This window comes from Ammospiza caudacuta, chromosome 3, assembly GCF_027887145.1.
Source record: "Ammospiza caudacuta isolate bAmmCau1 chromosome 3, bAmmCau1.pri, whole genome shotgun sequence".
In the NCBI taxonomy this organism is placed as follows: domain Eukaryota; kingdom Metazoa; phylum Chordata; class Aves; order Passeriformes; family Passerellidae; genus Ammospiza; species Ammospiza caudacuta.
This window is the reverse complement of record NC_080595.1, coordinates 91,302,212-91,445,099: the sequence shown is the minus strand read 5'-3', so window position 1 is coordinate 91,445,099 and position 142,888 is coordinate 91,302,212. Positions and strand designations below refer to the sequence as shown.

At 40.8% G+C, this 142,888-nt stretch overlaps 3 protein-coding genes across 4 annotated transcripts in view; 1 reads left to right on the top strand and 2 right to left on the bottom strand.

Moving 5' to 3' along the window:
• Window positions 1-21,567: 21,567 nt before the first annotated feature.
• Window positions 21,568-90,681, bottom strand: LRRC1 (leucine rich repeat containing 1). 2 transcript variants are annotated; one of them, XM_058801545.1, is made up of 14 exons: window positions 90,471-90,681; window positions 75,205-75,322; window positions 60,880-60,958; window positions 57,676-57,765; window positions 43,996-44,052; window positions 42,323-42,386; window positions 41,498-41,572; window positions 39,636-39,780; window positions 36,872-36,990; window positions 35,793-35,876; window positions 27,439-27,554; window positions 26,326-26,498; window positions 24,663-24,799; window positions 21,568-22,825 (listed from the first exon to the last, which is right to left on the bottom strand). In XM_058801545.1, the coding sequence occupies exons 1-14, from the start codon at window positions 90,627-90,629 to the stop codon at window positions 22,667-22,669; spliced, it is 1,575 nt and encodes a 524-aa protein (XP_058657528.1). In that variant the 5' UTR covers window positions 90,630-90,681; the 3' UTR covers window positions 21,568-22,666. The 2 variants fall into 2 exon arrangements, with proteins under 2 accessions (XP_058657528.1, XP_058657529.1); XM_058801546.1 differs by having other exon boundaries at window positions 60,912-60,958; window positions 90,471-90,591.
• Window positions 90,682-117,584: 26,903 nt separating this feature from the next.
• LOC131556203 (elongin-A-like) lies at window positions 117,585-126,053 on the bottom strand. Its single transcript, XM_058802665.1, has 9 exons — window positions 125,943-126,053; window positions 124,189-124,888; window positions 122,712-122,811; window positions 121,736-121,909; window positions 121,102-121,199; window positions 120,182-120,362; window positions 119,741-119,864; window positions 117,900-118,018; window positions 117,585-117,788 (listed from the first exon to the last, which is right to left on the bottom strand). The coding sequence occupies exons 1-9, from the start codon at window positions 126,044-126,046 to the stop codon at window positions 117,730-117,732; spliced, it is 1,659 nt and encodes a 552-aa protein (XP_058658648.1). The 5' UTR covers window positions 126,047-126,053; the 3' UTR covers window positions 117,585-117,729.
• A 12,906-nt stretch (window positions 126,054-138,959) lies between these two features.
• KLHL31 (kelch like family member 31) overlaps window positions 138,960-142,888 on the top strand; it is a 12,599-nt gene continuing 8,670 nt past the window's right edge. Inside the window, exons 1-2 of the mRNA XM_058801798.1 lie at window positions 138,960-139,104; window positions 141,488-142,691. Of these exons, the coding sequence (XP_058657781.1) occupies window positions 141,520-142,691 (1,172 nt within the window). The 5' untranslated portion in view covers window positions 138,960-139,104; window positions 141,488-141,519. The remainder of the gene's footprint in view (window positions 139,105-141,487; window positions 142,692-142,888) is intronic.

The following is a 142,888-nucleotide window of genomic DNA, read 5'->3' as shown; positions in this document are numbered from 1 at the left end:
AAGGCAACAGTCACAGCTACAGCCCAAGCTTCTCATCAAAGGCATAGCCAGCAGTGACAGGGCAAATCACAGCTGGCAGTGAGGCCAGCAGCTGGGGACAGAGGTGAAATGACACATGAAAGGCCAAAGTTTGATGGAATAAGGGCAAGAACAAAGAATTCGGATTGACCTTTTTTAGCAAGAAAACCAGACATACTTTTAACTCTAGTTCAAACAGGTAAATTTTAAAAGAAAATATTCCCCAGCTATAATAGGAATGCCTGCCTAGCTCTGCTCATATTGAAATTTGTATTTAAATAATACATATTTTGAAATTTTGACTTTACAGCTGATTTGCACTGACTCCAGAGCTAAGGATGGTACCCTTAACTGGGGAAAACAAAATTATCAACACAGTTGAGTGCATGTGCAGGGCTTTATGTAAACCTCATGAATAATGTTATGATTTCATACTTAGTCTTACCTGTTTTATCACCACTGGGGATGGAAATAGTTTTTTAGCCATGAACAGGAAATTTAGACTTCTCACTAAACAATGAATACAGTCCTTTGCTAGATGCAAAAGATCACATTTGATAATGACTGTATTCACAGAAGAAACTGTCTAAATCGAGTTTAGCAAAGTAGGGCATTTACTCATGCCTAAAAAACATTACACAGCTGGACTTTTAAATAAAAATTTTTAAAAGAGGATGCAAAACCACATCCAACAGAACAGCAGAGAAAGGACAGATCTGAGCTGCACAGTTCACAGCAAAGCAGCATCTGATGGTGCTCTTAACTGAAGCAATGTCAGCAGCAATGGAAAAAAAACAACCTTCTCCCCAAAAAGAAACAAGAAAATACAAGTCAAAAAGAGAGAAAGAGATCCAATTATCTCCCAGTGAGTTAATTACTCACAAGCAACCCCACCTCCAGGCGGGAGCGGGCACAGCAGCCAGGGCACAGCTGGGGCAGGGCCAAGGGGACACAAAGCAGCTGATGCCCAGCTGCGGGTATGGAAACACAGGAACCTGGAAACCCCGTCCAGGCGTTCAACACAGCTCCCCTTTCACAGCATATCAGGGACGTTTCAATAAGCTTGTGTTTTATGGCGCACCCTCCGCTCTCCTGGTTGTACAAATCCCTGGCTGCATCCCTTTCCCCAGCACTTTACAATGTTATTTTACTGCTATTTACTGCTGTGTTTGACCTCTGGCCAAACCCCAGAAATTGTAAAGTCGGATGGAGAGAGAGATATAAACCTCTCCTACACTCTGGGGAAGATGAATCTTTGGTGAGGCATGGATGAAGCTCCTCATTACACCTGGCTACAGAAGAGCTCTGCACAAGGGAATGTGTGTGACCTGTGCTGCTGCACTCAGGGAGCAACCAGCTCTTGACAACACCTTTGCTGCTTGGGGCTGGGAGAGGGCAGCACATAATTCAGTTCATCCTTGCCCTTGGAGCAGCCACAGCACTCTCAAGCTCTGACAGAGCATTTGGCACCATGCTTCTGGAAGTGCTGCCTCAGTTTTGTGGGCAGCCCTGGTGAGGGCCTGAGCAGGGGCTGCCCCACCTGCCCATCCCTCTTCCCTGTTGCTGTTCCCACACTGTGCACAGTGATTAATTTCAAAATGTAATTCAGCTCAGTATGATTTCCTCGAAGTCAGTGAACCAGACAAGCACTAAAACACTGGAACAGGTTGCTCAGACACATGTGGATTCCCCATTCCTGGAAATATTCAAGGACAGGTTGGACAGAGCTCTGAGCAACCCGCTCTAGTGGAAGATATCCCTGGTCACTACAAGTGGGGTACAAGATGGCCTTTAAAGGTACATTCTGACCCAAACTACTCCATGATTCTATGGAAATTTGAGTGAATTTTCTAGGTATTGATATATTTTATAGTCCAGTTTTAAAACTAAGTATTTTCTCTACTTCTTGGAATAGCAAGAGAACATCTTGCACATTTTATCTGTCTTCCAGCATGCAGTATATATAACATTTGGTCATGTCACATTTAGAGCAAAGCTCCTTTCTGTTCTTGCTCTCTGCCAAGTGCCTCCCAAGGGCAATGCACAAGGCAAGAAAGATGGAGCTGTGTCAAACTCAACACAAAAATGGAAGATCAATTCTCATCATGTCATATCTGCATTGCTGGCAAGCACAAAAGGCTTTTATATGATTCAAATTGTGTATGAAAAATTGTCCTTGGTCCATTTCTTTCATCTTCTAATGTACCACTGGATAGTGACTTCCCTGACACTGGAACCTGACTTACAGATTTTTATATAAGTGCTTTCATATAAGTGTGTAATCATTTATGGCCTGATGCTATGAAAACATCAAAGAAAATGCATTGCTCTGACCATATCAGGAGAATTAAAAGGCATTGCCCCCATAAGCAGTGCTACCCATGGTCCAAGTTGCCAATCCTTCAATGTTTTTTGAAGAAAACTCATCACCCCTGTGGAAGGCAGTGGCTGTCTGGAAGCCTGCAGGAACTCAGTGCAGTCTCTTCCCCTGCAGCACTCTCAGAGTCCATGAGGATGCTTTTCACCAGAGAGGACATTGTTTATTATTTGTGTAGTTCTTTAAATACTTATCCTCTTTTATTCTCAAATAATATGCTATCCTACAGCACAGTTCAAGGTGCCTTGAGTCTGTCTTTTGTATGTTTTTGCTTATATTGTCTGCAGTGCTTATATTGTCTCCCATATGATGGGCTCACTTTGTAGATTTTCTCTCACTTGGACGTGTTGTGATATGGTAACTTGAAAAGATCAATTAATGTCCTGTCTTTTTAAAAGATTTTTCCTATTTAGCATTGTTAATTACAAGCTTTGCAAAATCCAAGAACTTAAAGTTTGAAATGAGTCAGTTTTGACTGAGTGTGTGAGAAAACTACTTAAAAGGAAGAGAGGAAAAAGATACACTGTGCAAAGAGAAGCATTTGTTGGGAGCAGGAACTTAATTTCAAATTCACAAAATAAGTTCCCTAACCACTACACTATGGATACAAACACAGTGTCTACAACACACACCTTTTATGTTCCATCTTTCATCGTGACTCAGAACTGCTCAGTTGCTTAGATAAAAGCAGAAGCAAACCAGGAGATGAAATGGAGGAGGCAATCCCATGGCACATGGGTGCTCACACTGCACTGGAGCTCACAGCAGGACCAAGGTTACCTCACCCAACAAGGTTCACAGGCTTGTTTAGAAACACAGGTAAACCTGCACCAGATGCAAGGCAGGGGAGAGCTGGATTCCTGACTCCTTAAACAAACTTAGCTTGTCAGAATAGAAAAAAGAATAACATAAAAACACAAACACCCTTCCCTGGTAAGATTAAAAGAGTCATGAAAATGTTTTGGAGAAGGGATAAAACAGTTCCTCATAAGAAACTTGAAGTAGTAGATCTTATGGTGCTATAGGTCAGTCAAACACTCTATGTGATGTGAGCAAGGTCTTTCCTGTTTGAAACAAGCTTAAGAAGAAACCTGGCTTTGTTCATGATAAGGACATTCTGAATCTCACTTTAGTTGTCTCCTTTTATACTGCTCCTCTGACCTGAGTACTCCACTGGCTTTGCTTTTAAATTTCAACAAAGCAAGACAATGATTAAAGAAACAAAAGTTTTATTTTATGTTGTATGATTTCAGTTTTCTGATATGTTTAGAACATGCTCAGATGAATAAAGAAAGAGCTTGATAATTAGATTTTTGAAGATTTTTAACTAATGTAAGTGGATCAAGGTTTTTTCTTGGAAAGTCTTTTATCAGTTAGAAATGAAGCAGGTAGATCTGCTGGGATTCTCATCCATGTAAGATTTCTCACAACTTGGATGTGAACCATATGAGACAAAGGCAGAAGACCTGCATACTGTGGGAGATGGTGTACCTGCTTATGCACCTTCTGCAGGCACAAGAGGATTTCATTTTGATACACATTACAGGTTCTGGTACACTTGTCTGTTTTCTCAGCAGATTTAGGTACGTTCAGTATCTCTGGATTTTTAACACAGCAGCCAAAAAATTGGCGCTTTTAGCCTTCTAAAGAAGCTCTTCAGATTTTTTTCAGTACTGTAAGCTTCACCTTTTATTTATTTATTTATCCACACAATCACTTTTAATTGGTAATTCTTACTTTAACTGTCCTTGAAAATGCCACTATCAGTGACACTTGTACCCCTGGTGAACTAAATGAAAAAATACAATTGAGGAAATTCCCAGGGCAATGGCATAAAATTAAATCAAATAATGTACTAACAATTTAAGTTAAGTACTAGATTGAAATATCTTGAAGACTTGATATTAATTACAATCTACCTAATATCCTTATTATGTTAATAGTCCTAAAAATGAGTCAAAGAAGATGGCATTATGATGACATTATAGAATTAAATTATAGAAAATAATTATGCAATTATAGAAAATGCTGAAACCTGTCAACACTCTCCATTCAGTCAGACAAAATCCTCTGGGAATTTCAGTCAGAGGTTGAATGAAAATATTTGTGATGGAGAAAGACTGTGAAGAGTTGGTCTATGTTTGAGAGGATGGATATGAAACAATAACAAAACTAGAAGTGAAGACTTCAGAATTCAAGTTAAAGTTCCTTCTGTTAAAGTCAGTATGGGCATTTGTTTATATCCCTGATTTTTTTTTTTTTTTTGTTCAGGCTCAATTCAAATGTTTATACTTTATTTAATATATATATATAAATACATTTTCATAATTTTGAGGTGTGATTAGTATAACTGAGGCAAGTCTATAAAATACTATATGTAAAAGCTATCTACTTGTAATTAAAGTTCTGAGCCCTCTAGCTACATGTCAGCAAAATACTCAATTATAATTAAAACCAAGGAAGATTCTCATTTTTCCTTTGCAAAACAATGACTCACTGTGAAAGAACATTTAGTTTGTCCAATTAATTACTAGTCATTCACACTGTCATGAAATCCCAAAGCTGACACAAAGGGTTTGAAATTGAGTTTGGCTGGATGAGTTGACAATTACATGAGCCTTTTAGAAGCAGTTAGAGCAACCAAGCCTGGTCTGGGAAAACAGAGGAAACCTGAACCTGGCAGCAGCATTGCCTGCTGTAATGCCAGAGCAGCTGGCTCAGAGATGGGCTGCGCTGTGCCTACAAGAATGAGACAAATATTATCACAGAGAGCATATGCAAAGAGGATGTTTATTAAAATTCAACAGAAATAAACAGATGAAGACAGTATCTGCTGGAAGACAGGATGATGACATGGAAGAGAGGGAGAAGAAGGATGACACCATCTGGCACATAGTTTTTGCAGAATACTAATAGGAGTCTCTGGTTTCTCTGCCATTATGCTTCAATCCTTCCCTCCCCTGATGTAGACACAACCATCTTCTATTGAAACCTGATCAGAAACACAAAGGAAATGAACCTTCCTATATTCCTAGCACAGAAGGAGATTCTGCATTAAGGTCCTACTGCCACCTGCTTATCTGAACGTGCAAAGCAAGTCCTCCATGAGAAGCCAGGCTCCAAACATTTTTCAGATAATAGGATTTCCTTCAGTTACTGAGAAATAAGAGGGACTTCAAAGTGAGAATAGATGAGAAATTGAACAGTCCCAAGTCAGCAGGATACTCCCCACAAGCTCATAATCCCTAAAATTGATGAATACTGCTCCAGGTTACAGGCAATAACATGTATCATTTGCTACAGCACAAAGATTTTAATTTCAAAAAAAAGAAACAAAACCAGAAATACAAATGTTTCTTCACAAAACAACTTGCACTTTTGACACTCAGAATTTATTCAGCCAGTTTACTCCCTCTGGGTACTCTGCTCTGAGTATCTCAGTCTAATCTGCCTCCCCCCCCCACTGCACCTGAAGAACTTTAAAGGGAGACATACAACATAAAAATACAGTAATTTCTCCTTTTTGGGTGAAAATACTAAAAGTCAGACACTACTGCAACAGATCCAGGCCACTGCCAATGTGTGAATAAACCCTTCCAACAGTGGTTCCTCTAACAGGAAGCCTCATGCTTCATGCAATGCTGATAAAGACTAAGAAACAGCTACCAGGTAAAACTGGACCAAAAAACCCCAAAATTATCAAAGTGTTTTAAGCTGAAAAATAAAACTGGTCTAAATGATGATATACAAGATAATGTTGGAAGCCAGAGGCCTCAAAATAAGTTTCCTTAAGCAACTAATAGAAGGGAAAACCTTGCTTAGTCTATCTCATGGACAAAAGCTGTAGCTCAACATGTCAAACACAGTTTGAGTGACGATGACTTACATGGGAAACCAGAAAAAAACAGTTGAATTATCTATGTGCTCACTTTTTCAGTCAACTAACAAATCACTTCTGTTATCTAAATGGTTTACAAACACTGATATGGTCTTTGATTACAGTCTTTTGTATAATATACATACTTTCATTTTTTGTGATTAGCTGGGTTGTGAATGGTATTCATGGAGAAAGATTTAAACAAAGACTGAAAGAAGACAAATCAAACAAAGCATTCCTCTGGCATTTGCTGAAGGAGGAACAGTTGTTGCTTCCTGGTACTTCAAGCTCCACACAAGTAAGATGCTTTTTGACCTTAATTATTCAGATACCTTGATCTTATTGTATCTTCCTAGTGAAGCCATAGTTTCATCAGTGGTACTCATAGATGACCAAGATGAGGGTAGGTCTTCAGAGAGTTGAACTTGCTAGAGAAGTTCAAAAAAGTGCATTTCTAAAAGCCACCCTGCAGACCCAGCTGTTGCCTTCTGTGACGTGGGCAGTAAGCTTTCTCTCACCAGTCACCTAAAATACGGGCATGTCTTAGCCTGTGACACAAGTTCCCCCTCTAGTCAGAAGAGGAAAATGGTCACCACCTCCAGGCAGCAGTTCACCCTCTCCCTCCTAAAAGAGGGACCCTGGAAATGCTGCTCCTTGCATTAGCTAGAGACAGAGTCCAGACAACAGAACAATGACTCAAACTGGGGGGAATGGACACCACCCTGGAGTCCCCAAAGCAGAGTGCTTCAGAAGCTGGATGCTCACCCAGGAGCTGATCTCCTCCAGAGGCCATGTCCCAGCTGCAGGGACAGCCCCATAATCCTTGGTAGGTCTCTGATCTTTGACATGTGTTGAGTTCTGTGCCAGTCTTTACTACTATTAATATAAAGACAACACAAATTTCTTGGGTAAGAGAGATTTGTTATTTCCTGGGGGCATCCTACTCACTGTTATGACGTGGTTGACTGTCGGGGAGGGGCTGCCCTTGGGGGAAGCTTCAGCAGGACCAGCATGAAGGGCAGCAGGCTCTGAAACAAAGGTTGCCTTTAAAAGAAAACACCAGGAACATATTTTTATTCTGAATGCTGTTTAAGAAGAGGAGTTCCCTCCCTCTCAAGTTAGTATACAAACACCTGGCCCTATTGCTACATGTGTTTGTACAGCAAAAGCAAATAAAATTGCAATTCCTGCTGTTTCCCATTTTTGGTGAATTTTATATTTGAACTGTTGAAATTACCAGTTCAAGAATAAGAAGTTGTAACACGCAGTGTCAAGAGCAACATGCTTGTTATTTGTACACAGATTAGTCCTGTGGTAAAAACAGCAGTATTTCTATAGCACACCCCATTAATTCCTTCTTGTCACACACACACACAGAAAAAGCAGAGAGTTGTTTCCTATATTCTTTAAACAGATGAATGATTCTGCCATCTTGTGGGAGATGGAGAAATTCTAACTATTTGTACAATAACAGCAGGGCAGAACAGGATGGAACAGAAATTTCTTCTTTTTCACTTATTTCACTATTGATTAAGTGAACAGACATTAACACCTAGTATATTCCAAATAGTCCCCAAAATAAAGATTTAATTATAGCCTTATGGAGGAACCTGAGCAATGGGATTGATTTTTAAGATACTAAATTGATCAGAAGCTCTGCTCAGAAAGTAAAGGTACATAACTAAAATTCTTGTGGTTTTTTCCCTAATCATCTGATAATGTGAAATATGTAGAGAATTATTTACATTGTCTCCCATTTGTTACAATATTTTTCATTAAAGAAAAAATGCAAAATTATACAGATTTTTATCTACAACTGACCTTTTAAGAATTGTCAAACTATCACAATATTTACATATTATGGAACACCACCCTCTATTAATAACTCCATAACATAGTTTTACAAAATTATTAGATTAATTTATCATTAAAGTCTTTGGCTGATATAGATTGTATCATTATTCCTGACAATTTAACAGACAGACAATATTGCTTGCTCTTTCCCACCTTAATTCAACATGGACCTGCTAGAACAAAAACTATTAATATAACCAAGTATAAATGACAGTTTAAGAGAACAAGAGCTGAAAGAAATATGGGCCAATTACATTTCAAAGTAATTCTGTAGAGGTTCTCTTCCTACTCACCATTTCAGCAGGTAGAAACCAAACAGAACAAAAGTATGTAACACAAAATTGTATGTGGCCATTTTTTCCCCATTGTTCTGGGGAAATTCTGAAGCTCAAGAATGTGGCTTGTGCTAGGAAAGATGGGGCTTGATGTGGAGCAGCCCGAGGGGCACTTTTATCCCCTGGCACTGCAAGTCTCCATCAGGGGAGTTATTTTGAGCTGTTCTCTTCCCACCAAAAATTACCTTGGGGAAACAAGCTCATCTAGTTTATATTTCTTTGTTGCAACTGTAATGAACTCATCTAGTAAATCTAATACCATGTCACAAGAAAGCTTCTTGGATCAAATACTTCATTTATACTTACATAACCACTTAAGACCATTATTTTCCTTTGTAAATAATTCATTTAAGTGAATAATATTTTTTTAAGCACTATGAACATAAAGATCTGACAACTAGAACACAATAAGAAGGAATACAGCAATTTAATGTTATTATAATTTCTTCATAATGGCAAGCATCTAAAAAGCTAAGGCCAGCCTAGATGTGGATGTCAAGTTCCCCAACTCTAAGTGGTTTGATTTAAAGACAACAACAAGAGAACACACTCCACAGTGACAAACAACCCATCTACCTCAGCCACTCTGTCTCCTGCTTGTACACCAGCCAAGTCTGGTGGAGCATCTTTTGGCAGCCGTGCAATCAGGATCCCCTGGTAACACAAAACACAGGTTTCAGAAGTGACAGTTTCTCCCATTGTTCTCCCATTGATATAGAAAGCAAATGGGAAGTAATTAATTTTCAAGACTTATTGTTTTGTTGCCTCCATAAAATCAAAAACTAGATGCCTTAGCACATTGGCTCGACAAAAAAAAAAAAAGCCTCCATGGCAGACACATACAGACAACAATGAACAAAAGTCAGTAATTGTTTACACTGTGCCATGGGGAACAGACTGGAAAACAAAGATTTATTTAAAAGAAAAATCAGTGAGAAGATGTGTGAAATACTTCTCTCAAATCAAGTTAGCTCCTGGGAATGAGCAAATGAGATGGGAGAGGCATGTAGATTGCCAAGGGAGTGACCCCAAATTGAGGCAGAAAATGAGAATTAGGCAACAGTGTTTCAGCCATCAGGTTGCCTTTGCAAAATCATTGGTTTACATTTGGGTATCTCTCCCAAATCATCCCTTCTGGAGCTTTCCATCAAAATCTAATGCCAGATCCTACTCTGGGAAATAAGCTACCTCTGTTTACCCTTGTTAGCTTTAGAAAGATGGAAATGTTACAGGAAGGACGATCTCAGAAAGCAAACAACAAAACACAACAACTCAAGGAACTACTCATCAGTCTATTCCTAACAATCTCTAGACAAATTTTTAATAATGAAATGCACCTCATCACTTTCTTTACATGAAGATGAGCCCTTTCCACCAGCAATGCTAATACCAAGGCTCCCCATTTGACTGCACACAGTAATGGTTACCTGGAAAAGAATTATAATGGATAAGTGACCTGAATAATCAAAAATATTGCCTCTTAATTATGTGAGCATTGAAAATCTGCCTCCCACTCTGAACACCAGCAGACATGCTCCTGAAGAGCCCAGCCCTCTGAAAAATGGTGCTACACTTCAACACTGGCACATGCAAGACATCACTGCTGTGAAACCATGGACTGAATGAACTGCACTCAGCTCAGGGCCCACCTGCATGTACCTCTGACTAGGCCTCAAAGTACTAGTGCTGGATACATGAAGTGAGATGCATGGCTGCAAGGAAAGTGGGCTTTGTTGGGGTTTTTAAAGAGGAAATTCTTCTTCCATGTAAGCCATGGGGAACAATGACAACCCTCAGCTTACTCACTTTAAGATAAGCCTCATGACATCTGCCATGCAATGTCCTCCCTTCTTTGCATCTTTCAAAAACTGCCTCACCCAAGAAGAGTGCCCCACTGGGAGACACAGGGAGTGCCCCACAGGGAGACACAGGGAGTGCCCCACAGGGAGACACTGGAGTGCCCCACAGGGAGACATTGGAGTGCCCCACTGGGAGACACAGGGAGTGCCCCACTGGGAGACACAGGGAGTGCCCCACAGGGAGACACTGGAGTGCCCCACTGGGAGACACTGGAGTGCCCCACAGGGAGACACTGGAGTGCCCCACTGGGAGACACTGGAGTGCCCCACAGGGAGACACAGGGAGTGCCCCACAGGGAGACACTGGAGTGCCCCACTGGGAGACACTGGAGTGCCCCACAGGGAGACACTGGAGTGCCCCACTGGGAGACACAGGGAGTGCCCCACTGGGAGACACTGGAGTGCCCCACTGGGAGACACTGGAGTGCCCCACTGGGAGACACTGGAGTGCCCCACAGCAGCAGCAGCAGTTGCAGACCTTGAGGGGGGTTTGCGGCACATCCAGCGCGCGCAGCTCCTCGGCGGCGCGGCCACCCTGGCTGGGGAAGCTGCCTGCTGCTGACACGGGTGGCTGCACCCTGCTGTCAGACCCTGCAAGAGCCTTCCCCTTCATGGCCAACTTGTGCTTTTCTTGGAGCGCTGCTCTGCTGTTTCTTTGATCTCGCACGCTTTCGTTGCTATCAAAAAGGCTGCTGGAAAACTTGGAGATAGGTTCCTGAGGGTTAAAGATAAAAAAGGTGAACACAGCAACAGCAAGGAGAATCTGAAACACACACCTTACCCGTGCTAACATGGACTTGTTCCTCACCCTCACATTGCTGTATGATAGAATTTATTTCATTGAAAACAAAGCTGGAACTTTACAGCAAACATACAAAGATTTCTTTTACCATTATTTCTCTGGGCATGTTTTGCCTTCAACGCTGGGGTTGAAATTGTGGGAACAGGGAGAGGACAGGGATTTTGTACATCCTTTCACTAGACTCCCTGGCACACACAGGCACAGGTAACATACATATATCCATATGTGCACAAATCCTGCAATGCCCTGTGAAAATGGCAGTGCGGTGAGAACAAGATTATTTTGGGCAGCCTCTGGCAGCTCTGTAGCACTGAATCCACTCTTCTGGGAGAAGGAACCACACACACAAGGCAAAGGAAAGATATTTCCATACAGAAAATAAAATATGTTTCTCATAGTTCCTCAAAACTCACATTCCATTCTTGGGAGCACAGATGTGAGAGGGAAGGCAAGGCCCTACCTTGCATCTATGTATCCAAGACTTTGTTTCAGTCATTGGATTGACTTCAGTTGCAAATGGCAGTGAGTGGAGAGCTGCAAACTTAAATTATTTAGGAGTCCTCTGGAAATGGAACCTCAAAGGTGATGCATACCCTGGCCCTAGGGTGAACCTACTCTGAGATGCAGTGAGGAGCTCACAATGTCACCCAATGCTTCGCTAAACCACAAGGGCTTGAAGAGAGAAATACACAATTAAAATACATCCACCAAACAATTAATGCTTCAGACAAGTTTGACTGCAAAATGTAGTGATGTTTTCCAGCTATCAGTTATTCATGGCAAGGGGTTAAATTAAATTCAGACACACTGCTCAAATTCTGATCACATTTTAGGAAAGCTTTACTTATATTTAGCTGATTTTTGCTCCTTAATTTGATGAGTTCCTGTCAAATCAGACCTTTGTATTGCCCAAATCCTTCTCTCTCCTGTTGGCAGTAAAACGATGCAGCAAACACACATCAACACCTCTGAAAATAAACCCCATAAGTGTTTTTCTAAGCCCGGAAGTTTAATACCAAAATAAAAAGCAGTGGTATTACCTTGAACAGCTGTGCAGAACCCCACTGGACAGTTTATTTTTCAATCTATATTGGCACTTTCCCACAATCTCTTTTTGGTTAGGATGGAAAAAAGCATTGCCAACCCCAGGGAAAGCATAAAAGGCATGATTGCTTCCCATTTTCACTTAAAAGGGAATTTGCTTAACTTTGACTCACATAAAACATTTATTACCTTTCCTCTCTTGAGAGAGATTTCTCTTTAGAGTGCCAGACTGACTAAGCTGGACACTCTGCAGGGCTGTGGGTGCCAGGGAAGAAGGCCATGAGCAAGAGCCAGGAGTGCAGGCTGGAGGAAGGGGCACACCAGCAGCACCCACAGGGGATAGGAAGGAAGCAGAGGTCCTAGAAGAGGAGCAGGAGCCCAATTGCTGCCTCATCTCCCAGCTAACATCAAGAAGAATGGTGAGCAATGCTCTGAAATGGAAAGGCTGCAAGAGTGCAATCCCCATCTCCTTTTCCCAGGCCAGGACCAAGAGGAAAGCCAGGCTGCAGCACAGGTGACAGGCACCTGGCAGGCACAGGCAGGAGAAATTACAGCAAGCAGGGGCTCAGAGGCATCAGCATCCCGAAGGAGCAGCACCCAAAATCAACATGCAGTGGAGGAGCACTGCAACCTCACTTTTCTAGCATCCAGGCCTAGGGAGACGCGGAGCCCCAAGTGCTGCCAGCAACCCACTGACCTGAAAGGGATGGAAGGAGCTTGGTGACTGGGGATGTAAGCAGGGTAAAGTACAAAACATGTCTCATCACTGCTCAGGTTACCCATCTTAACCTGCAGGTCAAACTGTACTCTTGAGGGTTGGATGGATTAATTGCAAGCAAAGTGAAGGAAATATTGAACATAGCTCTGTACCCTCTGCACAAGCAAGGACATGAGGGTATGAACAGTGCAAGTCCCACAGACCCAACGTGCTCTGCTGCACAGCAGTGTGAGCAGCTGCAGCCTCTTCACAGATGCACATTGTCTCTCCCAATTTCAAGACTACTTACATCATCAGGATCCTCGAGTTCCTCTGCTTCTTGCTCGGGACTGATTCTCCCTTCTCTCCATTTCCCATTGGCAGAGCTGAATTTGTACAGGCTACCACCAGGAAAACCTTCCCTCCCTTTCAGTGAGGCCCAGCGAGAGCCCTGGGAACTCCAGTTATGGCCACTGTGCAGTTTGGGAGACTTGGGAAGCCACTTAATAGAGTCCTGAGGGAAAGAGGACATTAAAAAAAGGCAATGAATAGATTTTAAGCAAGCAGTTGAGGTATGTAAGTGCAGAAACTAATGGCAAGTTCTGCAAGGTATTTCAGATTCTTGCAAATCCTGCATTTCCCTTTTTTACCTTTAGAAGTTCCTTCAGTCCCACAGAGACACTTTGCCAGTTAATGGGTGTTACTGGTGATACAAAGAGCAAGCAGAGGCTGCTGAAAATAGTGGAAGCCTTTAAGGACTTGTAAGAGCATGGGACCAAGCCTACCTTCAGCATCATAAAGAAGAATTAATGAGGGACAACAGTCACAATAAAGTGTAGTACTGAGAAAACAAACAAGAGTACTCAGACCTTTAGTGACCATCTCATCTCATGACCTGAGTTAAAAAAACTATCAAGTCACTCCCCTCTTCATTATTCATTAAATAAAATGTTTCATTTGTTGAATGGTACCAGTAGAAACCACAACACTTAACTGATCTTTTAAGGATTGCTGATTTACAAAGTGATTATAGTTCAGTTATCCCAAAATGTCCATTACTTATTTGTATCCAAAATACTCCACCTTTCTCACTGAGAAGTTTATACATGACAAGTTGTGTCAAGGTTGCTTACGTGCTGAATTTTAGAAGCAATTTTTCGAAGTAACCTTTATCTTTCTTTGAAGCTTTCTTTAAATCTCATTTCTGCATTTTCTTACAGTAATATAAATCCAGTGGCAAAAAGCAGCCTGATGCCAAATAAGGTACATCAATGGAGAAAACAAACACAAACAATTTTCAGCAAGCTTGTGGTGGGGCAATCAAAAGCACATTGTGACTTTCATGTGTTTTAACAGGTATTTGATTCAGATTTAACAGTTCTTTAAGTTTCTGTTTTCCTTTTTAAATGCAGAATGGTTACATTCACACACACACACACACAGATATGCTGCTGCTACCAGCAACCCAGATGTCACCATCTCTATTCGATCTAAGGTGGAAAACGACAAGGAAATAGGACAAGACTGTTCATACTGGACACACTGATTCATCTTCAGCTGCCAAAGAAGGTCATCCCCTTGGGATTCTTCATTTGCTTTCAGTTTTAGGATGGCTGAAAACACTAGGAAATGGACAGTATCCCAGCATCTCATTGGAAAACAGCCTAGACCTTTCTGTGAGTCTTGAAGAGATGATAACCCCATCACAGGATTATTTGTATTGTACAAGGAAGGCATGATTGGCCTTTTCCTCCAGAAGATTTGCTGTTAAACCACATTTTGAACGGCACTGACACTCAGTGATATTGCTATTTGCTGGTAAATAGCCCATATTCCTGCTTATTCTAAACCACATTTCTCAGGACAGTGGAGCTGATTGTCAATTTAGTTGATCAATGGGAAAGCAGCACAAACAATCACAACACAGCAGCGTCTCCCTTTCCTACTGACAATTCAAAATGCAAGGCAGGATATCTCCTGATACTTCTTCACACTAATCTTGAATAAGAAAACATAGGGTGCCCCTAAACAGAAACTTTGCTTTCTGTGAATATTAACTAGGGGCATAGCAATTCTAGTCAGATAAACAGTACACTAGGTGAAATTGTTTGCTAGTGTCTTGGACAGTTGTATTTCAGACTAGCTAATGTGCCATCTCTCAATGTTTGGGGTATTTCAAGACACAGCTTAAATCCTTGTCAACTTTTAAGCTCATTAGGCAGTCATAAAGCAATTTCACTCTACAAATAAACATAGGTACAGTGAAGCATTTCACTTCTTCCAAGAAAACATCTCATCCTTGTTCGACCCTGATCCCTAATCCTAAACAACATCTTCTCGAACTCAGCCTGCCAAATTCTGTAAAACCAGTAAAAGACTATTCTCCCAAAGTAACAGACATTTCAAATTACGCTTATGCTGACAATCCCTTCATCATTTCAGGCATAGATTCAGCTGCAGTGGCAGCCTCTTGTTTGCAAAGGTGATGAACATCAGTAGATTCTACATCCCTATGCCCTCTGCAGTTCAGCTGAGAACACAGAGCTAAGGGCACTCCTGCTCCCTGTCTGCCTTCTCCTGTGGCAGGAGGCTTTTCCTCATGCTGACATACAGCTGTAAGGAAAATTAAGTACCTGTTTGATGCCTGTAACCCAAGAAAATTTACTCTTTAATATTATTGATCTACAGTGCTACAAAGTAAAATAGAAACAATGGAACAATTCTGGCAAAGAATTTTCACCTGGTCTGCACAGTACTGTGGATAGCATTATATTTATGAAAGCAGTTTCATGATTTGGTTGTATCAATAGCAAAAGATGGAATGGAACAATTAGAAATGCCCTTTAGTCTACATCTGCATGTACCTGCTCTATGCAAAACACAAGAATTATACTTCCACAAAGTAAAATGGAGAAACCTTGCAATGAATGCTACTGCTGTGACTGCAGGCTAATATTATTTTGCAAGCAAATCTTAATTCCCAATTGTTTTTTTAAAACTTGATGCTTTTTGATGAAAGAAAGGGAGAGGGCTGGAAATAAGATAGTGAATTCGACCTCTCAGTCTGATTTTTTTACTGGATTTTGTTTTCCTTGAAATGAAAAAAAATGAAACTGATTCCTTATTTTGATGTATTAATGAAAACTGATATAGATGGCAACAAGTTTCCATTACCCCTCAATGTTGTCCAGGTAATAGATAGCAGATTTGTACTCCAAAAATGAAGCTCTCTTTAAAAACTTCCAGTAATTTATTAGCTCATTCTCATTTTATTAAATACTTCAGGACCATGCTTTGAGACAGGAGGCTACAGGCAAATATCCTAACATGAAGAAAGAAAAATCAGTTCCCCTTACAGAATTTTACAGATTATAATTGGTTTTCTTACTACACAGGTAGAGTTTGGAAGTTTTTTCTTGTGTTTCAGATGTAGGGAAGCTAAGATCAACAAAAATTTAAAATATTATTGGTTTCAGTCATTAGCAACAAACACAGTGAGATGCACACAGATTTACATTATGTTAACAGTAACTGGAAAGAAAAAAAGAAGGCAAATTCTGTATTTAGGGCTTTAAGCTTCATGGGTATGTGGGTGGTGTAACACTGCTTGTTTTGTAAAACCAGAAGTGTTTGGAGGGAGAAAATATTTATCAGCCTAGCAGTTATTATGTTCCATGGAAACACATTTTTCTTCTCCTTTCACTGTTAATGAGCCTGACTGGTAACAGACCATTTTGCTTCAGTATTTCACCAGCAAGTCAAGTGACGTTTTTACCTCCTTTCAACATGTTTTTCATCTTTTCAAAGGCAGTCTCTCCATAACATAACTACTGCTGTGTATCATACCCCTGTAGTTAAGAGGACAAATTGTTCTCATAAAGCACAAGGTGTCTATTCTGATAAGATCTCACTAAGAGATGCCCTAGAGTATAAATTTCCTCCAGAAAACAAAGGTGTGCAAATGCTATGTATCACCCTAAAACATTCTGGTAAATGAAAGAGAATCCAAATCAGCCTAACAATAAAAGCCAAGATATGAAAGCCTCCCTTGTCTCTGAAATCACACTGACAGTGAAACACGCTGCTTACAGCCACAGCCTGGTTTCCACTGGCAAGTAGAATCCAGCTACCTGGAACATTTCAATGGCCATACACCTGCTACGACAATTCAACTCAAAACCCCAAACACACATTCTGTCCTATATTTCTATTTAAAAGATTATTTGCTTTAACAGCACAATTATGGGAGAGAAAATGGTTTTAAGGATGCATTTCCTAGAACATTAACACTTTCCTGCTTCAAAGTACAACTATACATAACATATTCTACTAATGAAAAACTATTTCAGACTCATTCCCTTTTTAAAGTACAAAAGGTTGTTTCTAAGAAAGCTTTGTGTAACTCACACGAAACAAAGCTAAACAAAACACTGCTGAAACAAAGGCATCCTTGAATATGCTTCCACTGGAAGAGAGGCAGTGTAAAAGCTGCCTAAACTGATTATGGAAGCAAGCCTTATACACTTTGCTAGCAGTAAATATACAATTTAATTTCAAACTCAGATACTTAAGTATTAATATAGAGATAAGATTTTTTTAATTTTCTGAAAATACAATTTTAAAAATTGCTGTAGGTTATCCTAAAAATATCCACTATGCAAATGCTCTTCAGACTTGAAGTTTTCTCTCTTTATGAATGAAGAAAAGTCATCAGTAATACTGAAACAAACCTTTTTGTTAGTTCATTTGGATTTGGTTTTAAGTTGCTTAGTGGAAGTCCAGGAGGGTGCCATTAATAAACTATAAAGAAATTCACTCATGTTTATAAGGACGTAGTCATGATTATAATGTTTAATGTCCCAGAAGTATGGGACAATTCTATCTCCTATGAGCAACTTCAGAATGATTTAAAGCAGCCCATTTATGTAGGAACTGAATGAAACTGGCAAGTTACTGAGAGTGATCATAGCACCAGACTGTTTCCATCACAAGCACATCGCCACAACTTGCCCAAGTTTTGCTTCAGGAGAAAAAGAAGACAGGACTTAGAAGCATTTAATTAGTTTTAATTAGTTTTGTGTCCAACTAAAACTTTCTCTGCCTTATACTGGGGATGCTTACAAACTGAAATGCAAGTTGCTGATGCTTTAGTGGTACTTCCAAGCTCTGTGTGCATCTGTGGATCTAGAGGAAAGTTACTGCAGTCAGCACTGGTCTTCCACAGTGCGCGTTGCTGACATTTTGTGTTTGGCTGTTAGCACCAGCTGCACACCAGAGATTTCAGCCAAGAACACGTTCGCAGCAACAGATGAGCACATCAGAGGAACAGTGTCAAAGGTTACTGCACATCAGATGTCCACTTCCTGCTTTTAATGCCGAGGAAGGTTTGCTAAAACCCTTCTCTGAAACATCACTGAGGAGGCACACAGTTCCCTCCACAGACAGCAGTGATACTGTACTTTCAGGAGAGGTCTTCTCCTGGGAAAAGATAAACTACTTGTTAAGATCTCAGAGTTGATGGGCTAGTAACAATAGTGTTTAGAGGCAAACACCTGAACAGGTTACAAATTCAAAACCAGACTGCCATGAACCCTCGAACCTGAAGTTAGCTCACAGTCCAGCTGCACTCACTGAGCTCCTTCCTCCGAGCCCTGTGCTCTGGTAGAACCCATGACTGACCAGCCCACTGCCACAACAACTGCACACCAGGGAAGGAAACAAACAGTGTCTCCAACACCCACCAGAAGAGGAGACAGGATGGCTCCTGCAAAGCAGCTCACAGAGGCAGCTCAAATCAAGCATGTGCTACCCACTTTGGAAAAAATAAAAAAATCACATTCCTCATTCAGCTGGTGGAACAATGATTATAGCCCTGACTTTACAATAAAAGACAGAGGCACCGTCCCACTGAAAATTTCACAAAATTTCACAATTGCTTCAGGAAAAAGGGAACACCCAAAACAATTACTGATACTCAAGACCAGCTTTTGTCACATTCCCTGATAGCAATCCAAGCACAAAAACCCATTTGTGTGTTTGTCAGAAACTGAAGATGGGAAACACTCTTATCAAGTCAATTGAAAAACTAAAGTAATTTTATTTTCTGGAGTCAAGGCAAAACAGGGGTGAATTTTCCATTAACAAAAGGTCTAGACATTTCTGATAAACAGTGTGCTTCTGTCTCAGTGGCAGGCAGACATTTACAGCAAACCTGGATAGTATCAACCAATATACTAAATAATGCACTTTTAATAACATTAAATTCCTGGCGTCACTACTCTCTCTTAAAAACTGAAATTATGAGCTCCAAGTAGTGAAACCTGTTAAGCAGCTGATCAGCAAAAAGCTGCTCAGCCAGCCCTGGTAAAGCATCAGTGCTAGACCAGAAGCAGGCCAAGCAGGACACAAACAAGTAACTTGCTGGAAAGAACAGCGTTATACAAGTTTCCAGTACATACTTTCCTACAATACACTGATTATCACAAATATGGAACTCAAGCCAGAAAAATAATCTCAACACATAAATTTGTGGGAAGTTGTGGGAAAAGCCTGGAGCAACACACAGGGGATGGAAAAAGCCATTGCTACACTAACTACGGTAGCACCAGAGTGCCTTTTTTCTTCTTCTTCTTCTTTTAAGACTAGGAATTGTGACTTTGAATAAAGAGAACTTGTATGCAGTAACTGGCAGGTTAATATTAAATCCACTCCACCACTGTGGTCAGTTGATTTACCCTGGTTACCTGTTTATAGCTAATAAAACAGCATGCAAATTTTGTAGCCTCTTTCCATTAAACCCACCTCTCAAAAGACAAAGTAAAGAAGGAAAAGTTTATAGAGAAAGAAGTCATAATCATATTCACTACTCAGGCTCCTCACAGCATCAGCAAGAGAAAAAAAACCAGAGACTAGGAAGAGAGGGCTCAAGCTTTCAAGGACAGACATTGCTTCATCAGAACATGTATCATCAACATTTTCTGGCTATAAAACAGAGTTCAAACTGCCTGGAATGTTATCAGCGCTGTTGGGTGGAGAAGGGTTAGGGTTAAAATGGCATACACACGGATCACTCAAGAGATGAGAGGGACTCCTGAGGTCTAGACTGATGGGGGTTTGATCAAATAGAATGACAGGCAAGTCACTGAACCAGCATTAGGAGGAGAGAGAGCGTAGCCACTTGTGTCTGTTTGCACAGCAAGAATCCAAGTACCTTGTCAGCCCTGAAAAACAACACTTCATCTGCTCCTATTCCATACCACCACTGGCTGCTGCCATACCTCAAGGTGCACCCTGGAATTACACTTACTGCCACACTCAAACACTACACACCCTGTACACACTGCTGAACTACCTGCAGCAGAGCTGAATCTCAAACTGCCTCCCCAAAAAGCATAAACAAAGGACATTAATGAGATACAGTGCTACACAGTATTACTGCAGAAGCCTGAAAAATACACCTCCTCCTTTATCTCTCCCCAGATACTGACTGAAAAAACATAACAAAAATCCAGATTTCCACTACACATGTTAACAAAGTGAAAAAAGATGGCAGCGAAAAGCAAGGAATGCCAACACTCATAAGTAGCTGGCTGGTCTGATGATGGATTTCAGCTCCTCTAATCTCTCATTAAGCAAACACCTTCAATATGCAATACACCCATCATAGCACCCATCTTTGGCTTGAGATGACCACAAGGAAACAATACCAGCCACCCTTGGGTGCAGGAGTGTGAAACTTCCAAATGAAGGCAACCAGCCTGGATCACTCACTCATTTAACTGAAGCCAGAGAAACCACAACAAATATTCCTTCCTCTATTTAAAAAAAAAAAAAAATCACCAAAGTAAAAAATACTGACTGCTGACCAGTTACTTTGTGCCCAAGTGGATGCAGCAAGTAGTGCTTGCCCTGTGGTGAGTTTGTGGGCTGCAGCAGCCTCCACGAGCCTGCTGGAATGAACAAAAAGCAAACAACACAGCACATGTCACAGAGCTGCAACAGGATTTACATCTTGTTCTGACTGCAGAAGGTGCACAAAGGCAATTCATTATTTTCATCTGGTGGCAGGTCAGGCATGGCTTTACACATTCATCTTGCTGATGGAGCAGATGCTAAAAACAAAACAAGCCACAGCCTCCCAATGAGAAACTGGCATCACAGAGTCTTGCTGCCTTTAGCTTTTTTAGGAACTCTCTTTTTTAGGAACTTCCTTTCATCTCAAATGGGTTTGTTGCTGCTTTCTTGGGTATAGGCTTTACTACACTTTTAAACTTCTGTTGTGTCAATTCCAGTAAGTACTTTAAAAAGAAAATTCTACCCAAGGCTGGAGTCAGCTGTACCAAAACCTGATTTAATTTTTGGTTTTATTTTAACAGCAGCTTACCAAGAATAACCAGGAGAACTCTCCCTTGAGAAGAATAAAACTTCACTGAACTGACCTAACACCTACAAACCTCCAGCATCCTCCTGCAAAACCATGTCTTGAAGCTTAAATGAGGAATCTTGGGGAAGAGAAATGAACAGAACCCAGAGACATCAACATCAGTCTTTATCAGGCTTTTACAAAATTGTTATTTACTGAATTAAACTCAGTTAATACTTACCTTTATAAACAAATCAAAACTCACAGATTTAGTGAGACCTTGAAATCAGCATTGGGCAATAGAAGTGCAACACAGTTACAATGACAGCATTAATGCAGAGATACTTTAATTGCTGTTTTAATGATACATCACATCTACTGAAGCTTTTAAAGATGTTTTTATTATGGTTTTATAAATTTTTATAAAACCACCAAAGCACTTTAAAGAATCATGCTTTCTTGTGTAATACATAAAACTAATTTCATACTGTGCTTCTGAAAGTCTACCATGCTGTTTTTCAAGTTATTTTACAGATGGCACATTTAAAAAAAACAATGGAAGCATGAACTTCTAGTGACTGCAATGCAACAAGGCATCCAAACCAAGATGTTTCATTACAACTAAGGTAAAGTGTGAGTGCATTATGTAATAAACAATAGCATTTTGGTCATTTCATCTTAATTCTGTTTACAACAAAACTAACATTTGTGCTTCACATCCTAAGATCCCATAATATAAACATAAGTTCTGTGCTGTAAAACTCCCGACAAATTATTGTCCAAAAAGAAAAACATATCTAAAGCAGGAGACCAAATCTACTCACTTTCCTCAAGAATTGCTATATTTAAGACTAATATGACATACCAAACACAATAAGGCACAATGGGTGGTACAAACAAATGAATACAGTTGTCCATGAAACTTGTTCTCTTCCACAAATACTAAAATATGTACCGCTCAAGATAAATTTTCTCTTAAAAATGAAATACATCATCTTGTTATGAAAGTCCTATACAAAAATTTAAAATTTACACCATCTGAGCTGCCAAAAAAAATAAAAAAGTGTATCGATTTCTCACAAAACTATATTTCTCGCCAGCACATCCAGCCACTGGGAAGAAGATATCCCAGCACTCTGGAAAAGAAAAGCATTATTTCCCCTGTGATTAAGACAAATATATTGTATTCTGCATACAGTAGTGTATTAAACTTAAAAAAGCCTAGGACTATTAAAATTACAATATTGATTTGGAAATTATTGGTTTACTGCCTGGATGAAATAAGGCACTTTCTTCCAGCAGGCTGCACTTTTCGTGTGTATGGAGACGATGAATCAGGTTCTGGTTAAAAACAAAAAGGGGCTCAGTGAGGTCCCAGGAGACGACAGGAACATTTCAACAGCAGGGGAAGACACAGGAGGTAAAACCTGGAGATGGAACTCTACACAGAAGTGGTCACTCTGTCAATGGCATTATTGACCTCGTTTTTGTTTGAATCCAGTCCTTTAGCAGCATTCATATCATTCCGTAAATTCTCCACTGTCTTTTTCATGTTCTTTAATTCTCCAGGGTGTGGAGTGGCTCGCCTTAGAAGTGTTCTCTAAAAATAAACAGTGCAATAAGTGGTTTTGCCTTTGTCTCTCTGCAAAAACAACACACACTTAAAAGGCTTCAGCATTCACATACCAAATAGTAAGTATGAATTTTTTTCCTTTTTTCCCCCCTTTTCCTTTTCAAACTACAATGCTCTGTGCTGAGCACTACTTTAAAAGCTACTTGTGTATGAAGACAGGGAAAGAGGTTTTAAGAAGTCTCTAAGAGCAAATTTTGTCCTCTTTTGGAATACTAATCTGAAAGCCATTTATGTGAAGTACAATTAAAAGTTATGAAGTGGAGATTTCTTTCATAACTATACTTGGGGACTTTTTTCTCCCCAAAACCATACAAGTGATTTAAGATCACACTTACAGCATTCATCTGATTTTGAAAGAATCCCACAAGATCTCTTTACAGTTTTAAACAGTGCTTGTGTGGAGCTCCATTTGCCTTTCAGCCCCACCACACAGTCTAGTTCTCTAGTTAATAGAGAACAAGCAGCTTGAGAGGGAGCATTTCTCTCCCACCTTAGACAGAAGAATGTATATCATTGTGCTGAAACCTTTACAAGGAAAACAAGATTCACAAAAACTCCAGTTAGCACCCAGACTGGAGACAACAGAACACCACAAATACAATATAGGTATAATACATGTATACATGCAATTACTTTTTAGTGGCATGCATGTAAGCTGTACAGAGAACAGCAGAACTGATGACCCACATGGGTGCTTTGGTCAAGACTGCTTTGGAAATCTGCCCTTTGTTCTCCTCAGTAAGATCATTAACTTCTCTAATAGGAAGGTTCTTGCTTCAAATCAGGCAAATCAAGCACTTATCCTCAACAGCTGAGCCCTCACTACTCTATGGACATTCTCAGGTTGGCAGAGCTGGTAAGCAGCATCATTCTGAACTCCCTATCAGTCAGTGAACCAAGCCTGCTAAGAGACACTTTGTTTCTGCTGCTTTGGAGTAAGCAACTACCTTTACTACCTTACTACTTGCTCATTTCCAAACTAAACTAAGAGGTTTTGTAGTCACTTTTAAAACTAAAACAATCCAGACAGTGCCCTGAAGGATCTCAAGCTGAGATCTAATGAGGACCACCAGCAACATTTCAGAGCATCAGAGCACACTGAAAATGTGACTGAAGCAGTGTTAATCTTTACAAGGAGTTTTAATTGTTAATAAAAGCTAGTAAAACTACAGATCGTGTTGTGTTTTGATCTTCAGGATATGCAGAGCCCAACTTAATGGAGAGGTCTTATAAGTACAGTGACAGATGTTCCCACATCCTTTGTTTAAGTGGGAAACTAATGAGCAACATTCCTGCTGTTCATGGATACTATGGTTGGTTCAATGCAAATGGTGGAGTTAAAAAAAAAAAAAAAGAAAAAAAGAATGAGAGAGAGCACAAAAGAGACTAGAAATAGAAATTAGAGAGACAAACAATAGCAAACTTAATGGAGACACATGCCAGAGTGCTGGAATCCTAAATTAGACCCTATATACTTTCAAACAGTAAAGCTTCACAGATGCAGAGAAAGATCCTATCTTCTTTCTGGAAACAAAACATCATGAGCAGACAGATGAAAACAAAGCAAAGCAGAAGACTATGCTGCATCAGAATATGAAAGTTATATTCAAAGCAGAAAAAACAAAGGCATTCAAAGTCAACATAAAAAGTTTCAGCAGCCAACATGAACAGTTTCTTTTGCAAAGGTACACACAAAGCATGCAGTCCAAGCTGAAATATTTACAGCAAGAGTGCTCACAGACTTTTTATACTTCTGCATTAATTTCACAGTATCTGGAGGTATCCAAAGGCTTGGAAAACATACCATTTCATTTTCCTCTTCATCTTTTTCATCTTCTAAGAAGCGAATTGCACTGACTCTGTTCACCGCCCGCTCATTCCACGTTTCATCTGACATCTCATTCACCAAACTCTCCAATGCACCACATCGTGGTAGGTTATCTATTAGAACAGGAAAATGTAACTCAAGATTCACAGCAACATGCATGTGAAGTCACACAATCAACATGCTTTATTGTTCATAATTGCAACATCTGCACAATCACTCATCCAATACTTACAAGTGGCTATTTCTACTGGTTTTGGAAGAAAACAGAACTTGCATCAGTTTTCTGTTATCAAGTACATACACTTAATGGTTTCTGTATAAATTAGGAATTTCTGTACTTGGACTGTTTCAGAGTTTTGTAGTATTGGCCATATAATTTAATATACTTGCCACTATAATGCTTTTCTTGTGGAACATGGCTGCCAGCTGACATTAGCCAGTTCCCTAAACAGCATTCCATAACATAGGATCATTGCTTTTACTAACCTCATCCTTTCAGTATTGCTAGGCAAATACATCCAACAATCTAAATTCCATGCTTTCTACCCTTGAAGCCATGAGATTCATCAGGAGAAGAGGAAATCTAATTTCTAGTAGTGACGTCTTTAAAGAAAGTCAAGTCAACCTCTGTTACTCTTCTTGAACTACCTTAATCCCCTCTAATTCCAATGGGGTTAATTCATACATCTATTTTAATTCTTAACTAGTCTTCAAATCCAGGAGCTGAAAACAGAGACTTTTCTACACTACCCCTGTTTTAATGGTTTCTATTTGCTCCAGCCATATATGATTGAAACATTGGAATTAAGCCTAGCCACCTACAATACAGATACCCACAGCAGAATTTTTCTCCTCAGGCCCCTTTGTACTCAGTGGAGAAGAATCCACATGATTTTCTTTTACAAGTCCATTCTTGGATGGGATAAATCACTCTCCAGTCATTACAAAAGAAATTTAAATACTAGCTCAGATGAATCCCCTTGAGTGTTCACATACAGCTCTAAAAGCTTGAGGAGAAAAACATTCAGAAGTTACTGGAGCAGCAACACAGCCAACAAAAGAGTTTATGGTTCCACCTGGCCCAGAGGTAAGTTTCATCACAGGAGGTAAAAGCAACTTATACTGCAATTCTACACTTGTTAATGAATATAATAAAGCTACTGTATGGCACCTCTGCTTGAAAGAAAATTAGCTTGCTAAAAAGTAAAAAGTCCACTGTTTACTATTTGCTATGCAATTTATTTTGCTGGTAAAGAAATTGAAGATGGAAAGCCACCATTTTTCCATATATATATGTATATAAGATGTATAATCAATGTACACAAATATGGACACCACTACTGGGCCCACTTGGCAAGCCTCAAAACAGTGATATGAGTAATGCTTTTTCTTCCAGATCTGTATTTTATTTATTGTAGCTGTCATTGTATTTTCAATAACACTCAGTGCCAATTTTTGAAGTCTCCTGAAGACTAACAGGATAATAGAAAAAAAAAGGTTTAATATTGAACATTCAACCAGAACTTTGCTACTTTGCTCACTAGAGCTTATGCATATTTTACAAACCTTTATGGGACAACTCAGTAAACAAAGAAGTAATAATTCTGAACATAATGAAAAGCTGGCTCTAGGCACTCACCTTGGCAACCAGACTCAGAAGGCATCTGAGGAAGTAATACACATGTTAAAATCTTTTCTCCTGTTTCAGGGTCTGTGTCAGTCTGAAATGTCAGCAGAGGTTGGGACTGGTTATCAGACAGCCACAAAGCCTTCAGCCTTAACGTAGTCAGTGAAATGGGAAGATACGTCAGCCTAGTTCAAAACAGGAAAGTAAAAAAGTCAGGGCAGTGCCTGAGAGTCTTAATAGATGGTCACGAAGTCAACTCAAGTATACATCATTGAGTTGGAACAAACAGGATTGAAATTAATGCCTGTAGTAGAAGGCATTGCAGTAGTCATCAATTCCAACTACTCCATTCTTTAAAAAAAAAAAAACAAAAATAAAAAAAAAACCACAACAAACGTGCAGCTTAACTTTATTATAACTTTATAATGCTCTGAAGCTGAAAACCAGGTAAAGCTATGCTGAGCTTTCTCTACTGCAGTAAAGTGCCCTGGAAGGCAGAGAGCTGCTTCCCATCAGGAGCTTTACATGTGAACAGTGGCTAGAACAGAAATACGTAAGGGCCTGTGAGACAATTATACTGCACAGATGAGATACCATTACCTTTTCTTCTGTTTTGGAGTTGCTTTTTTATTTAACTTCCTACTAAGAAGCTGAACTAATTTGCTGGTTTATGCTTTAATCCACTCATTTTTGTGTGTTGATGTTTGAAGATTTGTGAGAAGCTGCAAGGTCAAAGTGGCCTTCCTTGTTACTCACACTGTATCATGAAGATACAACACTCAATATTGGTGACACTTGACATTACAGCTTGGTAGTTCCACCTGCAGCTCTATCCATGCCTAGATTCCCCATTTTAATACAGAAATATATGAATCCAGAGGGTTTTTTTAAAAATCCAATTTCTTCCTCAGGGTCAAAGTAATCCAAAAATCACACTCATGACAACACACAATTTATGCTACTTTTGGCCCAGGGGGAAGACTACTTTGACAATTTCAACAGTAACACTGACATGAATGTCATAACTGGTTTTTTATTACTCTCTTCTTAGGCATAATATCTTTTGCTATCAGAAAGAATTAAGTAAATACAGCAAAAGAACATGAAAATACAAAAATCTCTTGCCTGTTTCCAGCAACATCCAGGACATGAAGTTCAGTGGCCTGTGAAATTTCAGAGGGGATTCGAGATAATCTGTTGTCACGTACAGAAAAGACGTTAAGACTGCAGCAGCCCCCAACCTACATTTGAGAAGAGGGGGGAAAAAAAAAAAGCAAGTCTGGTTTTGTTGCAGTACCACAGTGTAACAAAGGCATGCAGTTCGGGTCACGGAGTGTGTCACAGCACATTCAAGTTACAATGCCTGCCAGACACTGCCCCAGAGGTACAGACTGCAACCAAGTGTCAGCTTCTGAGAAGTCTGACCTAAAGCAAGTCTGTAGGAGCACTGTCTTGAACATCTGTATCTGCAAATAATGGATAACTTGACATATAGGTCACATTCTAGCTACCTTTCAGAGCCATCCACACCCAGAAGAAACCAGTAACCACACAGAAGCTATTCTGTGCCCAACATTCACAAACAACCATACACTTAACGTTTTCTAGCTCTAGGTTTTACATATGAATTCATTCTTTCCTCATGGCAACTTTTTATCCAAGCAAGTGCAATGGGCCTTGAAGCAAGGCAAAATGCTAAATATACCAACCAACTCCCAAAATTTGTTGAGTCCACAAAGATTAATGAAGAGCTCACTAGAAGCAGCACACTGAGTAAAATCTTTGATGCCCTGATTCATTAGAAGCACCTCATTTCAACACAATTCCCACATGAACTGGCCTTTTTAATCTAATATCTTCTGTCTCTATCAATTTATCCAAATATAACCATTTGCATTCTTTGAGTGCAAAGACAGCATTTTTCAGTTTTACCTTTAAAAATCTACATCTTGCACCAAAGGTAGCTGCTTTCAGAAAGACAAACTCCCCACAACTGATTTAAAAAAACTCATTCCAACTTTATGTTTGAGAGGGAACTTCTATAAACAGGAAGATTATTAGCTGTAGCAACTCAAAAGCTGCTTCAAGTAACTCTCTGTTCATATTAACAAAGGAAACTTACCTTTGTTTGCCTATCATACAGTTTCAAAGAGCATTGTTGTTTGTTTGCCAGTTCCAAAACTCACCAGAAGAAGGGGAAAAAAGATTTTTCCTTTCTTACTCCAAGTAATAGCAAAATATCCCAATGCCATTTCAAGCTTTCAAGTTAAGCTGACTTAGAATGTAATTATAGAGTTAGAGTCCAAACTAAACACAGTGGAAAATCTCAGTTCAAAAATGAGAGGACATCTATAGTGACATACATCTAAGAAGGTTCTCCTCTCACACTATAGCCAATATGCAACTATGCCTTGGCCAGGAGTCCCCAAAACTAAGATGAAATTATTGTGTTCTTGTTAACTGTCAGTTGTGTCTTTGCAAAACCCACAATTCAGTCCAAACCCAAGACTGAGATTAAAGACAAACAGCACAAAATATTTTAACTAGTCAAAGGAAAAATAGTGTTGATTTAACATACACTATTTACTAAGGAAAAAGCCACTTTTAAAGGATGCAACTGTGACTCACAAAATAAAACAAATGGAGCATTTACATTCCACTCACCTTCCTTTGTATCATAAATGCTTTTTAACAGAAGAAAACAGCAATCGGCTGCTCAAGGCTTCTGATTCACAAGCTATTTACAGCAGAAAGTTCAAGTGCTACATTCTTAACAAAACAAAATCTGTGCTATTTCCCTTAAATCACTGCACTTTTAAGATGCAACTATTTCACAAGATTATCAGTTTTCCCAGCCCTGTGTGCACAACAGAAGCATGAACCTTGCAAGCCATTTTAGCTTGTGAATCAAAGCCCTTAGAAACCAGCACTCAAATAGTAAGCAAACATTTCTTGGTTCAAGAATTCCACTATTCACTTTAAAGCATGTATAAATTCTTAAATAATGTGCCTTCACACGTTCACAGAACACAGTGTGATATTTAAAACAATATATACACACTAAGTGTCTAATTGGTGTTGCTAACATGAGGAGCCGTGAAAAGCAAGAAATACAATTAGGGAATGTTAATGAGCTGGCAAGTGATGCCCTCAGTGTACACAAAGTGTCCCTTTCCATGAATGAAGTTTGTGTTACTCAGTCTTGGAGCATGGAGATCCAAACAGGTTAGCCAAACAAACAAAGTAAAGCCATGCAGCCCTGATGAGACCAAAATTTCTGTAATTTTGACAATGGAAAAATGCAGCAGTGGAATTGGGACAGCCTGAGTCATCATGCATTTAAAGCAGCTTAATGAAAGGAATAGGAGAACCATGGACTGAAGAATACTTACAGGGTTATCAATTTACCTGACCCATAATTTTCCAAGCGGCTAACAATTAAGAAAATACAAGAGATGTTCAATTTATTTTTCTTTATCCATACTGGACAAGAGCATGCCAACAAATGGAGACAGAGCATACATTCTTCTACTGCCAAAGAGGGTTGTAACTCCTAAATCATTTAAACAAAGTTAATTTAACTTTGCTTTCTATCAGTCAACAGGCTGCTGTTCAAAGGTTTTGTTTCATTCAAAGGTAGTGAAGACCTTTTATTTTAATAGGGTAGTAGGGTAGATAAAAAAGACACTGAATTCTTTTAATTGAACTGTTTTTAGAAAATGCAGACAGCATTTAACAGGCAGCATTGAATGAGATACCACAAAGGAAAAAAAGGCAAGCTGACAGTTAAAAATCAACTAAAATCTTTGTCATTTCAAACAAAGATGGCACCCATCCAGCAGTACAGAAAGACACCAGGTCCAATGTCTGAAAACCTAAACACGAAGCCATACCACGGAGGCAAAGTGCACACACTACACGGCATGCGGAAAGGAAAACGCCATGGGGCCACCATGAAGTCACACGGGACCAGAACATCACTGGTTTGGCTCAGAGTGGCTAACTGAGGCACAGCCATGCTTTCCAAGGGTCACATGCTCACAACAAACTGTGCCAGACCACCACATCTATGCCAAGGACACAGCTGAGGCCACAAGCCCATTCACCAGTTGAGCACACACTGCATTTCCAGCACAGACTTCACTTAATGGGGACAAGCATGTGCTTAGTTCTAGGCACATGAGTAACTGTTCCAAGGACTGGAGGCTTAAAGAAGTCCTCACACTCTTCTGTAGTGAGCAGGACATCAAGAAAACATCTCACATGAGTTGTGCATGCCTAAGTCGTACTCCTGAGACTTAGTTCATTTTAGCAACTTTAGTTTAAGGGTTATTGGCTTGTCACATCACACCAACTCCAAAGAACAGTGAGCCTAGATAAAGGAAAACCACAAAAACAAAGCCCACAGGTCAGTCAGGCAGTAAATGGTCATTACTATGAAGTGCTAGTTTTAAGATCATTGGTACTATGAAGATGGAACAAAACTGCATATTTGCATTCAGGTGGGCTTGATTGAGAGGATGATTGTCACTAGGAGACCTCTGGATTCCACACAAAACTTCAACCCTTTAAACCCTTTAATGGATGATCTTATTGCACTTTTCTTCTGTCTCAGTCTGAGGCTCATCTTTCTAACAGCTTCCTCATTCTGGAGGAACAGTAAGGCTTGGACAAACACAGGACGTCAGCACAGCTGCTAAAACTCCTCCCATTTTCTCATCATGACCAGCATTTAGCATTTCACCCTCCTGCTTTTTTCCATTCATACATCCAGTACTAGACACCTTAGACAGTCTTCCACAAACTGCAAGCCTTACAAGAATGCTGGTGTTTCTAATGACTCTAAAGTACATCCGTTTACTACTCAAAAGCTCTGAATCAATTCTGCTGTCCTTCACCAGTTAGCATCTTCCACACAGCTATAAGCAATGCAAAAAAAAATACATTATGACAAATACTGTAATGATCACTTTTCAGTTGTCATGTGAATAGCTAAAAGTCCAGTGACACATCTCTTCTATTCAACTCTCAAAACAGCTGTCAGCACCAAAATCTCTCACAGACTTATACAAGCCTGATAAATATAGTGGTAATTTAAACACAGTTCCTCTTGTGTTGCAAAATCTTTTACAGCATGCCATATCCAACATTTTGTTTGGGTTCAAAGAAAATAAAGTCAGAATTTTCCTTGGCTCCACATAAAGTATGCTAATTCTTTAACTGCAAGCAAAGAATACATTTAGGGGTGGAAAGAACTGTCCGATTCATAATTATTAACTATTATTCTCTTTTTATTATTAACTTTAAAATTGCTACGAAAATCTTCAGCAAACTCACTTCAACACCTCCTGCACCACTGGTGAATGGTAGGAGAGGAGCTCACCAAGACAGTTTCTCAGCCCTCTGACTCAACACAAGTTTAAGTTTTCCTGCACTTTTGCTTAGTACCCTTTTTCTTTTTACCTCTGAGACACACATACTTCTACACAAATGAAGAAAGAGACAGGACATCAAAAGTTAAAATCAGAAAAAACAAAGTGGTCTCTATTATTTTAAAAAAATTTTAAAAGCACAGTTATTGCCAAAAAATCCCCTGTAGTTCTACCTAATGGAGTAATAATTCTCACAATATACCTCAGAGCCAGGAAGGACACATTACCAGATCTCTGCTGGGTGTAAAGACTCATTAACAAAAGCTATAAACTGGAAAACATTCCAAGGAGGTTATTTATGCAAGCGCCAAAATCAACACACTAGTTTCATCAGCATTCCTGTGCCAGGGTGGGATTTCAACACCAAAGAGTCACCAAACAGGTCTTTCAAGTTTAAGGGGAAAAACATTTCTAACTATGAACAGGTTTAGACATTCTCAGTTCTTGCTGAAGTCTGTTTTACCACTTCAGTCAGAGAGGCACTGAGCTGCAGAACGAGATGCTGCAGATGAAATCTATCAGTGACTCAAGCCTTGGTCACACATTCAGTTCTTCCAGGTTTTACCTTTATCACCATACAATACAGAAGAACCTTTGAACCAGGAAACTTTGAAGGTATATTTGCATACAAACTTCTCAATAATCCCAAGTCAAGACATTTTACACCAAAAGATAAAGAATGGTTTTACAAGTGTGCCTTGAAGCCATCTTGCAATGTAGTGGTTAAATACACTGACTCAAAACCAAATTCTCTTAAACTGTTAATAAAACAAAATCAAATCAACATCCTTCTATCCCCTTCCCCCCCAAAAAACACAACCCACCACAGAAAAACTAAAACTCAGAGATTGTATCACCAGGCACATAATTTTCACCATCCTACCTATAAGAGTGGTCTTTGCTACAGGACTAATTCTGGCAACACCAAGCAGATACAATATTGGGTACATGTACTCTTCTCTACAGCTGAATTCCACTTTTTTCTACACACATTACAAACTCTGTCTCTACCCCTCTCCAACAGAAACCAGTAACAGCCTCTCCCACATCCAGTTTTTATTGGGATGAAGACCACACATCCACAGCTGCTCTAGCACTTTGTAAGGCAGAGAAAGAATAGAAGAGGTAAGAACAACACATAAAGGAAAAGATACTGGGAAAAATATCTCCAGTGTATACTCTACTTCTGCATCCAACTCTGCTTCTGTGAGTTGGGACTCACAAGTATTGATTTTGTACAAGTACTAATTTTAATGTGCAGAGGTCTGGGACTCCAGTCTTGGCCTTACTGTCTCAGGAAACATCTTAAGCAACACAGAGCAGGCAGGGTGTTTAAAACTACTTCTGTCAGAGCCTTGAGCTTGAGTTGTTTATTCTTTCTATGTTTAACATTACCAGCTTGGAATTCAAATGCACTGATCAAGAGTGAGGTGACCCTGCAGTTAGAGAAGGGCTGACTTCCTTTAAAATTAAATAATAAAAAATTAAATATTGGCAGAGCAAAGCATAAAATCTTTACATGTAATTTCAAGGCATTTGTTCTAATGAGACAGACATATTTGTGTGGACACCTTTAAAGGAAATACAAAAATTCTATTTCAAAATCATTGATAGGGAGCCAAAGAGCTCTGTTTCCTCTGTTTCCCTGCCAAGCTCCCTTGGGAACCACCCTATCTCATTTTTATTTCCTGGACTTCCACAACACCCCAAAGCTCACCTGATTCCAGACACTACCTTCCATTTCCTCATTACTCACCTTCTCCAAACACAGGCTCATCCCTATCTTCATTCCACTTCTGTGCAGGTGTCCCCCTCCCTCTCTCATGTGCACTGATGTTCTCTAGACACTTTCTCATCTTTCACTTCACCCTTGGATATCTCCCAGCTCCTTCACCAACTGAGCAACACATTCTCCCTCTGAAAAACATTGCTGGCTCCAAGCCTTCAGTATCTTGCTCAGTATTAATGCCTCTACTGTTCTGCACTGAGCTCCTGACCCCACTTTACCCCCAAACAGACACACTCCATGTTCATCCTGCTTCACCTGCTTCTGCAGCTGAGCCCTCTCCTCTTGCCTGCTCCTGTCCCTGCTCCTTCCAAGCCACACTGACTGCCCTTATGCAGCACCTCCAATACTATATATTCCATTAACTGAGAAAAGTACTTATACACAACACAAGCTATTAATGGCCAATCTGGAAATAAACTGTACCAGTAAAACTTTCCATGCAAAACTCAGAACAATTGTGCTCAAAGGTGGAGTGGACATAAAATTGCACAAGTCTCAAGTACAGGTATTTTAGCAAAGAAAGTCTTCTGCTGAATGAACAAAAGATCAGAAAGATATTAAGCTATTAGAGAGCATCCAAAAGAGGGCAACAAAGATGGTGAAGGGCTTTAGGAGAATCTGTGTGAGGAGCGACTGAGGTCACTGGGTCTGTTCAGCCTGGAGAGGAGAAGACTGAGGGGAGACCTCACTGCAGTTACAGCTTCCACATGGAGGAAGAGGAGGGGCAGGCACTGATCTCTTCTCTGTGGTGAAAAGTGACAGCAATGGAGGTAATGTCCTGAAGTTGTGCCAAGGGAGGTGTAGGCTGGGTATTACAGGAAGGTTCTTCACCCAGGGTGGTTGGGCACTGGAACAGCTCCCCAGGGCAGTGGCCACAGCACAGCCTGACAGAGTTCAGGAAGTATTTGGACAATGCTCTCAGGCACATAGGATGACTCTTGGGGTGCCATGTGCAGGGCCAGGAGGTGGACTCCTGATGGGTTCCTTCCAACTCAGCCTATTTTAAGATGAAAACTGCTATCACATACCAATCCTAGCTAGTAGTCTTCCCAGGGTCCTGTCTCTTGCTAGCCATCATACAACCTGTCTGGGTAAGCCCTGTCACAATTCTTTGTTCAAAACCAGAAGCACCACAGCAGGGAAGACACTGTTCTGCAAGAAAAGCTGCAGTACTCACGTCTCACCCCTCACCTTCCCTCAATTAGGTGACTGGCCTGTGGTGGCTCAGACCAGGGCACTGGAATTGTTGCTGCCAGTGCCACAGCAGCATCCTCTACCCCTGCTTGATCCCTTTTCTTCAGACAATCAGCTCTCACCCATCTCCTTGCCACTTCACTTCCTCCTCACACCTCCTTCTTTAGCTGTCCGCAAGGAAGTGAGCCACAGCTGATACTCCTCTCAATTTCCATCCACTGGCTGTCACCTGAGTACATAACCTTCCTTCTCCTTAAGTGACTGAAAGTGGAGAACAAAAGCTCAGAGCCACATGTTAGATAGGAAAATTAAGAGGGAGAATTACTTGGAAAAAAATCACAGAGAAAAAATAGTACAAACAGAACCAACACACAGCTCCATGCTCCTATCACAGGATGCTGCTTTCCCAGATTCTTTCCACAATTTACTGCTGAACTAAACTAGTAAACCCTTCATTATATTTAGTTTCACAACACAAACTCTAGCCTCATTTCATTCCACATACTGTTACAACAGACAAGAAGTCCTAGTGCTCATAGTTGTAAAATATGAAGTATCTTGGGTCACATCACGTCCTTATGTTTAAGGGCAGAAGTAGTACAGAGATCTCCAACACCAAAAAGACTGTCAAGACAGTCACTGAGCCACTTTTCAGAGTATGAAACCTTCCCTTTGATATTGGTCACAGAAGTGAGGTAAGGAAGAGTGTGACAGTAGTTTCATACTACATGCAGAAGAGACATTTTGGTGTTGCATTCACCCTACCAGAACTCCAAGTCTTCAAATAGTGCAGGACCTAACATCCACACTGGGAATTACCAGTTAAAAGCTAATTAGACCCAAGTTAGTTACAAGATAATTAGATCCAAGCCTTTCTGTTCAACTGCAAAGACATTTTGGACTTTCAAGCCACCAAATCACTACGGTTCAGATCTAGTGGACAAGTTTCTGGTTGTGATCAGTTTGCAAAGAATACCCACTGGACCAAAGTTGCCTGCTACTTCTCATAGGCATTTGAAATCAAGAGTTCTCTGTTTCTACAATGTCATATGCACAAAACTTACCTCTTTGGGCAAGAATGTTAATTTGTTTCTATCAGCATTCAAATTGTTCAGCTTCTTTAGCTTTCCAATGCTCTTCGGCAATGACTGTGGCAACAAAAACAAAATAATATACAAACAATTCATAAATAAACAGAGTCAGGAAAAACCACTTAACTCACTTTTAAAATTAATTAACGTTTGATCCACTTTCAAAATTGCAGTGTAGTTAATCCTTATTACTGCCAGACTTTCCAAAAAAGATCCAAAGGTTTATATTGCAGAGCAAGTGTCTAGGAATGTCAGTTTCTAACACAAATTCACTCATTAATTATCTCTGCACTACAGTAACAGACACACAACAACTGTGTACAGAATGCATGTACATAGGTATATTATCCAACTTTACATTCCCAAATTTGCTTCTTAGTTAGCTATCCCCTAACTCAGGTCCTATGAATTGACTGTTGGAGAGGCATCTTCTTAACAGTCTTAAGCTTCTAAGTCAACCAAGTACCAACTGAGCTTAAGAAATGCTCAAACCTAGTTTATTTAAAGACAGCTACTCTCCAAGTGTCAGTGTCACATGAAGTTTCAAAATAATGGAAGGAAACACCTAACAGAAGGAATTATTCTGAGATTTTATTTTATTTGACCACACATCACATTTAACACCTGTCTACACCAGATCAGCAGAGCAAGGACCAGTACAAGTTCTGCAATGCTCAGGGCTTCTATTCAGTTCCTCCAAGACTGATCCAGATAATGCACAGTAAAAACTGGCAATAATGCAATGCAACACAAATCCTCCATCAAAACCACAATTCAGTAAGTGATACCTGCACTCCACATGCTCCAATTCTCTCACTGGTCATGAAAGACTCAGGAGTGAATATGTAATTGCTTAAGCATTTGAAGGGTGGATTGTTACTACACACAATGTGATCTCCACATTCATTTAACAGGTAAGAAATAAGATGCATTTAAAGAAAATGCACTGCTTAGCAGTAGCAAGGGTGAGTAACCTAATGAGCCAAGTGATTCAGCACTTAACTGCAGCTCTTATTACCACCTGCCATTTGAGCAGCCATGACCATGCATACCTGCAGTTGGTTTTCTGTGAGAACTAGTTCAGTAAGGCTTTCACAGTCTCCAATGGAATCAGTTAGCTGGATCAGTTTGTTCTGATCAACCTTCAAAATGGACAGCCTCCGCAATTTTCCTGGACAGAAACAACAACATGGATTTTTAGTCTAGTGTACCTTTAAATATGTACATTTTTACTGCTGCTGCAAAATTTCCAGAAATCTTCTAAAACAATGAATTATTTTTTTTAGGTAAAATAAAATAACCCAAGCACACTTCATTTCGTGCTTGCACTATTTCTGTACGTTTTAATACCACTGAATTCATACTCAATATAAATATTCATAGTCAACATTTAAGCATAATAAACTGCAATAAAGTTACAATCTGAAGGATATCTCATGTAAATACCAAGGATGTGTCAACCCAAATGCCTATAAACAAGTGAAAATTATCTGTTTGTTCCTCAATTATACATGTTTATTAATAAAGGAATGTTCAGAAGATCACCTACACCTAATCAGCCACAGCGAGACTATCTTGCACTGAAGTGACAGCCCAAACCCAAACAGGATCAAGGTATCTTTGTCCTAACAGGGAACCTAATTAGTCAGACAGGAAACCGAAGTTTATTCTTTAGATGAGAAATCAAATTTCTCTTGAAGGTCATTTTCTCATGAAGAACAAAATACTATTTCAGGGCAGAAAACTCAATTTGTTCTACTCCTTTGTATCAGAATGGTCTTTGGTGCAAAAGCTGACTCAGGCAGAGCCCATAATAGAGAATTCAGGAGACAACACTAGGGGCTGATACCTCACTGCCATCCCTGTGTGGTCCAAAACAGCTGTAATAGTCCGGAGTACCAAATTCACTGATGATGCTAAATCATGAAGGGATGTCTGACACAGAAAGATAGCAACCTAAAGAGAAACCTGAGGTTTAGCACAGAGAAGTGCAGAGCTCTGCACCCAGAAAGAATAAACCTGTGCACCAGCACAGGCTGGAAGTGAAATAAACAGCTATACAAGAGCCCTGCTGGAAAGGACATGGATATTTATGGTGAGCACCAGGCTGAATAGAAAACAGCAGTGAGCTCTCATCAGAAACAAACACCAACTAGACCACATTAGAATTACAGCCAACAGATCAATGGAAGTTGTTGTATCCTATCAACCTGCAATTAAACCACGCCTGTAAAATCATTCTCAGCTTCATGTGATGTCCTGTTTTCCCCCTCAACTCCCCTGTTCAAGTGATGGGGATCCAGTAGGAAGCTATCAGAACAGCCAGAGCACAAGTGAGCTGAGGCTGAAGGAGCTGGCTTTGTTGACTCCCATCAAGAGACAGCCAAGGAGGCGTCTGGGAGCTGCCCAGAGCCCCTTGCAGGGCAGTTATGGACACGACAGAGCCAAACTTCCTCTGCAGGGGCAGGTGAGGCAGCAATGGCTGCAAACCACAGCGTGGGTGATCCCATCTGGACCCCAGAGCAGCTTCCTCAGTGGGAGGTGGTGCAGCACTGGCACAGGCTGCCTGGGGGAGCTGGAGCTCCATCAGAGCTCTGGGGACTGAGGGGACACAGGCACAGCTGACTGAGCCACTGCTGCTGGTGAGAGCCCTGCTTCGAGAGCTCTGCAGACCCACCAGTCCCACCACGGATCCAGTGATGAGCAGGGCAATGCCCAGCAGCTGCCACAGAGACCAGCAAAGTTCTCTTCTGCCAACAAGCTCTGTCCAGCCAGGTGCATGGGCTGCTGCCTTTCAGAAGCTACAGCTCCATTTCTGATGTACAACAAATGGCATTGACCTCCATTTCTGATGTACAACAACTGTACTGGCCAGCACAGGTCAGCAGAGAGGGCTGCTACAACTCCCTGACAAACACATATTAGGCAGCTGTAGGACCCACAACTTCCAGACCACTCCCACAAGTCAACTTCTAGAGAAACTTTTCTTAGTCTTATACAGAATATATAGGAAGGGGGAAGGTCTGACCACTCTTTTCTGAATGTTACATAGTGTTAAACCATATTCACGAGTCCTCTTTCCCCTACATCTTTACTTTGGGGGATTTATAAAAAAACAAAAGTCCTCCCAAGGAGAAGGCATACTCCTACAACGTGGAACTTTCCAGAAAAACAGCTGATGAGTAGAGGAAAAAAAAAGCTTGTTCATCTACTTGTGACAACTACTGAATGGGTAAAAAACATACACCTTAAAAAAGGCACTGGTAATGCTTCAGGAAACATTCTTCAATTACTGAACCCAGTCTAAGGGGTCAGACACAGAAAGGTTATAGTTTGAATCCTCAAGGCAAGGATTAATGCACTGCAAGGCAAAGAGTCTTCCACTAGGTTCAGTAGAGGATTAATCACATTATCTAGCTGAAGATAAATACACATCACCATTCAAAATTCTGAATTTTTGGTAGTGATACTTTCAGTCAGTCTTATCACTTGACCCACAGCACATTACAAGCTAAAATTTTACAGTGTTAAAGAGTTCTGATGGTGAAATGGATACAACGGGAATTGAAGGGACATATTAACATTTATGTTGTTGGGAGGTATCAAGTTAAGACTGAAAGAGGATTATGAAGGAATCATTATGCAGACAATTAAAATGCAGCATTAATAGAGCTATGCATTTGTTACTCAGCAAAAGGAATAATAACCAACATGAGACAAGCTCATCTCTTGCACAAAAAGACTTTAAAAAGCCAAATTACTTCCAGTTACAGTGGGTTAAATGGTTCTGTGTGATAGCATTCACTTTGGACTCACCAATGCCATCAGGTAAGACCTGAAGTAAATTCTGAGAAACAAGCAAGTCTGTTAAAGAAGTCAGACCACTAATTTCTTCAGGAAGGCATTCCAATTTATTTTCAGAAACATCCAGACAAAGCAGGTTTTTCAGGTTTCCTACTTCCTGCAATACAAGGAAAAAAATTTAAGTCATGCCCAAACACGTAAGAAAGCACTTTGAAAAATGTACCATCACAATGAAATTCCACAAAGAAAAACAATTATCTGCATGACCTCTTAACTGGCCATTCTTTGTATGACCTCTAAATGCAGAAAAAAAGTAAATATTTACACTTTACATATGATAAACTAACCAAGTGATTCAGTCACACTTTCTGATTTTAAATATTAAACTTGCTTTAGTAGTCAGGCAAGCTATGCTGAGCATACCCAGGCAAGCACCAGCCAAACCTGGAGTTTTCCTCAAGTAGACTGCAGAGTTGTTTTTTTCAGAATGGCAGATTATCAACCACCACCTAATTAAAGCCTACCCCTCCCAATCAACCCTAGGCAAATTAAGATTAGTCTCTCTTGGCTGCTACAGCAACATGCCATGACATCTAGGGATTTCATATCTGCACATCTCCCAACTACAACAAATGCAGAAATAAGAATTGGGGGTGTTGCTCTAGCAATTATGTTTGAACTGCCAAGTTATACTGCTATCACCTACTATTATTAATGACTAATTAAGTTTTTATCATGGCAATCCAACCATTAGACAGAGAAATACCTTTGTTAGCTATCAGAGCAGCCCCCATTCCCCACACACACAGACATCCCTATACACACCTGAGGACAGATATCATTTTAGTCATCCAAATCACCTTTCAGAGAAAAGGCTGAGGAAGAAATGCCTTTTACTTTTATATATATATAAGTTTTCACACAGCAATGGCCTTGATCCTAATTGACAAGATCAATCCTTTTACTTTTGAACTGTCTGCCTCTCAAGAGGATCTTTTATTAAACACATACCCTTTATCCTATCCTATAAGTTCATCCTTTCAACTTTGGACAAAATACACAATAATGGCCAGTTTCAATAAAAATGGCTGCTAAAGTCACACTTCACCTTTTATGAGTGATCATCTCTACTTACTAGGCCAAGCCAACAAAAACAAAGTCAACTAAGCCCACTAAACTGTAACTGATTTACAAGACACACAGTTGACAACAAGATCCATGCAGCAAGTAACAGCAAACTGGAAGAGGAACAGAAGAAAACAGGTTTTGACTTGGCTATAAGGGAAAAAGAGGGAAGAGGAACCATCTCACATATTATAAGAATTTAGAGCGCTATAAGCTTTAAATGCTAAGTTCCCTTATCCTGTGACTGATATCAGATGAGGGATTTGCCTGCATAAATCAAAATTTCTATTTATGGCAGCAGTTCCATTATTGTACTTCTTCTAAACACCATGCTTAAATGGATGAAGATGACTACAAAAAAAAAAAAAAAATCATACTCAAAAACTTTTAAAACTGCAATTCAGACAGATACACAAGGTGAGGGTTAGCTCAGACAACTAATGGCTTCCTGATCTTAGGGCAAGAACTATGAACAGAGGATGTGTCATCCTACAAACTGAACAACGTGCCTATTAGGAAACAATTCCTTTGTCAAAATGCTTAAAAGAAATTTTCTGACAACACACAGTATCATGGCCAATCCCTTGCAAAGGAATTTTTCAAGAGAAACCGCTTACACACCCAAAACCAAACCCAGGCAAAGTAGACGGAGAAAATATTCCATTTTAAAGCACTTCCCTGTAGGAATGAATGAAAATGTTTTCTTTCAAGAACATCTTCAAAACAGTAGCAGTAGAGGTCATTTTTACCTGAGGTATTTCAGCTAATTGGTTTCCATCCAACCAAAGGTCTTTAAGATTGAAAAGTGCACCAATTGTTTCTGGCTATAACATAAAAAGCAGTAAAGTTAAGTAGCATAGAAGCTTCAAGTAAAAAAAAATTGCCATCCCACAATTACAGTCTAAGTAAACCAATTCTTACTGCACTATTTAGAGGTACCTTGGTTAGAAGTAGCAAGGGAACTGTATTTGGGAACTCCATCATACAAATTAATTGCTACAGCTTAATAATCTACCATTCTTTCCTGGCATGCACTAAAAAATTGCCTGCACACCCCTGACCTACTGAAAATCCATCCAACATTTACCTGAATCGCTTTCAGGAGATGACAGATATATTTTTGGTACATCAATCTGCAATAATGTAGGACCTCTAGACCCTCAACAGTTTTGCCTCAGTCCCTTCCCAAAGACTCCCACTCTCACCCTGGAAATTTAAGTTCCATCTGTGCTTAGCCCATCCAGCTCCTGACACAAGTCCATGTGGTCAATGTAACTGCAAGCACAGACAAGATTTTGTGTCCCTCCACTCCTTCTTATTTCCATAAAAAAAGCTGTGCTGCACTCTCATTTTCTAGAGATCAGCTGAGGTTTTTTGAGTAAAGTGATACTGTACTGAACAAGACTAAACAGATATGAAAGCACCAGCTCACTGTCAAAATTCATCTGTACCTATAAAAAGACTCTCCCTCCATGCATTTTTCTTTCCTCAGTTTTGGACATCCTACAAGCTATTTAATCTAAATTATGCATAAAACAAGACCAATGTGCAGTTTCAGTGGTATGTTCTCTTACCAAATGATAAAGTTCATTGTTTCCTAAATCAAGTTCTTCTAGTCGCTGCAGCTGGGCAAGTGATCTGTGAGATGAGATAAATCAAAACAAAACTACATTAGACTAAAGCAACAGAAACCCCATGTATTTGAATAAGCTCATTTTACTGAAACTTGCATTTCAAATTACAATGTACTGTAGGCAGACAGTTATTTTACCAGGCACAGACTGTTTGCAGTACTATCTTACTGAAAAAAATAATTTGGTTTGTCAGTGTAACCGTATGACCTTGAAACTTAAAACTTAGTAGAGACAATGAAATCTTTTTTTTTTTTTTTTTTTTTAATTTATTTATTTTAACAGTAAGTCCCCAGGGTAGCAAATGCCACATACTTTAGTATAGTTAGTTAGATTCACTTTTAGGGGAGGTTTTTTTTTTTTACAGTTTGCAACTGGATAAAAATTCCCCATAGTGATCACCTAACTATGTGACTCGAGACTCAATATCCATCATTGATCATCTCAACATGATCCATCAATTTCTGAAATACTTCTGCTTTTGAGACTGCAAACAGAGGGAAACACAAAAGGATGGAAAAGAAGTTCAAAGCAACAGAGAAGAGAGGGCCACCCCTCAAATCAGGCTCATAGAGCTCTTGCTTACTTTCCCCAAAGCTGCAGTAGCACAAAAACCAGAGAGAATTGTCAGCTACATTACTGACAGTCAGGATTTTCATGGAGTAATAAAATTGTGAACGTTTTTGATAGCTTCATACTGACACTGCATGGCCAAACTCAGCGAGCAATTCCTATCTTCTGACCACTGACAATTAAGTGTCTTGTGGCTCACTGCAATGAACAGCCACAACCAAGGCACTTGTATAGATTGACAGGAAAAAATTACCCCAAAGCAATAGGGGAAGAGATTCTGATTTTAAAAAGTTAAATCCTGCACAGTATCTGTTAGATAAACAAGCAGAACAGGAGTCACCAAAACTCTTGCAAGAAGCAACCAGATAGTGAAGGAAGGAAGAAAACTCCTTCACTAGAGAAAGAAGAAGCTGCTCCCAAGCAGACAAAAAGGATCCCCAAAGTATAAGATACCATATTAGTCTAACAAAAGACCACCAGGTCCTCTGCCACAATACAGACAGAGACATCTAGATAACTTTTTTCTCCAAAAATCACAGTGGGTGAAGTCAGACTTCAGATATCAGTAGGCCTAGTTTGCTACCAAGGGTTTTACCTCCAGGTTTTAGAAGCTTTTGGCTACTCAGCCCTGAACACAAACACTTATTTAAATGCCTTAAAGGTCTGGAGTGAAAATCTCGGAGCTCTTACTGCTCTACTTTCACAGTTACAAAATTTCACCATGAGAACAACCCAAACCACCACTCCCACTGCAGATGGGCTTGTCCAATGAATGCAGGACATGTTTGGTGATGCTCTGTGTCATACAGAATACTTTTTTATAGAACAAATACACTCCATGCAGACTACAGGTTCCTGCTACTAATCAAGTACAACTAGAAGTAAATGATGTAAGTAAATGTTGCTATAAGAAGGCTGTATCTCATGTTGTCAATTGGCTTTGAATATTTTTTCTAGTTGTCATTTCGTTTCATAATGTTAGCAGATTTTAAGAATAAGAACATTTTATGTTAATATAATGAAACATGTGCAATGTGACTTACTCAGGTAAATACGTCAGCAAATTTTCTCTCAGTTCCAGTGAAGCCAGGTTATAAAGACTAAAAAAAAAAAAAGTTAATACCAGTAATACCAGTTTACTTTTTATATTCCATATTCTATGAAGAAAAATGTGCATTAACACAGTTTAAAACAAGTTGCTATAAACTGATTTTTTTGTTGTTTTGATTACACCAGATCATCTTGTGAAAGGCAGAATAGAAAGAATAAGTTTCTGCTTGTTTCTCTGTGATACTTCAACACATTAAAGCTAGAAGCTAAACAGACAAAACAGTTTTCCATTTGTTAAAAGGTTTGTAGCTGCAAGCTACTAAACAGAGTATGCTATATTATATCTGAACTGCTTTTACTCACTGGCTTTCAGAATGTGGCATGGGCTACCAAAGTCAGAGAGCCCCAGGTAAGCCCATCTCTGTCCTAATGACAGCGTGCTCATTACTCTAAGTGACATTATGCTGCTAAGCGGCTCGCTTACTCCAGATCCCAGGCTTTTACTAGCATCACCATAGCAACATTCAGATTTCTCAGGGGTTTATTTATGACTAAATGGAACACAAGGAGTCAGACATTATCCCAACACTATAATCTGCTCTAATCCTCCGCCATCCCAGGGAAAAATGAAAATCAGATACGGTGACTGCAAGTAAGTTTTCTGTAACAGAAATATGTTCTGTCCTGGTGTGCAGGAAAGGGGGAAAATGTGCTAGGCCTTGAATAAATCTAGACAAAAAACAAGAATTCCACAAATTTTAAAATAGATGTTAATTTTAAATTGTACACTTCAGGGGAAAAAGGCCAAACAGATCCATGCATTAAGACTACATAAAACTGAAATATTTTCTCATCTCAAACAATAGCAGCTTACCAAACTACAGAATAATTAGTTAGCTCCAGTAAAAAAACAGCTGATAATAAAACTTAAACCTCAAAAAAAAAAAAAGAAATCTTCACATTGCAACTTCAGTACAGTTATCTAAGCAGAGAAAAGCAACAGAATTGATTTAATGATTAGTTAAAAGGGAAAGAAGATTTTTCATGGATTGACTTTTGATGGTGTCTGAAAAATAAATCCTTATCTCATGCACCTGTTTCATACTGCATTCAAAAAAACAGTGAATGAAATCTCATGGGAGCTTTGATTACAGTCTCAGCAGCCCTTTCCAGCTTTTAATACAAGCACATTTTACTCACTGGGTTCTGTATTCCTCCAGAAGTATAGTTTAAATATACATACAGACAAAGATACTTTAGTAGAAGTCTATTACAAATTCAATTAAAAGATAAGTGAGAATAATTCTACTACTGCCACTCAAAATCATTGACAAAAATAAGCAAGCCATCACTCCAACAACACAAGAGAATATTCACACATAAAAAATTTAACACTATCAAACACAAGTCAAGTTGGGACAGGGTATCCAGCATCCTCAATGAGTCCAAACAAGTGGGAGAGGAAAGGGGTGATGAGAACCCTTCTCTCCAAAAGCAATGTGGGTCTGGTGTTGCTGGCATTGCCACCCACAGACTGCCATTACACTCGTGTTTACAGGTTTTCTAGAAACCTCCTTCCACCTTCCTTTGAATGTTCCACTTTCTCTTCAAGCTTATATTAGGTGAGGTCCATGATTCATTTTTATCAAGAAAATACAAAAGGGGTGTGCACACCTCCAAACTGCCTTGAAATCTTGTGTTTACACATCACCCCACATCTACTTATCTCCCTCCCCATCACGCTGAAGCACTGATGAGTAAAATGGTGCAATCTCTTAATTTCTTACTTCAGACACCACTTTGGCTGTGGCTGAACAGAAATCTTTGTCAGAAAAGCATATTCAACTGCAAGAACTTGGGAACCACCATGTTAACCAGATGCATCATATCATTAGACTGGGGCAGGCCTGTGAATCAGATCAAGAAACTGATCCTGCTTAAAAATAACCCCGCAAGGGGAGTAGCACAGATCCTCAATCCAAAACAGAATAAATCCCCTTAAACACCTGGGCCAGTACGGCTGCCAAGAAGGTGCAAGGAGGCAGCTGTGCTGCAGCACTGTGAGCACTCCCTGGCAGCTGTGCCCCTGTGAGTACCCTGTGAGCATCTCTGCAGAGTGACTGTGGCCCACCACAGCCCCAGCCTAGGTTCTCTTCTTGTGGCATTCAGCCAGATTAGGTTTTCATCGCTAAGGACACAGCTTTCTGAGGGAGAAATGCTTTATTTATTCTACAGCTACTCTCACACAGAGCACGTTAACAAAAGAAATTATACTTCCCCACACTCCTTTATCCTTTCTACTTCTTCCAAGGTCTTGAGTCCAAATCCAATATAAGCAGACCCCAATAAGCAAAATTAAGCTTCCTAGCAACATAGAGACCTAAGTCTACGAAGTTTAAACCAGCAAAGCTGCATCATTAGAGTGAAATACCATGTTTAAGATGGGTCCATTTCATAAAGAGGTCAGAAAATGAAAGGAAATTTCCTACTTCTTATTCTTATATCGTGACTAGTTACAGATATGGCTCCCAGCAAACCTATGCACTGCAATCTAAAATGTGACAGCTACTGGATAAAACAGCACCATATAAAAGACAGGCTGACGTACTGAAGCATTAATCTCCAATACATTAAAAAGCAGAAGTACAGCTGGTCCTTACACTTACCAACAGGGTCTTAACAAATTCTGTCTGTACTAACATTTTTCTGATTTTACGTTCTGTTGAGAAACACAATTTTGAGTCTTTTGCAAGAAAAAGTTGACATGACTTGTTATTTTTCAAATATCTTTTCTGATTTAGTAACACTCTCTCCAGAAAGTGCAATCCTTTTTTTTTCTCAGCTACAAATAACTATTTTTCACAATACACTAAATGAAATAATTTATTTTTTCCCTATGTCCTTAATTTTACAGGTGCACTGCCAGTCCAGTATTTCTAAAGTCCCTGAAAAGAACTAAAGCAAGCCATACCGTATTGATTTCAGAATCTTCCCCTAATTCTAATCTCTATCCTGTAGGGAAATATCAGTCATGGGAAGTTACCATAAAACACAAAGGCAATAGCAATCTAATTTACTCAGACTAAAGAGAGACCCATCAGCAGCTGTTCAACAACTGCATTTAGAAATGCAAATGCACCACAGAGCATTGCAGGCTGCTTTCCAATGAACAGTCCTTACTCCCCAAAACAAAAAATCCAACAGAAAATGCAGAAGCAAATGTAATTTATCTTCTAAAGGAGAAAAAAAAAAAAAAAAAAAAAAAAAAAGAACCAAGAAGGAATTATTTCAGCACAGTTGAAAAAAGTATTAATATTGTAATAATTCTCACTATAAAAGCTACCACACAGACCTCTGAGCACGTGTGTGAAATTACTGAGCACAAGGAAACAGACAAACCAAGCAGAGGATGAAGGTAACTTAAATGACAAGTTTTCCATCTCAGCATTCTTTACAACTTCCAGTGTAAGGCTGGAGCCAAGTTGAATTTAAAGGTACAACATGGCTAAAAGTGTCAGTTTCAGTATAAACCAGATATACTCGTTCAGCAATCTACCTACAGTAACTGTAAATATTGGTATTCATTGTGTGAGCGAAATCAATAACTGAGAACAAAACTAATAGCAACAAAGTAGACAAAAATGCTGAAGTGTTTTTTCCTGATCATTCCAGTCAGGTTTTGAAAGAGAAACGTGCAATTCAACACAATCTACAGACATGGAATACCACAAACATTCCTTCATCAACTGCAGCAGTCTACTCTAAAACAAAAAACAGACTAGAATCATCCACTAAAACCAGAAACAAAGCCTGTTGCTCTTTTTCTTCCAAAGCACGTCAGTTTGGACTGATTACAAGGGGATTATCAGCACCACTGTGTTCCACAAAACAACCTTTTCACTGACAGATGACTCTCTAAACAACAGAGATTTACTGCAATAGGTTTAAAAACATCACTGAAGTTAAAAAAAAAAAAAAACAGGCGAAAAAAAAAGACAGCTGTTCTGTAGTTACTCTGGATGAAATTACATTTTCAGCGTACAGCAGACATTAAATGTACTTTATTTTTTAAAGTTATAAAATACAAAACTGCTATGAGTTTATCCTAGAACTTGAACCTTGAGAGACAGTTGCAGCATATTCCTCAACCCATGGGGACAGAAAGTCAGCCTTAGGAGTAACAACAGACAGCACAATACACACACCCCATTTCTGTCACAGCCCCTGCAAAAAGACTGGGAGCTCCAAGCCCTTGGCAGAGACCAGCAAAGGTTTCTGAGAGAGGCACTGGGAAGCATGATAAGACATATGCTATTTCCTTGTGGGAAGAAAAAAAAACGCTATAACTATGGAAATGGAAAGAGAAATGTTGGAAGAGCTAGGAGAAAACAGGATAGATGACAAAAAAGAATTGATATAAAAGCTGAAGATGCTCAGTCAATAAAAACTGAACAAAGCCCTTCTCTTGATTAATAAAAGCTACACTTTTCCACCTTATGACAAAAGCAGCACTCAGCTGAGCCAGCACAACAAGAGTACAGGCTTTGGGAAATAAGGAAGCAAAGCTGGAAGAGATGAAGATCTAAAGCACCTGCAGAAATCCATGGCCCAATACACACCCCCTCCAGCAATCTTCAGCTGGCTGGGGGAATATAAAATCCCAAATGTAATTTCTCCTCACATTTGTAAAATTGGAAAAAGAGGGGGAAGACAGGAGAATGGGCATAGCCTCCATATTTATACAGAATAAAATAAGGTCCTGCACAATAAGGATAGGTAAGGTGAGAACAGAGTATAGACTCTGAATATGGTCTAGTATTACACTCTTTACGCAGCAGCAATGACTACAGAACACAGCTCAAGGATACAGCACACAGAAATGGGAGATTTAGTCCACATTTTGACCAGTGCACCAGTTCCAAATGATTTCAGTTCACTGGGCCAGCATCTGAAGATTACTGGTACTTAGATACCCAGCCTGGGTATACAGCACATACACTGAAACGTCCATCATGACAGTACACTGGGAAGGAAAGGACCCAAAAGTAGGCAATTTACTGTCCTTTTTTTTTTTTGTGCAGAAAAAGAATATGGTGTCTCTGTCTATTCAAGGGTCTTCCAAGATATAAGCTAACTGTGGTACTCTGACAATGGCATAAAAATGCATTAAACTAGCCATATTTAAATATATTCCAGCCCATTGCCACTGGTCAAATAAAACTACCAGTGCCATGTATGACCCTGCCCCAGGGCACAGCTGGGGCTAGTTAGATGACTACAGACTCATGTGACAGGATCCTAGTAAGCTACTCCCATCCCACAAGGCTCCCAGCTGCAGAGCAACAATGCACTGAGAGTCTGGCATTTAGCAGCTTTTATTCTCCAGGAAAATGACAGAGTTAATCAATAACTAGCTAGCTCTCAAAATACCTCTTACTCAGACTCTAAGTATTTGAAGGTACAACATATACCTTTGGGATAGGCTCCTGTTCCAAATCACTCCCAAAAACAACCTCTTTCTCTTCTCCTCTCGTGATTGTTTCCTCAACTGCACAAACCCTGGAAAGACCAAATGTCCAAACTCCCAAGGCTACATCAACCACATCATCCTGGTCTGCATAAAAAAGAGTGTGGCCAGCAGGTCAAGGGAAGTGATTCTATTCTGCCCTGCTGAGACCCCACCCGGAGCACTGCAACCAGCTCCAGGGGCCCCAGCACAGGAAAGGTACAGTCTTGCTGGAGCAGATCCAGAGGAGGGCCACAAAAATGATAAGAGGACTGGAGCACCTATCCTGTGAGAACAGGCCCAGAGAGTTTGCACTTTTCAGTCAGGAGAAGAAATTTTTTACTATGAGGGTAATGAGATACTCTAACAGGACACACTGAGAAGCTGCAGATGCCTCCTCCCTAGTAGCCAAAGATAGACAGGACAGGGCTCTGAGCAACCATATCTAATGAAAGGCATTCCTGCCCACAACAGCAGGGGTGGATTAGATGATCTCTGAAGGTCCCTTCCAACCAACCCAAACCACTCTATCAAATTAGGTGCTTAAAGTTGGATTGTCTCAAGAGCTCCTGTAGCATGTACCCATTTTCAGAGTTAATTACCACTTCAGTTCTTCCCTGAGACTGCATTACTTTACCCAGTTACTATACCTGCCAGTAACCTATTGTCCCTGTGCCTGAACAACCAGCTCCATGTGGGTTTTTGGTGTAATGACATCTCCAATGCAACAGAAGCAGTATCGGCCACATAAGAATTCATATCCATTATATGGCAACCTACAAATAGCAGAGTAGCCCTGCCTTGGTTACTTTTTGCTCATCAAACTTGTTTTACAATGTGAATGATAAAAAAGAGCATTGATGAACTTTTGCAGAGCTAATCTGACAGAACTGAAAATGAGACCTTCTGTCCACACCATGCAATAGGGGAGAGCAATCTATGCAAATTCTTAGGTACTGAATGCCAGAAATCCTTATATGAGTTAGAAATTACAGGAAGTATTAATTTCCTAATTGAGGGCACTTCCTTATTTCAAAACAAACTGATCTTCACACACATGAAGTCCTGTGGTTCTATGCCAGAATACAAGAGAAGCTGGAAAAACAACTAGAAACCAAAGTAACTAAATTTGGGTTTGATGAAATTGTTAATTTTGTCTCACCAGTATTATTAAAGACCATTCTTCCAGAAATATCTTTGAAAGCTTTCCTCCTCCTCCTTTTTGGAGGCAAAGCAACTTCACATAACTTGTATCTAAATTAAACATTATTCTTTACTCTCAAGTTTAAATGTATAAAAGCATTATATGAGGGGAAAGGCAAGAGGCTTGCCATAGCAGTCTACTTCTAGAGTTTGATAAGCAGAACAGCAGCCCAGCAGTAATTCTTGTAACATTATCTGAAATTAAGGATTATGTTCTTAACATTTGTAATTTCTACAGAGCTGGGAAAATTGGACACAAATTAGGGTGGGGAAATACTCCTTCCAAAGACTGTTTTTAAATAGGGACCAAAGAAATGAAGTTGACAATTTCGTCATCCTGGGTTTTAACGCAAGGACTCTGACTGAAAGTCAGAGAAAAGTACATTGGCATAGTCAGTTACTTGAATTGAATTGTCATACCATTAATTGGCCCATAAAAAGCTACACATCTTCCACAAGTAAAAACTGGATAAAAATTGTTATTAGCCACTAACTGAGGGAAAGCCTCAATAGATGGCCAGTAGTACAAGTCACATTTATATTTTAAAAATAAAGTTCTCCATTTTATGGCCCAGGAATTTTCTAAATGTGTTACAGAGATAATCTAAATTGGTCTAACTTGCTTCTCAAGACTACTGAAATGGATTGAGAAGGCTAAACCCACTATTACAACAAAATTTTTGTTTTTAAAATATCATCCACTCATGCAACATCAATCTTCAATGTCTTCAACAAAAATGGAATTATTTTACTTTTCAAAAATACTGCTAAAGATATGTTAAATATCTTTTTCTTGTGCAACATAAAGGATGCAACATCTCTTATTTGAAGGCCAGATGGCACTGCATTCACCATTACATTGCTAGTGTTCCTGAAATAAACTTCCGAGTTCTTAACAATCAGTTTTGTCATTTACCAACCAGCTGTGATTAACACTGAATGCTCTACCTACTCAAACTCTGTAAATATTTCTTGCCATGCTAAATTCAGTTAAGCCACAGTAGGAGTTTTTAATACTATTTATATCAGCCTAGGCAGAGCACCTACATATAGTCGTCCTTCTACATATTTGTGAGATAAGCTTCCCCATCACTTCTGTCCGATCATGTAAGACTCCATGTTAATGGGACATTATTATGCTAAACCTGAAAAGAGAATTAAATTGTCTTGTTCCACGCAATTTTAAGAACATTCTCCATTCTGTGTGATGCTACCAGATGCATAATCTACACTTGAAACATCCAGGCATACACTAAGAAAAAAACACAGGCACGGACTGGCCCAAGAATCCATTCTAAGGATTAGTATGCCATTCTGGATCTGCTTCTGGACCATCTGCACTGAGCAGATCACCCCTGCCTTTGAAGATCTTTTATTCTCCAGCTACTTCTTCCATGATCAACATTACAGATTCTGTTTCAAAAGCTGCTGAAAACTTTGAAACCTCTCGAATTAAACATACATATGCAAAACCATCCCCCCAGTGACTAACACGAAATCTCTGGGTACTTGTGGTTCCATGACTGTTGGAAAACATGCCTGTAACAAATCTTTCTCCAAAACAATGCTCCTAAAGCACACCAACATTTGTTCTATTCTTGTCATTATGTTCACTTTCATAATGAAAGGCCTATTTCAGCATTCTACCTGCTAGCTGGAAATGTTAAGAGGAAAATATCTCTGCTTACCTGGTAATTCCCTTTCAGTAGTAACGTTCCACAGATCCATTCAGCCTGCTTGCAGCTTGGGGGTAAACCAGACTCATCAGACATCAGCATCAGAATATCCTTCACATCTAAAAAAATTCACCCCTCCCCACATCAAAAGTTTCTGAAGCTAAAATAAAGCTGTGCTACTTTCTTGCATCACAGATTGTGCAATTGTCTTTAAAAAAGAAGAGTGGAGGGGGAGGGGGAAACTGAATGATGGGGATACTACAAATCATTCTGTTTCGGTGATCTTTTGTTGAACCCTCAGGATTTTGAAATCATGTCCAAGTAGGAGACCATCTGTGTATTTTTAGGGGAAGAATAAAAATTGTGTACAGCAGAGGAAAGATTTTTTTATCCGCCATGTACGGAACTTTCAAAATACCCTACCTGCCAGTCATGAATAATCTTTTACTTTAAAGCAAAAAAAAAGTCATCTGGTAATCTTTATCTTTCCCATGCTAAAAAAATGCTGAAAGCTAAAAACTGGATACGAGTTAGGTGCCTGGTGTGCCAATGGGCAGCAGGTCTTCAATCATAATTTAAAATACACTATTTTAAAGCTCTGCCCTTTGCTTCAGCTGTTTAAGAATTTAGTTGATTTTGGCACCCTTAGAGAACGTGACAGATAACTGTCTTTTTCAGATATGCATTTCATGCTGAAATTACTGTTCTTTCAGCTAAGGCCAATTCCTCATGAAGTACTGTTCTGAGAGTCCAATGCTAGATTAAACGTTGCAGACACATAAAAGGCTTTCCAAAGAAGGTACCTGGATCTTATTCAAGCCTAAGAACCACAAATAAATAACAAACACACAAAGCTGACACAATCTCTCTTCTCTTTCTAGACATTAAGCTGGAGGACCACTATGCAGATCTCTAAAATCATCAGTCTTTACTGGGAAAAAGCCAATATAACAGTGGCCTGAAGCCAACACTACAGAATGAACACATATGGACAAGAAAGGTGCTGGAATATTCATACTGTTATTATAAGACATGCCCTAGGAAGCCTCACAGACATCCCAATTTATTCAAATATCCTTATGTACAAATACTCTGATTTTCAGTTTCAGGAAAAAGTCATGCCCTGTGTTTTGGCTGCTATGTGAATAAGGAAGTATTGAAGAAAAATAATCCTGGAAGCAAAGGGAAATTCCTAAATGTTACCCACGCTGGGAGGAACAGGTTATGCCTGCTTGTTGGGCAGCTCTAGACACAGACGGCCCTGCAGAATAGGCAAGGAAATTAGACTTGCTCTCATTAGTCTGAGAAAGGCTGTAAAAGACACTCCTACTCACAGCTTAAATGGTGTAACTTGTCTCTCCAAATGGTTCAACTAGCCAACAGGACAAGTCCTGCTCCAAACTGCACCCACCTAATTATCAGCTTAAGTATCTCCCATGCAATAGCATTCACTGCTTTACTCCAAATAGGAACCAAACCATGAGTCAAGAGAACGCAAATCACAGAGAAACACAAAAAGCAGCACTGGTAATATGAGGATACCTAGTCTGTTATCCAGCCCTGTGCTCATCACACATCTTTCTAGAAAGCCCTGAAACAGTATATGAGCCTAAAAGAAGTAGGTTTAATCCAGCAAGAAAAATACAGCACATGTAACAGCACCAGGAAAGCAGAGTGAAGTGGTCACACAGAGTAAGAAAAGCTGACATACTCAGAGCATGGCTATGCATAAGCAAGAGGAAAGACAAAATGGTCAAGGAAAGCCTTGCCTATGTTCTTCGAACTTCCAGCTGTAAGTGTTTAAAAATATTCCTTCTGGCAATACAAAGGAAAAGAAAAATATAGAAGATCTGTGCAGAAGAATGCCTAACAGCACAGTAAAAGTACTGATGGAACTCTGCATATCAGCAGTTTGAACAAGCTCAGACACTGGCCTGGGACGGTGAAGCTGAACTCTGGCACTCATACATCAGACCATGGGAAAAACAGACAGGAGATGTGAATTCACAAGGAAGACACACTTCCAGTAAGGACTCCCAGCAAGGCAATTGAGCTCTATTATCTGCCATTAGTAAGTACTCACTAACATTAAAGTACTGCTGTTTGTAAAAGATTTGCCATTGCTTTTGCTGCTTTCCCCATTTAAGGGCAAATTGCCATCACCACAAGATTGTAAGTAGGTAGCTCAAAAACAGAGAGAGACACTAAGTACATACTGATCTCTGTGCTACATGAAGATGAGTTGGAGATTTCACTGGCTGTTCTAGGCATTTCCTAGACAGCACCATAAAACTGTAAGCAATCAGGATGCATTTCTCCAAGTTTCCACATACTCTAGTGGCCAGAAGACCTGCAGAAAGCACTGGGACTTAAAATCTTTCCTCGAACAAGTCCAACTATAGTAGAATAACTACCGGTATATTTTTACTCACTGTTTGGCAGCTCTCATTGGTCCAGCTTATTCCATCAAATAACAACATGCATTATTATCCAAAGCATACTGAAACTCCAATAATGCATTTACAAACATATCCAAACACCTTTTACAGACTTACTTAGTCTGCTCAGCCAGAAAACCAAGACTAGCACTACCTTTCAACTCCCAGCATTGGGGGAATGGAGTCCCAGCAGATGAAAAATAACAAAGGAAGGAACAACAAGTACAAATTTGTGGGTTTTACCTTTGGAAAAGCCACAGAGCATTCCACTGCTTTTACCAAATACAAGGTGATTGGCAGCACCATCAAATTCACTTCCAGTAAATGATGAAAATTTTGGCAACTAAAATAGGACACTTGCACGTGTTGGTAGCCAGACTGAAAAACAAATTTCTTACTTATAGATCTACGGCTAAAAAGTCAGTAAAATTCACTCTCAAGTGGTCCATAAGGACTTTAGGTTGCAGTTCCAGTTCACTACAAGACCTCCCAATAATTTTGAGTTGGAATCAGATAGGAACTCTCTGTTGGACATTCCTCAATAGACTTCAGGAACAAGTACATTTTGGGTGGACACCCCATGAGTTTTCCTCATGCAACATTATCATTCTCCTGAGTTCAAAACAATGCATTTTCAGTCCAAGCTTCCTGTTGACTTCCCAACACATTCCTACCTATTTTGAATATCTGATAAGGCAAAAACAACAGCCCCACACATCTGTTTCTGCTTCTTTAAATATAAACCTGATAATAAAAGTTTCTACTAATGAGATTAAAATGTTTTTGTAAAAATACAATATTCACGTTCTAAACAGCTAATGTGGGAATACTTCCCAGATCAAAGCACCTGTCAGACTTGAATAAAGCCTATCCCTCCATGAGAACTCACCAAGACCACCAGGACAAGCCTGTGGCTCTTCCCAGCACAAGTGAGGACACCAGATTTTTAGTTTCAATATCAAGGATCAGATACTGATTTTAAAAGAGGATGGGTTGCATTGCTCTGTTCTGTGAGAGCTCATGCTGAAACTGCTTAGGATCAGTAAGAGGTAAATTTTTACCTTTCTTGCACAGCTCCGCATATCACCATCACTACAAGTTCTGGTATCCCCATTTTAACTGTACCTGTTTCCAGTCATCTGCTCCAAAACAGAGACTATTACCAGTGACACCACCAAATGAGAGGCAGAACAACCAAGAAGGCAGAGCCACCACAGCCAGTGAGGTGTCAGGGAAGCCAACAACCTTCCTGCAGCTACTGTCTGCAAAGCAGCAGTCCACAGCATGCTTTTGGGAATTGTGCTTGTCCTGTTTGTTCTATTTATTTTCAGAATCAGATGGGATCCCAAATTTTTTGCCTTGATTTTGGTAAATGCAAAGCTTGAACAGCCTTTTCTTAGTTACCAGTGCTGAAAAAGCTGCATGAAAAGTTATGTGAACTCTTACACTGAAGGAAGAATACCCCAATATCTCACAGTATGAATATCACAACATGGCCCATGCAATTTTTAGGGAAGACTCTGCCCTAATCACTGGGCTCACACTATCTGTACCTGTTAGTGCTTGTGGGAGGTTTCAAAAGAGATTTTCCACTTCTGTTGCAGCTGGTGTGATGCCAGTGGGAGCTTCATACCCATGGGAAGTGGTTGAAGTAATGCCAGTCTGAACTTGACTACATTGCTGGAGCTCTTATGATCAAGATCCTTTCTGCAGGACTCCTCTCTTTAGAAACATCTGGATTTTACTGAACTAACAACAAACCAGTAAAATGGGTAATAGTTGTGTGCAGCTATTTGCCAGGAGAGAATACTAAAGATGCCTACATATGCTCAAGGAGAAACTGGACAAGTACACAAAACAGATTCATTACGGGCTATCAATTAGACAAACCAAAATCCAAAGCTCAGGAAATCCTCTGAACCAGAAACAGTCAGGGGATGGAAAAAAGAGTCATCCCACACACACACATGTTGTTCTTCCAAACCCTCACCAGGCATCCACTTAGGGACATGGCAGAAGGAAGCTGGGCCAGATGAGCCTTTGGGCTGAATCAGCACAGCCATTCTCAAATGTTTAAGTGAGGAGCCATGGAACTACTACTTCTCCCTCAAATTGGAAAAGACACCCTTCTCTCCACTAAGGGGAGAGAGATTTCCCATCTGCCAGTGTAGATGTTGATTTCAGTCAAAAGGAAGCACTCAAACATTGCTCACTTCACTTTCCACATGAATCCACTTTGAAAGTCTCTTCTTGCAATGCTGATCTACTTTCCAGAGTGAACAAACATCTTAAAAACACATAAAATTTCATCCTAAAAGCTGTTCCATGAATTTTCATCTCCACAACTCCCATGGAAGTTTTTTTCAAAACCAGACAGCTCCCACAGCTAGTTAGGAAGCTTCTAAATTTCCATCCTGATCACAGCCAGCTTTTACCCATCTGTTCTTGTGCCAGCAATTGCCTGGTTTTGAGCTAAGCTGCAAGCCATCTGACATGTTCACAATAATGGATCAATGGTCTACTTAGGAAAGTAAAAGGTCAGATCAGCATGACAAAACACTGAATTAATTTTGCACCTAAAATTCCAAGTTATTTTAAATTCTAAAGAACAGAGTTTAACTGTACACATACACACTACAAGTTCTGCATTAACCTGCTCATGGAAAGTGAAAATGCCATTTTTTAGGAATTTTTTAAGAGATCCCTCCAACATGAAAGAACAGAAAAAAATAAGGATAGACCTGTAAATAATTTTATAGACGTATTAAATACAATTATGTAAATCATTTATAAAAGAAGTGCAACAATAAAGAGAAAAAATTAAAAAGTAATAAAGTGCAAAGAACTTACTTCCCAATGTTTTCAGGTAGTGCTTGCAGAGAGATGTCATTTACTGAAAGACACGTCAGATTCTGCAATTCAGGAAAGCTTTCAGGCAACCTATGGAGATATTAATTCAAATCAAGGACTTCCAGAAGTACTCACTTCCATGTGAGTAAGACTCTTAACAAATATACGCAGAGGGAGGAAAGCCCAGATTCTAGCATGAAAATTCTAAAGATCATAAAAAACCACCCAAAATTTAGGGACTTGAAAGTTTTTTCTGTGTCAAAGAACAGGTGATATACCACTCCTTCCCTGCACCCAATTTGCAACTTCAAAATGCTATAGGGCTTGAGAACATTTTAAGCATTTTCAGAAAACTGAAAAATAAAATCAAATACATTAAAAAAATAACAAACTTTTTAACTATTATTTTCCTGTATAACCAAATGGCAAAATGATTAAATTTTAATCTTATTCAGGCTCCAGTTACATACAGGCTAATAGCATGGCCATTTTCTATTAGCTGCTGGACTGCTCTTCAATTGCTGCTTTTTTGAAGAAACATGCTGTTCACTGTGAAGACAATGTTCTGCTGTTACAGCATTGCACATTTGCTGGTTCACAGCACAACAGCATGTTAACCCTTCCCTCTTACACTACAAAATGCAGTCACATGCAGAACACTTCCAGAGCTCCCAACGCCTTTAGGTCCATCACCCAGCTGGTGCTCTGCATGGTGTGGCTCTCCACTCCCTCACCCTCAGGGGCTCCTGTGCCCTTGCTGCTCACTGGCCATACCAAGAAACTCAGTTTGCAGCTGCACAAGAGACAGGATGAGCTAAGGGGGCCAATTAGGTAAAGAGGCAGAAGCCCCTGGCCCAGCCACTCAACTTCTGCTCAGCCCCCAGAGCATGCAACACAAGATCAAGCTGTAGCATTTGGTTTGGATCCTGCTCTCCCCACCACCCAGCTCAAGGCACATGGTATGACCTGCAGGCAACCTGAAATGGAGACACATTAACAGGAAAATACAACTCTGCACAGGGGGGATGGGGAGAAGGAAAAAGGCAAATTACACTGTGGGGTGAAAGGGAGTTTTCATGTGATCAATTCTGTATGCACTACTTCATATTCTGGACCTTATTAACAGAAGATGCTCAATATCTTCAAAATGGAGCTTCAAAAGCTCCACTGGGACCACTCATTACCATTTAGACTCTGAACAGGTTTGAGAGGGGCCTTAAATCGTTTGATTGTCTTTTGCTCACCCTGATGTTAACAGGTAGCTGGAGTCAATAATTACTGCAGATCCCTTCCAACTAGAACTATTCTAGTCTCTCTACAGCAGGCAGTGGACTTCCATATCTAAAATTAATCTATACATGTGCATAAATATAAATAAATGCATCTGCTTTTTACTGATATAAATAATATATAAACCAGAAATAATCTGAAAACAGCTGGAAAAATGGTCTGCCAGCCATCTTTAATGCTCAGTTTCATCAGAGATTTAAGTTTGACAATGAGGCAGCATACTGTATTAGTGGTAGGACATTGATTGCAAAGATCTCCAACTGGCTTTTAAGCTTAGAGGAATTAAAGACAAGAATCAATGGCTAAAAAAATGTTCTAGAATACTACACAAAAGTAACTATTTGACTTTCCCACTTTGCCTGGGCAAATTAGTGTAAAAACTTACATGCTATTATATAGGTAAAACTGAAATTCTGGATCTCATCACAGAAATACCTGGCAACCATATGTAAATAGTTCCTGGAATCTGTGCTTTCTAACTTGGACTGCTTGGAGTGATGTTTTCCAGGACATGCACATGCTTAGGAGCCACTTTATCAAGAATTTTTAGAATTCCCTTAAATTATCAACACAGAGTTAGGAGATCTATTTCAACATCACTGAAAAACTCTTTTGTGAATTCCACAAAGCAGTAGCTGTGCATTACAGCTATTGTTTAAGGAAACACATTACTCGGGCCTCAGGCCTTACTGAGCACACAGAATGAATGAAGGAGGGTAACTAGAACACTATTACTGACACTTTTGATTTCAATACCAGGGGACACAGATCTGAGCTTTATACACTGCAACTGATGCCTGGAAAAAAGCTGTTCAGTGACCCTCACCACTTGTGTATCCAAACATCAGTTCAGCCTCAGTTTGCTTTGCCAGATTTTTGTGGTATTATTATCCTCACTATATAAATAGGCTACAGAGCCAGGGGGATTAAGATCACAAGTGTCCCTTTAATGCTCAGCGATGTGACTTTCAGAGAACTTAGGAGGCACTATGGGCAATATTCAAAGCACACGTCTGAAGAATCTGAGCTGTACACGTGGGAGAAGCAGTCTTGCAAAACCACTGGAGCGGCTTAAGCTCTTACAGACTCCTGTTTGTTAGCACTGCAGCAGCCCAGCCAGCCAGCCCTGCAAGTATCCCAGTACAAAGCAAAGCAGGTCACTGAGCACCCACTGTGAACACTCTGCCTTATGTGACTTGCTCAGCATCACAAAGCAGCTCTGTGGCAACGGCTGGTTCAAGAAATAGTTCTCCAAATAGTATTCAAAGGCTTTAACTAGCAAATCACCTCCTCTTTGCCAGTTCCACCCTCACTTTACTAGATAAATTCCAAATTCTTTAGCAAATTGAACAGAGAAATGTAAACAAAACTCCTCTTCCATACTAGAAGTGTGCATAAACCTCAGCTGCTGAGAACAGAGGCTGGCAGCAGACTCAGCAGCCACTGACAAACACAGCACATTTCTGCCTCATGTTACTGCGTGTCACTGTGTCCCAATTGATGGCAGGGTGATGAAATGCTAGTCCAAGCTTTAATCATTAGTAAAAGCCATTATCTGCAGCAGCTGATCTAAAGCCTATTCTAAATCGTCAGGCACCTGGGTTTGTGCCAATTGATTCCCTCTAACCACTGCTGTATCTTTCCCATGTACAAACATGGTTTTGCTATGCATTTAAGAAAAGGAATGAAAATCATTTTATAGACAATCAGATTTACCAAATCAGATTTTTCTGGCTGGCTAACAAATTTCATCCCTACCCAAAAAAGGATGCACATTATTTTAAATCTGAACTTTTGCTGCAGTCCCTGCCAGAGGCTCTGGGTCACAATTTTTAAGGGCTTATGTAAAATCATAATTGTTACAGCAGGACTGCAATTCTGGTACATCATATACCAAGAAGAAGGTGAAGTTACCTAGTCAGTGGATTGCCACTGAAATCTGCTACCTGTAGTGCTCTGCAGAATGAGATGCTTTCTGGTATTTCAGGAATATCTGCAGAAGAAAAAAAAAAGGAAAAAATTGTCAGTAACTGTATGGCATCGGCATTGAAATTATTGCTTAATGTCAGTAAGTAACTCACAACTGCAAGGTGTTATCTTGGTATCTTTCAAGACATTTTAACGTGCAAGACTGCTCCCTGTCCAAGTACAGAACTATAGAAGCAGACCCATTTTGTGCTTTTCACATCCCGTTTCCCCCTCCTACTCCATGTTAATCCTCCTACTACTCACCTGTCCTTGGACTGATCTTTATCAGACTCTGCCCATCAAAAGAATCAGACAACCAATATGCTAGGGCTGCCCTAAAGAGCCAATTATAATCTGAACCTCTGGTGAATTGATCAATACATGACCACATTCTGTAGTGGAAGAAAGAACATAGGAAAGGAAAACAGTGGAAGGAAGAGAATGTGCAAGCCTCTCCACATGCAATTTACACTCATGGAGCAGAAACAACCTCCCTTACACCACAGCCAAGTAATTAAAAAATTATATTTACAGTGACAGGTTGCAAATAAGTAGTACCATAACTACACCATTTCAGATTGCCAGGAAGTAAACAGAAATATTTGTACATGAAAACAGGTGGATTTTTTTTCAAGGAACTTCAATACAGCACATATATATGCTCAAGTCAAGTACATCTTAGAAATAAAATTGTCTTCTGGCACTCTTACAGCAAACTGAATAACTTAATATCCACAAATAGGCTGCAAGTCTTCTGATTAAGTACCTGTTTACTGTCACTAAAAATTAAACAAATATTTATATTTCCTTGAATGCCAAAATTAATCTTTATGATTGATTTTGAAAGTAATTTTAAAAAAGTAAAATTTAAGTAAAGGTTGGACTTCTGTTCCAAAGTTTTTGGCCATTTCCACTGACCTCACCAGCCACATATGATCTAAATACATTGGAAAAAAAAAGAGAATTAGTTATTTTCCTACCTACTTGACTAACTCAGAATTGAATACCCATGAAATTTGTTCAGATTTTCTCCCCAAAAGAGGTGTGATGGAGAAAGAAGCACAGAAAAGAGGAAAGTACCTGCTCACCAGGTTCATCTCTTGCCAGGTAATCTCACCAAGAGTACCTAATTTGAATGCTTCCCAACTCAGAACAAAATCACAGAATGGTTTGAGTTGGAAAGCACCAAAAGCATCACCTAGTCCTACCCCCTGCCACAGGCAGGAACACCTTTCCACTAGACCCTGTAGCTCAAAGCCCCATCCAACCTGGCCTTGAAGACTTCCAGTAATAGGGCATCCACAGCTTCTCTGGGTAACCTGTTCCAGTCCCTCATCATCCCCACAGCAGTTAATTTCTTCCTAAAATCTCATCTAAATCCAGTCAAATAGACATGGAACTATTATCTTGCATTACAGCAACAACAAATACGGACACTGAACTTGGCTAACCAACAGCAAGTAAAAAATGTCATCCACTATCCAGTCTTCATGCTATTCTTCCCTGGGAACTAGCTGGAAATGTTCTGAAAGGGACATCTCTATTTCAAACCTTCTGAGGATGAAGAATTACTTATTTCTGTGCAACCAAGCCAGCATCCACAAACTTTAGAATGCATTTATGTACACACACAACCCTTTCCCACAGAGATACACACTTCAGCACGACAATCATTCTCACTGATTAAAAACAAACCAGCAAGCAAACAACAAAAAGTAAAGCTAAAGTAAAAATAACTATCCTAATTTGTCTGGGGAAAAAGATATATACACATAAAAACACAACATATAAAGCAGAAGATAAATCCTCAATGCAGAAATTTCTAAAACTAATCATGCTACCAATTTCCTCTCCCAAAATACAGTTTCACTGCCATTCTGCAAATAGTTTCTCTTGTACTCCTGTATGAGGTAGTACAAAACCCAGAAAATATGCCTTCTCAACAAAACTATTTTGACATGCTTTTCCTGTTGTAACAGTCTTGGATACTACCTGTAAAAGCCAACAATCACCCAAGCTAAGGAAAAAATTACTCCAATATATATAAGATACCACTTGCAAAAACACAGTATAGGTACTGCTTATAGTCTGGATGTATTTGCAAATTACTGAATCTGTTCTGGAAATAAAATGTGCTTTCCCAGACTATGAAGTCACTACATGACCAAAATTCTTCAATAAAAAGAAGAGACACAGCAAACAGACACAGCAAAAACAAATTTCATTTTTGTAGGTTTTTCTCACATAATCTCTGACCCAGGAGACATGGGTAAAGCAATGTTGGAAGGAAGAGTTTTCCATGGACAAGAGGCATTGGGTTAGAGAACACCTAGGCAGACTTGACTTCCATAAGTCCAAGGGCCCTGTTGGGGCACGCTCACGCGTGCTGAGGGAGCTGGTGGACACCATGGCCAGACCACTCATGATCATCTCTGAAAGGTCATGGGGATGAAGAGAAGTGTCTGAGGATTGGACAAAAGCAAATGTCAGCCCAGTCTACAAAAAAAGCAAGAAGGGAACTGCTGGCCTCCCAGCTTCACCTCAATCCCTTCAAATAGATGATAAGAAGGTGATCAGGAATAGTCAGCATGGATTCACACCTGATGAAACTTATTGCCTTCCACAATGAAACAACTATCTGGATGGATGAGGGGAGAGCAATGGATATTGTCTCTTTCTTTGGACTTTAGCAAGGCTTTTGACACTGTCTTCCACAATAACCTTGTAGGCAAACCCAGTAGGTGCAGACTGAACAAATGGACAGAGGACAGAGAACTCACTGAGCTGTGAGTCCCCACCTGGAGAGCTGTGCCACATTCTGGGCTCCTCAGTGTGAGACAGGGAGCTCCTGAAACAGCTCCAAAAGGTGGTTAAGGGACAGGAACACCTCTCTTACAAGAAAGGCTGAGGGACTTGGGCCTGTTCACCTCAAGAAGAGACAACTGAGAGGGAATCTCCTCAACATCTATCAGTATCTGAAGGGAGGGTGTCAAGAGGATGTTTCCAGGCTCTTTTTGGTGGTGCCAAGCAATAGGACAAAAGGCAACAGATGGAAACTGATGCACAGGAAATTCCACCTGACTATAAGGAAAAACATCTTCACTGTGCAAGTGGCCAAGCACTGAAATAGGTTGCCCAGAGAGGCTGTAGAATCTTTTCCCTGGAAATATTCAAGAATCAGCTGGACACAATCCTATGCAATCCTGTGGTACAGGACAATCCTGCTTGAGCAGGGAGGTTGGATCAATGACCCACTGTGTTCCCTTCCAATATTACCCATTCTCTGATTTTGTAAAGTGCATTCCCCTCACTTGATTATTTTTCACTATTCATTTCTCTCCTCTGCCTATCTGGACAAAAGGATGGACAAAAATTCAGTGCAGCTCTCTGAAGCAAGGATCATTATACATTTACTGAATTCATTTTCATTGTCAAGCATCTTAGAAAGATTTCTCAAGCAAAACACAAGTTAAGATACTTCATCACTACGTGTGAAGATCAGTGTAACGTTGCATTGAATAAATGAATTCGGAAGAGAAAGGAAGAGGCACATTTTACTATATGACAAGAGTGAGTGATCATTGTAGCAGAGAAGATAACGGTCCAGAATAAAACCACTGACATAACCAATGGAATGCAGCAGAGGTTATTAAAATATATAAAGAAGTCCTTGTGTCTCTTGATGGATTAAGAACCTTTCACCATTAGTGTTGAGTACTCAATTTTGTTACAGACATTAACATATACATGCCTGCCAGTATCAGCAACAGTAAGGTTGAATACTTTTCTTGACACTGCTGGATAACCAGCTCAAATCCTACTTAAATATCTAGGATTCTTCTAATGCTACACTCTGATGAATGTTTTGCATTTACACGCTGCCCCAGATGTCCTGGTATGCAGACTGTGCAGCACTGCTAATAATACAGCCATAAACCAAACATAAGCCCTGTGACATGTGACAGTACAGATACACTGACAGCAGAAATGAACTTGTGGCAGCAGCAGTGGATCAAAATCAGAGTCAGCAGTCATGCATACAAGAGGGCATGTGTCCCCCACTCCATTCAAAGCACCTCTTCTGATGTTTATATGTTTATTGTTACAGTTTGCACAAGAATTTGCTAACAATTTAGCAAGCCCTGTACAAGTAACTTTAGAAGTAAATTTGACACTAGGGAATTCTGTACTGCCTAGATAAGGAAATTACTTCAAAAAATCCTTCTGATTGATGATAATCCTTTCCTCCTCTCCCCCCCACCTTTTTTTTTTTTGGAAGATTTTTACAACAGTTACATCAGTCAATCCACATTCCCCCACTTTTCTTCCTCTAATGGCTGGGAGAGTTATTTTTAAAGTGATAAAATTTTTGTATGGCACATTTTTTCCAGCATTCTATGTTAAATTTCAAGAATTGATAATATTCCATCTACACAAAGGCTACAGTACAGCTAGCATCCTTTATACATCCTGCAACATTGAACATAATTTCCAACACTAATCAATATCACAACACCAATGGCCAGGAAAGTCCTGGGCTGTGACAGGGCTGCCAGACCAGAGCTACTCAAAGAGTGACTCTCAAGTATAAGGGTAGAGGTCAAAAAAGTATTTTTGCAAGAACTTTGCTGAATTCTCAGATATGAGAGATGCCCCACATTCCTCAGGGAGAGTTTACCACGCTCAAGAGTCCTTCAGGGAGCAACTACTGGATGCAGTCATATTTTCCAGCTATGAAGGCAGCACAGAGCACTGTGTGTTAGGAGCACAGGAGCTGGCACACTGCATACACCCCAGCCAGAATCAGCAGAACAGACCAGATTTACCTGGTCATAGTGAAAAGTCCACCAAGAGGTATATACAGCACTTTTACATAAAACACCTTTAACTGCTTAGCAACTAGTAGTAACTCATAAATGTAATTTAACAGCTGATTAGTTTACACCAAATTTATACCCAAGGAAGCCCATTCTAGACTCAAAGACTGTGAATCCATGCAGCATTACCCCTCAGGAGAGATAATCAGCAGCAAACCAGGTCTCATCCATCCAATTCAATACACAGATTATTTCTCATATATAATATACATTATCAACTATTCACACATACACCCACACACACGAAGGTCCATGGATGCATTAAGCACCACAATGCTCAAGTGATTTAGGAGCCTAAAGGTTCTCTTGTCACTTCCAGGGGGGCTCCTCTGTGCCACCCACCTTCTCAGAAGGATCCCTGAGAAGCCTGCTCCTGGAAAAGCTCAGTTTTCCAGCCCTGCTCTCCACCCCTCCTCCCTCTACTAAACATGGAAGGAAACTGCTCACTTTGTCAAATACCTTTCAAGTGGGAATTTGTGCTGCAAGCATTTGTTTGTCTTTCTGAAGGGCTCTCCAGCTGGAAAGCCCAGCTGAGCAGGCTGCTGTGACACAAATGTCCCCACCACATCTCTGCACCCTCCCAAATGCAGCTCCCGAGGGTCTGATCTGGCAGGGGAAAGGGATGGAGGAAGGTTACTCATCCTCTCCCTCCATTTCCATACTGAGATCATGACATTCTCATTGATCAGACAGGTTTCCCTTTTTTTAAAACCAGAAGGCTCTGCTACTAGCCCTGAAGTCAGAAGTAATCAACCTCTTGTGATGAAGTGCTACAAATTTTGGGGCACAATGTGACAGGAGTCGTGGTTCTTGCAAAGTCTATTGAGAATAAGTGGTTCTTTTAACAGGCCATAACATTTTCCTCTTCAGGCTCTGAAGCTGAGGATATACAACACACAAGAGATAAAGTTCTTTCAAGACTTGTCTTTAAACCTTTAAGGAAAATTCACCAACAGGTTCAGGTTGCATTTTCTCAAGTAAATCCCTTACTGAATAATTAACAAGAAACTGAAGAGACATGTCTCATTTCTCCTCCTCACTGCTTCTGGAAACATCCCTTTCCAAAACACCAGAGGCACCAGGGACAAAGTCCTCACAAAACAGCATTTCACACATACATTTATATTGGACATGTTACTTGAAAGAAAACTGTGCAGGGACATAAGAACAAGCTGGATTTTTGAACAGACAGCATGTTGTAATTCAACAGACTATCCTTCTCAGCTGCAGCAAGCAGCAGGAACAGAGATCAGGAGCTGTAAATTTGAAACAGGAGGAAAAAAGAAGGGGGGGAGAGAAGGAAGAACTGGAAGACCAGATCACAAGGCAAAAAATAGTTCCAGGTGAATTAGGTGCAAGAGCCCAAGTTTGAACAACAAATTTATGTATTCTGCCTTTTCACTTATACATGCCAGTCAAGAGTTGAACAGAAGAGTTAATGGAGATATTTTTATAAGAATTTCCACCTTGGATCTCAAGGACAATAGGAATTAAATACTTTTAGTCTGAGAAGTAAGGGTAAAAATTGTGAAAACTAGTATTCTACCTATGAAGCTGTGGATGAGAGAACTTTATTCCAGACTAATTCTTCATTAACTTCATTGTCATGTCATCTTACATTCTCAATAAAATGGAAACTGAAACCCAAGCAAATCTGTGAATACAAGCACTAACAACTTGTCTGCAGATTACCATGTTAATCATCTCTAAACTAGATTATTCAGAAAATTAAGTTTTTATTTTATGTCACTCCTATGTGTACTGTCTGATGTTTAACACTCCAGCTGACACTTGAGGCAGGCCTAAGGTTTCTGCCTACAACTTTTCCTGCTCCTCTCCACAGCTTTCCTTTGGCTTTGTATGAAGGCACTATTGCTAGATGCACACATAAATACATTAGCAAAGTCTCATCAGAAAGAACAGTTAAATCTGACAGAACATGCCATGATGGAAAAATCCACTTCTCTGCAATCCATTTAAAAATAACATCTTCTAGACTTCTCTAATTAAATTATTCTATCATGAGATTTCATTTGTCTTCTCTTTCTCAATCACAGTCACCACTTGCTGCTTCTTCCCTCTCCTTGATGAGAAGCCCTGCACAAGGACATGGTCCAGTAATTTCTCTCCTCACCTTACTTCTCCTGCAGCATATAAAGCTCTCCTCTTCCTCCAACCTACTGACATCAAATTGATTTTAGTGACACAGATTCACAAATCAGATTCGCTTTTACATCACTTCTTCAAAGTAAGTAAGAATTTCTACATGTCTGAGGCACTGTGCAGAGCTCCAGAGTCCAAAAGTCATTTGCAGGAGGTGTTTCTTTCTTCCCTAATCTGCTCCTTTGTGTATCAATCCCTAAACCTCATGTGTAAGACATTAAAGTGATGATGTTTTTAAGCACAAATTTTAAAATAACCTCAAGGGAGAAATGGGAGATAATACAAAGAAAAGGTATGTCACAGAAATCAGATGTGTCAAAAAAAGCCCAACTCAAAAAAATCAAAACTTAAGCATGCAACACAATTGTTAGCAAGCAGCCATCTAAAAGAGCAAAAAATTATCTTATCTCCAAGTCTGCTCTGCTTTCATTAGCACAAAAAATTCCCCCAAATCCCCACAAAACCAAAAACCAGTTACTATTCAGATTATATGCAGACTATATGCAGACTTAAATTACTCTACCACCATACAGAACACAACAGTCTCTGGTGGGGTGTTCCATCACTTTCAGGTGTTCACACCAGGGTTGCAGCAACTGCATTCACAGGATGCTTTCTTGTATCAGATAAGACATGTCCATACAGGAGTAGGAGAGCAAATCTTGTTTGTCTGTAAGCACTCACTTGCACACCAATCAGTTCAGAAGGCAAACAAGCAACATCCAGGAGATGCATATGTTAACAAAAAAGATGTATTTGTCAACTATACTGCCTTCCAGCACAGATTGCTGGCTTCAGGACTTTTGCTTGTCCCGTGAGAAAGAAAGCATCAATTCCCATCTATTTCTCAGCATCCTAGGTTTTGCTATTCACCACCAGACCTATATCAGCACATTCATGTTAAGGCAGTTGGTGGCAGGCAGAGAAGAAGAGGATTTAATGGAGGAAGTCTCTGCTCAGATACTGTGGAAATGCAGCAGAGGTGGACAGCCAGACTCCAGGCAAGAGCACAAAGCAACAGCAGCAGCTGCCAGGCAAGAGAGCAGAATCCAGGGACTGGATGTGAGGCTGTGCGACAAGATCAGACGACTCAAAAGTGCTTCTCCCTACTTAGCTTATCTCTTCACTGTACAACAGCTGCATCACCAGCCCAGGCTGAACCAAAACAAGTGTTCAAGCCTTTCCTCCATCAGAATATCTAGTTTGAAAAAACATTGGTTATCTTGTTTTCAGTGGAGGAGAGGGAAAGAGGAACACTTGCTCACTTTGTGGGCAGAAGAGAAGGATCCTGCAGTACAGATGACAGGCACACCTTGGAGAGCAGGTGGCTGAATTAAGAAGGGGAAGCACTGATGTGCAGGCACTGCTACAAACAAGTGAGCTGAGTCTCAGACAGCGAAGCAAAGGTTCTACACCACCCTTCAGCAAGGCCTACTCCCCTGGCCTTCTAATCACTTGTTGAATAAAATTTATCTACCACACAATGCATGTGGTGTCCTGATGATGACCAAGATCTCCAAAGAAACTTTCAATCAGGTTTTAAAGTGACTAAAAAGAACAGACTTCAAATAAAAAGCAGAAATATCAAATTGTCTGCAGCTGAAAGTAGGACAGTTAAATACCATTTTTGCAAAGTTCTCCAAGCACCTTGAGAGCTGAAGACAAAACAAAATATAAGTTTCTAAATTTGCAACTGTGATCCATTTTGGAAGCAAGGAAAACTTAAGAATAAGACTCATGGAGCACTTGGGATACTGATCTTCTAGAGACTGACTTCCAAAGTCTTGGACTCTGCTCAGATCTTGTGTAGCAGCAATGTAGTCTTTCTTCACACAGTGCAGTGATTATTGACATGCTTGTGAGGAACCATCTCTACTGTTATGGTAATCCTAAAGTAGCATATGCATCTTTGGTTAAATCTGTAATTATTTTCATATAAATGACAGCATATGGCAACTGTGAGGAGAGAGGATTTTGAAATGAGAATATTCTCATGTCTCAAGACTTGTATCCAGAACAAGCACACTATCAATACAGTTGTAAGTTCAGTTTAATCAGAAACTACAAAAATGGGTAGCAACTAATATATCATGTAGCCAGAGTTCATCGCTATGGTAGGTATAAAATATTAACTGTACACATTAAACAAACAGTATTATTCTTACTGGTTATCATAGTAAAGAACCATGTTGAGAGTTTGGTATCAAGCATCATGCAGAGCCAAATATAGCTTAACAAGATGTGCCCACACAGAGATTTCCTCAGTAGGTGCCACAGCAAAACCCATCACTTCTCAGTTCACAAAGTAATGGATCTCAGCTCCACCAAGAGCTGAATCAGCAAACAGAACAGGAATAACCTCTCTACCAATAAGATAAAAAACTATTTCATTCTCCCACTGCACTCACACTTGCATCTTTTCCATGGTTTTGAGTCTTGGGGCTTGGACATAACACCAAACTGCAATGTTACAGACCACTTCCACAGAGGACCACACCATCTGAGTCCCCTTACCAGCTGCCAGCTGTAAAGTCACTACAGGCAGCCAGTGCAAAACTGCCAGCACAGAGCAATTACCAATGCTATGGGCTAGCATCACCAAGTCCTTGGTATAAACATTCAATGGAAGCAAGAGGAGCAGCAGAAAAGCCTGCCAGGCTTTGATCACAAATAGACAGCAACTCACAGGCAGACACAGCAGTGCAAGAAGCTCCTCTCCTACAAAAGCAACAGGGTCAGCCTGCATCAGAGAAAGGGGTGGACAGCAGGACGGTTCAAATGGCACTCCTGAAGCTGGGAACGATAGGAAAGCCACTCCAGTGCCTAATTCCTACTATCTTAGCTCACAGTGATTTTCTTTTTATGCTAAAAGAGCTGAATGAAAACAAGCTGCTGACAATCTGTCAATGGCTGTGAAAGGTGTATGACATTAAGAACAACAGGCCTGGGTTCCACAGCACACCTGTTAAGAGAAAGCGTGTGCAGGATAGAAATTTCTTTCAAGTAAGAATACAGCAGTTAAACTAACAGCTTCAGGGCATTTTAAGGAACATGCAATATCATGACAAAAACACATGAGTGGAGCTTGGAGTATTTATTATTTGTCAAAAGCAAACAATACCCCTCTTCTTGGAGAAGAGGGATACTAAAAAGGATTGCACCACCTCTGCAAGAATACAGCATACATGCATAGTACACAGAATCCTGAATATCAGCATGCCTTAAATTAACTGCAGAAACTTTATGCATTGCCCCTCCTGTCCAGAAGAAGCTACAGAACAAGAAAAGCCATTAACATTTTAATGAACCCAGGATAGCAGGGCCCTAAGCTCTAAGAATTTGGCCTCCAGGGGCTGTGCAAGAAGAAAAGGGGGGATGGAGTCACTGAAGGAAATCTCTGGGGGATGAGAAGCACGGGGTAGCAACCTGCTACAGCTCACAGGGATCTGAAACACAGGGCATGCCTTTGGAAGAAAGGGAAGATAAATGAAGATCCAGTCGAGGCACCAGGAAAGAACTGCAGACATTCAAGCACATCTTTCTGTCTTTGGAGACTGCACTTTATAAATCACTGGGTCTTTCAGGACTTACCTGCGAGAAATGTCTGAGTTCTGTGGGGAACAAAATAGCACACAGGCATTTGTGACTGTGCTTAGAGCAGAATCCTCCCCTCCCTCATGCAGAGCAAAGACTTGCACTGGAGCTCCACGCAAAGCACCTGAGCCCTACCCAGACTTTAGGGTGATCAAGCAAGAATGCTTCAGTGACCCAGTGTCTTCACAGAATTCACCTGTGGTATGAGAATCCAGGAAAAGATTTGATCAACCCTGGCGAGTCTGAGGGAACCAGCAGTAGCTTCAAACACACAGCAGGTGAGTTTCTATCTCAGAAGATTCTTCAGGAACACTCCTGAGTTTCAGACATGCTTTGCCAGCAAGTCAAAAGCGCAGGCATGCACTGTTGAAATCCTATTGTGTCTGTTTTCTTTAGCCTTAGAATGAGCACATGAGCTTTTTGAACAACTTGATACCAAGAAGCAGAGACAAACTGCATTACCAAATAACCTTCAAAGTGTTCACCATCACTATGCTGTTTTCTTAGCACAGCTTCTGTGCCCTCTTATATATTCCAGTCCTGGATTCATCCTTTCAACCTTAGCACAAATAACAGCCCCAGCCAGACTAGAAAAGCACAGTAGGGATGCTTCCTAGGAAAATCTGCATGAACACACGGGCCTTCCAGGGCATGAGAAATAGCATCAACATGCAAATACTCCAGGAAAAGTTTAAGAATATATGGCTGCTAGCCTTCCCAAATCCTTTTCCTTATGCACCACTGAGGCTATCCTTACCTTCCCCAGACTTCTCTCACATACACAGGGAGCATCAAATTTCCATCTGCTGAAGACTTTTTAGTTTAATCTCTTTGAAGGATGCTTGTAGCTCTAGAGTCACTCATTAACCAAGAAACTGCTTAAAGAATTTATTATTGTAGCACATTTTTAACATATATACTAACATGTCTTGGGCATTTTAGAACACCTGAGAATTTAAGAGAGACATGTCAGAGTTTCCCTATGGACCCTTCCCAAGTGTGTACAAAACAATGCTGCCTGCATGGCACATAATGCTGTATGGCACACGTACACAGAGCTACCTGCAGAGACCAGCAGAGACTGATCCCTCCTCTAGATTCAGCACCCCACAGCTGCTCCAAGCACAACTGGCCACCACAGCTTGGAAGGGCACCCAAGTCCATCCCTATGACACACTCATCATCTCACGTGGCTTCAAATGTCAAGCCATATGTTCATATGTTGGCCAAAGGGTTATAAACTAGGAGAAAGGAAGACATGTTATCATTTTATTATGGCAGAAATCGAAGTGCTCAGTTTATTCAAAACCCTTTCCTCCTTCTGTGATGAGAGGTTAAAATAGAAAAAGCTATTCCCATGCAGAGAACATTAAATGAATTTATATCAGCATTTTTAAGCTCTTGAGGAAATAGAATGGCCAGAACTGAAGGCAATTAGTGCACCAAACCAGACAACTAGAACAACAAAAAACACAGAACAATGATCTCTTATTTCCCAAGCTCAGATGTCACCATCACACTCTCCTATTCATGCAGCATACTGAATTTTGAAAAGCAGAGCTGTTTTTCTCTGCCTGAAAGGAAAATGAAGAGTTCCTATTTTTTTCCTAAGTAATTTTGGGCAGTCAGAAAAAGAAAAATCTTTTGGAGTGCAAACAACTGAACAGGACAAACCTGTGGCAGGTTCAGAATGAGGCATACCAGGAGGTGGATTCAAAATACAAAGCTAATAAATTGAAGTACTGTAAAGCTCAAAAACCTTTTGTGAGAATTCCCCCTGCAGCACCCCAGATGGTGTGTTATGCCTTTTGATTTGGAGAACCATGAGACAATCATAAAAATGGCCAAACAGTGGAAAGTAAGACTAGTTATTTTCCACCACGGCCCCCTTGCACCACATTGCACGGTGCATTTTTAATTTGAAGAGTCAAGTCATGCAGTAACTGTGACATAATTAAGCAGAGGGAAATGGTATCAGTCACCTTTGCAATGAACCACAGAGAAAAGAAAGCAATGCCATAAAATGGGTAATTAACACTGAACCTTGGATATAGGAAAGGAACTGCTCCCTGCCACCTGCATTAGTTCAACCCATTACTGGAAAAAATACTTCCCTGTGCAGTAACTTCTACTGACACACACATCTACCCAGCCATAAACATTCACACCATCTGCTCTTGTTACAGCTCAGTTCTCAAGCCAGCTTCCAAGCCAGGCTGACAAGAGTTCACATGGCTCTGATCCACCAGCTCTTTTCCAACTAGTTATTCATTTGCAAAGAGAATTACTAAGCCAACAGAGGGTTTCTTTTTGTATGAGGTCTCTCACTGACAGCACCCAACTCAGCCAAACTCAGTAGCCAAATACCACATCAACTAATGTTCATGTATTTCTAAAATGTTTTAACTAATCTGTCTCTTCAGTCTCTGGGGTTTTTTCCAGTTTTCTTCTCTTAAAAGGTTTTCCAAATGTGCATAAAATTATATGGTTCACAGAAATTTTTCAGCAATTGCCTGGAGACTCATCACGCTTCATCAATTATATTACCAGATAGAGATAGAATTTAAAGCACCAAAACAAATAAAGGAAATATGCTATAGAAAGGTGAAGTACCAACAATATTCTCAGTCACAAAGAGTCGATGTGAAGTTAAACCATCAAGAAAAAAAGGCTCCCAGTTACACTGTTTATTTTCTTGAATATTCAATTACAACCCTCATTTATTTACAAGGTTACACAACCTTGATCGCTCCCACCCCTTCCATCACAGCTGAGAGAGCATTTTGAGCACATCCACTGCATGTAAGGAAGCAAAAATAGCTGACAGTTGCTCTAATTTGGTAACACAGATTCACTGGTTTTAGATCACTGGGTCAAAAGACTGCTTAAAGGTGACCCAGCAGCCCCTGAACTTCTTGTAGAACTAGTAAGTTCACCAGGCCACAGAAAAAAAATAGTTGTTTTCACTCCATCACAATGCAGGACAATATACACAGCAAGCATTGCAAGCAAACAATAAACCCATGTTGTTTCCAACAACACATTTTAGAAGGTAGTTTCTCCCAGCATTCTTTTCTGAATTCATCTTTGCAGTTGACAAACAGACTGATTCTTCTTCCACAAGTACAACTAGAAATACCAGCACTCTGCCTCTTGCTAATCCCAGGTAAAGACCAAAGCAGAGATAAAGAACTGGACTTCTAACCCACAGGCCGTCCCTTTTTTAGGACAGAAAGCAGCTTTTTTTTTTTTTCAACTTCTTTTTTTTTTCTTTTTTCTGTTTTTTTCCATCTCTAAATGCCAGGCATTTCAGAGAGCTCAGGGAATGAAGTCAACATTGTGACAGATACACATATGAAACTACCACATGAAGCATTTTTTAAATTGAAAAATAAAACAGGCTCTCAGAAACAGAACTACAGCCAAGCACTATTTTATTACTGTATTTATACCACAAGCTCCCTTCTCCTCTTTCCCTCCTTCCCTCTAGAACCAGAGGTAAATCCATGAATTAGACAAGAAAGTGTTCTGTAGGACATAGATAACAATTTCTGAGACACAAAAACCCTACTAACACAGTTTTCTAGACCATGTCATAGGACAGTATAGAATCAAACAAATTAACCTTGGAGCTTACCATTTCGAGACAAATCAAGTTCCACCAGCTGCATGAAATTTGCTATTTCTGGGGGGAGCCGTTGGATTTCATTATCACTAAGTCCAAGTTTCCGTAACTTCACAAGCTGGAAGAAAGGCTGAAAGAAAGAAAAAATTGCATTTCAGAAAATATTCACATAACTCACATATAGGCATGATAAATGATGAGGAATAACTAGAATCACTTTTAAAATGTGAGCTAATTAAAGCTATTGCATGGCATTAGTTATGCAGATCTCCTTCACATCTGTACCAGAACAAACATTTTGTTTTCATTTTCACATGCAGACAAGCTATAACCTGTATTTTACCTAAAATGAAAATGTATGTAAAAAAAAAATAATCCATAAAGCTTGCTGTTAAAGATCATTGCAGATAGACACTAGCAAAATCCAGAGTGCCAGTTTAAAGTCATTAATGGGGCAAGGCTACCAAGCAGAGTAATTATAAGCATCCTAATTACACACCAGGGCTCATTAGGAAGTTAATACAGAGGAAGGCTTCCAAAGAACAAGATCCAGAAAAGTGATGAAGAGGGGCTGACAAGGACTTCTTCAGCAGTGAACACCAAAACCAACTAGGTTACAGAACCAGCCTGCCCCAGGCAGGCTTTCCTTCCAGCCTCAAACACCCTCTGCTCTATGGCCCAGTTTCAGAAGGACTAAGGAAACCTGGGCAGCATTTCAGGTCTCCTTTGCTTGAGGAAAAGCCCAGCCCAGCCATGTCCATGTGAGAACACGGCACACCGGGCTGGCAGCATGCTACCATTCCCTGACCCCAGCCACGGGGGTCTGACAGCCCCCAAGACAAAATAACCATCAAGTAGGACAAGCTGAAAGTCAGGTCAACCCCAGGCACTGGGAGCAGCTGGTGACTGACAAAGGATCATTTAAAACATAGTGAGATGTAGGCATTGCTAAGAAAGTTGTGGAGCTCATACAGAAACTTTCCTTTCTTCCAGGCAGGCGTTTCATGGGGTGAGGATTTGTGCAGAATGAAATGACTTCACACACAAGTCATCTTGATCAAAACTGAACAGACTCCTCCAATTTTGAGTGAGTTTTGTGCCTCTGGAGTGCACAGTGAGTTTGACCCAGCAGTCAAACACCTGCACCTCACCCACTCACAGCATTTGTGCATGCCTGCACCCCCATGGTTTTGCCACCTTGGGGAAAATGGAAGATATTGTAAATTTGGGATACCCACTTACATTTCATCACCTGCAATCCCTTCTACAAAATTAGCACCTTTTCTTGAGGTTTTTCTTTTATTTAGGTGATGGAGTATGTGCTCTAAATGTCACTCAGATATTACTTAAATTGACACAAAAAGGGACAGTAAGGCATCTCACTAGGACACAAGGCAAAAGCAGTTTCATCAATCTGTATTAAAATACAGGGTTTCAATCTTATTTTGAGTGGTCAAGATCATAAATCAGGTTAAGTGCAAACTTTCGCACTTCTGCATCAATCTTTCAGTACACATTGTGTCACAGAAAAATAAACCACATCTGAAACAAACGTGCTTTCCCTCCAAAACATGGGTTCCTTTTAGGGGATAAGAAGGATAGAGCTTTAAAAAGTTTATAAACACTCGACAGTAAAAGATGCACCAGATTTGAATGTGGAATTTCAAAGGCATTTTTGAGTCAGAATGGCATTCCTCCACTGTTCCCCATATTGAAAGTGTTTAATAACAAAGTTGAAAATTTAAGAGGAAGGTAAAATTCTCAGTAATTCCATATTTCTAGCTCCCTAAAAACTTATATTCCAATTAAAATAGCCACAAATGCTTTTTAATCCTTCATTGTCCTCAAAAGATCCATAACTGCATTTTCATATCATTACCATTCTTACCTTAAAACAAATGTAGCCCTTTCTCTAAATATTTATGAATATGCCTAAACTAAAAATCCATCAGAAGCTTAGAAAAGCACTTAAAGACACTTTAGTGAAAACACAGCAGGAGTACACTCTGCAGAAGAGATCCCAATCTGTCCTAACACTCCAAAGTAAATACTTGCCAAAATGTGTTCCTCAAAGCAGTGTGTAGCTGCTAAAGTGTATGAAAGTTATAAATACTGATGTTCTCCTACAAATCTTATCTGAGCAACAGTTGTCCCTGACAGATATTCACAATGGCAAGTGAGCAAAGACAGCAGGAGCATGGTTAAAAGACAGAGCAGTCCTCCAAAGAGCTGGATATCCTCAGGAAGGTTTGAGGTACCCACAGTACCACGTGTCAATGCAGTTTGTATTTATTAAATGTGCACAGCACGTGTGCAACAAGCAATATTACACAATATTTAAAGACATTCCTCTTTCTTCAGCTGATTACTACATAAAAGAATAATTAACTGGAAGGTTTATTTCCCATCTGCATAACAATTTTTAATGAATGACACCATTTCCTAGATAAAATCAAACTGCAGTTACACGAATGGCATTTCTTTGAACTTCTGGTTTGTTTGTTTTTTTTCCTTTAAACTACAGGACTCAATCACTCTTGCATGTTTAGTGCATCCTAGTCCCATTTCATTAAGTGTTCTTCCTTTCTCTAAGACACATCATTAGTGCTCTGAAGCACTGCTGGAGAGGCAAGCAATTCCTTTTAGCCATATATGTTTTATCTTTCAAAAAGGCCACAAAGGAACAATTGGAAAACAGAGAACAAAGAGAATTAAAAACTTACTCAATAGAGTTCAACAAACATAAACATACATATGTATACATATGTATGTGTTTAAATATCTGAGATTTTTAAAATACATGCCAACAAGAAACATGTTCCTAATTTGATGTCTCTAACACAGTTCTGCCTCTATTTGATAAGCTCTAACACAATCCAAAGTGCAATGGGGCTGCTGGCCAGAGCAGCATATCCACCCAGCATGCTCTAATAGCTGGTTTTGATTGCAGACCCAATGCCTCTATGAGTATCTTGGCAACACTTCTAATGCTGCTTAGTTTAGCCAGCCTAATTAATAGTGCCTCAACGAGAAAAATAATGCCATGAGCATAAGCACTGAAGTAGCCTACAACTTGCTATTTAGTACCAGTTCCTGACCCTCAACTGAAGCTTTTCCTGCTATCAAAGAATTTATAGAGGTTTCTATTATATGGATTTTTTAAGAATATACATCTTGAACAGACCCCTTCTCTCACTGGAAAACTAACCAAGACTCTCTCACCCAGACACATATTTAAAAAAAAAACTTCATTCTGACAAAATTGGGTCGATGTCAGCCAACAGAAGAAAAAAAGTAACAGATAAGTGCATGACTCACTGAAAAGTATAAACAGACAGTGTGATCCCACAGCCCTCATTTTTACACCTTTTTTTTTAAGAATACCACTACAACTGGTACTCAATTCTATAAAAAAAAGTTAAGAGAATTAAGCCATACTAGTAGGATATTTTCTTCCGTGCAAGTGGCCAACACAACATATCTCTGGGTTTCTTTCAATGGTTCTCTCCCAAAACAAAAAATACTCATGCCTGAGAATTTTCCCTGAAAATTCAGCACCTTGGCTGATGGGAATAAAAAAAACATAAATGGAAATACATGAAAACAATAAACAGTTAAAGTAAAACACATAGGAGGGAACAAAGATGTTTTTGCAGTTAATGCTTTCTAAGGGGAGGAGCAACATTCCAGCATCATCTGAGCTGCCAGAGCCTTTGCAGGGCTAGAGACATGTCACACTCCAAACCCACCTGGCACAGGTAGCATAACTAAAGGTGCACTGTGTTAAGCAAAACATTTCCATAAAAAGACTACTGCTAGCTATTGTGACCACAACTAGCAGCAAAGATAATTAAAAATTCTCTTTAGGTAGACTCCACTGCCTAATTCTCACAATGGGCTAGCATAAGCAGTAGACATTAGAATGAGATGTAAAGGAGAAAGGAAATTGCAAATTAACTTGCTTCATGGTTACACACACACCAGATAAGATGAGGGTTTGGTGGTTTTTTGCTTCAGGATTTTTTTTTTTGCAAGCACTTGAGCTGTTGCTGACAAGATTAAGAATTTGTAAGCATTTGCTCTTATGTCAGATTTCCTTCAGATGCCAATATGGATTTTCCACATGCACATGCTGCCTCAGCTTTTAAGGCTTCTTCAGGCAATCACATTATTATATTAAAATGAATTAAGTAAGCTCTAAGACAGAGTATGTTATTAGGTTCTGTTTCATAAGTATGTCTGTATTTATTTGACCCATTTTCCAAACTTACAAATGACCAACTAAAGGCTATCTATGCTTTAGAATTAAGAAGTGGTACATAGCAATTTAAACACAATTTAACTCCTAAATGCATTCTTGTTTTAAATCTTACTTCAGGCTCCATTTTCTTCTCCTACACTATAAACAAAAATCAATGGGGACACCATTTCATTTGTTTACTTCCAGTCACCAGCTATGTGTCCTCCTTCGGTCCTCAGATAAGGGAAATTACAGCAAATCCTTCCCCACACTTTTTATAGTGCTTCAGAAAGATCTTTTTCTGAGGTCTTTCTTCAAGCAAACACAAGTAGAAGAGGCAATTTTGGTAAGCAAAGCAGTGAATAAGAGACAAGGCATCAAATCCATGAAATAACCTTGCAACACAGCTGCTGCCCAACAGGGCCCCTACCCTTTGCTTTTGGGAGTTACCTGGGAGTTACCATTTTGTCTGCACTGTTGCTTGGCTTCAGCGGCAGCAGAGGAAGCCTGTAAGAATATCATGCTATTTAGTGCAATACAATAGAAGCCCAACCCACTTTAGGTGAACACACTGCTTGGTGCTCAGGACACCATGAGGAAAACAAGGATTAAATCCCGTAGTGAAGTGAATCCAAGCATTGAAGTTCCTCAGAATGGGTTTAGTAACCAGGCTCTGGCACAAGCATACACACACATTCCCCATCTCCCTGAAGGGCAAAGGCAAAGAGGGAAGGGTGAGCTCTTCCTCATTCCTCTCCACTCCACTTCTGTCCAAGGCATCAACAGAAAGGCCTCTGACAGACTATCATATCAATGGGGGTCACTCAGTGCTGAGTATTCCAAGGAGAGAGGACACTCAGTGCCCTACGCTCTGGTGGGATTTCAAGTATCACTTCTACTCCAGTGGCCATCCCAGTCTGGAGCTCCCAGCAAGCTGTAATGCGCCCTGCACTCCACTCCAGCCTCACGACATCACCCTCAGTCGAAATCCACAACTAACCTGTGAGCAAAAAACTCTTTCTAGGATGCAATTCTGTACATCATTGTCTTAAAATCCAACCCAGAGACTTCTGCCAGTAGCACGGGGGGGAGTGCAGAGGAAAACCAGCAAGAGCACGGAAAACAGACACCTTTCCTGTAGAAGCACATCCAAACTAGCTGCACAATAAAATGCTGAGGAAGCTGAATCCTACTCTGGATTCATGAAGTGTGGAAAGAGACTCCAGTAAAGCCTAGCATGGTCATTCTCAGTTTGGCATCTCCCACAAAGCCTGCTAGCAACATCAGGACTCCTCAAGTCACTCTGTCTCCTTTCGCCTGTGAGCAAGGACAGCTGGCAAAGGCAACAGGGTTTCACAAATATGGATCCCATGTGATCCTTTGGGCACAACCACTTTAATTTTCAAATAAAATACTCCCTTAGATACAGAAACAACTTCTGAGGGCAGGGATGAACTCACAGTGCAGCACAGCAGGGTCATCATGCAATTGATGACTGCACCAAAGCAGCAGCTGATGGACTTGCTCTGGAGCCGTGAGGAGATGCAGCAGCAGCTGGGGATAGACAGCAGCATAGACAGCAGCACACAGACCTCTGCCTGCCTGGCAAATGGACAACCACTCCATGCAGCTGAGTTCTCTAATTCTGTCTTCACATGTGCCATAAGCAAAGACAGAACTGTTATATATACTTGGCATGATGAAAGATTGTTTCACACATCCAACCATGTATGCAGAATATATTCAAGCTATCCTTTGGTCTTGCAACATTCTACTAGCAACTTTGTGATCATGAATATTAGTGAAAAACATCATGGAGGTGGACATTGAAGCAGGAATCCATACAAAACATTAATAAAACTACTAGATTTCACAATAAGAGAAAAATATTATTAAAACAGCACAGTTCATGGGCACATATCCTAAACAGAACCAGATGCTGCAACTGCTGCCTCTCCCTCCAATGGGTACTTGAAAAGAAAGCCCAAGAGAAAGATCAGCCAGGCTGTGGCGGAGGGCCTACAGAAGACAGAGCAAAAATTGCACCAATGCCTCACTGAAGCTGGTATTCAGCATCGACCTGCTACACTTCTGACTCCCTATTTACAAAGCATATGCCATTTTCTGAACCACTGACAAGGATAGGCCACTTGCAGGTCCTACTCTCAGTTGTTAGCATTCCTTTTAAAAGAAGACAAATGAGGAACTGTCCACTCTCAAAAACCAATACACTGCAGCACTGAATCAAAATGCTGCCCTACCAAGCAATGCACTGACCAGGTTGTCTCCCACTGTTCCTGGCAGACAAGGATTTACTTTCTCTTTTATATCAATTAAGCAGAAGCAACAAAGGTTAAAGGGCACTCCATGCTAGAGGTGTTTGTTAAAGCACAGTGGTGAGAGGGACTACCTCTGCCTTTAAGAGAGGCCAGAAAACATCTACAACAATGAAACACAGATTCATTGCAGTTAAATGCATGTGCCATTTGGAGGGAAAAAAAAAAAAAAACAACCAAAGCCCACATTAATCTCTCTAATGAATTTCTAGCATGCATTTTTCCAGTATACAAGACTGTTGGCAGGAGGTAATGTCTTTATTTTTGACCAACTGATATAATTACAAAAATAACTCTACGTATAATCATAAAATTTATTTTAGAGGTACAGATGTATAATCTCTGCCCACAAACCTTGTCTCACCTACGTACATCACAAAGAGAAGGGAATGCTACCAGTTTACTACAACAGTACACACCTTACAAAAAAAAAAGTTAAAGGTATTGAAACACAACTACTTAATTATTTTCAACTCAGGACAAAAATCAGTAGAGCTGAGCTGTTACTCCAAAAAACTGTCATTAGAAAATATTTCAAACCAAGCACAGTTCAAAAAACTTCTGAACAATTGCAGGGACACTACCAGGGAAGACAATGACTTTCCTTTGTTTAGAAAACAGACTAAGTTCTTCCATCAGACTGTGGTCTTTCATTTGATGTCAAAAGGTAAAGTATTTATCAAGTGTGAAGCAATACAACAGAAAAATCTGGAAAGTGAGAGGAGAAAACCTAGACATACTTAACTGGTAATAAACTTCTTTGTAGCCTTCAACACAGAGCTCTATGTTTAGAGGTATGTTAATATAAGGATCCAATGTTGCTTCTCTACAAACTATTATGGATTTTAATAATTCAAGCATGTACTGCATGATAGATAGTACTAATTGACAATAATCACAACAGGTTACAAAAGGTAACAGTCTCAAGATACCAGTGCTCTTAGCAAGTATTTTAACATTTGTCACACTGAAAAAAAATCTCAGACTTTCAATAAAACTACTTTTACTATGTGTACAGTCTGCTTCAGCTTCACCCAGTGGCACAGTTCTCTCTCTGACACTAACTGTAAATACACAGTTGTTCAAATCATACAGTGGTATTTCTTTAAGGATTTACAGCGAGATGTGCAAAAACACCATGAAATTATCAATGTAGAAAGTAAAACAATTAAACATTTGAGGGTGAATAAACCTGGAAAACCACAATTCCATCTGTATCATTAAAACCACCCAAGTTAAAGATGGGCAAAATCTTTGATATGCCCTCTACAGAATCATAAAACAGGTGAAGTTGGAAGGGGCTCTAGAAATCACCTAGTACACCCCTACTCAAAGCATGGGCCACCTAGAGAAGGTCACCTAGGACCATGTTCAGTCAGGCTTACAGCATCCTCACGAACAGAGACTGTACAACCTCTCTGGACAATCCATGCCAGTGTTTGACCACCCTCATAGTAAAAAAGTATTTTCATATTTCAGACAGTCCCTGTGTTTCAGCCCTTGCCCACTGCCTCTTGTAAGGTCACGGGGCACCCAAGCAAGGTTTCATGCTGATTGACATGTATTTATATAAAACCATGAGCCTTTCTCTTCTCAAGGCTTAACTATTCTGGCTCCTTTAGCCTTCTCTCCTGAGAGATGCTCCAAGCCCTTAACAGTCTTTGTGGTCCCTACAGTGTATGTCCAATATGTCCATGTTTCTTCTTTTGGGACACCCAGCACTAGACAAAGCACTCCAGGTCTGTTTCCCCAATGTTAGCCAGAGGACAAGGATCATCTGCTGGCAATGCTTTGTGTTGCACAGCCCAGGATATTGTTGGTTCTCTCTGTCATGAAGGAGCATTGCTGGCTGACAGACAACTTGTCCACCAGGTTACCCATGGCCTTACCCATGACCAGCTGTTTTCCAGATGGTCAGCCCTCAGCCTGTACTGGAGAACTGGTTTATTTCTCTCCAGGTGCAGGTGTATTTCTCTTTACTGAACTTCATGAGATTCCTCTCTGCCCATTTCTCCAGCCTCTCCCCGTCCTGCTGAATGGTAGCATTAGCATAAACATAATTTTTACCAACCTCTTCCAAAGAGAATCCTAAACATACCAAAGGTTGTTTTCTCAAGATGCTGCTTATTGTTCTGTTCCTTCCTCTCAGAACCCAGAACTCCACCATCTCATGGTCACTACAGCCAAGGTGACCAAGGTCAGTACAGCTACTACAACCCTGATCTTCACATCTCAACCTGCCTTTTCTTCTTTTTAAGTATGAGGTCTAACAGATCACCTCTGTCCATTAAATCCTTGAGCAGCTGTGTTAGGAAGTCATCAAAGCATTTCAGAAACTCCTGGATTGTTTATGTCCTGATATGTTGTCCTTCCAGCTGTTATGTTGTTCAAGACCCATGTGAGGGCCTGAGCCTGTAAAAATGAGACTTCTTCCAGTTATGTGAAGAAGGCATCCTCTACTACTTCATCCTGATCAGCAGACACCCAAAACAATGTCATCCACTAATCCCAACCTGCTCTCAGCTGGACCATCATCCACCCCAAAGAAAAACTCCACAAATCCCTGCTACTCTCTCATCCAAAGAGCAACTCTCCCCATCCTTGCTTTCCTGGCCTGTCCTGCAAGAGCCTGTGTTTATCCACTGCAGCACTCCAGCCACGTGAGACATCCCACCACATCTCTCCAAACTCAAGGAGATCTGTGCATTCAATAAAAGGAGATAAAGTTCCTACATATGTACAACTTAAGCAGCTATAAACACAAATTTAAAGAGAGGTACAGTACGATAATCATGTCTTCCACGGATTACTGGCCACTGACCAAACAAGTGTCTTTCAGGCTTATGGTTGCATAATGATAGAAACAATGGTAGAACAGTGAAACTCAGTTCAGAACAGGTTTTTTCCTGAGACAAGGTATGGTATGGGAAGAACAGTGGGACTGTTTCTTAAGGAGCTTTCACAAGATTTTAGTAAGATAACAGCACCCTGGATTTCAACAGCACATGTAACAGAGATACCAACAGTGCTGAATGTCAAGCAGAGCAGACCAGCAGCATCACTAACAAAGAAACTGGGGCACAGGACAAGGCCAGGGTTTAAACAGATCTCTTGGGAAAAGGGTCTCACATCTATCTAGTAACTCTACAGAGAAGCTTTAATATATAACACCAAGAAGAAAAATTACAGATGACAGATATAATTTGTAAGCTCAGAGATGCAAAATGATTCAGTAATGCACTACATTAGGTTTACAAACACTACATAAAAATCATTCCCCAAAGGAAAAAAAAACTTCCTCAGACTCTTAGGCTAAACTAAGTGCATAGAAAAAATTTTGAAATTTTTTCTGCCACTGGAGTTTTTCCATAAACAACATCTGCTAGAAATATCATGGGAAAGTGGTCTTTATTCTTTGAGTTAAAGAACTGAGCAGCAGCAAGACAAAACAGCAGCAAAACAAGTGTTATAAGCTATTTCCACCACACCAATGTAAAGAATGCTGTGATTTAATACAAAGGCCAAAATATAATACTGCATTCAAGGGTTCCTAAGATTATTTTTTTTCTATTACTGGAGAAAGAAATATGCAGCAATTCAGTTTTGTACTGCAAATCTGAATTACAGAGAAATTAAGCTGACAGGATGTATTTGCCCTTAAATTCTAATGTACTGGAATAGAAAACATCATTTCATCAACTACAGACTGATCTATAGAATTGAAAGCATTTTACTTTTATCTGATGCTTTTCATTAGAAAAGCTATTGAAACACATCATGCAGAATGTGTTATTTTCTTCTATCAAAGCAATTTGCCAGAAAGCCTACTCTTCAGTGAAGAACAGTTTTTGACGTGCAGCAAATGATATACTGAATATTACAGCCTGAGTTGAAAAATTCATCAAGTTTTCACTCCCAAGGAAAACAAAAATGCTATGGGTTTAGAAAAGAAAACCACACAAACTACATTTTTAAATCGCTCTACGCACACTGGCAACCACCTTTTTTTTTTCCAATAAAATCAGATACACAAAATAATCAACAGAAGGCACATGGGATCCAAGACAGGAGAAGGAATTATTTAAGCAAGTTAAGAGCTACACTTTACCACCAACTCTATACACAGCCCATCCTTTTCAGACCAAAGGGTGCAGCTCTTTAATTTGTCTTGTAAAACAGAAGTGGCGAGAAGCATGCTGACAGCTAGAAATTGCTGTTCTCTGGGAAAACAGCCACATCTGCTGAGAAAGGCTTCAGAGAGACTTCATTATTGTGGAAAACCACCAGCAGCTTAATAGCATACAGCTTGCTCCTCCAGCACATCCCACCAGGCTGGCTTATCCTGCAAGAAGGGTAAGAGCAGAGGAGGGAACCTGGGAGGCAGCAGGAAGGAAGGCGAAAGAGCAGAGTACAAAGGAAAGAGACGTTTGCAAGGCCAGTCGAGAACCCAGCACAGAAGGGATGGAAGAGGAAGCAAAGCATCAGCAACAGACAGTAGACAGAGCTCTTTGGGTGGAAGAAATAAGAAAGATCCTGGAACATGAAGGATGGGGGAGGATGGGAAAGTATGAACATTCAGGGAGACGAGTCTGAGACACCAGTGGTAAAGACAGAAAAAGGTCACTGACAATGTAAGAACAAGTTCTGCACCATGCAGCTGGGGAATGGAGCAAAGAAGGGACCCCAGGATCCAGCAGAGCAGCTAAGGAAACCTTGACAAACTGACATGGAAACCAAATGTTCAGCAATAAAATTATATAAAAAAACTTTATGTTACTCTACAAACAAAAATTATTACCCTGTATTCTTAAAATGCTGACAGATACAACTTGATTTTAAAAAAGTGTTTGTAGGGAAAAGGGGGTCAGAGAAACAGTTCTTTTTCTGGGCCACATATGAATACACAAGGAAGCAAACATGGGAAAGAGTAGAAATAACAGAGGCACCTCTCTCTGATCCTCAGACATTTTTTTTCAGGTATTTTCCAGACGAACCCTTCCTACCCTCTCCCCTTAGGAAAAGGTGAAGAATTCTACCATGCATTTTGGTCAGCTTACAGAACAGAAATAAAACTAGCAAAGTAACTCTCTCAACATGATTCAAGTGTATTCCTTGTTTCTCTTGAGGATATTTCACATGACTCTCATAACACACAATTCAGCAATAGTGCTGAGTCCTGCTAGTCATTTTCCTTCAAGATGCTACAGCAATTCTCTAAGTAGTCTTCCATATTTTGATAGGATTCTGATGTGTGTTTCTTCTGTTGGGTTTTTTCATTAACACCCTAACATATGCCACGTTCTACTAGCTTATTCTAGAATAAGAGAGGTTTTAAGTTTGCTAGGAAAGCCTACAAATTAAACAAAGCCTAAGACTACTTCTGTGTCTGAAAATGGAGATTTTAGGATGTATTAGACTATATTCTTTTACTGGTGTATTGGATCAAACCAACCAAAGGACACCTTTTATAGCTACTTGATAGACATGGGGGCAGAGAGAAGTGGGGGGAGGGGGGAAGCGTGTGCATCCAACACAAATTGCCTCATCAGCTTGAGAGAAATGCAGCGGATCCACATATTTCATCATGCCACTTGCTGATATTTATCTCCCTCAGAAAGCTTTACATTTGAAGGGATGAAAAAAAAATACAAGTGGATGTAGAGTGAATGTCTAGAAATAAAGACATCATCACTGTCAGTCTTGTAGCCATCGCAAAGTTGGTAAAAGAACTCACCAGTATCTACTCGATTTCCCAGAAGCTTTACAAGACCTCCTGCCTGCTGTAGAAGATCTTTGAGACCACAGCTGCCCACACTGGGAAGTGAGTCTGAGCTGCCTGTGTGCACAATGAAGAGCTGAGCAGCAGAGCTGGGGTCTCCTCCTCCGTCCGTGGCAACTTCTGCTGCAAGTGACAGAGTTTACAGGGAGATTCTTCTTCACTCTGCCAAGGTGAGGCTTTACAGCAGCAATTTCCTAAGGGGCATCACAACCATCTCAGCAGCACAAACACCTTATCAGTGTTGAAGGATTATATTATGGCATCAGCACAGCCCACAGGTGATTCACCAGGAATTGGCACAGATCACTGTGAACTTCAGGACTTCATCAAGCACTGAAAAACACCTAACTAACCAGCCACTGAGAGTTACATAATTCTCCTGACTTGTTTAGGCCTCAACCTAGCCAAAATCTAGCTTGATTTTGTATTACTGCCTTTATGTACATAGAGAAGAAACTTAATGGAGGTAAGGTCAAACTAATATAATGAATTACACTAAATTAAGGATGTAACAACCACTTTTATCTATGCTGACCCAACAGTTTGTTAATTACACACTCTGATGATTTCCCTCACGTTTTCTCTACCAGAGGTATGGTCTACTCCAGCTTTTTGCACTGATTACCAATTCTCAATCTGTACTTGGCATTGACACTACCATTTAAATATAACAGCAATTAGCAATGTATGCTGTAGCTACCTTCCACTGAGAGATCTTCCATGATTCTCCTCAACCAGATTCCTAGAGGAGAACTTTCAGAACTGGTAGAAAAGTTGAACAGGGCTCTTCCCATCAGTTTTACCCTCAATACATTAGTTTCACATTCAGGACTGCAGCTCTGTTTTTGTACCTCAGAATTCTGCAGAGTCAACACTTAGATGAGGTGATGGTGCTATTATTCTATTTATCAGAAATCATTAATAAGGAACTGACAAGGAAAGTTCATAGGTTTGCGCAGGAAGCCCCAATAAAAATGCCTCCCTGCATTGCTGTCAAGGCACAAAGTACTTAGGACAGATACAAGTATGTTTCTGTGGTTGTATTTCTTCAGATTCCTCCTAGTCCAGCTAAAAACCCACAAACATATTCCTACAGTATTTTTAGGCACTCCTGTAACATGATCCATGCACATTAAAAAAAAAAAAAAAAAAGAAAAAAAAGAAAAAAGAACCTTCTTTCTAACTTCAACTTCTGCTTGATTCCACCACAATGCCAAGGAGCCTAGGCCGATTTTTGGAGTTTTTTAACCCCCTCAGCTATTTCTTATAGGTATGGGATGTAATGCATAGTCACATGCAACTAATGGGGAAAAAATGGTCTTTTTAAGCATCACAGGGCAAATAAAGGCAATTTCATATATTATGGTTCAAATAGCTGCACTCTATTTACAGAAATTAATACCATATAACACCATGAACAGACATTGTCCTTTACATTTGTACACAGCAACCAGTCAGTGGCGAATTTATTACTTTTCTTTAAAATCGAAGAGCCATGGGTGTCAATGGGATTTTAGTCACACACACATTAAATAACCCTGTAACATGATGTGTACCAGCCTGAAAGCCAACACTAATAAGAAAGATCTTGTACAAAGGGACTCCTGAGTTTGGTCCGTGCACAAAGCCAGTAAAAACTGCTGGAAGTAAAAATAGCACCCACACACAGGCTATGCAAACCAGTTTGCTCTACTTCAGAAGGATAAAGAGTTCAGTCACAACAAGATGCAAACTTGTGCCTAGGTTTTTCAAAAGAAAAAGCCAAATTTAACACATCAGTCCAACTGACTATTTTAACTACTGTCTGAAGGAAAACCTGGCCACCACGACTACTGTTACTATGTAGAGTTGAAAAAAGAAAGTGTATGTGAGTGCGCTAAATTTCAAAAAGGAAAAAGTAAGACTGTTTAAGTCTGGGTATGAACAGAGCAACTTTGGTTCAGGTACAAACAAAGGTGCTTTTGAAAAATTTTCTGGCTAGTGAGTTCAGTTTCTTGGATTCCAAGTTGGTAAGTAAGAGTCCACATAGCTTTAAGATGTAGCTTCCAGGTAACACTTCCCGTGTCAAACTCTACCAACCACAACTCACAAAGGTTTCTGAGTTGTCCAAAGTTTAAGGAACAAACACGGGGGGGAAAAGCCCGGGGGTCCTCAAGTGAGAAGTGGAGCATGCCTCCCACCCCCTCCGCATCTGCGGAGCCGCAGTGCCTCGCTGGAACCACTCTCATGGAGTCCCTCCGGCAAAACCTGCAAGTGCCACCGGGAGAGGCACACTGGTAGGTACCCACTTCAAGGTCTCAAAATCGTGTTGAATTTAAAGCGAATTCCTCTTTCACAATAATACCAAAAAATACAGTATGCATAAAACTCTGAGTACAAGCTTCAAGTGAGAAGTAAAACACTAACAACTGCGCGGGACTTAGACCGAGACACAGAAAAGGCTTATTCGTCTCTTGTGTTTTGCACAACGAAGTTTCCAGGAGTAGAAAGCAGAAACGGGAACGCGGTTATCTGCTAGAGGGTTTTGGTTTTCCCATGTACGGAGCAGATAGTATCTACCGAAAGGGGAAAAAAGGGGAGGGCAGAATACCCTCCAAGGTCTCGTAATTCCGATGACGTGAATGTTAATCACAATATACACTCATGTCCTGCGACTCCGGCACCAACCCCCCTGCCCTCCAACAGGACCTGTCCTGCCGCAAGACGCGGATCTCCAGGTTTTGCTCCTGAAAGCTCATTTCCCATCAAACTCCGGGGAAACGCTAACCTGAAACTCCGGCTCTTCCTTTAACTCCGAGGGCTGCCAGCACAGACCCACGGCCCCAGGAGCCCCTCACGCCGCCTCGGGGCGGGCGCTGGACCGGGAGCTCGGCGGGCACCTGCCGGGGCAGCTCACCCGGTCCCCGCTCCCACCCCCGCTCACCTTGGGCAGCTCGCGGAGCTGGTTGGCGTCCAGCAGGAGCTCCTCCAGGCTGCGGCTGTAGCGGTAGATCTCCTCGGGCACGGCGGCCAGCGAACAGTGCCGCTTGTCGATGGACTCCACATGGCGGTTGCACCGCCACAGGGGGATGCAGTGGAACATCGCCCCGCCGCCGGGGGCCGCGGGGCGGGCGCCGCCGCTCACCGCCGCCCCCTCCTCGCCGCCAGCCGCGGGAGCTGCTGCCCGCTCCGCCGCCGCGCAGCGCGGGTCCCGGCGAGCCAGCGGCCGCAAGCCGCATCCAGCGCGCCGCCGCCACCGGCGAGAAGCAGCCCCGGGCGAGCGCGGCGGCCCCGGGAGAACAATGGGCGGGAGCCGGAGCGGGGCGGAACCGGGGGCGTCCCCCTAGAGCCTCTCGGCGGGCCGCTGCCCGCTCCGCAGGGGCATCGCGGGGCGCCGAGCGCAGCGCTGCCGGCCGCCGCCGCGCATTCCCGCGCCTGACCCGGAACACGGGCGGCCGCTCCCCCTCCTCTCCTCCCCCGTCCCGGCTGACATCAGCGGGGCCGGGCCCTGCCGCCCTGCCCTGCCCCGCCCCGGGCCCGGACCCGGCCCGCCGCTCGCACACCCCCCCGCTCCCGCCCCGGCGCCGCCTCGCCCCGGGCAGCCGGGGGCGGGCGGCCGCACAACTTTCTGCCAAGGGAAAGAAAAGCGGCGCCGGCACGGAGCTTCCCCCGGCTGGAAGCGTAGCGTGCCGCCCGGCAGCGGGGCTCGCACCGCGCCCCTCCGCCCCGGGGACTGGCGGGGCGCGGCTCCCCCGCAGCGGCCGGGCCCGCAGCCGCCCCGGGCGGGCTCGGCCAGCGCCCCGCGAGGCGGGCGGCGGCCGCAATCCCCGGGAGTGCCGGGGAGCGGTTCGGGACGCTCATTTTACCCACTCTGGGACATGCCGATCCCTACCTGAAGCGCCCGGGAACACCGAGCGGGAGCGTGCGCAGACCACGCTCACAGTTTCTTTTCAATTGTTAGAACTCTGTCTAGAATGTAACACAATAAAATGCATGGAACGCACTCGAGGTACCTGGCCGTGAGTAATGTTTTCCCCCTCAAACTGCATTGGTCTAACATTAAAAAAAAAAAAATTAAAAAAAAAGAAATATATACTATACTCAAGGCTTTCTGAAATATGAGGGTTTAAAATCCACTTTCAAAAGGGCAATCGTTAGGTCACAAGGGTTAACAAAGACAAATACTCCCGCAGTTCTCTGCCCGCGTCCGCCGGCTCTGGGTCCGGCAGTCCCACTCCCCAGCCCTGCGAGTGGGGCGATGTGCTCCTGTGCTCTGATGGCAAAACAGTCTTAAAGGATCTCGTTTTTCTGGTTGCATAATAGCAATTTTGTAATCTACACAGCAACACAAAATACTTTTGAAAAGAGGGAGTTAACATCAGCGCTGTTCTTGAAATATTGCTAATTTCTTGCATAATTATAATTGGGTGCAGATATAGGAATAGGGGAGAGGGAGTTTATTGTAATTGTCTCTGTTCTTCAATCCCTGCATGGTACCAACAATACTTAATCTTACAAAGTTGCAATGTATTTATTGTTGGGTTCTTCTTAAATCAGCTGATAAATTCTGCAAGCTGCACTTGTTAAATTTCTGTGGGAATTGGAGTGATCTGCCTATTTTTTGGTTTTAAAAACAACATCTTAGGTACTTACATACTGTTATTCTTTGCAGACCTACAAAACAAGAAACTTTAAAAATGTTAACTTTTTCTTATAAATATCCTTTAAAAATAGCTGTCAGAACCAATTGTTTCTTCCTTCCATCAATATATTCAGTAATTACAAAAGAGCATTCATAAATGTGTTCACATGTGCTCAGAAACAGGGCAGGCACACACCAGCACTCCTGAACCTTCCCAGCCCCGCAGCAGGAGATTAGATCAGTTCAACAGGAGAAATCAAACCATTGTTGTGCTCTGGCAGAGATTGGCAAAGACAGGGATGCAGGAAGCTGCCCAGCAGATTTCAGAGGTGGACATGAGGACCATCTTTGTCACAATTAGTGGGTCCCAGCCAGGCACTTCAGATGCACTTCTTGCAGCTGCTGGTGAGACTGGTCCTCCCTGATTCCAGGCAGAGGAGCTAGGTTAGGAAAATCAATCTTCTCATGGCAGATCCAACCCAAGATTTGACACAGAAGGTATTGAACCAGATGCAGGGAATGTGGAGGCTCAGCAGAGATCAACTGAACAAATATCAAGGCAGATATAAGGCTCAAACTGTTCACAAGCCTCTGTGACCAAAAGCAGATTTGCTGCCAAGATTGCTTTGCCTAAATTCAGTGACCTCAATGCCTCTGTTTCTAGGGAACTCTCTGAAGAAGTGAGACTACAGAGGAGCCATGCAGCAGGGCACATGAACAAGGGAGGGCTACTGCTGACTACTCCCAGTTTACCTAGGACATGCAGTACTACAAAGGACTACATAATGGGAATGGGATAAATCAAAGCATTTGAAACTGGAGAACAATGTGACTTGCTTAATTGCTGAACAGAAGGATGGCTCTAAAAAACAGACTGGTCAGTGGCACCTCAGGACCTTGTGTCCATCTTCTGCTTGTCTGGAAGCATCCACATTGTCCAGAACCAGCTGAATCTGACAACAGGCAAGATCTCTAGCAGTGGCCTCAGTGGAAAGGTTCTCTCACCATCTTACACTGCTCTCTGTCCCACCATCCTCTGTGCCATTTGGGAGAAATGCCCAGCATGCCCTCCAGACAAAGAGCACTTCAGATCCCAGCACTACACTGATTGTCTCAGATGCTTGTAAACAGCTTAAACCTTTCTTCCATGACATGGACACAAAATCTGACATGAGATGTCACTTCTGCAGATGCTGTCATGTGTCTCATGACTAGGCCTCACTGTGACAAGTCTAGGCAGTAACAGGAGGGTGACTGACAATCGGGTGAGTCTGTGTACTTTAATGAAGAATGAGTCAAAATTTGCACGCTTCTCATGAGTCTCAGGGAGTCCAGGGGGGACAGAGTGATTGCAAGAAAGCTTAATACTTATTTATGAGATCTGCCTTCACCAGCCGACTCTCAATACAAGGATAAAGATCTTTCTTTTCTCTACGTTGGACAGCTAGTGTCGCAGAATTTTGATAAAATCCTTGGAAGCTTAGGACATTAAATCAGTGTTAGTGCCCGTGGCCCACTGCAGAGGTGAAAGTACAGCCTGAAGTTATGGTGTGGAAATAAGCACTGAGGAAGTCAAAAGGCAAATCAGTGCCATTCTTGGGAAAATAGTATTCTCACTGTAGAAAGCAACCTCTCAAGCAAGCAAACTTGTTCAGCTTTGGTCAGTGTAATAAGCTACTGGTATCTGTGGTTCTTCTGCACTACGAAATAGCACAATAAAAAACCTTCCCTAAATGAAGAAGACATCTCATATTGGGACAAGTTTTGGTGGGAAAGGTCTTGAAAAAAGGGTGAGAAAAGAGAATTGTGATGCAATACAGTAACTAGAAGCTATAGCCAGGCATGCAAGTTGTGAGAAAGGAGGACAGCACGTTGCCAGGATTCATACTAACACATACCTGACAACCTTATTACTTGGGGCACTGTGCCCCTGGGGGGTCAGAGCAGTGTTGCCCTCTCTGATAGAAGCAGTCCTGCTGCATTACACATTTCCACAGCAAGCCAAGGTGTGGCTTACATGCAGAAGGAATTAAGTTGTGCTGGTCTCACAGTTCTGCAGGAGGATTACCTGGTTCCAGCTGCCATTTGATAAGAGAGGTAGAGCCAGTACCTCTACTGCAGGAGGAGTAAATGAGTGTGGGGAGCAGCTCTGTGCTTCTCTCCCAGCCGACCGCTTTCTTCAGTCTTGTGCAGACAAGGTCAGACTTCTACCAGCTCTGATTCAGAGGGGAACAGATGAAGTCTGCTCTCATGTGAGATCACAGTTCACACTTCTTCCTGCTATTCATACTGTGATCAGGGAGCCCACATCAGGGTTTGTGACAGTCCCAGTTGCCCCCATTAAATGGTGTTAAGGTGCTCATTAACAAAGGCTGCAGCCGGTTATTTGCAGGCCATACACAGCAGGAGGTGAGCAAACTCTCCTGCATGGCACTGCCAGCAGAGCTGTGTTGAGTGCAAGAGATCACGCTGCTGAACAGTTCAGTGCTTCCTGGGCTCTCTGTTGGGAATGACACCAGGGGTACCAGTTATACACACAGTCACTTCATAGCTGAAACCTGGGAGACTGGTCATGACCAAAAAAATTAATGTCTTAAGTCCATCAAACAAAGAGCCATCCTTCAGTCACTCCATCTTGGTCTGGGCATATAGCCAAGAGCTTCAGTGCTGAAAATCTCAATTTCTCTTACTAGATACCATCATCCTGAGTGATCCTGAACAAAAAATTAGGTTTCTGTGACTTACAAAGAACTCAGACAATGAAATGTGAAATACAGATAAGGCTGGACTGATCTCAGGAGTGTTCCTGGAAGTTATGATTTGAAAGAAGCAAGAGCAAGGTCATGCTGTAGCTCTCCCTCCTCAGCACAGCTCAGACAGAATTGCTTTCTGGCTCGTCAAAAGGCAATTCAAGCAAAGAACACCAAGTTTCAAGTTGAGATTCTTACAAAAAGGCCTAGAGCAAGGATATCCATGGGCTTGAGTGAGTGCACAGGAGGTTAGTGCTGCTACAAGGAAAGCAGTAATACTCAATCAGAATTTAATAGTAATGTACATTGTGGGATATAAAGAAAACATAAAGAATGGATAGAAATAGATTTTGCATCAGCATAGTTTAAGTAATTCATAAAGCTCAGTTCAAAATCCACTTAGCACTAGGAAAAGTACAATGAATAACTAAAAAAAATGCAAAAAAAAAAAAAAAAAAACCTAATCCCAAAAAAACCTCCATTCAGATAAAATTAAAATAAAGCAGGCCAAGTTCCTGAAGTCTCCTTCTGCATTCAGGACTTCTTCCTTTCCCCAGATTTCTAAGCCTTGCTGTAAAGAGATATGGTTACATGGCACAGAGAATCCAGGTCAAAACAAGAAGAGTACAAAGACAGAAAGACCCAAGTACTATAGCTAACAGGACTAGTTTTGGGGGAAAATAATTTAGCTAGCTCTGGATTTCTGCTGGAAGATTACTTCCCCAGCATCTCTGAGCAAATTTAACAGGAATACTACTGAACCCACTGTATCACAGCCTGCAGAGCTGCTGAAGGCAGCCCCAGCAGGGTGCTGGAGGTAATTAGCATTGACATACTTCTCTTTGCTCAGTTTTGCTGGCTGAGGACTCTGGTCCCATTTGTTCTTAGTTTCTATGTAAATTGTTTAGAGGAGGGCTGTAAAAACAGCAGGTAGATGTGACTGTAAAGCATTCCCACACCGATTACACAGCTACAGTCACAAATTATGGCTTAATCATCACAGGTAGCACCACATCTACAAGGTTTTTGTATGCCTAGAATAACTGACACGGGATCACATAATATATTGCTAGTACAAAGGCAGGGCTAAGAGCCACAATGAATTATTCTAGCCATAAGACCAAGCTGAAGCAGCACACGCTCGTGGCAGCGCATTTAACACGTTCACTGTGGTTTTACAGAGTTATAAATAGCAATCACTGTGAGCAGAAGTTGTAGCATCTCCTATCCTCTCCACCCCCACCACCAAACAAATCATTCATGTTAACGTCAGCTTTTATTTGAACACAATGAGCTGTAATCACATGAGGTATTACTTTGATTTAATCCTTCTTGCTTTAGTTTGGTTTGTAAGGAGTGGCCAGTCATATGTGGTTGCATTGTATCCAGCAGTTTCATATTTCACACCAACTTTCAAGGGCTGACACCCCTCATCTTCTTTGGCCAGAAGAATTAATAATGTGTTCATGCAAATAAGGAAAAGACAGTCTGGCAGCTGGGATGGGCTTTTTCCTTCTTTTTTCCCCCCTCCCAGTTGGTGGGCTGGCTATGGCAGCTGATGGGTAGATTCTGGGTCCCAACCATTTTTTCAAGTTTTTGCTGTTTTCAGATGGTTCTATACAACTTTGCACAGAAAATTTTGCTTCTTCAACCACCATGAAGAGAGCAAGTAGAGACATGCATTCAGGTCTATGTTTATTTTTTCATATCAACACCATGAAGTAACTAAATAATCCTTGACCGGATGTAGTTTGGTGCTCAATTTCCTATGGCCATCAGAAACAACCACACTGCTGGACTGAGCACGAAGTAAAAAGGCAGATACAAGCACAAGGTAGATCAGTCACCCTGCTGCCTATCAGCCCAGCCTGGGGATTTGGTAGGCATTAAATCTCATCATCATTTCGTGACCTCCAGTGGCCGAATGATGAGAGACCCCCAGCCTCCCGTGGGCTTCCAGCATCGCGAGGGTCAGGAGATCACATCTGCCTGGGGGAAGCTGAGCTGGTGGCTCCCACCAGTGCCAGGGTGGTGACAAGGAACAGCACTTGGCATGTCAAGAACCCATATCAGGAGCATTCTTACAGCCCATCATTTTGTGGACTCATTGGTGGACCTGGAGCATGTTTTATGGAGAGGAGGAAGAAGCAGCTAGTACCAGGGCTAATGTAAATTTTACAGCAATGAAGATTATTTTGACTGGCTTGTAATTTTTTTTTAACCTTGGCTTCTTTATATGTGGTTTCTTATTTTCTTCCTCTCAGCTGGAAGGGAATTCAATGCCCAATTCAAATGGGGTATTATCAACAATTGCATACACACGATTCCATATTTAGCATTCAGAAATGCAATCCCTTCACTAATTTCCTATATTACTCATATAAATGCATGTTAACTGGAAAGCTGTACTTCAATGAATTTTACCACAGATTATTTTTTAAATTTAGGTTATAAAATATCATGTTATAAAAGTGTTACTTATCTTCAGGAAAAAGATGAAGAAATTTCTGACACTTCTCCTCAGAGAAAGAGGAACTGAACTGTGAAAGTTGCTTATTTAAGGAATTAGACCAAGGACAAATAAAATATAACAGTAATTATTTGGAATACCAAATGGAAAAAGTGTAGTAAGCCACTGCACCAGGTAAAATATATTTCTGCCTTTAATCATATCCCAGTAACAACTGGCATTAAAAGCAAACCTCCAAATCCAGGGAGTTACTTGGTATGATGTAGCTACTCAGTAAGAATCACGACTGTTTTCAGAATTAAATCCCTTTCTGGAGAGATGTTATGCTGAGGACTGAAAGGTAAACTAACAATTTAGGATAAATATACAACAGGTCAATCTTACAATTAGAAAAAAATACAGTTTAAGAAATCAGTAGCATTAAAAAATTAATAAAATAAAATTTTAAAAAAACCCTGCTTGTACTGTTGATAAAATGTCAGAGCTTATGAGTCCAGTTCACAGGGCTTATTAATCAGCTACCCAGTTCTGTAGAGCCTGTGCTAAGTTGTCACAAATGATGGTTTTCAAAAGAATTTAGGTCAAGTAAACACTTGGCAAACAGAGATACAGTGGTGAACTAGGAAGTCCATGCATGCACCTCCAAAGCTCTGCAGGCAAACAGAAGGAGTGAATGGAAAGCAAAGTGGGCTGGAGTGTGACCCTTCAGCAAACTCCTCACTGCAAGGAACTGCCACCAGCCCAGAAGCTCAGCTAGATGGTCACTGCACATCCCGCCACAGAGAACTGCTCTGCCTCTCCTTGGTCATTTTATGAGAGAAGAGGTTTTCCAAGGTACCATGTGCTCAGTTAGGACTGTTATGTTGGAAGAAAATATTGAAATTAATTTGATTGTGAGAAGATTTGAGATGACTGCAAATGTGAAATGAGATTACTTGAAAATATGTGGACCAGAAAAGGGCATGGTGCTTCAAGAAATAGGCTTCTTCCAGCTGACACCAGAGGTGCAATATACATCTTGTCTTGCCCATTGTGGGAATCCTGGCATGGAAGCACCCCACCCACTGTGGATACTGCTCAGCTTTAATTGTGAAATGCTACCTGTTGTATTCATATTTCTAGAGTCCCATACTGTTGTTATTAGATTTCTAGAGTCCCATACCCTCTCTCGGTGTTTTCTTATGGCTGCAGATCTTCACAGCACAGACTCCTTCTTCTACATGTGGTTCCTTCTTAGTCAGGGCTCCTTCAAGGCTCTCCCTGACTGGCCAACCCACCCCCTTTTATCCCAGTTATCTTCACTAGCCACAGCTGCAGCCCAATGAAGGACATCACAGCTTCAGCCCATCAAGAACAACTGGGACCTACGGGGGCAAGGCCTATATACAGATAATGAAGTACAATACTGGTATTTTACTAGGACTCAAAATCCACCTCTACTATACTCACCAGTTTTCCAGCCATCACAGAAACACAGACCCTGGGCCTCGACATTTTACTCCAGTTTTCAATTCTGTATTTCTATTTCCAGTTTTTAGTGCTTTGTCCAGGCACTGCACAGAGGCGTAGGCTGACAGGAGGCCAGACAGGGGTGAGAGGGAAACCCACTCTGCTCTGGCATGCCCCTTCAGCCACACAGTTGGCAAGCAGCACCTTGTAATTTTGGCTGTAATTTTGCAGCCTAGCTGTCCATACCACTTTGCTGTGCGTGGCGCCAGGCTCCTTGCTTGTGGCAGGGACTTGACTTCTCATCTCCCACTCCCTACCATGGGCTTCCTTGGTTTAGGCTGTCCAGATACATCAGTGCTCTCAGGTTTAAGAGCTGTACAGATGGGGTTGTCTCCAGATAGAAGTGCTGCTAGGTCATGGGCCACCCCCAAGAAACAGAGCACAGCCAGGGCCCCCTTTCCTGTATGTTGCTTTTCCTCCAACTTTCCCAACACAGCCATGGTCATCTTGTGGCTCACCCTGTGTTCTCTTCCCAGCAGGAAGCACAAGCTGCCCTCAAGCAAAATCTCAGCAGGAATCTGATCCCAGGATAAAGATGTTGGCCCTAATACAGATATAGCTGTATGATGCAGTTTTTCCTTGATTCTTTTCAATCTCCCACTTAACCCTGTGCATCTCCTACAGGACCACCATGAGATCACATCATTTATTTTCTGGAAGGTGGGAAGGTTTATGCTGTATTTTTAATTGATCTCAGGGCTGGAATTTGAAAAGAGGGAAGTTGAGAGTACACAACAGCTATAAATAAAGTCAAAACCAAAAGCATGTTGCCTTTTCTAGCTCCTGGAGGTACACTCAGCACCAAATAGGCAGCTTCTACCTCACACACAATGCCAAGCTGCTGCAGGTTTCCTATCTTGGCTTACCTGCTAACTTTCCTTAGCCAAAATCCCCCTCACCAAAAACAAAGGCCCTTTCTTTAATCTGGAATCCTCCCTAGGAAGCAGAAGGGCACCTTTTGTCCTTCTGTCATCAAGAGCAATGCAAGGAGATTATAATCTCCATCATTAGCTAGCCCAGCACTTCCTTCTGTAAGATCTAGTTTCTACTTGCTTGCAACCTCCCCAAACTCCAGCTGTCAAGACAATGTCTTCTGCCTTACATGTCTGGCTCAGATTCAGGTATTTTAACAAAGTTTCAGCTGAAATGATCATCTGGTTCTAAGAATACACTTAGCAGACAATACACTATGTGTATCTTGAAAAGATGCACAGTGGTTTTGCTGCTGTGACCATTTGCTTTGGACAAAAAAGAGCCTTTTTACCAGAAAGCAGCAAGCTCAGCCTCCTGCTACCAATGGGCCTTTTGGTGCCACAATCATGAAACTTGTCCAAGATTCCTTTGGAAAAAAAAAAAAAAAAAAAAAAACCAAAACAGTTCACAAAGGCCAGCAGCATGTGCATGTAACAAGTCTAGTATTTAGCAGCTAAAAATTCCACAAATCCCCCATGGACTGCGTCATGCTGCCCGGGCTGTCCAGGTGCTGCATTAAGCATCCAGCTGGAGCAAAACACTGCTTCATTAACCAGCTGAAGCAAAACCAAAATTCCTCACATATCGCTTGTGAACATAGCAGGAATTTTTTTCTAGAGAAGGTCTATAGATGTGTGACCCACAGCTTGGAGTGGTTGCAGAGTCAGGGATCTGGGACACAGAGCACCAAACAGGGGAGAGTCACACTATGTTTGTGTCATCCCATATTATAGCTGAAATAAAAAGGGTTTATTTGGAGTTCAGCCTTACTGGCTGCATCCATGCTGCTTATTTTGAGGAGATTTGTAGCCCGTGCAAACTACTTACTTTGGGGATTGCTGCCATTTCTCAAGAGGTAAATCCTGGCTGCAGCCTCAACTTTAAAGGGCTCTGCACTTCCCTAACAAGCTGTGTAACAGTTCAGCAGCTTCCATCTGTCTTGTCAGTCCTACTCTTGGCTTCCTGTAGAAAAAAATGTCCCTGGCTCATTTCTAGAAGGGACTAAGTGTTGCCCACTTGAAGAACAGATACATATGTAGGCAGCCTGAGTACAAGCTGCTTAAAAGGAAAATTTTCACCCAGGACTAAGGTTTCCTAGCCTGAATGAATGCAGATGTATCTGTAAATGGAAATAGATCAATTATCGATTTTAAGCTGCATCAGGGCTTTTGTCCTGAGGAAGCAAAATCCTCTGTGTTTGCTGTAAATCGAGGGTTTGGTGCTTGCAAAACCTTTAATATCTTTTCATCTCTCCAAGTTAAATCTCCAGTTTTACAATCCCTAAAAGCAGCACCTGACATTTTCCAAAGAGCTCTTCAAAAGCCACAAGAGGAAAGAGTAGGTAGATCCCTGCAAAATCACAGCAAACTTCAGCTCTCCAGGGATGACCATGAGCACCAGAGGGAAAAGTGGAAGTGTACAACCTCAGTACATAGGTGTTGGACTCCATTTCTTCTTCACCTGTTTTTGCCACCACTGCTTGCATGGCCCACAATGCCCTTCAGAATGACAAAAAGGGATCAATAAGTCTTCACCTACAGGGAGAAGGCTGAGCAGTCTGCAGGCTGTCACCAGTTCCTACAGTTCCACAGTTTAGAAGCTGTGTTTTCTGAGAGACAATAATTTAGCCTAACGTGAGCAAATTTCAGAGTATCACAATTCCTAGGGCAGGGAAATGACTTCTGATTCACTCCCACAGCCAAGTTAGCCTCCAAGAGTGGAGAGAGCTCATTTCCAGTCAACCATTTCCCAGCTCCTCAGCTGCTGGCAGCTCTAGGATAGGAGAAGCCCTGCAACACTCATCTCCTTCAGAAGCTGCTCTTTGCTCCTCACTGTGTCTGCAGAGCCATCTGCTCCTACCACCCTTGGCTCTTCTCCCCATTATGGAAACAGAAGCACATACTTGGGATTAAGGTAACAGAATTATGACAAGAATTGTGTCATCCAGATCTGCCCATGGTGTTTTCTTCTCTGTCTTCCATCTTCTGAATCTTTCATAAGAATTTTGAAAGAAATTTATGAACTCTTGTTCCAGAGTCCAGAAATCACCACAGTTACTTAGCTGGAGCAAATTCCAGGACTGAGACTCCTATCAGGAGCACCCCAGGTTTCTGCTCACCTGAGCAGCCCTGGGCATGACTCCCTTTCCACAGTCTGCATGAAAGAATGCAAAGGGGGTGAGCAACTTTCCATGAGCATCTACCAGTCCTGCAGAACAGTGTGTGGAAACATAACGTACATCTCTTTTTCTGAAGCACTCACTCGGTGCTGAACTACTGAGTGAGGAGATAAATAAATGCATACCTGGCATCAGTCATCTTAGAGAGACTTCAGCAGCTACAGAGGCTGACTCCTGCTGGAGAGATGCCTTAGGCACCAGCCTGGTAAGAACAAAACTGGTACATGAATGGTAGGTATCTAATGTAAGTGTATCCATTAATACCAGAAGGTCAGTTTCCCTAATGAAGGAAAGAAGCCTAGCAATAATTTTTTTTTTCTGAGTTTGTCTTCCACTCACAGTAAAACCTGCTTTCACAATTTCAAACAAATTATAATTTGTTTATAAAACAAGTACAAGCTGCTGCCTTGGTAGAATGTGGTTTAAGAACACCTTAAATTAAAGAAATAAAAGGCAGAAATATAAGAGAAGTAGACCTTTTTTCCTTGCAATTTAAAACTGAAAACATCAGCAATACAGATTTTCATTGTCCATTTCATGGACAAACAAGAAGCCCACACACACTACAGACAGGCCATTGTCAATCTTTCTGCTAGCTCAGATTTTTATAAGGTGTTGGAGGATGTCTGACACGCAATGTAAAATCATAATCAGAAGACAGGAATGTTTGGCAATGAGGATGATGCTGTTAGAGCTGCAAGAATGAGGAGGCTGGATGAGAGCTTTAGCTGCAGGGGAAGTTTGGGCTGAGAAATGCCTGCAGCCCAGGAAAGAGGGGTGATGATGGCTCATGAGCTGCAGGAGAAAGCAGGCCAGGTTGGATGGGGCTCTGAGCAACCTGGTGGAGTGAAAGGTCCCTGTCCATGGCAGGGGCACTGGAACTAGATGATCTTTGAGGTTGCTTCCAATCCAAACCATTCTATGATTCTGAGAGCAAGTAAAGTTACGCTCTCTGGGCAGGTGTAGCTAGACAGAAAATGTGGTTACCCAACCCTGGCAAAGTCTTTGAGGATCAGACAATCAGGACTCTTGCAAGCAGAGGGATGTGCCCTAGAGAATTCACAGAAACTTTAAAAACCAAAGCAGCTGTCCAAAGTCACAGTAAAAACTGCAGTAAATTCCAGCAAAGGTAGCACTGGAAAAAGGAAGAAATGTAGTGTACTTCTCAGTGTTTAGGAATGCAAGTCCTGCAAAGCAAAGTGTTACATAAATTACTGTTAAGTCATTAAAAAAGCCCCCCAAAAACCCAAGAAAATAACAGAAAAGAAAAGAAAGAGAGATTAGAAAATACTTGTTCTCTATCCAGTAGTAGTTCAATTATCTTGATAAGTGAAACTGATTCCATTGCTACATGGGTGGTAAGCTTGGAGTTTAGCAACACCCAATACACACAGAATATTTTTATGCAAGAATATTTTTATGCAATGCTGTGCAAACTGTCAACAACACGTGGCTTTCCAGCTGATCAACCTTTGCAGACCTTTGAAAATGAGGACATCCAGTGGCTGAATATTGTAACTGGGATTTTCATCAAGGATTTATGTCTGGGGTAGAACCTCACCAGTTATGCCAAATTTCTGCCCTTCACAGAGACCTGAAGTGTGTGTGGAGCAAAGGCTTTTACAGAAATCCTCTGTGCTGGAATGAATTCTATTTAATTACAGGGCTCATGGTTGTAACAAACTGAGGCAAGCTCAAATAACTCAGCAATACCGAGAACAGATTGTTTCACCTTTCTTTCTCTGCTTCCCTGTCATCGTAGGCTTGTGCTGATATTTACATTGAAAAAAACAAACAAAAAAGTAAAAACCATTTAATAAACTGCAAGTTTCCAAGTCCCATCAGGTTTCCAGGTTGGTCTCTAGGTCTCTTATTTACCAGCAGAGAGTAAATATAGCTGGGAGTTTTCGAAACTCTCAGCACCTAGCCAGTCCCTTTGGAACCAATCTGTACAGCAAGTGTTGTACACCTTGCTTTTAGTAATTTAGCCTTAGAAGTACCAATTTGAATATTTACACCTAGTTCCTATATTACAATGATAGTTGCAGTAATTAATCTAAATTCTAAATACACAGAGTAGGAGAAGAACTAAAATAATAATAGATCAAATTCATGCTTTCCTGCCATGAAAGTGCAGTAACACGTGAGTCAACAATATCACATTCTAGGATGAGAATGTTGTGCCTTGTACAGAACATAGAAGAAGCAGAATGAAAATATGAAAAAAGTAAAGTAACATCTAAAGAAAATGGACCACTAGAGCTTTTGCACATTTGCAGGCCATGAATTCCCCTGGAGAATGGCCTGTATAACATGTATAATATCACTGTCTGCTATAAGAAACATCTCACTCAACATTAGGAACTGAATTTCATAGCTCAGAATTGCGAAACTGTGCTGAGTTTCCGGATGAGCTGGGTAAGGCCAGCAAAAAGAAAAAACCTTACCTTCCTCAAAAGCTGATTTGAACAAATGTCACTCTGGACTGTATCTACATGCCCCAGAAGATTTTTCAGGTAGTGCTTCATACAATTCATACCTCTGAACCAGCAAAGCCAAGTGCTTAAAAACAGAGAGGAAAAGAGCACCCCAGACCTCCTCCCACCCTCCATCAATCCATTTCAACATGGAGTGCATGGTGCAGTCTCCACCTGCCGCTCCCACTTCTTTTTTCTGGTCTAGGCTGATTGTAGTTGCACTGATTAAGTCTCCCCACCTGGACAGATGTAACCTGCTGCTCAGCTCACTCCAGCACAAAATGTCATTGCAATTTAAGCCTATGATGCTATAGCCTTGTCCTCTTCTCCCCTGCTCTCTCTGCTGTGCCAGCCAGCACTGATGCTCATGCAGGCACATTATAGACAGTTCATGCAAGCTGATGCAACTGGAATCCAATCCAGCCATCATTAGTAGCTGAATCTGCTCTCTGAACTACTTCAGTTCCCAATTCCATGGGACAAGTACCAATTCAATATACTTTTTATCAGTTGCACATTTTTAGACTCTGGGGCCACACTTTCAATCTAAGCTTAAACCACTTACACAGTGAGTTGCTTTAGGCTTATACACTATGTCAGAAACTGAACCCAGAACTGTGATCAGCAAAAGAGATGGTTTAGCCCCGAAACTCCCCAGTAAGACAACTCTCTCACACTTTGCCAGTGCTCTTGCAGCCAAGCACAGGCTGGACCATTTCTCAGAGGGCTTCAGGTCAATTTTGAGTATCCTGAACCACTCTTAAGCCTAAACCTCTCTAGTTAGGTTTCTACTAACAACAACAAAAAAAGCTCTTCTCCTTTGCCTCCCCTTCCTCAAGCTCTCCTGTGAATTGGTCACAGCTGTGGGGTAAGAGCAAGCTTGCTGATCCTTGTGGGAAACCAAACCGGTATGAGAAATACAAAGAAACAGACCGGCTCTTTATTTCATTGGTTTTGAATGCTGAATCAACACAGCATATAGTACATGAGCATTAGATCTGATTGAAGAAAGGAGGGGAAATGTTTGGTCAGCAGTTTGGGAGTCTATTTTTACCAATTTGGCTCGCAGCTTAGTCAGAAAAACACTCAGCTTGGTGTAAAGAAGGTGCCAGGAACATATAGCAAGAGGAAAGAGAGACTGTATCAATGCCAGTTTTGATCAGTTCACATTGTTCTATCTTAGACTTGAAAATTTTACAGCTTTTTCATTTCATTTTCATATATTTAGAGCTCATAAAAATAAAATGGTGAGCAAAAAGTGTGCTGGGAAGTACCAGGAATTTACTTTCTTTGAAGGAGACCTGTAGTGTTCACACACTGACTCTTCAGACTTGTAACACATTTCTCTTCTCTAGCTTGGGGTTTATGAAGAGTAGAATGAGAATCCCACCATGGATTTCTGGATCCTGTATTAAAAAGTTCCTGTATGATAGGTGGTATGTGGGGAGGCCATGCCTGCTGGCTAACAGCATATAGGCTTCTGCATTGGAATGTGGAAGCAAAGAGCATGAGTGAGAAATTCAGGTTATTTTTCTCCTCATTACTCTTAGTGTTCTGTGTCTCTAGTATCTTATGTATTTTCTGGACCATTAGTGTCATACTCAGCTACTTGATTTCACATTGTGTTGAGAAAACCAGTGCACTAAGCAAAGTCAAGGTTCCCAGTCAAACTGAATTGCTCTTTGTTCCTCAACAAAGGTTATTTTAATTACATAAACTTCACAGAGGAGCTCATGAGGCGCACCTAAATTACAGACAGCAGGCAGGGACAGGTGGGGAAAAAGTGGCTTGGAACTCTGAGAGGTGTTGCAACCTGTGCTGAAACTGGCAAAACAACTGAATACCAATACTGGAAGGTCCTTTTCTTCCTTCAACAGCACTGACACATGTTTTTTACATAGAGCCCCTGCCAGCTGACAAGAACTTCATCCTGAAATGAAAAAGATCTTTTCGATTAGCATAGTTTTATGGCTAGATTATCCGGGCTTTACACAAGGTATCTGCATTTCATTGAATTCATTATGAATGCAACCACAAAGCATGCACTTATTTCTCCAGAGGCTGCTTTAGATTATATGTTGACAAATTATATATTGACAGATTACATGGTGGCAAGCAACTCATCCTTGCATTCCTTTCACCAGCCCATCAGACAGAAACCTCACTGTATGCAGGCTGAAAAATGACAAAACAACCACATTACTTCCCGCTCATGTGTCTAATTTGCTTTCATAGTGCCTGTTTTCATCTGAGAGGCATAAAGGCAAAGATTTTGTCATCCTTTCTACTTCAGGGAGAAAAAGTGTAAGTACAGTAAGTAAAAAAACAACATCAAAAATGTATTTTGATTTTTCCAATAGTATAAAGTTTATAGAGCCATTATTGATATAAGAATCAACCTTGGATGCCTGTGGAAGTGACTAAATACTCCCTCCCCCTTCCACTTCGTAATGTATGAAAGCTGTTCTTTTCAGCTAAAAACATTCAGAAAGCTATTTAGCACCTATGGCTCATCCTCTAGAGAGTGAAAATATAAATAAATAAATCCCTACTCTCCTTTAATACAAACTGGATGTTAAAACATCATCATTTTGTCTGTATCAGCCTGAGCCAGTGATCTGGATCTAACCCAGTTGTCTGTAAAAGATCCCCAAAATATATAAGAGAGAATTCCTGGCTGTTTCCTGGTGAGGTTTGAAAATAGTGAGGCAACATATGCTGTGTTTTGAAAAGATTCATCCTTTCACCAGATTAGCTTACAATTTTGAAGTTTGAATGGATACAAGTTAGGCTTAACATATTGAAAAATAACAGATGTATATCACAGACCTTTGGTTTTCCACTTTAATGATAGTGGATATTTTATTGGACTTAATGGACTGTGAATATTGCAATTCATCTGACTGTTTGAGTGCATATTGCCATTCCTGTGTTTCTCAAGTTCCAGCATAATTTTCTAGAATAAATCCCAAGTGCTGCATAATAGCACAGATTTAAATAGTTCAGCTTCACAGCTATCTCCTGCTGACCGGCTATGGAAACAGCCTTTGCACAGCTACTCATCCACTGACACCCATTCCACTCCAACACAGGCACCATAGAGGCATTAATAAAGAGATAGGATCTTGCCCTGATGCTCAAAAAACGGATTCTGAAAGGATTATCCAAGCAATGGAAAATTAGCTTTTCCAAGTTCAATCTGCATGCCCTCCCCTGCCCATCCACTGCCGTGTTTGGAATCAACATCTCCACTCAGATTTACTCTCCAATCAGAGTCTGGAGGACTTCAGTGGATGATTCCTATTAACATTCCCCTAAGGTAAACATTACCACCTCTCTGTCCTGGCAGCACTGGGTTTCTCTAACTTTCTGAAACACCCATTTTGATGTAAGCTTTATCTCATGCAAACAAGAGATTTGTAGATGACCTAACAACCTGCTCTATTTAGAGCAGGTAAAAAGAGGATGAGTATAAAGGGCCAATGAAGCTCCCCATGAAGAGAAGCAGTGAGCCTCACAGTCTGTACACAGACACGTTATGGCATATCTTGAAACTAATGTCACTCTCCATCAACCTTTTGTGCTTCATTTTCTGCAGTGGAAAGTGGCAGGCCATTAGCAGCACACTCAGGTGAATTGCTGGCTCCTCCTGAATGAAAGCTGGAGGTTTGCTGCCTGCCACAGCCATGCTGCCTGTCACCAGGCTGGACCACAGGGACTGGTGTGACAAGAGGATTTATTTTACATAGCCCAGATGGAAAATTATGGTGCTCTTACAAGGCATTTGAGGAAGTCTTCCCTCCAGCAAGTCTTCCTCTTATTTAACAGGGACAAGTGACACCTGATTAAATTACAAAAAATGCAAGCACAGACATTGCTCTCTGGTCTTTGCAGATTGCCACGCTGAGGCCACCAGAGCCATGTGTGGTCTTGTATGGAGACCAACATAGTTACTACTGCTTTGAAGTATCCTGTCTCAGATAAAATAGCACAATGTTCTTCCTCTGTGAAAACAAGGAAAAAGCCAGCCTTTTTTTAAACCTGCCAAAAGGCATGGGAGCCAGGGTTAGGTGAGCAGAGGACAGCAGGTTTATCTACTCACTTCCAAAGAGGGACAGCCCACTCATCATCTGAGGCTGTAAGCAGAGCTGCAGACAAGCAATGCCTCAGAGCAAGGCAGGTTTGGGCAAAGAGAAAGCTCCCTTTTTTGTAAAGTCCCATTTTCAAGCACAGGAAATTACTTTCTAAACCTGAATTTGAAGCACCTGCTTTCAGGAACACTTAACAACAAATCAGCAAGTCAAAGTGCAAAGAAAACAAATTTAGCAGATTGAAAAGTATGAACAAACACTTGAAGACAGCAAACACATTCTCATTTTTGGGATTATTTTGAATACATTAGCAAGGAACAGCTGCATCTCTGAAACTAGGAAGCTTTAATTTCCTGTTCGAGTGTCATGAAAAATAAAAAATGCCACTGGAAATACATTTATGGAATTATCTATAATGAGGAACAGGGAATGGTTTTGATGTTGGAGCTAAACTATGGTGACACCCCTAAAAATAAGAAAAGCATGCATGTGCAACACAAGAGAAAGCAGCATACACCCTAGGGCTTCTCACAGAGACATTTCTTTGTGCAGCATTGCTATATGGCATCAGGAACTGGAGGAGGAAGGGTTATGATAAAAATAGGAGGCACAAAGACAGACTGCAGGATCTGGGTGAACACAGAAGGTTGGGGTGGGAGGGCAGGTAAGGACACAGCAGGCTCTGGGTAAAAAAAGAGGTAGAACCAAAACTCACTTTACTCAATGTTACTGGGAGAGCTGTCAAGGCACAGTGCTACACTAGCATTTTGGATGACAGACTGAAAAAACTTTATATTATTCTTGACCTCTCAGAGGTTTCTCAGATCTTTCAGATTTTCCATGCTTGTGGCTTGGCATCTGTCTTGAGGAAATAAACCCTCTAAGCTGCACACCAGCATTCTCGGAAAGGGGCTGTTAAGGCGGAAATGACCCAAACAATAATTTCCATAATTGCCCAGAGGAGTTACAGAGTCCAACTGTGCCCAGCTTCAGGAGGAATCAGGGACCTGGTTCTCAGAGCTTCTCTGCAGCACTTGAAACCCTCTGTAACAATCCTTCCTGGGCCATGGAGCAGCCACCACGAAGGATGGACAAGTAATGACAGGAGCCATGCTCCAAGAAGGGCACAGGAGATGGGATGCACAGCACCCTCCCAAATCCTTACCACCCTCAGGACTGCATTCTTGTGGTGACACTGTTAGCCTTTTGCTGTCAAAATTCTTACCACATTCTGTTCCCTAATAACTACCTTTAAAAGACTGAATAACCTTTAAACTTAGGTTTAATAAGCATAATAAGCAAAAGGCAGCTCTTTGCTCTCTCCCCACAGGTAAGAGCCATAACTTCCCCAGTATCAGCATGCTGACAGAGAAAGCAGGGAATACTAGATGGGCATCCAGGAAGACAGTCAGCACCCAAGCAAAAGCATCTTCTCTCCAAGGGAAACAGTAGTGCCATAGGAAATAGTAATTTTTTTGAGAATTCACTACTAGAAGAAAAGCATTCTCAAAATAATTCAGCAGATTATTATAAACAAGGGATAAGAGATGAAGCTTCCTATTGCAGAGCAATGAGAAAAATACTGGTGAAAAAGAATGGCTGCCTTCTCACTGAGCAGCTCAAGAATATCAGTGGGTTTTAACTACCAGAACTAAGAATGTAAACAGCTGCTGCTAGTCACAGTAGCACTAAAAACATGGTCTGTTACACCCTTGGTTTTTCCCTTAAATCGTCAGAAAAATTCTGTGCTGTAAGTGCCATAATTTTGAGAAAATTATACCATGTTTTCAATGCTTAACACTGACTTATATGCAAAATATAGCTCAGTCTTATTTAAACAATCTAGAAAAACACTTTATAAATTATACATGAGTTCTTCCACAAAGATCTTGATATAAATTAGAGAGAAACAAGATACACTGAGTGTTGAAAGTTTTGATAACACTGAATGATTAAATAACTTCATAGTAAATCAAACCCTAAGGTTTTCTTGAGGAAACTCTTTCCTACACTTCTCTCACTAGGCAAACCAAGGAGACTCAAGCTCCCAGTAATGAAGAACATGTTGCCATACCACCATCAGAGCAAACACAGGTACAGCTTACTGCAGCTCTCCAGATGAGGAAACTTCTGGAAAAGGCATTCAATACAGACCACAGACATTTCCCTTCTAGGGACCCATACCTTGCTGAGAATGTTACATTTTAACTGCTTCTTAAGACCACTAAAACCTTTTATGATCCCAGTCAACCCTGAATCTCCCATGGGATCTGCTGTTCCACCTGGATCCCTTCTAAGTCTATGGGACCTGAAACAACTCATCCAAGGATATTTAAAGAGCTGGCTGATGTCATCACAAGATCTTTCTCAATAACTTTTGAATGGTCTTGTGAATCTGGAGAGGCCCCAGCTGGCTGGAAGCTGGCAAATGTTGTCCCAATTTTCAAAAAATGCAAGAAGAAGGATGAACTTGGAAACTACAGGAAAAGCAGGCCTGTCAGGGTATCTTCTATAACTGGCAAAATTATGCAGAGTTTATTTATTCTGAAAGTTACTGAAAAACACCTGAAGGATGACACACTCATCACCCACAGCCAGCATGGCTTCATAAAGGGGAAGTCCTACTGGTCAAACCTAATTTCCTTTTACAACAAAGTAGCCCACCTAGTTGATCAAGGGAAGGCAGTTGATGTAATCTTGGATTTCAGCAAAGCTTTTGATACTGTCTCTCACAGGATCCTTCTGGACAAAATAGCACACAGCTGAATAAACACATCATGTGATGGGTGAGCAACTGGCTCATGGGTCAGGCACAAAGGGTGACAGTGACTGGGGTGGCACAAGACTGGTGACCTGTCACTGGTGGAGTTCCAGGGCTCCATCTTGGGCCCTGTGCTCTTCTACATCTTCATAAGTGACTTGGATGCAGGACAGGAAGGGATACTGAGCAAGTTTGCAGATGACACTAAATTGAGGGGAGCTGTTGACTCCCTTGAGAACAGAGAAACACAGACAAATCAGACAGCTGGGCAATCACCATCCACATAAAGTTTAACAAGGACAAGTGATGGATCTTGCACCTTACCCCAGAAAGGAATTTGAAATGATGCCAGCTAATTAATCAGCTGGTGATCAACATCCAGGTCACAACAAAACCTTGTGGCACAGAGACCTCCTTGTTATAATGAGGTGCCCAGTATATCAATTTTGCCTTTTCAGAGCCACATAGAATACTTTTCTCCTTATCTATAGAGGGATTGCTACCTCTGGTCAGGGCCTGTGATCTTCCATCCCTCAGCTGCAGAAGCAAACTCAGGTCTCAGGCTTTCTGGAAACCTGGAGAAGCTGCTTTGTGCATAAGCCTTTGGGACTTCTTTAAAACATTTCATTCTCTCCATGCTTTTCTAAATACCTAAGCCCACAGTCCAGCTGTCAGCACACCTCAAACATGATACTAATGCTTAATACACTACTTTAGTGGTTACCTAAAATTTGAGACAGACTAATTATCTAACTTTTAGACTGAAAGGTCTAAAAGTATTAAAAAGCACATCAACAAAGTTACCTGTGGGAAAATGCATTTTGCAGAGAGCTGGCTACAGCACATCCGCGGGAGAGAAAAGCTGAGAACCCCGAGCATTATGAAGAGCTGTAAGCAGCAAATGTGCCTTGTCTGGTGAAAGAAACTCCTGTAATTCACTGAGCTAGATAGTATAAGGAAGAGGGCTTCAATGTTTGCCCCTCAGAGAGGTCAGCAACTTGAAAAGAGGGAATATTGCTTCGCAATCTGGTCTCAGCAGTTTTTTCCCAGTCTTGCAGGTGAGACTCAGTTCTTCCAGAGGCTAGGAGTACTTTGCTCCTCTTTATCTCTGCCTGAGCAGCTAAGTTTCCTGCTTCTGAAGCAGCATCTCTTTCTGCAGCCTCAGCAATTCCATAAACACAAAGGGATAGGGCCTGGAAATGCCATAAAAAGCTTTGTCTACTGCTGGGATACCTATTTACATTTCTGTAGGAGGACAGCTAGAGAAGATTTTCCAGAGTTGTTCAGCCCTGTCCCTCAGCAAGTGCCATTTTTAGGTCTGTCACCAGGGATAAAAAGAGGGAACTTCTCTGTAAACAGAATTCACATAACATATGCTGCTGAAAGCTTCCACCAGCACTTCCCACAGCAAGCACACCATTTAGGGCTTAAGCTACAAAGATTACATTCATGACTTTGTAGTTTCACATTTAAAGCAGGAATTTTAAAGTTTTGCAATTTGAAGGGGGAAAAAATAAAACTGCAACCTCCCGCACTATTCTGACCTGAATTAGTTTTATCATCAGAAATTAGGAGAAACACTTGGATTCTAAAATTAGATTTTTATGCCTTTAAAAAATTGGCAATTTTCTGAGGTTTTGATGCTTCATTTCTGAAAAATTATGACAGTCTCATCATGTATTTTCTTCTAGAAAACCTAGTACTTCCAAGCTCCATTTCTAGTATCATTTTTGTCTAGGGCACACTGGTGAGGACATTGGGTATGGTAGGTACAGGACTGTTAGACCTCATATTCCAGGATGTTTGATCTCCAGGCCATCACAAAGTTGGATTTGGTATGTCCATCTGTGGAAACAATCTCCTCAAGTCTTCTGGGATTAGTACATTCCTTTACACATCTGGGAATACTTGTTCTTCATCTGCTTTTTTTGTTGGTTTAGATCCAAACTGTCAACATATTATATTTATCTTTTGAAAAGCCTGCAATTCTGTCCCCATAATGTGTGTAGTCACAGAGCCCCTTTTTTGCTAACAATTAGGGTTGAAGTTTTAAAAACAACCCAAGACATGTAATCAGAGGAATTTTGTACAAAGAATTCTGTACCACGGAATGAAACATAATTCAGCTCTGTGAAAAAAGTTTAGAGAGGGAGAAGATGGGACAGCTGTGTAAGGATGCAACTCATGTGTGAAAAACAGAAAACCGAATAAAGCACATTAAAAAATGTTTACCAGAATTTGTAAGAGAGGAGGCAGATACATTGCACATCACTTCCATTAAGCAGGAAGAAGAACAACCTGTTCCCACTCTTGTGTCAAGCAGCACAACTGCAGAGTGACTCCAGCACTTTCCTGAAAGGTGTCACTGCTGAACAATGGTACCCAAAACAGAGACTGCTGAAAACCCAAGGCAAATGATCACACCAAGAAATGCTGAACCCAGCCCCTACCCTGGATCAAATATGATTGATCAGAAGAACCCAACACCATTCTTTTTCTCCTCCAACTGATTCAGCAGATCAAAAAGGAAATATTTTGGGAGCTGGAGGCAAGAATTGCTGATATGGAAATTAGTGAGAAAGAAAAAAAAGAAAAAAAACACAATACATTTGTCCTGTAAATAAACAAACCCAAGATCATTTCTGCCACTGTGGTGACCCAGGAGAGACTTGTTCCTTCACTGGCAGTAACTAGTTACAACTGCAGAAAAACAATCTTGATAAATTTTACCTGTGTTCAATGGTAGGAGTGGCTGAAAAGGGAGACAGTAGACTGTCTAACCAAGACCTTCAATCACCCACTCAAAAACTTTTCTATCTTTACAGGAAGGGCAGGGAAAGGAAATAAAGAATGAGGCAACTCTCACTGGGTGATTTGGGGTTTTGTCAAGTGGTGGTTTGTTTGATTGGTTTTTTTCCCCAACAGCAGTATATAGAGGATGGTCTTGTTATCCATCAGTGCATCAGCATTTTTCACCACACTAAACCTTGGCACAGACCTTTTGCCAAGCTTTCAGATGGCAAGTCTGAGATCTGCATTGTGCAAGGGGATTTCTTTTCCCTCTGCTGAGGTCATCTCCTATGACTACCAGAAATCCTCAGACATCCCCAGGTACCACACAGCTAATGGCATCAGGCTCAGAGCTGTAACAACCTCCCTGCTCACAGGGATCCCAGCTGTGCCTTGCTTTAGCAGCAGCTCAGATACTGATCCCTGAACAGCAACAATTGACAACAGCATGCATGGGGCACTACATTGATGTCTACAAACTCTTCCAGAAGGATCATGCCAACCCTACACACCATTTTGGCCTTTCCTAGCACTAAAGCTAACATTTAAACACCTACAAGGCCCCAAGAAGAGTTTAGCTCCTGGAATTCACATGCCTTCTGAGCAGAGCCTCATAAGATCAAACATTTCACCTCAAAACTGTTTTCCTTCTGCCATAGGGACTGTTTAGATGGCAGCATCAGACATCTTCCTTTTTTAAGTGGTATAGCAGTCAGGCCAAGCTTTCTTCTTGGGCCCAACCACTAAGAGGATGGAAAATGTTCCTGAAGGCTATGAAACAAACACTGTCAGGAAGTGGAAAGTGGTTTCTATGCTTGAAAGAAAAAAGCTCAAGAGGAAAAGAAACATTACACATTTGTGGTCCTTTCCACAACAGCAGGGCATTCCTTTTGTGCCCATATTTTTCTCCCATTACTTATTTACTTTTCAAGAAATTAACATGGAAGTTGCTTATCACCTGGAAAAGCATTATGCTGCTGGGATAAAAGGCTCCAGAGATACTGCAGGAGGACTAGGAGCTGCAATGTGTTTTTAGGGAAGAGAACTCCATCGTGCACTTGTAACATTCAATCTTTCTGTGAAAATAATCCCTTTTCCAAGAAGGATCAGAGGTCTCCTCTGATGAGATGTGGCAGCCAGCCTGGGGAATAAGCAACAAAACCAACCAAACATCTTTCACCCATCCACCAGAAGGAAAGTCATCTACCTCAGACAAATATACTCCAATACCATCTGTTCTGTTAGGTATGCCAGATGCCAGGAACACATATCCAGCAATAATTCCTGTATACTAAACTAACTGTATATAGGCAGGAGACTGCAGAAGAATCTACATTAGCGTTCTGGTTCAGATTAAAAGGGTGTGTCTTTGAAGTTGGCTTTGAATTTGCCTCCACAATTGATTTACATTGTACCATCAAGCAGTGTTGCACCACACAATAAACCAGTGTTGTGGTTTTTTGTATCATGAACCACAAAAACAAGATTCCTCACAAAAATGCATTCCCAGAGCATCCTAGCATACTGCAGCCTCAGGCAGGCATTATTCCATAGGAACAGACCACAGCACAAGCAAAAGAAAAACCCTACCCTAAAGTATGTGTAGTGCCAAATAATTTATAGTAAAGAGATTTGCTTGTCTACTGTATTTTCTAAATTAGAAATTGTCAGGATGACAATCTGATCCCACAAGCACCCTCTGCACACCTCTTACCAGAGCTATATCTACAGCCTTTGAAGTGAGAGAAAATGAGAAGAGAAAATTAAAGCCACCTAATCTTGAAGTAAAATTTGTCCTCCACATAACCCTGCTACCATTGTCAAGGATAGGAAAAGTTATTGCCCATCAACAATGTAATTCTATTAGTTAAAACAACTATTTATCCTTCAGACTCCAAAGTGGATATTCCCGTCATCTATATCTGTTCTGGATGGCTAGATCTGTGTTCTCAAATGCCAGAGCCAAAACAATGACTTTGTCTTTTCTTACACAAAAGGATACCACGCTTGATAGAAACCTTCAGCTGAGTTTAGCTTCTGCCACCAACTGATCAGCAACAAAGAGCAGTATATTGGTCATTCAGCCAGATTTAAGTCTTGTAAAGAATGCTTCTGGGGTGAACTGTTCAGGTATGTATGACAGACGCTGCATTACCTCTCCTACTAGTTAATGCTTGTTTTGATTCCAGAAACAGCAAAAGCTTCCCCCAGCATTTCCAGTTCAACATGCATGTTTTCAGCTTCCATTCTTTTTAGTGCCACTGTAACACATAGAAAAAAACCCACAACACAACAGCACACCTGTGTAAACAAACCCCTGTATAAACAGGGCATTTACAGAAGCTGTTATGTATGGGTGACTAAGTTAATGGCTGTAAAAGCCATTTTTAGTAGCAGTATTTTTGTAATCTACCTGTAATACCTAACATACAGGATGAGGAAATTCACACATAAGGTGTTTTGAGTAAGAGACATCAACTCAAAGGTTTCATGACAACCTTACCCTGTGCTTCATGAGGAGTTCTAAACTGCCAAATCCCATAGAAGTACAAAGGAAGTATTAAGACCTATTTGCAACAACTAAGTGCAATTGATAGAGCTCCTCGATTTCTAAGGCATGCCTTCAAGGCAAAGTCAGACTTACAATTCAGGCAAATGAATTGGTTTAGAAAAAGAAACTACAAAGAAATCTCATTTCTAAAAAAACCCCCATTCATAGACCAACCCCAAACTGCAGCAGTCCCTAACTATTGAAAGGACAGCCATGCACGACCAAGTAGCTTCCTTACTTTAAGACAACTGGCAGTGAGGTTTTGAGCTAGGCCTCTTCATGACAGACTGAGAGTAGCAGATCAGAGTATAGTCCACGTTTTCTTTCATCTCCACACTTACATACAATCATAGAATCACAGAGTTGTTTGGGTTGGAAAAGACCTCAATGTCCAACTGTTAATCCAGCACTCTGATCCTCAAATGCCACATCAACACATCTTTTAAATATCTCTAGGAATGACAACACAGCCACTTCCCTGGGCAGCCTGTTCCAATGATGACAACCCTTTCAGTGAAATTTTTCCTAATATTCAATCTAAACGTTCACTTGTGCAATGTGAGGCCATTTTATCTTGTCCTGTAACTTGGGAGGAGAGATAAACCCATGAACTACCTCCTTTCAGGTACCCATAGAGAACAATAAGGTCTTCCCCTCAGCCTGCTTTTCTCCACACTAAACCACCCCCCTTCCCTCAGCCATTCTTACAAAAACTTGTGCCCCAGACTCTTCACCAGCTTAAGCTCATAAATACATCACCTATAAGGGTTCATATAAACTGATTTGTCATTAGTGTGTACTGACCCTATTCCAAATCAAGTAAGAATGCAGCAGTATGAAAGGACTCTGAGGTTTCAGTATTTATTGCTTATTATTCACCCACGCAATTTTTCAGAACTATTTTAACTAAAGCAAATTGAACAGTGCTTACATGGACATTACTTTCATTCACTGTAGCATAATATACATACAGTCACATCAAATAAGCTTCAAATACACAGCCTCATTTTATCATTGTCCAACTCTACTCCTCAGTGCTTTCAATGTTTTCTTCATGATTGGTGCTATTTCTTCAATAACAACAAAACAAAGAGACCAGTTAGGATTACAGCTATGAGCAACTTAAAATTAGGCAGAAGGTTAAAACAATTAAATTGATCATGTTAGGAAATGCCACTTACTTTTGGTAGGCTTCTTTCCATCTTGAATCATGACACCTGAGCTAGAACTTCTACTAGTGCCAGCATATATCAGATTTGATAATGTGTTATTTCTGTCTCTCATTTCTGGAATCCCTGTTCTTTTAAAACAAGCAAATTAAGAAAAAAGTTAGCATTTAATATCAAGCTGCTATTTGCTCTGGCTCATTTTGAAAAAAAAAAATCAAAACCAACAGCCTGATTGGGTACATTTAAGAGACTTTATACATTTCAAAGTCATAGGATAATTCAGGTTAGAAGGGATTACAGATGACCATCTTTTCCATTTTAATTGTTGAACAAATATTACATTTATAAGATTTCATGTCTCCTATTAGTCTTTAAAGTCAAATAATCAGAGTCTGTGACAAATCAAAATGGCCAGCAATACCACTGTGATTCATAATGCCCTGTGCTCTAGTTTGCACAAAATAAACCTTGTGTTTATTTTCCTCTTTGAACACAGCTGAACTTGTAACTGACTCATTGACAGAAAATGAGGGCAAATGTTTAAAAACAAAACTTCTGTACCTGACTAGCAAAAGGTACAGTAACTAACTAAACATCATGTTGGAATCCTCAATCAGCAAGAAAAGGACTGAGGCAGATCCATACACAGAGCTGGTGCCTCCTGCTAAAGACCATTAACCCAACACAGCATTTAAGTGTCAGCACAATGTCACCCAGCATGGCCAGCCCTGTGCTCCTCAGAGCCAGACACTGAGCATTCTGCCAGCACTCAGCACCACTGCACCCTGAGTGGGAATAGCAGCCTGCTAAGGAGCTGCATGTCTGCACACAAACCCTTAGCAGGATTGTTTGGCTCCTGCAAGACCAGCTTCTCAAGTGAGAATTTCAGCTATACAAATTCTGCAGCTTAAAAAACCAACAGGTCAAAGCAGTGAAGTTGAACTCATTGTTTAAATTATTGTGCCTAAACAAACCCTTTGGTCCTCCAGAAGGCAAACCAATGACTTTCTTAGAACTTCTTTCATGTCTGAGAAAAAAATCATGCAAGGCTTGGTCTACATCATTCAGCTACTGGTCCAGAGATTACTGGAGCACAAAGGACATATGTACTTGTATGCTACTGTACTTGAAGCACAAACTGGAAAGGCAGGTCTGTCACAATACAGAATCAACCTCCCACAGAGCAGCTGAAAGCAAAAGTAAAACTCAAAGTGCCATAAGCTACTGCCTTGGTGAAGGACTATCTTTTCGATGGAAATAGCAACAATATGGAAAGAACCTTCCAAATCTCACCAGCTGAAGGCACAGTTATGAAAATTTATCTGGTATAAAAGCTGAGTTTAAGAAAATTCTTGCATCCAGGCTGCCGTTCCTAACCCATACTTACAACCACCTTGAGCAGCAAGTTTGTTTGACTCAGCTTCTGAAATTCACAGGGGAAAAAAAAGTATTAAAGTTCCCAAGGTTCATTCTGGTCAGCTGTATCACACCAGGCAGCTGACTGGGATTTTATCAAAGCAGGAGAACACGTGAGGCTACTAGGCAGGTTAATAGACCCAAAACATCAACAATGGAATTGCCCTAGGATGCCAAGCAGCTTTAGTGCAATCTGGAGAAAAGAAACAGCGTCCACTTACACTCCAGCTGGGAGAGTGAATTCACTGGCACTTGTGAGAAATGTGCAATGACAATGCACACATGGCTAAGGAGTACACAAGACTTAAAAGGCAAGTTTGTTTCTAGCTACTAGACACTTTAAAAAGGAAAGTAAATAGAGTTACGTAGAACTTTAAATTATTTTACAAGTATAATTTTGAACTGAAAGACACAAAAGCATAGTACATAGCACTTACTTGCACTTCCCTGTGGGATGAAGCTGGATGACAGGTCCTGCTGCACCATGGATTTCATGCTGTCGGCAAATGTTCCTGGGTGGTTTTGCTGCCCCAATCACATAAGCCATTTTTACTTGCCTGCCTAATATAGAAGCAAGGAGCAGAAGATACATGACTTTTCACTTCCTTAATGTCCAAAACTCTTTGCATTGCAGCTTAGAATCCTTAGTCCAACCAGTAAGGTAAGATTTTTCTAATGCACAATATTTTCAGGATACACCAATGTATTGTATTAATGCATCTGTTTATTTTTAAGCAAATTTCATTTTAAGTGTAACAGTGTTTGTTCTTGATGATTTCTTCTGGAAGTACAGCATTAGTACTCACTGCAAAGAAATCACTAAACCAAACATATTGTCAAGGGGTTTTGTAAGTGGAAGAGCTAATCAGATATTTTACCTTTTGGTTTCTCAGACTGAGCTGAAAGAATAGTTTTTGTAAGGATCTTCAGTTTTTCTTCTCTCTGATTAAACAGTCTCCAGTACATTTCACGCCAAGACTCATATTGCAGAAGGCTCTCATTTTTAAAGTCTCTTTGGCAGTGTTTCTTCCACAAGTGGTCAGTCTCTTTTATAAACATCTAATTTAAAGCACAGACATCTTAAATCAGAGATTTAAAAATAACATTTTCAAGAGTACCTATTCTCTGAGCCTACAGACACAACCCAAACCTTTGGTGGAAGAAGGTGCAGAGCAAATCCCACCACACGTGCTGACCCAGGTACCCACACCGTGGCAATACCATGCAGGGACACTGACTGCAGCCTGGAAATGACACAGCTTCAAGCAGCAGAGCTGGAGTCAGTGAGCACAGTTACAGGCCAGACTTGTGTCTGTAGCACAGGCTCAGGCCACTCCAGCTCTCAACTTGAGGCACACAGAGGAAAGGCTAACTTGCCCTACAAAGGACTGCGCGCTCAGAACACCAATGTCCAAGTGCATCATGGAGCTCAGGTCCTGATAGTACAGACAAATCTACCACATACATGCAATCTCACAGCAGCTACTTCCTGACTGATATGTGTTGCAGGCTTAATATTTTGTAACTTGAACAGTGTTGGTTCTGACTTTCCCAGCTATTTCATTGGTAAATACTATGGTCATCTTTTTTCTTTCTTACTATCAGAAACACTCTTGTATACACACTGTCTTTCACTTAGTCATCAGTAGTAATTCTCCTGAATGTTTTAAACTTGAGAAAGGGGAACTTAATAATGACAGCTGAATTCAAATAAATTAGCGCACAAGATAGAAAACCAGTGCAGCCCATGGGGTTAGGGAACTTTGTAGTTTCCCAAATTTAACAAGGCAGAATTTACCAGATTACATTTCTCTACTCGAAACAACTGCTCTGGTGTGCAACGTGTTAGCACAGGCTCAAGAATTTCAAAGGGCACACCTCCTGCTTCTTGTAGCACTACAAAAGAGGACAGTACTTTCAGTATCTCACTTATTTTACTCAGTGGGTAACACCATTCAGCTAAAAAAAAATACAAGTTAATTTTAGCAAGCACTAACACAACATCCTATGCCAGGCTATGAAAATATTTGTAAATCAGCAGTTCCATACTGACTAGCAGTTATACTTGAGGATGGATAAAGCATCTTTGAATAGTAATTGCCCCATCTTTACTGATATACATAATTTCCTCCTCTGCCTATGCAATGAAGAATGTCTTAATCACAACAACCATGGGGGTGGAGGGGCAGAATTTTTAGTTTATCATTTATAAGACATTATAAATATATAAGTAGACTTTGATCTTTATAAATTGTAAGCTTGCAAAACAAAGCACAGTCATCAATCCATTTCTGCAAGTGCTTTTCATCCTACTCCAAGTCACCATTTGTAGAGAGGGACAATATATTTCAGTAGGCCAGTAGTTGGCATGGAGAAATAAAAATCTCATACCCTTAGAGTCACAAGTGCTACAAATCCCCTGAGGTACTCACACTCAATATTGTTGTGAAGCATGCGGACACACTGCTCATACAGTGTAAGCATCTTGGAAAGGCAGACTGCCTTGGAGCCAGAGTAAACCTGCATTTTGGAGTTCAGTCTCTGCCCTGTGAATTGAACTATCTCATTGACTTGCTGGGGTGCTTCTACAGCAGGTACTGTGAATGCTGCAAGCAAAACATCAGGCAGATTTCACCAGGCTTTAAACATTCAGCTCTGAGATAAACATAAATGACTTTTACTTACATATACAAACTATTTTCTTAATACAAAGTTACTGCATGACAGCATGGGACCCTTGCATGTATTGTAAATTGCAGAAGTCTATTCACCATCATCTTAATTCCAAGATGTACAGTGCAAGTGAGCTGCACCAACTCAAACCAGCCCTGCATTATTTATCTCCAGTCTACATGAGCTGTATTCACATCTCAATTGCTCTGTTACCCATCCACAGAACTTTACTAATCCTCCTGATTTATCTTAGAGAAGCCAGAAGCTTCAGTAGCAGCAGCAATGTTTCAAGATCCTAGTAGTAGGAAGCCACATGAGACGAGCTGCTAGGGGAACCACTGGAACTTTATGTCACCTACCTATAATGATACTAATGGTTCCTATGCCAAAGCTGGACCTAGTGCCTCATATATTTGTTTTACCTAAGATCATTTCTGCTACAGCTTTGCCTGCTCTAAGTATAGACATGAGTAAAGATAAATGGAGACTGTAGAAGAGCCACTTGGTTTATGCCTTCTCTAAGTCTGTTGTAACTTTCCTCAGTAAGCCATTAGAAGGAAGGCCTTGTAACTCCCTTCAGCTTCAACAGAGTTTCTACAGATGAGGAAGTGAGGCCCTTCTCTGCCACGGACTGATGAGCTAATACAGTTTATTGGAAAAGGGGATAAAACATTTCTATGCAGAGCTATAAACATCTGCACTATTTCCCATTTATCAGTCTTGTGCATTACTTACCTGTAAAGTCTGCAGCATATGGGGGAGATGATTCTGAGATGCCTGGCAGAGTTTTAGGTAGTGGAGTATTAAGAAGCTCTTGGAGGGATGCCACTTTGGCCTGTGCACAGTTAAGGAATGATTGCTTCAATATTACAAATTTGGGGTTAACCAGGCTTAAAACAAGCTACAATAAACCCCCAAACATGTATGCAAATCCCAAGACTAACTAGGATAACTAGAATTCTTGCTTTTCTACACTAACATTTATTCACAGGATTACTTTGCAGTATATCCTTTCATACCCCACTAACCAAGACTATACCACAAAAGGAACTTACTGGGACATCTGCAATCAGCACACAGAAAGATTAAAGAACAGAGTAGGTATGGAGAGCTAACGAGCTTTCAGATAAATCTCTACTGAGGCATGCAGCAAATGAGGCAAAACTGCAAGATGAAAAAGGCATAATTCTAAAAGACAAGAAACAGCTTTACACCTAGTCCTATCAAGTCTCCTAGACCACACTCAGTAAGTCATTCAGCCTAAAACATTCACAGCTAACTCCCTAAAAAGGGACTTAAAGATGCAGCAGCATGTTAAGTATGGGTCCCTACAAATGGATCAGCATCCCTACAAATGCATCAACAACTAAATTGCATCTCGGGTGTCCTCCAGTTGCAAGTCAGGCACTTACAGCCCAAAATTTGCATTCCCTGCACTTCATTTAAGTATCTATAGTAACTTTTCACAACTGCTTGAATATCTGAGTATATATAAGCCTCTAAATTAATATTTTCCCATCTGGGACAGAACATCCCACATTCAGATTGCAGATCTTCCATAATAAAAAAAGCCTAAAGCTTTCACATCACAGTGAAGATATAAGTCTGAAGATAACCCTAATTTTCAGTGCACAAAAGGTCTCCATTTAAAAGGTCTAATTAAAACATTTTTTTGCATACATATTTCCGCAGAGGAGTTACTTAAGCTTTTTGCATTTCAAGACACTAGGACAGCTCAGAGTATTATATGTATGATATAGTTTTATATGCAATAATGCATTTAAAGAATGTTCAGTTCCACTGCAAACATTAACATTCACTATTAAAGAACCATAGCATCTGACAAAAGGATTGTTCTATACAAAAAGAGCTGCAGCAGCCACTAACCAGGATGGTCAAGAAAGAAAAAGGTGGACATCTTTCCAAAGGTAACTCCCTTTGCACTTTGCAAGTCAAATGCAGATTAGTTGGTAAGGATCAAATACCATAGTAATATTGGAAACAATGCTAAAAATACAAGTAATTAAATTTAAAACCGTGTCTCTTTTCTACCCATTATTGCCATTACTGGCAATTGCAATGCAGCTGATACATCAGGGTCATGCAATCTGTTCCTTAAAAAAAACACAGATAAATTTCAGTGAAATGAAAGTCTAAAGCACTTGTTTGTCTGCCATTTATCTGCTTTTATCTCAACCCTGTAGTGATTTACCTTTTTACTTGGAGTTTCTGATTGATCACTCTCACATTTTTTTACATCTTCAACTCCCTCTTTTGCCTGAGAAAGTTTTGAAGTCTTTTGTAGTAATGAGCTGTTCTCTTTACTGCACTTTTTTGGCCGTGCACCTGTAGAACAAGCTTTTCTCTTTCTTTTGTTGGTAACCTCATCGTAAGTAAGATAAGACTCAAAAGACATAGTAGGGGGTTCAAATTCCTCATCACCAGATGATTTGGCTTGGTCTTTCATGACAAGATTTTGTTTTGGTTTCTTCACACGTTTAGGATTTCCCTGTTTGGAAGCATCCTTACTAGGATTTTCTTTCAGGCACAATAAGCCTTCATTGGCTGCAGAGGAATGCTGCTTTTTTGAAATTTTCTTTGTCTCTGTGGAGGTGCTCCCTTTGAACTCACTTTCTTTAGCCTGAGAATTGGTACCCTGGGAAGCATGCTTAGAACCACTGCTGCTACATACTTTATTATCACATTCTTTTGGAGACTCAGAATTTGTACTTTGATGGGTCTTTTCATTACAAATATGCTCCTTATTCAGCTTTGTACTAATGGGAGCACTGCTGGAACTTGTAAAGGCTGGGAGAGATGTTCCAGGCTTCTCTGAAGGCTTAATCTCCTGGGAAACAGAAGATTTCATCTCATGTTTTTCTTTTCCATTATTTTTTCTTCCCCTGTGATCACTGCAACAATAAAAAAATTACATCCCATTCTGTAGTTGATGCTAAATTCTTAAACAATCTGGTTTTCCGATATTAGTAAAACTAAAAGCATAAAAATCACACCATGTGTCATAGTTTCCCAAAACCCAGAACTTAGTTCTGCACTGTGTTCTTACTCTTCCTTTATCAGTACAGAATCACAGAGCTCCTGGGTCCAGCACTGCTAAATATTGAAACAATAATTGATAGCAAAACAAGTGGGGAGTAGGACATAAACCTGGCAGTACTATCTCCTTATAACATGCTGGATACCACTTTTCACAAAGCTTCCCTGCGTGCTTTATAACAAAGACATGGTGCTTGAAATAACTAGGAGTCAGAAAAATTTACATGTTCTGTAGGTGAAACAGATTAACAGGTCAGCCTTTATGATTTGCTTATCACAGGTTCTAGTATTTTACTTCACTGTCATTTGAACATTTTCAGATTTAAAACGCACTTTTTAGTCAAACTATTCCCTTGGCTTTCTCAGCTCAACTGTTTGGAACTGTTGGAACTCCATGAAACACCTAAAGCAGAGCAGGCCTGGCCATGGCAGTGGTGGTGGCTGTTTCAGTCTCAGAAGAAACTGCATCTCTTCACTGTGCCTCCTCCAGTGTTGGAAGGCCCTCTCAGTCCACAAGAACATTACAAATAAAACCTCTATACAACCACATCACTGGAGAGCTGCCTTATTTAACCACCACCTGTGGGAAGAAAGAGCAAGTTTCCCAACTTCCTCAAGTGCAGAGCAGTGCCCATCAGGTTTAGTCCTGTTAGCACCAGCTGGGACCTAAGAACTTGTGCCAGTCACAAAAACCAGCTGAAGTCAGAGTACCAACTGGCTAGTTGACCAATAATGGTTTGATTGTTTTCCTCATATTTTACAGCTGCATTCTCTCAAGTCACATTCCAATTCAACCACCACCACATTCAACATACCTGTGTCATTCCAAACACCTTCCTAAGTTTCCAATCTGTATTTTCAAATTACACTACAATATAATTAAATTCAAAGAAAAAAGTTTACACCTACCTTTTACTTTCTGGAGAAATAAGCTTTTCCCACTGTTTTAACAGACTTTTAGCTACATTCCCAGCAGTGGCATGTTCCCTAAAACTTTTAACTGTTTTGTCCATGCCAGTTCCCTGTTGAAGATAGTGCAAGAAAGATGGGCAGAATAAATCACACTCTCCTCCCAAATAAAATCTCCTCTACAACTGCTACAAACAGTATTAGCCTCATATTCAGAGCAGTCCTATGGCAGCTGAAGAATAAATGCCCTCTTTATACAGCAAACAAATTAAGGAAGTAGTTATTTATAACTAAATATGGGGAACAAAATGAAGGTTTAATTCATAAAACTGAGATAAGTAATTTTCCTCCATTAAAGGTACATATTTCAGGAATTTCACTTCTCTCAAATGCTTAAGCCCAGAACATGCATCAATTCAAATTTCCTTTAGGCTTATGAAGTACATTTGAGCATATTAGAAAGCATATATGTTGGGCATGGTGTAATATAAAATACATCTCAACAAGCAGTACAGGGTTGAGGGGTCAGAGCAGCAGAGTTCTTTTCACAGTACCATTGTGTCTTCAAGTCTCATTGTAGTGTGTTTCTTTAAGCAAAAATATCTTGCAGACTTCGAGCATTTGTAGAATCACAGGTGATTTTAATAATGTATTATCAGTAAATATCTGATTCACAAGGCCTCACTTTTAAGATGAGGCAAAATATGGAATTGAGTAGGTTCACTGCAACCTGTGAATGCTCTTGCTAACAGCTATACTCCTGCCAAGTCTGAGCTATACATGTTACTCCCACATAATCAGCTCCTCCTCCAGAAAGGGCTTCCTTAAATTCACTTCAAGTATATTTAGCTTGTATATAATTTGAGCAACCTGATTTGGTAAGTTTGTCATTGCAAACAGATGGAAGAAATCTGGTGGGACTACTTCATAAAGCTATTTATGTTCTTCAAATGCATTAAAATATGTGGAGCCCTCTGCTGTAAGACATCACTTTCCTCTATTTGACTTCCATCAAAGTCTGTCCCATTATAAAGCATGCAAAAATTCTGGGAACATGAATCATCTGCAGAAACCCTTTGTCATTTTAAAGCACTAATTGCAATGTGACATTATGTATTTTTATTGGAAAACAAAATAAATATTGCTTCATTTCAGTAGAAGTCTGCCTGTGCCTAGGCAGACAAATGCCTTTACCTGAATAGACCATGCAAATATCTTGGCAACTATATTTTTCCTCTTGCTCTTCAAAGAATTCAACTCTCACAAAACCAACATTTTTCTTCTTTTCAAAACACAGACACATTGCTTATAATAGCTAGAAGCTTCACCGACCAGTGTGAGAATATCTAATATAGAATTTGACAGGATGCAGCTTGGATGAGGATAGAATCATTACTGGGGATTCCTCCTCTTTAAATGCAAGAAACTACCTTTGAGCTGCTAATGAAAGATGGGAGAGTTAGACAACTGGCTTAAAGAATGGTTCACCTGTATTTGCTTTAAGCATTGATTAAAAGCAGTTTTACACTGAAAAGAAGCCATCCTGATTAGCAAAGTGTCCTCTATGTGCTCAGTTCTATCACTGTTGACATAATACTGCATTCATCAAACTGGATGACCAGCTTCTGGGAAATTAATCTAACCAAACAGGATATAAATTTAAAATTGTAAAATGAAACATGTTCACCACTTCTACAAATGCACACTCTTGGCATTTACATAGTAATTCACTATAGAAGAGTGTAATGTATTATTACTGATCACTTACCAGTAAAATATCCAGTGATAAATCCAAACCTTGTAATACCTTAAGTGTTTTTATAATCTGGAAGGAAACATCAGATTTATTGTTTTAAACAAATACTTGGAAATCTTATTCTGTTCTTCTCATCCTCATTCACACATTTAATCCAAAAATACACAACAGTGTTAGAAGGAACATCCAGTAACTCTTGGAAAACATGAGCACTCCTTTACTGCACATCAAGCAGTGTTTGCAGTCAGTGCTGTGAACCAGTACAGTCCTGCCAACCCCTCAATTTCAGTAACAACAGAAAATCCAGTAAGTAGTTTGAAATTACTGCCACAGAGATTACAGTAAATATCAGTAGCACAGTAGTAGAGGCTACATATATATGCCTACTCATGCTGTGGCAGTGGCCCTCGTTTGCCACAGAGCCAGTACAAACGCTGCATTGTGCAAAGCCACCAAGCAAAAACCAGCAAGCCTCTCAGTCAGCAGCACTACTCCATCAATCCAGGCCAAGAAAGGACCACAGAGCTGGTGCAAGCCCAGACTGCACAAAATAAGGTTTTGAAAATATAACCGCAATTTGAATTTTAACAAAACAAGCTCGAGCTAGAACAACTGTTTTCTTTTCCACTGTCAAAGCTTACACCTGTTAGCAAAGCTGTTAGCAAACTCAACACTTCCATAAAAGCAGGAAAGTTTTTTTCACATTCAAAATGCTCATCTTTCTATGAGAAGTGTTTTAATAACAAATAAGTCACATTTATGAGCCGAGTATAAATTTTGACAGCAGTATAACCCAATTTATTTGGCAATGGGTAGCATACAGCACCCCAGAGTCTTGCAGCTAACCATACACAGCAAATTTGTCTTATCTTTCTGTGATTGTTTAAGAATGGCATTCCCCAATTTAGTGTGGCCGCTAAAACACTGCAAACCACACACATGAAGCTATGCTACAGAGATGACAGAATTAATGCACGACTGAAATAGCAGCATTTCAGAGGGCTTTCACAAAGCCTGAAATACTAGTCAAGTGTTTCAGATCATTGACACTTCTCAGAGTAACAGCAGGAACACAAAACACACTACCCAGAAATCTTCTGGCAACAAAAGCAGCTATATTAATTTAAATAACTGATGAACTGTCATTTATTATATTAGATACTGTTTCTGAAGAGGCATTGCAGGAGGTGGAAGAGGTACTAAAAATGAATAGCAAGCTCAAAGAAACAATTTACAAGTTGCACTCCAGAGATATATTGCTCTACTGTTGCTGCAAGTCTCATTGCTCCTACAATGCATTTGAGTAGTGGAATCCCACACTTGACACTGATCTTCATTGTGTTCAGTGGGACCTAACTACATGCCTGGCATGCAGCTCTTCTGTAAATCTTCCACCCTGAAACAGTGCTTCTGGGTCTAAACAAGCACAGCAGAAATGCTTCACAGCCTGGGAAATTGCGAGACAAGGTAAAACATACAGCTAGGACCAGAGGCAACAAATAAAATCTCTCCCAAAAAGTTCAGCTAGCTACAAAATGGCAGGACACCTAAAAATAAATTAAATAAAATAATTAATTTTAAAAAAAGCTTCCTCACCAAGATTTCAGAACCAGCACAAAAGCCATACGAAGTTCTGCTTATATATTGCCTTAAATAAGGCAATCCCCAAGAAAAATTGTAATTGCTCACAATGTTGACATAGTTTTTAATGCTTGAGATGATCAGTGTCAAGTTAGTTCACTTTTATTTAATTAAAAAAATTATATCCTCATTGATAAAATCTATTTTGCAATGAAAAAGGAAGTAGCCCACTGCTGACATGTTATATTGGGATATTTAACATGTCTAGAAAATCAAGCAATGCAAACCACTGGGAATAAATCCCATTTACTTTGCCAGAGACAAACCTATTTGTGGAGGAATACTAAGGGATGTTTTCATCAAAATACAGAGAATTAGGGTTTCAAATAGTTTCTCTTGATGGATTTTGGATTAAGTTAACTCATAAAGCCAAGTTTATTTCAGAAGAAAAAATTCAGGAAGCAGGCAATTACTATTCATACAACTTCAAACCAACAGGCTAAATTACAAAAGTACCTAGATGACAAGCATGTTCAAAAGCAGTCAACACATTTTAATGAAAAACAAAACTTTCAAAGTCTTCTAAACTACAGACCACATCACTCATTTTGGTTATTTGAAATGTGTATCACATTTGGAAAACTAAGACAAAAAACACTGTTTCATTTTGAAAAATAGAAAAAATGGACCAGACACACTGATAAGGTTTTTAGAAGTGATACCAACCACTCAGGCTGCAGGGCAATCAGCAGCTCTGCACGTGCAGGACTAGTACAAGACTCTGTTCTGTACCTGGACAAAGTAAATGGCTGCATCCAGCCTGCCAGTAGAAATCACACATCCCCAAGTTCTTGGGATGTAGAACCAAACTTACTTACAGAAACGATCAGAAAATAAGCAAATGTAATTTGTGGCAAGCATCTGTAGCAGCAGAGAAACTTTGTGTTTATCCTATTTGCTAGAGATCTGTGATTTCTCTACCAAAGACAAAGCACAAATACAAAGCTCCAGTACTATATATTGGGCTTTGGGCAAAGGTATACTGTGATCCACAAGATACAGAAAAGTCTGTCACCAAAACCAGAGCTTGCTAGAAACACCAACTTTGTTGTCCTAATACCTATATATAGTATGCCATTATAATTATTGCATAAAATAAGGCAAAATGATGAAGTCTGTTCTGAGCAGGCCTTCAAAAACAAAATAAAGACTGACTATCAAGGGATCTGTCTCTAACAATTTCTTTCACCACAACATTTGTGGCCTATTTGGCCCTCATCTCACTGGACTGGCTCTAGCAATTTCTTCAGGGAAGACCTTCCATATACACACATACATATGTAAACCTCCACTGGTTTTCAGACTGTTTTACCTCACATATCACTATCAGCTATATCCTCGTGGAAAAACTATCTACTTTAAAAGAGATTGTAAACTTCATAGAAAAATTTTGAAGAAAATTTATCTTCATATACAATTCCTAAACTAGTCTACATAATTCCTAAATACTGATTTATAAAGAACAATCAAAACCCTATAGGACAGGGTTTTTTCCCATAAAATACATTCCAAGAAAAACCAAGACCTAGGTCTTCATGCAATATAAACAGGCAGAACCTCGTGGACAAACTGAGAGCTGGCATCCACATCGTGGTGTGAGACAAAAGCAAAGATGACAGGAGGAACAAAAGCAAGCAAAGATGCAGGGAAGAAGGGAAAGCAGGCTGGAATTTGGAAAGCAGAGATCAATGGTAATAAGCAATGGCAAAGAAGCATGTAAGCAAACAAAATTTTCCAGAGCCAAAACTGAAAGCAGAGTGGTAACAACAGCTGCCAGGTGCACTGGGTTTGGTCTTTCCCACTACACCAGTGTTGCTCCACCATCCTTCCTCCAAGTGCTGTAGTCTCCTCTTATTTTCCTCTCTGAGACTGGAACCTCAGGAAGGATGGGACCCACTAACAGGTTCCCAGACCATCTGTCCTGACTGATTACATTTCTCTATTGTAACTCCTGTTTTCTCTCTCTTCACTCAATAGCTGCATTTCCCTTTCACAGAGATCCATATGATTCTTTAGCTTATTCTCTTCTATAACAAAGCCTGTGAAATTCCATCATGTCACTAACTTCTGGCTGAGCTAGACAACTCATCTGAAAGACTACCTGGACTTTGAGGAAAACACCTTAGAAAAACCCAACTCTGTCCCAAGCAGATAATCCCTATGCCCTCAGCTAACCAAAAAAAATCCTGAACAAATACCCTCTCAAGGCAAGCACAGCTGTTCACCTAAAACAATTTCTTAGTTTTGTGTTTAGCTACTAAATCTAACGATCTGTTAATTAACTAAAGAAGCTTTCTTCCAATCATCTTACACAATGCAGAAATAAATGTAAATACTAATCACACACTTTACCTTGGCTCTTTAGTTTCATTAAGTTATGCTAGCCAGAGCTACAGCCATTCTCTGGCTATCTTATAATCTTTCCAGCTAGGCCAGTGATGTTTTTAAAAACAGTCCTCAGAACAGGACATAATATTCCTGTAATTGTCCCTCTAATGCTATATAGCAATAATAACATAACCCTGCTAAGCTACCCAAAGATAGCATTTACCCCATAAGCCACTGCACTCTGCTGCAATTTCATGCTCAACTGGTAATACATCAGAGCTCCAAATCATTTTCTGAGTCAATGCTTTCCAAAATACAGTCTCCTATGCTGGATGACCTATATTCATAGCTCCTAGCTGTGACTTTCCATTGAGCCATGGTAAAACATGTGTTGCTCAAATGAATGTAGCCTACCACATGATCAAATTTGGTTTCTAGAAGGGATTCACTTCATTTCATACAAATGACTTCAGTATGGGTAGCATTTCCCTACAATGTTTGTTGTCTTCTAAATTAAGTAAGTTTCAGCAGCATCACGTCACAAAGAGATGCATAATCACTCTCCTACCCCCCAAAAACCACCACAAACCCACAACCCAGCACTGTTTCCTTATGAGGTCTGGCACTTATTTTTGGCGAGCACAGCTGAAATCAGTTTCATGTATTTTATCAGGTCCATGCCACTGCTGCTCTAATCAGCACCATACAGAAGCAAGTCAGATGCCTTGAAGTTTGCCTACACTAATTCACAACAATTAGTGTCAGCCAAATACAATTTGAGATAGATTTGGCAGAATGTATCTACATAACATCTCATGGAGCGGTAAGGATCACGGCACTACCCTTCAATTCTACATCAGGGACAATCTTAAGCTCATGCATCGTTCCTGTATGATCAATGCCAATGAAGACCATCTCACTGACCTTTAATGCTAGCACAGTACTTTTTTCTCCATACTTTCCCTAGAACCATAAGCATCATTCAATAACTGGTTTTTCCTTTGTCAATTCTCTCAAAACTCAGTGGGTACCTATCAAACCTCACACATTAGGAAGCTTTTGAAATAGGCAATTGATGTTCTTTGTGGTTATCAAAAACTTTTAAGCAATATTAAAAAATCCAAAGCTAAATATTCTCAGTATGGAACAGAAGTATTTGACAACAACAACACTAGCCTACATACACATCTGTGATATTGATTTGCAATTCTTTTCACAAATTTCTAGAACTCAGCTTTTTGCCTTTAAAGATACTAACCACATGATTTCTCTTGTTAGATTCAACTTCTGTTAGGAGCACCTTTCATGACTGCCAATTTACAGCTATCAGTTTCTCACTTTCCCTGCCACTCCTCAGGCTGTTACCCATAAATACTTCTATTTCACTAGACAGTTTTACCAGGGACAGAATGCTGCAGCACCACCATTAGCTCCATTTTATGCAGCGCCTGTGAAGCTATGCCATATAAAAACATTGTATCTTCTCCCTCAATGAATCTAAATTAGCCAGAATTGGTCTGATTTTTCACATTAGTAGAATGCTTTGAAACTTACTGGTTTGAGGTTACTTAAGAACTTATTACTTCTAGAATTGTTTTCTTTTCCTTTGCTACCTCTTGTTCAAATAGCGTACCAACACTAATCCCGAGTACAAATTCAGACACTGTAATAGCTGATCGTTTCTGTAGCATAGGAAGAAATTTTAGGCTCATTGAACTGCATATTAAAACTTCTAAGAAGCACCTACACAGATATTTGCATTTTAGACAGATATTGTCTACATCACAATTCAAGAAGATAAGCCATTATTGGCTATGAAAACCAGTATTTCTTCTATCTGTATACACACATACTTTGAAAACACGCTGTAGACATGATTAATAGCTAAGATTCTCATCAACTACAAAATACAATGCCATTTTTACCGCTGCCCTCTGCCTCCAACCACAAACTTCTATCAAGTTTTAATGCCTTTGAAGCCCATAAAGATAAAAGCATCCTGTATTTTCAAAGCGAATGTGACCCTCCAAAAATTGAATTAAAAAAAAAAAAAAAAAGCAGAAACCACATCACTGTTTCGAATACACCATCCTCAGTCAAATATAATTTATTATTTCACAAAACGTTGAGGCCAATTTGGCACACGCTACTGTGCTCCCATTTCCTCGGGAGTGCCGGCTGCTGCTCAGAGAGAGCGGGGCGTGCCTTGGTGTCCCCTCTGCCCCACAGCCCGGGGGTGTCCTCCCTTCCCCACAGCACGGGAGCGTCTCCTGTGCGCCTTGGTCCCCTGTGCCCCACAGCCGGGGGGTGTCCCCCTCTGCCCCTCCAAAACCCGATGCAGCCTCTGCACCGGCTCTGATCGCGCTCCCCACTCATCTCTGCCTGCCTCAGGTGTCCCTTAGCTACTCCTCACAGCTACTGAGCACCCCGACACCCTACAGGGCTGGTTTCAGAACAGCTTAGTCCTCCTTGGACCAGGAAGAACAACAAGGCAGGGCGTGACAGGCCCCGCTCCTCTTTGTGCGCCGCTAAAACCAAGCAGAAGCACCTATTTCTCACAACAGCCCAGCAGCTGCCACGCTCGGCCGCCAGACCGGGTACCTCTGCGGGCTGCTGTGCACGGCGCAGCCGCTCCTGTAGCCCCAGCAGCCTCCGCACAGCGCTCCGCCCTTTCTCCGCCATGGCAGCACCGCCACTCCGCCCCTTCTCCGCCACGGCACCGCCGCCGGCACCGCCGCCGCTCCGCCCTTTCTCCGCCATGGCACCGCCACTCCGCCGCTTCCCCGCCTTGGCACCGCCGCGGGGGCTCCTCTGTTGCCGCCCGGCGTTCTTGTAGACGCGCCCACTCCGCCATTGGCCGTTCATCCCGGCCGGGCTGCTTGTTGGCTGCCCAGCTACCAGCAACAACAGCGCGGACTGTGTGCTTTCCTCTGCCCCGCTGGGCTCCATTTGCTCGCACAGTGCGGTACTGAGCAGGCACAGCGTAGCTGGGGCGAGCCCCTGCAGAGGGGTCAGGGAGCGGCCTGCCCAGGGAACGCCTCGGCGCGGGCCCTGTGCTGCGTGCGGCACGTGGGACACGGACAGTGTCACTTGCTGGTACCTGCCCTGTTACCTGCAGCAACCCCGAGGCATCCCTGGTGACTGTGGCAGCGAGGCTGCCCTGTGGAACGGTGCTGTGTGTTGGGGTGGCGAGGCCGAGCCGTGAAGCCCGCAGGCAGTCCGCTGCACTCCTGATTCGGACTGAAGGGGACACCCTTTTCTTTAGGTCCTGCTTTTTTTTTTTTGCCTTTTTTTTTTTTTTTTAGGGCCTGAGCCCTTCTGGGCTCCGCAACTTCCAGCAAGGCTCTCCCATGGACTACCTAAAAAGCTTGTGACAAGGAATCAGTCTTTGCGCTGTGTGAACTGCGCATCTGAAGTGAGATCTCTGCCGTGGAGCTTGCTGAGGTTGAGCATTTGCTTGTGAGACTCCCAAGATGAATGAGTCCTTCCTAAAAATGTGTGTTTGCAGAATTCCCTGTGAAGTTACTATAGATGTAATCAGACCAGGTGCACAGACCCCCTTTCACCTTTAAAGTGGTGTTGAGGGAAGTGTTAAAAAAAATTGCATCCAGTCTTAACTACAACAGAATTTTAAGTAGGCAGAAGTTGATATTTGCACGTTAGGATTGCTGCTCTTGCAAAATAGATCTTATTACAGCTTGGCACACTTTATAGCAAATTCATCGCTAGAGAAACCAAAATAGCTGATAGGGCAATACAGTAGGTAGAGCACTCTGGTTGGAAATGGAAAAAATAAATCCACGTCCCTGATGCAGACTGTCTCTCCAGTTACCATACTCATGTTTTTATTTTACAGAAATAATTAACTCATTTTCACAGAATGTAGAGACTTCATCAACCCTACCTTAAAATAGGCCATTCACAACTAGTCACTCTTCAGTTTTCTGGCCCAAATAATATAACGTTATTTGTTCAGAGTGGCGTTTATGCCAAAGAAATCTTCAGAAAAATTCAGCCCACACCAGCATTATGATTAAAGTCCTTATTGAGTAGGGAAGTTGAGGGTCAGATTGTCATATGAATTGTGTGATTGAAGCTGGAATTCCCCTGTGTTGTTTGAAAGCCTAATTATCAAACTCCTGGATTTCCTGGGATGAGGAGGATGTTCTTGCTGCCCAGTTATTCTGCAAAATAATGATTTCAGGGCAGTGAAGACAATATTTAAAATCTCAATAGAACACAAAAAATATTTTTAGCCCAGACCTAACTGAAGCATTTTTGGTATTGCTTGTCATAACTGTCAAGAGGAAAGAATTCCAAGTTTACTCAGTCCTTCAAAACTGCAGCCAATGCTGGTTATTACAAGGATTTGTTTATTTGGCATTGATGCATGACTCCTCTTAGGAAGAAGTGGGCTTGACATACACATATTGCTCCAAAAATTGCTCTGACACTCCATGCTCAAGGGATGTGTTGTACCGTCAGCTCTGCTGAAGGCTTGCAAACTCTCTTCTGACCTTTAAGGACCTCCCTATGCCCTACTTCCAGTGCTTAGTGAGTTTCCAAGGAAAGATTGAAACCAGAAAGAGAAATAGGCTTTGTTTGAGCTCAGGGGAAGAGCCTGGTAGAATTTCAGGGGATGGATCAATGAGGCTTGACTGGCCAAACTAGGCAAGGAGGTGAGAGGAAATGATCAAGTACAGGGGGAGGTCTGAGTGGCCCACTGGGGCTGGGTGCCTTGCTGAACACAGTACCTCAGAGCCACCTCTGTGAAATCAAACCCTGTGCATTTGTTCCTAACAATGTTGTTTTTACATTAATTCAGCAGCTTAAAAACCCCACATTTCTTTTCCATCTCTTTTTTTTAAAAAGACTGCAGTTCCCACTGAAATTCAGTATGCTTTCACAGTTACATCCTGTCTACGTAAGGAATTTCATCCTTCCTAAAAGGTATTACTGGTGTGATTACCCAATACATTCAGATTAGTGCATTTGAAAATCCACCTGCAGCCCGTGGGGATCCACAGGGAATGCAGAGATCCACCCACAGCCCGTGGGGATCCACAGGGAATGCAGAGATCCACCCTCAGCCTGTGGGAGAGGTGCCCATGCTGGATCAGGTGGATGCCTGGAGGAGGCTGTGATCCAGTGGGAGGCCCAAATGGAGAGGGAGAGCCCTTGCTTCCAGGCTGGAGCAGCCTGTCCTTGGAGGACTGCACCCCAGGGAAGAGAGACCCACGTCACAGCAGTTTTGGGAGGACTGCTTGCCTGTGGGGGAGACTCACACTGCAGCAGTTTTGGGAGGACTGCTGCTCATGGGAAGAGAACCATGCCAGAAAAGTTCATGGAGAACTGTCTCCCATGGGAGGGACTCCATGGCCTCACAGGGGAAAGACTTCTCTCCCTGAGAAGCAGAAGAAAACCTCGGGTGATGAACTGACCAAACTCCCATGCCCTGTCTTCCTGCACAGTCAGTGGGAAGGAGGAAGGGGCTGGGGCAGGAACAATGTTTTAAGGGCTTATTTTACTTCTCATTATCCTTGTCTGATTTTTTTAGTAATTCACTTTGTAACTTAAGTTGAGCCTGGTTTGCCCTTGAAATATTTCTCCCAGTCCTTATCTCACTCATGAAACCTTTGTTATTTTTGTCTCCTCCGCCCAGCCGTAGCAGGGGAGGGTGAGTGAGCGACTCCTGTGGGTGCCTGGCATTTGGCCAGTGTCAAACCACAACAACATTGTAGATGGAGACTCCCTTTTTACAGGAAATCACAAGGAAAAGGTGAAGGGGTGTGGCTACAAATTGCTCCTGAGGAGATTATGATTTGACACAAGAGGAAAAATTTTCACAATGAGAATATAATCTCCCCAGGGAACTAAGTGGTGGATTGCCCAAGCTTGGACACTTTTAAGATTTGTAAGAGGGTGCTGGGCTGTGTGGTCAAGACAATGATTTTGTCAAGAAAGTTGGAACCAGGTGATCCTTGGTATTCTTTTCAACCTGGTATTCCATGATTCTATGAAAATGAGGCTTTGTCCTTAATTTTTTGTAGCTGTGGCCCTGTTTATCAAAAGGAAAGCTGGTTACCTTGTTGCTGTTGAGAGGGCTGAGCCTTATGTCCCTCTCGTCCACTCTCATTTCACACATTTGACTGACTAATTTCCTATTCTGTTTTTTCATTCTTACCTTGTGATGTAGCTCCACCTATACAGTGATGCCCTTTTGTTCAAAATGACAAGTGTTACTTTGCAACAGATGTTGTAAAAGCCCATCTGAGCCTGAAGGCAGCCAAATAAATCTGTATGATTAAGCATTATACAAAGCACATCCAAGAAAAAGTTTTCGTGTTTTCAGACTTCCACTTCCCCCAGTACTCTTCCCCTCCCATGCAGATACTTAGACTCTTTTCATCTCTCCTGTGGAATGAAATTCTCCTGGGATGTGGCAATTTGGCTTTATATTATTCCTGAGGTTGCCTGGCAAGGATGCAGAGATAAATTATTCCAGTGTATGGTATAAGCCTCAAGTTAGGATACACACATGAGAGACAGAAGATCAAAGTTCACATCTCTGAAAATATATCAGGATGTGAGACATAATCTTTGAAAGCTGAGGCAGGTCTTTATGGAAGCAGTGACCTAACTCCATAAAACAGAACATGACTGAATCCCCATCAGCTGGTCTCCTTTCCTCTGCCTGGAGTAAAGCATGGAAAATCTAAGAAAGTGTAAAGTGCCAGAATTTTCATGCTGTTTTCTGTGGGTTATTTTAGGTCATAGAATAATAATAATCATAGAATGGGTTTTGATAGGACCTTCAAAGACCATGTAGCTCCAACCCCCCTGCCATGGGACATCTTCTGCTAGACAAAGATTTTTAAAAGTCTGTCCAACCTGGCCTTGAACATTTCCAGGAATGGGGTGATTCCACACCTTCTCTGTGGATCCTGTTCCAGTGCCTCACCACTTCATCATAAAGTGTCTTCCTTATGTCCAGTCTAAATCTGTGCCCTTCCCTAACCATAGGGCTTTCCCAGTGTTCACCCTACACTTACCTGAGGCTGTTATTACCTGCTGTAGTTATCTTCACCTTCCCCTCCCTTTTCTCCCGTGTACCTGTGCATTTGCAGGGTCCAGGCTTGTTCTCCTGATTTCCAGTGGCCAGGCAGCTCAGGGAAGCTGAGCTCCTGTGGCTGGGCAGAGGCAGGGAGCAAGGCATGGAGAGGAGGGGTCACTGTAAAGAGCACCCGAGCACAGGCTCCGGTCTCTCTTGCTCGCTGTGACAGCCAAGTGCCTCACTGAAAACCAGTGAGCTGGGACTTAAGTGGCCTCTGATCTTTCTCACTCTTTTTCCCCACAATTCCTCTCTTTTTGTGTTCACGTTTTCCAAGGAAGAGGCATTTTCACGGACAGCTCTGGAACAGTATCTTTCTGAGGAGGGTAAGAAGTTTTTAACTCCTCACTTTGATAGCTTTTAGAAGGTGGCATTTTAAAGCAGGGGGGAGGCTGGTTGGTATAATGCATTGTTTTGGGACCCCAAGTGTCCTTTGGTACTTAAGCTAAAATAAAGTAGGTGAAAGCAAACAATCATAGAAAACCAAATCGCTCTGTGTTTTCAAAGTTCAGTAACTTGGTTTTATAGGATTGTTTGAATTGTTTCAGTAGGTTTGCATGTCCTGTCACTTACAGTGCAAGTACACTAAGCTATCTTGTGAAATTTCTGCTGATGAAAAAGCATTTCTCAGGAAAAAACTTTGGATAGTGAGCATTTTTGAACAGAGAGCTTAAAATGTTGTATTTAAATGAGCTCTGCAATGATGCAATGAGACAATAAACATTAAGTGCTACATGTATTAAAAATTTTAAGTTACAGGCCTCTAAAAATACTTAGAACAACAGATAAAGCTGCCAAAAGAATATGCCCTCTCCAACTTTAAAATTGTGACTATTAATATGCAAAGCTGTATCTATGTGTGTAACATACAAAGTTATCCAAAAGTTTTGTTTTGCTTCTTTTTCATGCCAACAAACATATGCGACACTTGCAACATCATAGTGTTTTTGCAACAAAAGTTGTGTTAAACAGCCAAGTATACTAAAACACCAGCTATACTTTCAACTGAACCTGTCTTAAAATGGCAAGCTGCTGGGAGGTTGCTATTCTGGGAGGTGACTCTGATAGGTCTCAACAGATGCAGCCCTGGAATGCAGCCAGGGCGGGGGAGCCGGGCAGCAGCTGACCCCTGCGCTGGCACGGTGGCATATCAGGGATCACAGCTCGCGTCAGCGCAGGCTGACACTGACACTCCGGGCACACATGGCCCTCTCCCTCGCCTGCTCTGCACATGGCCAGCACCCAGCAGCAGCAAAAAACTGCTGGTGCTCACAGGCAGCAACCATTCCTTTCTATAATTAAATTACCATTTTGTTACATGCTCTGTGCTTAAGGAAGAAGTGGTGTGCTGAGATTCTAGATTGAAATATTACTGAAGTTTTTTGATTTAATTATCTGCAATAAACCAGTCATTTGATTTATAATTAATTAACATCATTTTTTCATGTTCAAGTTTTTATGACTGCAAGGATCACAAGGAAAATTAGCATGTGTAAATTGTTTTAAAATCAACACTGAAGATAAATGCTGTGTTTGAATCTATTTGAATGCTGATCTCCACAATTCTGTTTAAACTGTGTTATTGAAGATCAGTGCTTTCCTTCAAGTATATTTGTACATACATATATTTTTTCAAAGTAACTCCTTTGTTACTAGGGGCTGTCTTGCATTGCATCGGACAAAAAAGTGGCTCTTTATTTCATTGAGAGCTCGCCTAGAGCTGATGTATATAATTTAAATATGTGCTCTAACATAACAGTGGGACTGATTCTTACCTTTCCATGTGCAGAACTTGTTTAAAATAACACATCCTGATAGAGTTTGTATGACATTCTTTCAAATAGAAGTTAGACGTCTTCTCCCTAAATCTCAACAAAATCCTAGAAGTATGATTATAGATTTCAAATTACTGATACTGAAAATCGATCCAACTATGCTATGAGCAGAAAATATTTGCACATCTGACACAGGAAATAGAACACTATCAGTCTATAAAACCAAAAGTTACAAAAACCTGGAAGTATTTTCAAGCAGGACCTAAATCTAAAATCAATATGACATCATATTACAATCCTCTTTCTCTTTATGTCTCATCTGGCTTTTGTTTCTTAAATAATTTTTCCCAGTCTTTATATTTCCTGCTCAAATTCTGAACTCACCTGTAAGTCTGTAGCTCTCGAGTAAGGATGAATGAAGTTGGGGGCCCATATTTTTCCTGTGCTTCAGGCTAATGAATTCAGGTCTAGAACCTGTCTAATTTAAATAAATATATAAATTTGTTATATAAAGTTAAATTCTAAATAAATACATACCTTTATTATATAAAATTAAATTCTCTAAATGGGTTTGCCAGAATGTAAAATTTGGCAAACCCATTTGGAGAATGGATTTGCCATTCTCTAATGACAAACTCTGGCAAACCCATTTAGAGAATTTAACTCTCTGAATGTGGTGATAATAGGTGAATGTTAATTTATAATCATTTTATTTAAAACAAACAGGAATTACTGAATTACTTGTAGGTATATTCTTCACAGTTGGAGTATTGATTGTTACTAATAAGCAGCCATGTTGCAACCTAGAACTTAGGAAGACAGATTATCCTGTGTGTTTGGTTTTGTGGCATTATACGTGTTGACAAAGGTTAATTTGTTGCATAATCACTTAGCTATTAAATTTCACAACTGTGGTGTTTAATTTTATTTTTAGCAAGTGCTTGGCTGTAATATTTCATTGCAGTCATGGCCCCCAAGAAGAAGAATGTGAAAAAGAACAAAGCAGATATCAACGAAACAACTATCATTGTGGAAGATAGCCCCCTCAGTAAACTAAATGGCTTGAATGGACTCTTGGAAGGAGGAAATGGTTTCAGCTGCATCTCGTCTGAGGTTTCTGACCCATCATACTGCCCAAACCTCTTGGAAGGTCTAAGCAAAATGAGACAAGAAAATTTCCTTTGTGACTTGACTATCAGTACCAAAACCAAATCTTTCAATGTTCATAAGGTAGTGATGGCTTCAAGCAGTGAATACTTTCACAACATCTTAAAGAAAGATCCGTCCACTCAAAGAGTGGACCTCAATGATGTGTCCCCAGTGGGTCTAGCTACTGTTATCACCTATGCTTACACTGGAAAACTTACTCTCTCACTTTACACAATAGGTAGTATTATTTCCACAGCCATTTATCTACAGATTCACACCCTTACAAAGATGTGCTGTGATTTTCTAGTCCAAGAAATCAGTGTTGAGAACTGCATGTACATTGCAAATATTGCAGAAACATACGGACTAAAAGCAACCAAGGAAGCAGCGCACAAATTTATTAGAGACAACTTCATTGAATTTTCAGAAACTGATCAGTTCCTAAAACTTACTTTTGATCAGATTAATGAACTTCTTGCAGATGATGACTTACAGTTGCCTTCTGAAATTGTTGCATTCCAGATTGCAATAAAATGGCTGGAATTTGACCAAAAAAGAGTAAAGTTTGCTGCCAACCTCTTAAGTAATATCCGTTTTGGTACCATCTCGGCCCAAGACCTTGTCAATTATGTTCAAACTGTGCCAAGAATGATGCAAGATGCAGACTGCCACAAGCTCCTGGTGGATGCCATGAACTATCACTTGCTTCCCTATCACCAGAATACACTTCAGTCCAGAAGAACAAGGATCCGTGGAGGTTTCAGAGTCTTAGTCACTGTTGGGGGACGCCCTGCTTTAACAGAAAAGTCTCTTAGCAGAGACATCTTATACAGAGATCCTGAAAACGGATGGAAGAAGCTAAGTGAAATGCCTGCTAAAAGTTTTAATCAGTGTGTCACAGTGATGGATGGATTTCTCTATGTGGCTGGTGGGGAAGACCAGAATGATGCCAGAAACCAAGCCAAGCATGCAGTCAGCAATTTCTGCAGGTAACTGCTATTTCTTTAAAAGGGATGTAGGTATCTGTTCACAGAGGGCAGGTAGATAGACTAAACTGGCTTGTGTCATGCAACATGAACCACTTGGATAAAGAAAAAGGGGACAATGTAGGGGAGGTATAGATGCTATTCTATATTAAACTTTGAATGAACAGAAATATACAACTGAAGTTATGCAAAAAATTTCA

Excerpts from the sequence above, each read along its gene's own strand:
- LRRC1 (XM_058801545.1), bottom strand. The coding sequence starts at position 90,629 with ATGTTCCACTGCATCCCCCTGTGGCGGTGCAACCGCCATGTGGAGTCC. Across the intron at positions 36,991-39,635 it reads GGTCTTACCTGATGGCATTG|GAAAATTGCGGAGGCTGTCC; the intron begins GTGAGTCCAAAG and ends GTTTCTGTCCAG. Across the intron at positions 24,800-26,325 it reads TTCTGAGTCTGGTTGCCAAG|ATAACCTACCACGATGTGGT; the intron begins GTGAGTGCCTAG and ends CTGTTCTAATAG.
- LOC131556203 (XM_058802665.1), bottom strand. The coding sequence starts at position 126,046 with ATGGACAAAACAGTTAAAAGTTTTAGGGAACATGCCACTGCTGGGAAT. Across the intron at positions 120,363-121,101 it reads GAGTAGAGAAATGTAATCTG|ATGTTTATAAAAGAGACTGA; the intron begins GTAAATTCTGCC and ends GCTTTAAATTAG. Across the intron at positions 119,865-120,181 it reads TCAGTCTGAGAAACCAAAAG|GCAGGCAAGTAAAAATGGCT; the intron begins GTAAAATATCTG and ends CTTCTATATTAG.